The sequence below is a fragment of the Nomia melanderi genome, chromosome 12 (assembly GCF_051020985.1).
Source record: "Nomia melanderi isolate GNS246 chromosome 12, iyNomMela1, whole genome shotgun sequence".
Taxonomy (NCBI): domain Eukaryota; kingdom Metazoa; phylum Arthropoda; class Insecta; order Hymenoptera; family Halictidae; genus Nomia; species Nomia melanderi.
This window is the reverse complement of record NC_135010.1, coordinates 3,046,413-3,177,051: the sequence shown is the minus strand read 5'-3', so window position 1 is coordinate 3,177,051 and position 130,639 is coordinate 3,046,413. Positions and strand designations below refer to the sequence as shown.

At 31.7% G+C, this 130,639-nt stretch overlaps 2 protein-coding genes across 2 annotated transcripts; one reads left to right on the top strand and one right to left on the bottom strand.

Annotated features, from left to right (window-relative positions):
* Window positions 1-69,272: 69,272 nt before the first annotated feature.
* Window positions 69,273-113,990, top strand: dyl (transmembrane protein dusky-like). The gene is made up of 6 exons (XM_031974827.2): window positions 69,273-69,608; window positions 70,414-70,495; window positions 104,907-105,688; window positions 106,480-106,797; window positions 108,940-109,264; window positions 110,537-113,990. Exons 2-6 carry the CDS (start codon window positions 70,427-70,429, stop codon window positions 110,945-110,947), a joined length of 1,905 nt encoding a protein of 634 aa, XP_031830687.1. The 5' UTR covers window positions 69,273-69,608; window positions 70,414-70,426; the 3' UTR covers window positions 110,948-113,990.
* Window positions 113,991-114,746: 756 nt separating this feature from the next.
* Window positions 114,747-127,493, bottom strand: LOC116426361 (uncharacterized). Its single transcript, XM_031975194.2, has 13 exons — window positions 127,473-127,493; window positions 126,042-126,945; window positions 123,847-124,374; window positions 122,257-122,451; window positions 120,897-121,032; window positions 118,795-118,940; window positions 118,102-118,228; window positions 117,903-118,014; window positions 116,856-116,914; window positions 116,667-116,783; window positions 115,148-115,282; window positions 114,990-115,073; window positions 114,747-114,924 (listed from the first exon to the last, which is right to left on the bottom strand). The coding sequence occupies exons 1-13, from the start codon at window positions 127,491-127,493 to the stop codon at window positions 114,747-114,749; spliced, it is 2,742 nt and encodes a 913-aa protein (XP_031831054.2).
* Window positions 127,494-130,639: the final 3,146 nt, after the last annotated feature.

Sequence of the window (130,639 nt, the reverse complement as noted above, 5' to 3'; positions counted from 1 at the left end):
CCGACTTTCCATTCTTTATGGAATGCAATTTCATGATGCGGACTTTCTATGCTCCTCTGCACCTCTCACCTGGCTCCACCCTTCCGGCCGATTATCATTCTCAATCGATTCTTACCTTTTCCGTGGCCCATTGTGGAGAGCACTCGAGCACTCGACCGATTCTTAGACGCAATCCACCGTTTCAGGGAAAATTGCTCTCGTTCAGCTTTGTCGCCATTCATCCCGCGCCACGTTTATTTCTGGCCGCGTAAATTGTTTGAACATTCTGTTTTACGATGCGACACTCCATTCGATCCCAGAGTGGATTGCGATTTTCGTCGAACACAGAGCTTGAACCTCGATCTGTTTTTCCGTGATTTGTTTCTCTTCGTGGCTGTCCCCTTTTTCTTTTTTGCCCTTCGATTCGCGATATTTGAGGCGGGAATCGCTTGTTTTCTTTTGCCTTGGGGACGTTAGTGTTTGGAGTAATGACTTGTATGTGGAAAATAGAAATTAACGGTAACCGTGTCGTGAATCAAATGACTGGTTTTAAAATTTGAGTAAATATGCTGTGCTTTCTTTCGTTCATTTAACTTTATATCAGTTCTTATATTGTCTGATTAATCAGTTTTTCAATTTCTGTCTTTCCTTCTGTTTGTTTAGACTAAGAGAAACTGATCATTTAACTTGTTTACCTTTTCTTTGTGACCAGTTACTTGACTGTTTACGATAGGAATAAGTATATATGTACAAAGTGCCGGTACGGTTAATCTTAAGAAACTCAGGTGTTGGTATTTTGAATTTACACACGAAATTAAAAGATTAAATACAGTAATATTTAGTGTTGTTAATGGTCTTAGTACAATTAAAAATATAATATTTCTGTAAGGAAGATATTCGATTGATTGAATAAATTGAATCAAATTATTTATTTAAAAAAATGTTTTATGGAAACATTGAAAGCATACAGTTACAATTTTATTTATTTAAAAAGAATTGAATGTACTGAAGTATTTTAAAACAACGACAAATATGATGTAGCGGTTTTAAAATAAGCTAAGAGAAACAACCATTCTTATTGATTAAAGAAATAATAAACAAAACATTGAGTTCATCAGATAGGTCACCAAAAATTACTGTATTCTTTACTTTATTTTTTATTCCTAAATTATATAGACACAAAAAATAGACCAATGTAAATGCATAATTTAAGATACTAAACATTCGAAAATTATATTACGTAAACAATTGAAAGAAATTTTCTTTAACTATAAAGAAAATACAAATGTCTACAGTTAAATCTTGTGAGTATATAAAAAATAAATCGACACGACTGTTTATGATAGCAATGATTTACCACTGCGACTTGTTCTTTTACAACTAAACTGACGCTATCGCTATAATGGTCAGTCAGGTTCATCGACGAAGTTGGTCAATTATTATCGAGTGTTGCGATCAAGACAGTTATCGATTTTCTAATTTAAAAGAAACCGAAAGATGAGATAACCGCCAATTAAATCAGCCGCAAATTCGCCAGATATATTGCGATCGCCGCGCTAAACCGCATTCGATATGCATTTAATGAAATGCAGATTCGTTGCATTTAAATATAACGCGGAGCAATTTATTCTCATTCTTAATGATACTAGAAAGTGGGTAATAAAGCTTGAACATACGGGATTATAATAGATTCGTTGACCGTGCAGCTTGTTTCGCTAAAAAAAAATACTCTAATTATGTTCAGTGCGAAACAGTTGTGCACGTGCTATGTATCATCGCCCAGATTCATAAAATTCTTCGTCCGGTTCAATTAAAAAATTCCATTTCAGTATACATCGAGAGCTAACGGTCATTTTGATGCAACCATTAACCAGGGTGGTGGAAATATACGTGAAATTGATTTATCCGAAAAATTGTTTAACCTTTCGAATTTCTTTCTCATTGCTTTTAATACTGACGTGCGTTTTATAAATAACGTTACAATAAATCAATTTCATTCTATTTGAAACACTATTTAGATAAAAAAGATGACATAATTGAAAATGAAGAGAGAATAATAAAAATGTTTTCCACTAAATACTTAATTTTAAGTTAATCACAGTTTTATATGCTGGTTAGTGTAGATTAAAAATAATTTGTACTGCTTATTTATAATGGAATTAGGGTTCTAATTTTGAAAGTGTATCTTTGTAAAATCAAGTTATCTTGACCTTATATAATTTTGACATGAAAACCGGAAGAGTAATTATGATACTTTATTTTACACTTTTCATAAGTGAATCAATTACAACTTGATTATTCAATTTTTTAAAAACGTGCACAAGCTTTGAAGGCATGAAGATTAAAGTATTTTATGTACGTAATGGTTGAGCAGAAAATATCTTATCAAAATGTAGTTAATTATGCGAGAAAAGGGTGTATAAAAATTTCTTAAAATTCGTTCATTTATTACTGATTTAATGGATTCAAGTCACAAACAATTTTACTTTTGTTTTAAAATAGTTTTTACAATATTATTATTGAAACATACGTTTGAAATATTTATGTAAGTAAAATAGAAAACATTGGTCATAAAGTTAAAAATATTTTTGGTGAAAATAAATATATGACAATAGTGAAAGTGTAGATATTAACTTAATAATGCTTTATATAATAGATAATAATAATGATTGTAGCTTTCCTGAATTGGTATTTAAAGCTAAGAAATTCACTCTTAATTGCCGAGACGCATTCTCAATCTTTTCTCTTTAACCTTTTACGTCTCGAAAGTATTTTATAGTGCCACTTTCATTAAAGAGTCATTATACTATAATACTAATGATATCAACACTAGAACGACTGAGTACTTAAATTGATTGTTTTGTTTTCTTGTATCTGTTATAACAGTGTATTTACTGAGATTTCGATTCACTTACATTGCTACTATATTATTAAATTAATTCTTTTAATAATTTTTTAGAAAAACATATGCATTTTGCCCCTATTTTAAAAAAATGAAATTCAAAATGGGTCATTTTGATTCATCTGGTTATTCGAGTATTAACAATATGTATAAATTAATATTTTTTATAATTCAAAATTATAAAATTTGTTTATAATTTAATTTATAATCTTATTACAATTTTGTAATAAGAGCAATCATTTTTCCTCAATTAATGTTTCCATCTTTCCTAGAATAATTATAAATTAATTAATTTATCTAGGAATTTCTCCCTACCTTTCCCTAGATGTAAAATTAAAAAGTAATTTCAAGTTAAAACTTCAAAAAGTATTTTTTAATATCTTCGGTTAAAATAGTGTTCACAACACTACATAATATATATATTAATAATAAATAATAATATTATCAATAACACCAACAATAATATTTCTTGATAACTAACAATTGTTACATTCAAATCGAAATATGTCGCTCAAAGGAGTTTTCGACATCATGGACCTAAATGAACTCATGTCACAACAGTACGAGAGTTAACCCTTTGAGGACGAATGTCGGTATATTGGCAGCATCAAACGTCCCTAACTACAATACAAACTTGCAAATAATTTAATTATTCAAACAACAAGAGATTAATGCGTAGATTTCTTTAATCATAATATATAAATTTCGATATATAATTGAAGTCGTGAATTCCAAAACAACACAAATCCACTTTGTAACGTTATTTATATAAATTATTAATTTAATTATTTTCAGCATACTCAAGCCTTTTTTATAATATTCAAAATGTACACGTAGTGAAAATTTATGCATAGCCAATTTCTGCTGCAAGAATCAATAAACTAAATAATGAATGAATAAACCAAAATAAAAAGAAAAATTGATTTTCTCGGAATGTTGATCGGTCGACTTCTGCTTTCCAATTAAGCCGTTTTTTCAATTTGGCGTAAGTCCATCTTTTTATACATTCAGATATTTAAGGGTTTACGTTTGAATCAATTTAAAAATATTAGCAAACGTTCATCAATTCGGGCAATGATTATAAAACCATAAACTTATTAAATTTTATTATGCAATAATGATTAATAAAATTGTTAAAGAAAATAAGCGACATTTTAACTACAAATGGACTTATTCCACCTTCAAAGAAAACATTTTTGCGATGATATTTTAAACTTCTTTTATTAATTGGGCCATTTTTTTGTAAATGCTATAAGTCCGCCTTTTGGTCTGTTTTTTTTTTAAAGTGGTATAAATCCCTTGTTTGAGTCGTTTGTTTTTAAAGTGGTATAATCCCATTATTCATACATTCAGATATTTAAGGTTTCACTTTTGAATCAACTTAAAAATATTGGCAAACGTTAAAATAAACGATTTTTTAGTTACAATTTGATTTAATTCACTTTCAAAGAATATAATTTTGCAATAGTATTTTACAGTTACACTTCTTTTCATTAATTTATCAGGATATCGTTATTGATTTTCAGATTATAAATATAAAAAGGAGATATTTATATCTCAGTAAAACTACCATTAACTCATCTTTTTCCAAAAATGGACTTATACCATTTCCAAAAAAAAGTGGCTCAATTCATGGCTTCAGTTTAGCTTTTTCTGCTAAAGGTTTCGAACACTTCGAAAAACCCTCGTCTGCGAAGGGTTAATAAACTATGTATTATATAAGACGCCAGGAACGTTGTAAAAGGATCAACAAGCATTTTTCTGCAATCGTATAAACGACATCGGAGTCGACGCAGCCGTTTCGGCCAGACGACATTACCGGGTCTCCGACTCGTTTCTTGTCACATGCGGTCGGCGTACCTTTATCCGTGGCCACATATACACGCGGCTGCACACCGACACTCGGCCGGTACGTGGCTCGAGCACCCGTATACATAGGAGCCGAGAAGCCGAAGAACGCAGATTGCTAGAGGCGCTGTTCCGGTGACCTACTCTACGATTATCACTCACTATAGCCGATCGCCGGTGCAGGTGCGTGTGCGTTAACTAGCGTTGCCAACTATACCTCGTCGAGAAAAGGAGGACGCGACTCGGGGACATAATCAAATAAACGTTTTCGGTCGTCTTGCGTTTGTTGGTGTTGCGCCCTGGAAGTACTTTAGGGAGGTCACTTGATGGCTAGGCTCAGGGAATTAGTTGATGGATCAGTTCTTATTTTTCGTCAGCTAATTTTTTATTGGTTTTATTTCCTAATGTCTGATATTTTCGATCATCAATCTACTGTTCGTTAATACAGTTACAAGTAACCAATGTAAATTATAGAATTGCAAATGAGCAACACACTTCTTATCCCCGTGTCTATCCGCTAGATGTCAAGTTATCGCCGAACATGCATTTTCGATTAGGATTTGTTTCATTGTTTGTAACTAGTTAGCTGGAGTTTGATAATGTCGCTGGAAAACGAGTGGCAGCCTTTTGCTGGTTGATGGAGGTTTGGAATTCCGAACTGAAGGAAATTGAAATGGAATAGTTTGTATATGGTTATTTTTTTATATAGATTGCTTTGCGTTAGACAATAAGGTGAATATATATTTTGTAATTTAAAAGTAATGTGTATATTTAATTTATATGAGAAACGTAATTTCCATGACGTACTTGGACAAGGATTGAACGAATTAATAATATATAATATTCAATTTTCAGTAAAATAAAAATGATATACCATGATTTAGTTAAATAAACTTTATTATGTTATATTTGAAATTCTATTTTATTGGGGGTATTTATGTGGCATAAATGCATAAAGTGTTGAAGTTGATTAAGAACGAATGAGACTATTTTATTTCAATGTAAAGCGTATTTTTATACTGGTTTCATTTCTTCATAAGTCTTGTACTGCTGTTGAGAAAAGATGAATGAAATATTATTATAAATTAAGTTTATATTTTTTAAGTACTAAAATCATGTGGTTTCAACTGTAGCAATTATTTCAAAAGAAAGTTCAGTTATTTCATAGAATACGTAATATGAACAATTAAATCGAATTCTCCTTCTTTCTTTTCATGAAGTTATTTATAAGAAACAGAAATACAATAGTTCATACATTTTTATATTGTACAAGATCGAATATTCTTGAATACTGCAATTTTGTTTTGAGTGACTTTTAATGAAATACTTGCCAACTCCATAATTGTTTTGTGAGGACAAGTATTATAAAATATGTTTCCTGTCTTTGATCGTGTTTTGCTTTGTAGAGTGTATTTCATAATTTTTTCTTACCTACATCATACTAATCATTTTCTAGACTGCCATTTAATCAATTATATTCAATTATCTAATTTGTCATTTTTTTTAAACGACATAAAATCAAATTCATTTTCCTTACTACGAATATCATTATTTTCTCGATACTATTTTTGCATTAAAAGTAAATTAATTTAAAATAATGTTGTTAAACTCAATATTGTAATGTCAAGTGTACTTATATTTTGAGTGGTTTTCGCAGCATTATTTCCAAATTTGAATTCATATAAGAAAGTTACACGAATGTTGGCGTTATCCATGTTTTGAAGAAATTATGTAAGAAATAGTTATTATGCATAATGCGGAAAACTCTTTTCCAAAAAGTTATTCTGATCATCGGCAATGAAATTGTTTAAGAGGTTATATCAAAGACAAAGGAATAACAACAACAGGAGTACAAACATTTATGAGTAAGAAAAATCCGACATTTCATGTTACACGACATAATATATCCTATTAAGGTAAATGCACTGGTAATTGACCCAGTATCAGTAGTTGATCATTTTTCAGGAAAACATAAAAAATAAGGTTTTTAAAAGTAATAATCTTTCGATAAAGGCGCGATAGATATGCTGCAGCATCTCCCGACCCAATTCCGAGACACTTTTACCTGAATTAAATTGTTTATCGTAGAAACTAACAATTTATTTCATTGACGTTGGTTGTATGCCCCTAATTTCTAACATGGAATTAACTTCTTTTCATTTCTATTTGTCCTTTTACTTGCAATTTGTCATCGTTGTTGCAAAGAAATATTGAAGTCATCACCTTTGGTGTGTTTGGTTTTACTATAAGTGGTTAATTACTAACTAATATACGGTCAATTACTAGTTTTCTCGTTTGAAGGATGGTCAACTTCCGGCGCAAGAATGGAATTTTCAAAAACGTCTATAAAATCTGGATAATATAACTATTTCAAAAAAGTTCGCTTTGTTACATAATGCAAGGAGTTCAAAAAGCATTTTCACGCATAGAGTCTATCTATTTAATAAAGGAGCAATCGTTTACTATTATTCACGCACACAATTTTTCTTTACTAGTGAAGTATTGCTGCTTTTACCTTACTAAGAACCCAACTCTGTGCTAATTTAATTTTACAGCACAGATTATGGGTGAGCAGCACAGATAGTTAATGCTTCAACAAGGAATCCCATCGAGCAAACGATCGCTATCGATTTTCGGCGAGTATCCGGTGGCAAAAGTATGGCAGATCAATTTCGCGATCGAACCACCGTTGAAGCATGACCGATTCGAAAGCGAGCATGTTTTCTATCTCGATCTTTGTAGTACCCTTAATCCTCTCTATCAGTTTTTTTTAGTCTGCTTACACCAACGTCTGGCCGTTTTTCTGGCGCATGCCCCTGGACACGCACAGCTCACTCCATTTCCGTTCAAGCTGACAGCGGCTCGAAAACTTTCTAGTGGATAAAAAAGTCGTCCAATTCGAATGCTCGCTGGAAATTCGGCAGTGACTTTTTTGCCGGGCTACAGCCAGCGAACGCTCATCCGTGGATCGTCCGATGGATCGGTTTCACGTAAACGTATTCGTCTGTTTTTATCGTGGATTTAATGTCGCATGAGCTACGGACGATGCTTGTTACCATTAGAGACACGACAACCTCGGCTGGGTTTTTATGAGATGTTTTTCCTTTGATTTTGCGAGACTGGTTTTTTTTTGCGATATTTCAGAAAAAGCCAAGAATCGTTGGAAATAAACTGAATCTTTTGTGTTCTAATTTTTGTAATAGGTGGAGGAGGTATTACTTATTTTTTAGTTTCCCTGATTACAACAGTGAACAATGAACCGTTTTTACGCTTTTCTGTAATTTTTATGAAATGTAACGTATTTATATTATAAATTGTATTAAATTATATGAAATTGTATTAAACTGTATTAAATTATATTAATTTATATAAATTATAATTATAAATTGATTTTTAAAATTTTATGTGCGTCAAAAACCATTTGCATAATTTGCGATTATTCATTTTAAAATTACGTGCAATAAAATTAATTCTTTTTTCGGAAGCTTCATACTTTTCGTATAAGAAATTCTGAATATAATATTTAATATGAGAAGATTCAGTTATTTCATATAGTACTGTATGTGTTCATGGAAGTAAATATCATTTATTAAATTGTGATATGTGGGAACAGATGCATACAGTAACGAAATTTCATTTAATATTTCTGAAATTGCTTTCGTCATATCTTAATATCAGTAATTGCCAATGTAGTAAACATATTGCTATTTTCTGTAAATTATTATTGTACGTATACGACATAATTAACTAATAAAACTAGTTTCAATTTGTTATTAATCGTTAAGTTTATTCATTAATTTTAATAATTTATTAAAATTTTATAATTTTATTATAATAATTTTACAACTTACTTATTTCTTACCTTAATATGATTAGGGAACTTAACCTTTCTAAATTAAATTAAATGTTAACTTTAGTTTCACAGTTTTCACGGTTATAAGATTTTATTAAATAATATTTATCCTTTGAATATAATATTAAGAAAATACGATATAAAAAATTATTTATTTACTGAATACCATGACCCGGTTGGATAAGTATGTACATAACGTTAATTTGACTTTCTATAAGAGATCGTGGCCGTCACAGATATGTGATGCTGAGAGCGAACGTGTTAACTTAACTTGACTACCGGCACAATTTATTTCGGGAGCCTCTAAAGACGAAGAGGAACTACAATAAAGTTCCGGAAATAACTTCGCAAAACCAGAGCAACAGAATCAAAGTTTTCAAAAATCATCTCTCTGAAACGATCCTTTAAGCTTTTCTCTTTTAATTTTGTCTCAGACTCATGGCTGAGACTTCTAATCAAATTTAAAAAACATAAAAATTAAAATTTTTTGAGTTCAAATTAAACATTATTTTTATGTTATTACTTGTTATACTTTAGGACAAACATAAGTACAGGTTGAATATAGTACTCTTCTTTTGTAGTAAATCATTAATGACAAGGTATGCTTCAAGTATTTCGCCCCTTCAAATTTCAAGGGACGAAATTTACATTGTTTTTCTATTTATTTCATTCGTAGAGTAAAATAAATTCCAATTTGTTTTATATACTTTATTTACTCATATATTATACCTCATTACAGGTTCTATCAAGTTTTAAGTAGCGTATAGAGCTTGTTCGTGCACGCTGTCCAGGCAGTAATAGTGGACGTGGCGTAACACTTTCACACGCCGAATTAACCTCGTGTGAAATAGATGTGATGAAAAAAGGCTTCTCCTTTTCTCGTTCGATAGTGGACTGTATTTGTTTAATATTGAGTGAAAGGAATGTGTATATGTTTACAAAGTTAAAGTGTGTGTGTTGTCCAGTGAGTACAGCGTGATTGTTATGAACTTGTGATGTATGTCTGTCTGTCTTGTCTCTCAATGTCTCTCTATATATATATAAAAATACTGAGATAGGGCGGTGTCCTGAGTGACAAATCAGAAGGCTAAAACGCTCGGGGTGTTGCTAGTTATAGTTTTTTAACCTACGCCCACATTACTAGTAGTGGAGGTAGGGCGTACATTGTCCCTTCTGACCTGCAAAGGTACCGGTGGCTGTACGCTCGGGGCTTAGGTCGTTGAGCTGCCGTTTTTTTTATGATATGTATCTTAACCAACTAAACCGTGCCGGAACAGAGCTTATCAAAGCACATTAGCTGTTAACCATTCTGAATTTCAGGCAATTGATATACCATAAATGCGTACAATTTATAATTGGTTCATGACCCACTGTTTATATAAGGTATTTTTACTGTAAATTTGATTTAACAATACAATTTTTCAACAAAAGTATTTAATACTCTTTTTATTTAAAATTTGTATTATTATTAAATTCGTTTTGACGTCACCAAGATATCGTATGGAGAAATATAGATGTCATATTGAAAGGTATATTACACTATCAAACATGTTTCAATTAACATTATATTACTGTATAAGTTACTTACATTAACTTATAGATAAAAAAATAAATTTTGTTATGAAGATCTGAATTATTCTTTCAGAATTGAGAACAGAAAAATCTTTATTCTAATGATGAAAAGAAAACAAGAAACGAAATTGCACATGGGTGCACGAATGAATTTTAATTTCAGAACTTCAACGCTACAAAGTGTTGCTCAAACTGTGGACAGAATTCTTTATAAAGTAATATTGCTACACGTGCAGTAATATTGGGCCGGAAGCATCTGTCAAGTGTAACGTCATATTGTATATGCAACATATTGCCATGCAACCATGTCGCACTGATACGACGCGCAAAGAATGTCACGTGCGCCACGGTCTATCCATGAAATTGTGATAGAAGTAAGATATTTATTGTGGTAAGATACGTACGTGGTCAAATTGTGCACTTTGATATTTCGAATTTTCCCATTCAGCTTTAAAATGACTTATGTGATGTTTTTAACATAAAATAACGATTATTAATGGAAAAACTTTCCTTCAAATTCAATCTACTCTACAATTTTACATGAAAATATATTAAAACGAGAAATTTGTTATTAATAACAATTATATTAATATAAATTTAAATTATGTTTATGTATAAAACAATGTTTGTGAATATTTGATTGCTAGAAAACTAATTATGTATATTTCTATCATTACAAAAGAAGTATTCATAATTTATTCATTGATCTAGTTTAGGCTTTTGGAGTTAGCAAGAAATATCTTAATAATAATAAAAACATTAATTCCCTCAACACGTAATGATTAAACTGTGTGTCAGTCTTAAATGTACTGCAAGATCAAATCATAACCCAACAAATGAATAAATATTTCTCCAATACTTTCACATATACCAAATAGTGAAATTTATAATAATGAAATAATGAAATGAACGATTTACTAGAAAATATGTACATGTAATTTATGAATCATAAGATAATGTTGGACAGAAGTTATTCAAACTAACGAATAGAGAATAACGAACAAGTTGAATTTGATTGTTATTAGCAAATAACGAATAATTAATATATTCATCATTCAAAAATACTAAATAAACTGAATTTATTCATTTCGAATAACTTTTGCCCAAAGTTACATTCAATAAAATAAGAAACGATAAATAACATTGTCTATCTATCAGTCAGAATTGTAAATACGACTAAGAAATAATCCATAATAAATAAGGAATTCCACATATGAATAACAAATGAGTAGAATAACAATTAACCAAATAAATTTTACTTATCTATTCGTTATTGTTACTCAAATAAAATTTCATTCAAATAATGTTTATCGATTGTATGTAGATACATAAATCAAAAAACATGCTCACATTTCTGATGGCAACAATTACCCAAACTAAATATGGCATTCATAACGCGTGATACAATTCAAAACAAACAGAATTCCAATTAAAAGTCATAACGAGTCTTGTACTCGTCGCGTAATTTCGTCCGTGTGGCAGAAAGCAAAAGGCCGAGCAGAAAAGGGCGTAGATACGACTGGAATTTATAATGAGGTCTCTTACATCACTGCGTTCTCTACGTTACGTGATATCAGAATGCGTCCTCATTGTGCCTAGACCGATTAAACTACGCGGAAATGATTTTCCCCTACCGGGGGAGTGCATCAAACACCATTTTCTGATAGCGATGATCTCCACGTGGCCAGCTAACTAGGTCAAGGTTGTTTTTCAACCTGGATAACGCCGCTGGAGGAAGCGGGTATCGTTCGCGTCCATGCGGTTCATCTTTAGGGCCTATGCACACGAGCCACGCTATCCTGCTGCGGCGCACAGGCTGGATCGGCAAAGTAGGTGACATTTTACTAAAAAGTCAACTCTTTCTGGAATAAATATCTACTGAATGTATTGTGGCTCTTAAATGCCTATAAACCTCGGAAACGAGAAAATTAATGTAATTTAGTAGACATTATAGTTGTAATAAACGTCAAAGTTAGACATCTTAAGAGTACTATTTCTCACAAAAGAAATTGCTTCTCTTCTACATGATGCCACAACGACTGTATTCAATACTTTTGCTTCGTTTTGGTCTTAAAATGTTCAGTACACTTTTCTGGTTAAAATTATTCTTGTATTAAGCAATACGGTTTGTGATCTATTTGAACAATAAAGTGTAATAAACAATGTTAATGAAATTTCTCAAAATTCTTTACATTTGACGGCGGATAACTTCTAAATCTCAAAAAATCCCAGGATCCAACGAATTGGAATGTATTCAGCATTGTTTTCTTTATAAGATTATGAAAGAGTTATTTTCCAACGCGTTCTAACTCGCAAGTTATTATCGTTCAAAGTTACATGAAAACACTGATTTAATACTACTTATACGTACTTCCTAAATTTTGCAAACTATTTTGGTAAGAATACTATGTGATATTGTTTAAACATTTCATTATGTTGGATGTTTAACATATTTTACATTTATTTCAACTATCTTTTTTCGTATTCAAGAGTTATTATTTACTACTAACAAATTACCGATGACAGGAAATTTTCGAAGAAAAATAGAAATCTGTTCTTCTTGTTATAAATATATACAGAAATAAAATAGAGGTGTGAAGAAATACAATTAAAAAGAATAAACAATTAGGAAATGTTTCTAAGATAATACTGTTTAAACAATTAATTAAAAAATTGTCCAGAAAATATACAATATATTAGAATGATCATCATTACTAATAATAATTTTTAACTATTAATAATAATTTTTTGATGCATTTTAGTGCAAATTTCATCCCGACACCTTCTAAGACTATTAATTTGTGATGTTACGTATGAAGTGGTTGCAAACTTTTAACCGACAGCGTATGTCAGCATTTTTGTTCTAGAGCAGCGCTTCATGAACTTTTTTCATTCATGATCCCTTTTTATCATTGGAATTATTTCGCGACCCCAGATTTAAATATAAAGTAAAGACATAAAAATAAATATTTTCCCATAAATAATTTATTTCTGTACTAAACAATATACATATAAAAAGAAGTAAATTTAGGGTTTATTTCAAGTATACAAAAATTAATGAATGTAAATTCATGTATCTGAATTAAATTTAAACAGAATAGAAAATGAGAGCGTCGCCTTCTGCAATATTTCGAAAAGTCTTTTTCCAAGGTCATTAAGTTTAATACTTCGAAACAAATTTTTTTCGTATAAATTTATATCACTTTTAAATTCAGCAATTTTTCAATGGAAATTTTGCGATCCTTTAATCTTGGTCACTGCGGCGCCATAGCGGGGACGCTGTGTCGTTTTGGAAGAATAAAGACTTAAAGGTGTTTTATCCTTTTTTTGAGAGACAGAGGAACCTTGTTTTCCTGTTACTCTAGAGCGTTGCTTGTGTGCATAGGTTCTTAGACACCGGTTATTAATACTTTTATCATTCATATTGGTAGCAAGCACGCGTGCCAAGCTTCCCGCACGTGTTCAGGCTGATCCGTCGTGCTGAATTGTGTAACACGACTCTTCATTCCGTGTTTTGGCACCGCGACCAAAAAACAAAGTCGTTTACGCGAGTTACCGAACCAGGAATTATTTATAGTCGTATTGTTCGTTGGAGTTTATTATATTTGGTTGTTACAAAGATTATAATGTAATGTAACAATAAAGGGAAAGAGATGAGATATTGTAATAATGTGGTTCATTTATTGGCAATTCATTAAAATATAGTATTCGAGGATTTTAACTATTGTATTGGTGGTTTACCATTTTTCTTATGGTAGTATAGTGAATATTGAGTTTCAGAAGTACGATAATAAGTATTGAAAAGATTTTAACTTGAGAGTTTTTTAGTGAATAAATATTCATAATATTGATTGTTAATTATTCAATCAATCATAATTACTATGGTTGTTAGCCTGTCGATCTTTATGCAAATTCAAATTTTTTACTATATAACTAGAAAATTGAAACTGTGATATAAAATAGTTCTTTTTAAGAAATATTATAAAAATCTCTACGCTTTTAATATTTTATATATTTATTGGTACTGTGAGTATTCTACATATCCAATTCTGCACTGTTCAGTTTCTCATGAATCCATAAAAATTCGCAGTTTAGTGATAATAGTATTATATAAAAAGAAAAAAAAAGAAGAAACACTAGATATGATAGAAGTAGGAAGTACTCATGCATTACAGGACGTTAGAATACGGATGTCTGAGAGAAAAAGATGTATAAAATGAGTGATAAGATATTAGATTTACCATTATGCAGGAGATGTGAACCAAGTTCATTTTCTTAGCCGTGAGATCGCTAATACAGATATCTATTCTATATTCGGTTCTTGCAATGTACCAATTGCAAATATTTCCGTGCTATTTTTGTTTCGAGTAATTCGATCAGTACAGTACGCGTATATAAACTGTGTTTTACTTGAACACGTGACTCGTGCTTTAAAATAATATGATGTGGATTTGTTGTTAAAAGTGCAGAGTAAGGTTTTGGGACCGACATTTAGGCTATAATATTTTCTTGAAAACGGATGTCTTATTATTATTAAAAATTGAAAATAATTTCTCCTCAAACGAACAGAATTTTAAAAATAATTATACAATCTTTGGAACCATAAAGTCTTTTTGCAACTTTCTCTGTAGTTAAAGCATTATATTTTCAGTGTACTATCCTTTCCGATATTATAAAAGTATATAATCATTTGGAAATTTAGAAAAATACATTGATTGACTTCTCGCATAGTGTAACGACTTGGTAGAAATTTTTATTAACTTGTGCTAATAGATTACTTTTTACGAGACTTTTTTAAGGTCAGAAAATAACAAAATGCAATATGTTACAGGACAGTTACGTTCTTCTTAAAAAAAATCTCGTTTTCGCTATAACAAAAAAATGGAAACTCAAATAAAAATCAAGTAATCAATTAATAATTCACTCGCATACAAAATTTGAAGTCAATTATGTTGATTGCAGCCCCAGTTTTCGCACCTATCGTAAGGAGAAAGTAGTTTTCAGAAGTGCGTTTAAAGTTTCGACCGAGACGACGACCTACCTGCATCATTTCACATAAAATATCACATCCTCATTAATTCTTTAGATGTTTATATATGTTTTATATTTCTAGAACATCATTGTATAAAAGTATGTTTAGAAAAATCGACTTCTCAACAACTACAATACATATTTGCATAAAATTAAATAATTAAAAAAATATATTATATTTAATAATACTAAAACTAAATAATTAAGAAAATATAGTATATTTAAAAATATTAAATATTAAATAATTAAGAAAACATAGTATATTTATGTTCTTTACTGTAGTTACAGTACAACAAATTCGATCTCTTCAGCTAATTAACACATACCACAAACAACAAGAATCATATTCTGCACACAGCAGTAAAAAAACCCATTCCCACTACGCTTGCTATCAGCAACGACTCTCTTCCTCTGTTGTCGAGAGTTCTTCAGCCACAGTATAATTCCCGCCGCGTTAATGGAACAAGAATTGAAAGAGGTAAGTCGAGAAAGGTAAAAGAGTGGTTAAATTCGAAATGTTCGAGCCCGGCGTGACGTATCATCGGGGGAAAGGCAGGTTTGGAAATAACAGGACCATCAACGATCCACGTTCCACATGTCAGACAACAGACATGTAGGTTCATATACGCGATGGCATCTAATCACACGTTGTCGTTTTTAAAAACGTTAACAGCATCCGAGTTTCCAATTCCTGTTCCCGGTTGTATCCGTTCCTCGCAGCTCCTTCTTCCTTTTTTCTTCTTCTTTTCCTTCTAATTGACCGTGTCTTCGCGGAAACGTGAACAGTGGCTGCTGAAAGGGAAGAGAGGGGCAGAGACGAATATTTTCTACGGGTAAAAAGAGAAATTTACGGTATTCTGATAACCTACGCTGATACGTGACGTCAGGGCCGCGTACCGTTCAAGAGAGAATGGCTTTCGAATATTTCTACGGGATTGCTCCGCTGAATTTCCTTGGCCACGGCCTGGTTCTAACCGGCCTGGTCGCGATGTTTATGAAACAGTTTTCTTTCGCATGAAAGTACTTACACACAGCTTCAATCGAAACTGGTGAATCGTCATTTTTCTTCGACCCGCTCGGATAATCGATCATTTCGCGTAAGTGTGCGCATTGCGTGCGTTCACGTGCGCCATTACCTAGATTTTCTGCGGGGATTTATGTTACCACGATGCGATGTCCCTCATCGGAAATTATTACCTCCAACAATCTCGTAACGAGCAGGTTCCAGCGTACAGTCGCCGAATGAAGTCTTGATTCGACGAATTTTTTTCACTGCATCGCAGAGAAGAAATACGAGATTAGATTTCACGGAGGACTCGCTGAACTTCAGTGCCTGGGACATCGTGCGGTTTATCTGGAAATATATCTGAAAGGAAAGTTACGGAATATTTGGAGAAGGGTAGGTTACGCTAATTGTTTTCATGTAATTTTTACATTGAAAGTTTTGAAAATTATTAGAAGCTTAACTTGAGAATCAGCTTTATGTTATTAAATTTCAATTTTTGTAACTGAGAAAACAATGCACCGAATAAGAAAAATTGATTATGTAATTTGTTCAAATAATTTTTGTTACAATTTAATATTATACAAATTGAAATTATGAAATGATGCAAACTATCCTACATATTTAAATTGATTTAATAAATTTGACTAACGGTTTTTATGAATAATACTCATCAATTTCGTATTAAGAAGCACACTCTGATACTGCACTAATTTCAAAATAGTATTTACATTAAGTTCCAATTTTAAGTGCTAAATGTAAGAACCAATTAATAGCTCTTACCATCCACATATAATTTATTAACTTACTTAAAATCAACTTGAATAATATACGTTCGATCAATTCGAAGATAACATGTTTAGACCCCGTTAGGTGTTTTTAAAATAAAAATTTCTAAGTTCAAGGTTACATCAACGCCACGTCATGGCACACTATAGAATCTGTTAGGAGAAACTCTCAGATCACTGTGAAAAAAATTGAATTTATTGGTAATATACTTAGCTCCTCGATTTGTTTTCACATGTAAGATTATATCTTCTGCTCGGTGGTATTACCGATTGAGAGATACCATCTACCATGAAGAAGTTATGGTACGAACTAATGGAACGACTTAATACACATGAATCTGTACATGTACCTACAAATCAAAACGCGCGAGAAGAGCATTAGATAATGTATTAATTAGTACTGATCAGAATATTAGTACTGACTCATGCATTATCACCAATCTACTGGTCTTTATCCACTTACAACGTACAAAAACTTTCAATGAAATGGTAAAATACACTTTCATGAAACTTAATGTAGCTTTATTTAATATTTCACTTAATTAAATAAATAACAATGAAAATAAAATCCAGCTTAGATCTAACCAAATATGTCTTTTGGTTAACTTTAAGTTAAATGTTTTATTAACACTATATCTACCGAAGGTGTTAAAAGACACCTTTTGAAATTTTAACTTAAAATTATTTTCTCGGGTTAATCATTTTTCCTCAATGGAATCGTGGACATTTCCTATAATTAATTATATGTAAGGTAAAATTTCAAAAGGCATCTTTTGACGGCAGAAGTAGTGTTAAGTTTAGTTAAACTAAATTTCGTTGTTTCTCTACAATAAAATTGTGAAATTACATTGTTATCCGTATAATATACTATAAAACAAACGACTTTCATGAGATTTAAAATAATTCCTTTCATTAATATCAGAAATTAATTCCCAATCAGTTTCAATCTTCGCAAATTAGTTCATACAAATTCGCGTTGACAGAAAATCGCTGTTCACCGATCGCTGTTCGTAAATTCGATTTTTCTCGTTGCGAGATGGTATCGGCCGAAATGGACAAGTCGAATCGGTCGGTGCACGCTGGAAACACCTCAAAGTGGCGTGGCTTGGGAGGGATGTGGACCTTGCGAGCGGTCAAAGTCGTGGCCTACTTCACTTCCTGCCTTCGGAACTTTCTCCTCGTGGCGTCGTTCGTGCGTTCACGAGTAAGCCTCTCTCGATTCGATCTCGGCTACATGTGCCACCTTCTTCTTCTTCTTTCTTTCTTTCTTCTCTCAGTCAGTACTCGGGTATTCCTAAACTCGCGATCCTCCTCCGCGATATTAGAAACGCGTGCTTCCCTGCGCACAGCTGTCACCACTTTACCCTTTGCACTCGAGAGACGACTGTCAGTCGTCATTGCATTCAACGTCGTCAGTCGTCATTAAAAGCATCAAATATACTTCCTCCGTCCGAAAATATGGTATACATTTCTTTAAAAATCTGGGATTAACGAAAGTAATATTATCTTAGTCTTTTTTGTTTTTATTTTTAAATAAGTGGTTGCTAGACAACTGATAAACAAATGGTGCGGAAATAGTTTTGCGTATGTTAAAAGTAATTGACAGAAAAAACCGCGTATTTTAGATAAATTGAAGTGACACCCGTTAGTCTTACAAAATGCCGCATTTGTATCAGAATTGAGATGAATTGCAAGGAAGTGGGTACAAATCACAGAAACTGACTCTTAATCAGCGTAATGGTTTAATTCAAAAATTGTTTTCAATTCCATACAATTCTTATAACATACAGCTTCACCGAATATAATCAACGAGCTGGTTGAATGTGTATAAAATGTGTTCAATGTATTGAACATACCAATCCTTGATAATGTTTTTCTGACATTGAAAAGTTGTCCAGAAGCAGCCATGTTAACAAAAACGGGGAATTCCTATAAGTTTCCGCACATTAATAAGGCAAAACTTCGTCGTGAGAGTCGATTACAAATAACATTATCGTGTTTCATAGAAGCTTTGCAGTTGCCACGTCCTTGTTAAATTAAAGCTTTTTGTATTATCCCTTGTTTTACCTGACATTTGTAACTAATTCATAAATAAAATCATTGTAATTAAATAAAATAGTAAATGTATGTCATATTTTTAGACAAGAAAGAAATCAAAGTGTATAATATTTTCGGACGGAGGGAGTAAAATTTATAAAATATTGAATTCTTTCTTCTTCAAGTTGATTATTATGTATAATGAAGCTTTAAAAAGGATAATTTAGAAAGCAATGGTAATTAGTAGATAAATTCAATTGATACTTTATTTACTGATTACGATTTCTTTCATAGCTATACGTTTTAAGGCTTTCTTATGCTTAATAATTAACTAATGCGATGAGATTTAAGAAAGGATCACCTAATACGTCTGTTCATAATTTGCAACTTCCACTTTTTGTAAACGAATCGTTTACTGGCCAAAGTGATTAACTTCACTTTTTGAATATTTTCAAACTCTAGTGGCAAAACACTTGGTCAATTCTTTATGTGTACAAAATTTATCAAATTTTACTTTTCATACTGTAAAGTTAATCACTTTACTAAATGAACGGCTCAAGTATCTATGCGTGCATGTCAGACGCACATTCAAGGTCGATTACCTTGAACATAAAGTCTTTTATGAAAACATTTTATTCTGTTTTTGACTTCTTTTTAAATGCAGCATGGCTTTTGAAGTACCGATTAGGAAACAATATTTAAAAAATAAAATATTATTAACATGTATCTATTTACGTACAAAAAAATGTTGTTTTCTAAGTTTCCTCTTGCCTTGTTTATAACACAAGTTTTACTTATTAAAACATTATCTTTAAAGCAGAATATTTTATTCGCAGTTTATTCAATTCCCACAAATATACCAAACTGATTAAAATTGAATTTTGCACCAATTGTTCTGAAAAGAAAAATGTCTTTATGAGACTTTTCTGAATCAATCATTTTTAAAAATCCAACAAGACACAAAACACATTTTCGTAAGATAAATGGTAACTCAATCGAATAAAAAATATGCTGATCGAAACTCGGTGGGTTTGTAAAATGAGCAACAGCATAATACAGTACAACCCTTCATATAGCGCGATTAACACATTAACTGCCACGAAAATTTCGACTGTTTTGTATAGTAATGCTTATTCTGTTGAAATAAAGGTAAATGGTATTAGAAATAGTTGTTAATTATTTGGTATCATAGTACTCATATTACAGTATTATGTAGGTGCTTGTGTTAGTAAATATTTGTATCCCTCATCAATTTGCCTATTGTAATTATTCAATGTGGCAGTCAATGTGTTAATCCTTTTGTCCCGAATAGTATGCATAGAAAGAAATCTCCTTAAAGATAAAGGTAAATTGTACCACATTGAGATCTTTGCTTATGACTAACAGCTTAAATGCTAATCAGCTGTCAGCACATATGTTTTGTTTGATTAGTGAGCAGCCGTAGGTTTCTCTTCTCAAAATTCATAAACAAAATACATATTCAGGGATGTCGAATTATTTATTCGATGTATATGTAAAGTGAACAGAATATATTTAAATAGTAAAAACAACAAAACACGTTTAACAGAATACCAGGTCGTATCGCCATAATTAGAGAACATAACATACGCAAAACCAAATTTATACACCAAACTTCGCATTGAACAACATATTCGTATATTGAATTTCTAACAGCGGAAGAATGGGTTAATATATAGTTCAAAGTTAAGTATAATTGAAATCCTTCGTAAGAAAATAATACGAAGGAAATTAGTTGGACCAGTATCCAAAAGAGAAATTGAATGCGAGATTCATAAACGTGAAATTCTGATGACGCGAATTTTTTAATCCTGTTGTATGGGGTTCTACTGTATTACCCAATTTCAAATTCTAAAGTCGCGTGAATCGCGTTTCGCAAATTATATACTCGAACTTTTCAATCACACCTTGTATTTTACGCTCTGTTCGTCGTCGTTACTCGAAAGTAATCCGGATGATTGCGTCCTTGGTTCGTATGTGAACAGCAGCCGCTAATAATCCTTAATTACGGCGAGCTCGCGCGTTCAACGTTTTCCGAGATCGGCAACGGCAATCGTGTTGCACAGGTTATTTATGGGAACACCGGAATTGTTCGTCTGCGACCAATGATTTTTCAATGGTAACTGTGAATGCGATTTTATTGCGTTATAATGAAATCCTGTTTATATCGTACGACTTGTATGGATTTATTTTCTTCGATTTTTCTTCGTGATTTATGGATACGCTATTGTTATTAGGGCGCCACAGGAAATATTGTGAATTTTATGGCAAAATTTGTTAAGTCATTAGCAGAATGACGTGCAATTTCCATTTGTTATTTATGGTCTTCTGTCTTTACCCTATATATACTGTTTGCTTGTACTATTGGTTTCGAGATAATAAAGAGTTAAATTGCTGTGGAATATTTTATGTACTTTCGTGTACATTATTTGTTATTCTGGGGTATTGTTGATTGCTGCGCTACGTAATATTACTTTAGTTTATTTTATATTTTATTTATTATTTATTTTCAGTTTATGTAGATATAGATAAATGTTTCTTATCATTTGTAGATGTCAAGTTTGCCCTCGCAACAAGTGCAGTCTTGAATACTGTGAAATATTGAATAATAATGTATGCTAAAGCGCAATAGTGACATGGTATAATAGTTTTAGTTGCAATATTATATTATTTTATTTATAAATTTATTACATAATTTATTTATAAATATAATATACAATTAGATGTGTATATACAATATAAATAAAAATGTCTAATGTATTAAACTGTATGTTATATGTATTCAATATGTTAAAATTTGAAAGCATAATAATGTTGTATTATTGTAAATTATTCTGTATTATTATTATATTTTTGATAGTTATAATTGATTTGATTTACTGTTTTCAGGAATAAATAATAAATATTTTAAAAGTAAGTAATAAATAAGTAATAAATAAATAAATAATAAATAAGTAATAAATACAGAACAAATAATATATTAATGTAATATTTAATAATGTGTAATAAATAACTTTAATAATAAAAAAATGTAGTAATTACTTTTTAGGCATGAAATTATCAATAGAAAAACATAACGAAAAATGTTGAATTCTCAGTTGGAATGTTAATGATCGTAAAAGAATGTGCGCGTGGAACAGGCTGGAACACTTTTATACGAATACTGATGTTGTTACCGGCAACGAGATCGCGGTGATCGCGTTACCAGCTGGCACTTGGAAGACTTTGCGTGCTACGCAGGAATCCTGAAAAACTACAAAAATGGCACTTTCATCTTCTCTCGCCGTTTACAGCGTCAGTGCCGTTACAACTTGTATTTCAATCGCGAAACGTGTACAATGGTTTTATGCGTCGGCTTATCATTAGCATACACTCCGGTATTGTAAGAATAATACTTTTTTATCGTAACACGAAGGTACTGTGCACGACTTTACATTCATTCGGTTTATGAAACCATGATAAAGATGAAATGTTGGAGTGTTATTTATATCTGCCTCTGGTAAAAATATAAATTTTATCGTCGCCAGGTTTATTGCGAATAAAGTTATTCTTTTTCTCTGCAATTCGAATGAAAAGATAGAAAACGTTTTATTTATTGGTTTTTAAAACAAACAATGGCAATTAATACCGAATAATTTTAACGTTAGAAGGTTCGATAAATTACTAAAATACTTTTAGAAACTAATATATTTATATAATACCATAAAAAAATAATGTCTTATTTGTAATTACTCACAAATAAAAGTATTATAAATTAAATTATATAAATTTGACTCGCATAAATTAAATTATAAGTTGAAATGGCTAAGACAAAAGTCATAATTAATACATTATATCATTAAATCGTTGAAAATAGTCTGCATATATTCATTTTCAACAGTTGTTTTCTTAAACATATTTTTACCGTGCAAAAAAAGCATTGCTTAATTGAATTGAATTCAATGACAGTTTGTTCCATCGTTATTGCCCATTTCTCATTTTTTACAACACCGGGAACTACGCCCACCATTGTTTGTTAATATGCTTGTATCGTCCTTCTTCTAAACTAACGAAGCTGCGAGAGATTTTCTGAATCCTCGTGCGCGTATAATGTACAACTAAAAGTATTATTTGGGACGTTCCATTGGCCGAGTATCCATCACATCCGAGTATGGGCCACGATCCATAAACGGTGTATACGAACCGTGCACTGGACACATTATTTACGTTTTAGAAAAATTTCAAAGGGACACTCTTCCTGATGAAATAACCACGTATCCAGCCTTAATTGCAAAATGATACGATCAAATCCGTGCACGAGTGAAGATACATAACCTAACTTTAATTAAACGTACGTTGGGCGCAAAGAAAAACATCGCGTTAAGTGTAAAAACATTGCACGAAAAGATCACGACACTAGAGGAACGTAAAACGGCGTTGTAATTGTAAGAGGGATTATAATTAATAGATTTAACGGTCGTAAGTCTTTTTTTTTACGAAGTCTACTTTCGTCGAATATTTCATTTATACCGATTCGACTTTCACCGCGCCGTTTAAAGGATTCGTTCGCAGGTGATATTCTTGCTGATCGTTTCTCGAGCGTGATACATACAGTACCTGTGTTTCTACGGCTTTTTCCTCGTGGGATTTTTTTCCGCGTCTTGTCGAAAATTCGTTTTCGTATCGTGTTCAGGACGAGAGCCCGCCGATCGCCATGTTCTGATTACCTGGGGAATCAGAGCGTCTTCCTCGCCGGCTGCAGTAGATTAAATTTTAGCAAGTCACTACCATCTACCGTCTCATCACAATGTTCGTGCAATTAGCTACCGGTGAATGGGTCCACGGTATTCTTCGACCGACGACGGAAAGATACGATCCTGGCAACGCCTCCGATTAGACGTGATCCTCGTTTGACACGAAAATACACGAATGCACGAATGTATTAAGTTATGTTATATGAAATGTCGGATTTTGCGAAAGAAGGAAACCTTATTTGATGTTCTAAAAGACGTTTATTCAATCAAAATATGCTCTATTCCAGTGTTTCTTAAACTGTGGCAAATACGTGTACCATTAACCCTTTGCCCTATGATTTATTTCTTAACTATGACCGACTAGTTCCGTCAGTACTCATCGTTAATACTGTATTAGGAAAAGAACAGATTTTGATACTTATTCTAAGTTTACGTTTACTGAAAAAGTTAACGATTGATAATAGAAAAGTAATGTTTAATTTATATTTAAAAAAAAGTAAATAACATTCAGATTTGTCAAATTCAATTCAAAATTTTCGTAACGAGCTTGACACGATATTGTAAATCAGGGGGTTAATGGTATATTACGTTATTCTTGGTGGTACAATTTTAAGACAAAATATTTTTGACTTTTTTGTTGAAAAATGTTACTTATTTATTTGAAAATAAATTGAATTTGACGTATGTTTGTAATTAATAAGGATAAAGGTTGATATGTACAAACTGGGCACAATGAAACAGACTAATCCTTCGCATGAATCCTCATCAATAATAAATCTTCTTGAAATTTGCTTATGTATTATTACCCACCATTTACTATATTTTATTATAGTATAAATGTTTCATTTATGAATATTATTATGTATTGAGTCATCCATAAACATAAACAAAACTTTTTTTAAAGTAATTATAATGTATAGATAAACAATTTATAGATAATAAAGAAGAATGTGTTTTAGAATAAAAACAATTCTGTTTATCTTTATTTTTAAAATTAAAAGAAATTTAAAAAAGCGCATTATTTATGGGATTACCCAATATTTGCGGAAAATTTGAAATTGCAAAATTGCACTGAACAAGATACGAAAACATGTACAGATTATTCGAAGTGTAGTGGCTTTTACAATAATTGTTAAGGAAAATTATTTTCTATGACTACACGCACAGAAACATCTTATTTACCATGGTTATGCAAGTTTTCAATAAATTACATAATAAAATCTTTAAAATTAGAACACGTTTATATTCGCAATCGAATTTACTCGGGTTACCATCTAATAGTTCATACGCCTCGATCAGAAATTAATTGCGTCTCCGCGGTTAATCCTCCTGGAGAGGCTAGCCTTTAATCGTGCATGAATTTTCGCGTACAATTACATCTGCCGCTTAGAGGTGGCTCGCGTTAGTCTACAAACGGGTCTAATGACCGGTGAGTTTACGCCACGTGAGTCAGTGATTGTATCCTGTTTACGTATCTTAGAGTCCGCCGATCGATTCCGGATGCAGCCCGCGAAAGCAGCCGAGAAGTGGATGGGATTCTCGTTGAGCATCGGCGACGCAGCTCGAATTCCACACGGAGAAATGCGCATCGCTGTCTATTGTTGACGCATACGACGACCTAGTCGTAGCTTTGGTGAAATCATGCTTGTTTTACGCTACCAGAAGCGAGAAATTCGGATGAGACTGACCATCACGGTGACTGGCGCAATTTTATGCGACACTGCGGTTGAAGTTAGGTGGTACTGGGACGTTTAAAAGTTAGGATCACTTTCAACGCGTTAACTGCCAAACACTTATTGAAACTTTTGTATAGTTGAAATAGGTTTCTTAACCAGACAACTGTGGAATTTAGTTTGAAGAATCACTCATCATGCGCGCAATAAAGTCAAGCGATGAAGTACATACTCGTCAAACGCAGTGCAAATGTACCTATAATATATTCTAATGAAAAACTAAAGTAAAACGAAGAAAAATTATATATGTATCTGAAGAAATAACTAATTCAACGTTGAAAAGATTAGTATCATTCCGAGTTTTAAAACGACGTGTACACTCGTCAAAGCAATTAACTGATTAATCAAGTAGAAACTAGACAGTTAAGATTTTTCATAGCGATTGGTCTACTGGTATTCTTATATCTTATACATTCAACAAAATTCAGTTCAATTCATCACTAAGAAAATTAATTTTGTGTAAAGAATAAACTGTGATACTAGCAAATTTGTTTTTCTTTCAACAATTACAATCTTATATGAACGTATTACTTAGGAGAAACAATTTTGTCCTAGAACGGTTATTCGGTACACTGTGTGACGTAGCAAAGTGTTAACCCTGCTCTCTTCTTTTTAGATCCAATCATGTTCTTATTTCTTTAGCACCATTTTATTTATATAATTTTTTCGAATTAACGAAACGAAGTATTTTCTTAAATAAACTTTATATAATTGTTACAACTGAATGATTATTTAATAAATCATATCAGAAGAAATAAATATTTTGAAATAGATGAATTAAATTCTGATGAACTTGGAGAGGCATAAAAACGCCATTAAACAAAAATGTTATCGATTCATAAAATAAATGATGAATGTTCTGAAATTCGGCGCGCGGGAAATTGTTATTAGTCTACGTATTCTAAATTTCATAATAATATTTCACTTGTAAATATCTACATATAAATCGAGGATGACGGCGAGATTAATGTTCATAGTTTGCAAAGCAAAAAGTACTTTATTTCTTATTTTTATAAACTGATTTGGCATTCGTTTTCATCGTGTTGCGTTGACTGTCGTTTTATTTTGCAAATAGGAATGCATTACTGGTTTTCTCTTCATTAACTGTAATTTTTATTAACTTTACGAAATATCTGATTTCCCCCTTTGAGGTTCTTTCATTGCACCAAAGGAGCTATTATGCTCCTTCTCAGATAATTAGTTTTCTATTATACGAGTAAAAATCTCATTAAGAAGAAAGGAAGTTATTTTGATGAAAGAGACGTGAAATACTTTTCACCGATAAAAACAGAATATAGGTTAATTGTTCTCTTATTCTTGTATTCTCTTTCTACAAGTACGTATGTGTAGTGTTTGAAAAAATATAAATATATATTATAATATATATTATAATATATATAATATAAAAATTCACGCATTTATTCGTCTTTCTTTGTATGAACAAAATAAACAACAGAAACTTTTCAATGACATAATATTAACAAGAAGAAAACGAATAGAAAAGTTACTTGTAAAAAAACTAAATACGAAAAAGTAAAAATACAATTTCCAAACAGTAGAAAAGATTAAAAAATTACTGAACTAACTACACCAGTATGATTTAACACATTCACGCCATCGTACACAGATAATTTATAACATTTAAATAAATCAACAGTGGTCAGTAATTTATTTATAAAATTATTTTTTAACATTTACTTACGATTAGCAACTGAAGTCAGAAAACTATGTTCACATATGTACCACAAATGTACCGCAATTTACTGCACCATCAGTAAGACATTATTTGGAATAAAGTAGTAGTATACTATTTTTCTCATGCAAATAGGTTAAAAACATAAGTATATATATGGTTGCCTTCCACAATTTTAATATTTTGTCAGATATTGAAGTACTAAACATACATTACAATGTGTGCGGGTCTGAAAAGGTTAAACATATAGAAACATGTTCCGACATGAAAGTGTTAAAGGCAAGAAGGAGTGGTATGCAAAGTAAAAATTAAATCACAGTGTCATGGATACGATTGACGATGTCGAAGAGGAATGACAACGAAAAAAAAAGGAAAATTCACTGAGAATTCGCCGGTTAGTTAAGAAAGCCTTTAACTAGCGGAGAAACGTTTCGAACAAGCGTGAATAATTACCAACAGTGTCCGGTCTACCTCCTTAAGAGCGTACAGTGAATAAATAATTAAACGTTAACGCAAAACCCGGCGAGCGTGGCATTCTTATATCCGTTATTTAAGAGCGGATGCCTGGAAAGAAATGGGATAACGTGTGTTCCTAATAATCGGCGCTCATTTTTCCCTATATAGGACCCGTCTATGATTGAACCAATAAATGGATGTATCCTATTGAAAAATAATAGAGACCTTCATTCAATTAATCTTATAATAATTAAATCCAAAATGTAATTTAAAATTATACAAACATTTTGAAATTCGAATGTGTAACTTAAAATTGTAAATTATTAGGAATATGATAATTCAACGTACTTTCGAATTTATTTATAAATTAATTCATTTATAATAATCTTCATTGTTATTCGTAACCGACTGCGAATAAATTAGGACAAAAAAATATTTGTTATTAATATTCTATGAAAATAGCGATAATTTTATATTGGGTTGCAAAAGTTTTGACTTTTTTTATAAGAAATAAAAAACGAAGACAAAAGTGTTCTTTACGCACGTTATAATAGTTTGAAAACTGATGTTATTTGTTACGAAAACAAAATTTTTTTCTTAATCACGTACGAAGAGTGTCAAAATTTTTGTATCAACCTAATATTATTCTGTATTTAATTGTTTCTACCTTGGGGAATTTATTCTTCGCCTCATATCAAGGCACACAAAGAACTAGAAAGATATATCATTACTACAATAATTTCAAGATGCTTTTTAAAAATTAGGAGTCTTTTACAAATTTGTCTAAATTTCGTTTATTTTGAAATACACTTGTATATGTGTGCCGCGTTTTAGCTGCGATATCTACAGTAGTTTTAATTAATACGGGGTTGATACCGAAACGGATACGTACGACCGCCTCTTCTGCTCATAATTGAACTTTAATTATAACTGTATTACGTTATCTCGGTTGGTCGTAACTGTTACGGAGAGTAGTCTTTAAAATTCCATTTTGCTAAAGACAAAATCATAGATAAATTTAAGGGAGAATAGTTCGTAGATTTAGAAAGTGTCGCATAAAACTAATGATTACAAGTGTTAATTCAGTGCTAAGTGTGTTCTTACTAATTTTTATGAATTAATGGTTTATTAAAATTGTTAATGTATTCTTGATAATTCTGTGAGCTTTATAATAGATTTAAAATGGTAGTAGTTATGATAGAAACTATTCATAGTTACATTTACTTTTAAACATTACAACAAATGTAATAAAAATTCATAAGTACAATTGATATGCAGTTTATATAAATGAAAACGCGTTTATTTCTTTAATAATAATATTTATATCGAGTTTTTTAATAAATCGCTAATATTTCATTCCCATTTCATGTTCCCCTATTTTACTTATTTTAATTAAAAATAAATTACATGACATAATTCTAACGAATAATAAAAATTTGTTTATTTAATAATAACAGCTATACTTAATAATAATAAAAAAATATAATAAATAGAAATTAACGATTAATGCTTTTGGCTGGAAATAAATTTATCAGTCAATAATTACGTTCACATTTTTTCTTGTATATTAGTTTATTAAACACAAATAAACACAGTGAAAAAAGGTATTGTTAAATTTAAATCACACTTTATTCATGTCTTAACGTGTTCAGTATGTATTTTCTTCTTTTATGTTGGTAGGTATTTTTGTTTTTCTTTTTAATGGAAATTTTAACGGATTTTTTAAAGGAATATCAGATCCTACAATTAGCGTGCCTGATGAAAAATGCATCATGCTATGTGCAGTATCCGATTTACTCGCAGAACTACGGAGATTCCGGATACACGAAATGCAGTCCGTGAAAGTGAGTTCAGGGGCGTTGCCTTGGGCAGAAAAATTCAAGAACTGCTCTCTTCGAGAAGACAAAGACAGGTCAGAACCTGAAGAGAAAGCGAACTATAAAGAGATAAATGTGTATAAAGCTAATTTTTTCTCTAATTCTACAACTATAGAACAAGAAATAGAGGTTGAGATCCGTGTCTAAAAATACATAGTGAAAACGGCAACCAAAGTGTGAAATTCTTTGTCATTAATTTATTGTAATTATGATCATTATTAAATATATTGTTTTAATACATTGCAATGACAAATTTTAGAATACTAGTTTATTGAAAAATTTAGGTCATCGTTTTTCAACGATTCTATTTATTATTTAATATTGGATGTACCAAATAATTAGAATGATTTATTTAAAATTTGTTCTAAAAACTATAAGAGTACATTTGTTGAGATTTAAAGCATCCTTTATTATCACATCCGTACGGATACAGAAATGTATTTTTCCATTTCTGACAAAAGTATTTTTCAGATTTTAATTATTGTAAAGTAGAAATGTTCGAATGGGTCATTTTTGATTCGTCTGGTAGTTAACTACTTTGATGTATATAGTGGTTTCAACAACTTCTTTATTTCCCTATTATTTATAGGTTAGAAAACAAAATAAAAGGATAAGTTTGTATATCCCATAATTATAATACTTCCCTTCCTATAATATTCTCAAATGTTATACAATATCCACATATTATCGAAAAGTAGCTTTCATCACTTAGATTTGGATTCATATGTATTGCTCCCAAACTAAAAATTACTATTGATAATAACCTATAAAACTAAATCAATGTAGTCAAAGTTAATAAAAGTGTAAGAAAAATTACTACATATGATCAGTATCATCTATAACCTAGCTGATTATTCGAAACACAATAAAAATATTGCTATACTGAATTTTTCATAAAATTATCATTTTAACAATACATAGAAGTTCTTCACAGCCAAACCAAATATCTAAAAAACTTATTCCTAGAAGCTTGACGTAGCACAGTGATCTACAGCCTGCAGATGACAAAAAGCTAAAAGTCCACTCTGCCAAGAAGAAGGTTGACGAAGATTTTCTCCTTCGTTCATAGAACAAACTTTCGTCCCCGTGTCAGTAACAACCGAAAAAGAAGTTCATGGAAAGTAGTGACTAAGCGGAAAGAAGTACACAATGGGGATAGGAATAGACGATGATGCAAAGAGAAATGGCCAAGGGAGAGTGAGAGTGAGATGGCCCGTTCGATCGATATTAATCTCCCTCCGTATTAGGAGCACCGGAACTAACGACATTGGTATGCAAGACGGTGACCAAGAAAAGTGAAATACGAGAGTACCAGCGGAGAATCCACCGCGTGACGCGTATCGGCCGGGACAATTTCAAAATTGCAGCGGCTCGAGAAAGCAACAAGCCGGTGGTCCGCCCCGGTGACTCATTGTCACGCGAATCGTTAACGGGTGGGAGCCCGTTGGAACAGAAAATTCTCGTGTAGGTGGTGAAAGTGAGTGGACGGGTGACTTAATCAGCGCCGTATCCGTCTGACGAATGCTTCACAGGCGAAAATAGAGGGAATTTTCATTATCGATGAATGTAAATTCGAATCTTGGGAGAGAAATGGAATACGCTGACGTCCAAAAGTTCAGGAGCATGCGTTATACGAAACAAGAATCTATAGATCTTATAATTTATTAAAATATACGTAATCTATATGGAAAATTCGTCAAACGATTTTTTCTAATAAATGTCAGGTAATGTTGCCTGTCGATTATTGCGTTTGATACGTAATTAGTATTTGTGATCTGGAGGAGTATTTTATTTATATTTTAGTTTGTTGTTAGTGAATGATCACTTAGTTGTCTTTTGTTAGATATCGGTGACTTTGGTAGTTGGAAATACTATTTAATATTGAAACCAAGAATTCATTGAACAGCTAATGAACATTATTTCTACCGAAGGTGTCAAGAGACACCTTTTGAAATTTTAATTTAAAATTCTTTTCTCAGTTTAATCATTTTTCAATTGAACTTTGGATATTTCCTACAGTTAATTTTATAATCGTTATTGGAAAAGTCGGCAAGTCAATTTAGAATATACGACTAAATTTGGAAAATAATTTTGAGTTAAAAATTTAAAAGTTGTCTTTTAACACCTTTGGTGGAAATAGTGTTTAGCAAATTTTAATAAATAACAGCTATTCCTTTAATGCTATTATTAGGGGAAGAGAAAACTATTTATTTTAGAAGTCAATAAGGTTAAACAAATGTCGATGACGTTATTATAATATTTTTTAATACTATTTAACCAAGATACACATGGTGAGGAATTTCATTAATTTTAAGTATCAAGGAAGTATTAAACGTTAAGGAAATTCACATTATCCTGAAGCATCTAAAATCTCATTCGTAAGCAATTGTTGACGGAAAAGTTTATACTTTTTTTAATGTTTAAAGAATGAATATATTTGAAAATATTGAAATTATTATATACTTATCAATTTCATCAATTTGATCACTTGCTGGTCACTACTTTCAACAAGAATCGCAAGGTGGGTATTAATATAGTTTAAGAAACGAGTATCTACGTGGATAAATAATGTATAATCTTTTTATTATAAGAGGAAACATAAATATGATTCCTCGAAGCATTCATACGTCCGCCCTCATAAACAGCAGCAATCTGGGTGATTTTCAACTTCCGCGCAGTTTCACAACAAAAGCAACCATATTCGAGGGGTCGAGCGATAAACTGCCTCTGTCACTTTCTCGATCGTTCCCAAATTGCACGACACATCGCTGAGTGTGTGTAGAAAACGGCTACGAACACACAAAATATCAAACTACTTTCTACTGTTCGCATATCGTTCACAGCACCCGTTAAGCTCTGGTGCTAACACAGCGAAAATCGTGAGCTCGTATTTCGAAAACTACTTTGGCCAGGATGCTAAATATCGGCAAACAAAAACGAAAGCTGTGAGCTCGCCATTTAAAAGTTCAATAGGGGGAGAAGTTGATAATGAATGCGCAAATAAGAAATTTTTATTTAAATTTTTATATAAATATGGTGTAATGAAGTACATAAAATAAACGTTTATCCTCTTTCGATTTCGTTACCGATATTCTTTTAATTATAATATTTTCTTTTATTCATTTTTTAAAGTATTTAATACTGTTTTAGAATTATGATATACAATTCTTATTTGAAAATAATATTCTGTGAATTATTAAAAATATAGTCAAATTACATAATGCATACAAATAAATTTTTTATTTTTTAGTTCGACTTTTTATATTTATATCATGATTTAAATTGGAACCTTTAATTGCGTGGTTCTTAAATTCTTACATAGGATTAATAATAGAATTGATATTTTTTTTTACAAATCCTTTATAATGTATGAATAAATTTCTTTTGTACTTTAATAATTCTATAATTTAATAAGAGTAACAAGAATATGATATACATGAAATATAATAATTAATTTCTATTACTATATTAGTAATATACTATTTATTAGTTGTATAAATTTTGTATTTTTGTTATGTTTATTAAGCATTTTCTTCTAGAATCTTAGATCTTTCACCTTACAATTGAAACAGCTTTGCTAATTATTATAACTTATATTAAACGAAATCGTATGTTCACTAATATTTCAGCAATATCATGTTAATTTTAATTGCCTATAAATGCTTCTTGTCTTCGTCAAAATTGAAATTGAAGACACTTCGATTAAAGTGTCCACTTTAATCCTTACTAATCCTAGTTATAGAAACAAACACGAGTGCCAATGACACTTCTCTGCACTAGACATAGATACAGAAGGAAGAAAAGAAACATAAATCACTCATCCTTTGTCAATAAATATACAATTTATATTATGTTTTATTTAATGTAGGAATCCTCAGTTCAGGATTTTATCACCTTGCTAATGAGATTATATACTCCATAAAAAAAAAACGTATTACAGAGTGATAATAAATACAGGGCGGATCAAAACAATAAAAAAATCGGAAAAACTACTATTCCTGCATAAAACTAAAAAGATCATTTTTCAAGCATAGGAGCAGTTTATGCTTGTCAGAACGGACTACTTTAATGTTTGAATTATCTTAATAGTTCTTTTTAAATTTTTTACTTAAAAATCAGAATTTTTTACGAAATGTTGAAATCATTGTGATAAAAACTAGATTTAGATACAATTTAAATCTTATTACTATTATTTAGTGTACAATACAATCTATCAGTAAAATACTTTCTTTTATTAGCGATCGATATTGTAAATAACCTAAATCGATCTTCATTGCAAAAAACGTTGCAATTAAATTACGGAGCAACGTCATTTTAAAAGAAAATATAAATTTTGTTATTAACATAAATACATATAAGAATAGTGTTGACTATGTCAAAAGATCACATCCAATATGTTATGATTAGCATAGCAACACAATTCATTGGAAACAACTTTTGTCTTATCATTCGTTGCTCAGCCGTAATTTTGTAAGTTATAAATTGCATTTCTTATATAAAATAAATATTTTAACACTTAGCCAACCGAATAGGGAATATCCCACTTTACCCTTAACAATGAATTGCTATTTATTTTGTTTATTTTTTCATCTGTTATTTAGTAAGTCTTAAATTGAGATTATTTGTAATTTTTCAGCTACCTTCCTTGCTTTTATAAAACAAAGTTTTTAATTGAATCAATTAAATGAGTTGAATTGAAGTTAATGACAAAAGTTATAGTTATAATCTGTTTTAGGCGGTTGCCTAAATTAATATAATATAAAGTAGTTAATATAAAATATAGAATGTATGTGTACGTTATTTTCTGATGTTACAAAATCTATATTAGAATTAACCAGATTTCTTTTCGACAATTTTTGTCTAGCCTGCGGATAAACTATAGGTTTATTAGCACGCTAAAAGCGCTAAAAGCGCAGCTTCTTCATATTTTCTTGTAGGAATATGGCGCCGGCGGCGCTGATACGTTCAAGTTAAAACTGTTCTTCACTTGATTAGCATATAGGCACACTGACATACTAAGATCGTGTAGCCACATGCTTACCTTTTCTTTTTTCTTTCATTTCGAAGATATTTTTCGATAACCGAATTCTTGAAAGATGCTCTTGGAACGTGATCGATTATTCAAGGAGATAAATTATTTACAGCCACAGAGGTCGATGAAATTGATAAGTTCATGAATCGTAATATGACGATTGAACAATTAAAGTTTTTTTCATTGTCTTAGGAAATAATATAATGTCGTCTTAATTATCATACATAATAATATATTTGTGATAGATGGAAGGGTTGACGTATAGGCATTGAAAACAATGACCGTTGTTAATTGTTTAATTATGATGTTTATTGTTACAATGCTTTTAATTTTATTTGATTACGCATTGTATTTAAATGTATTAAATCATTGTGTATCAAATATGTAATATCTATCAAGGCACATCGTTTATTATGGTTCCACTGAATGATATTTCATTACATATTTCGTCAACGCTTATAAACAAGTATAACTGCTTTTATGTAAACATGCAATATACATTTGATTAATAACAAAAATTGTACAATTTATTTCTTTATGGTGAAAATTTTATAAAATTAAAAGGTGAACAGTTTGAAATTTAAATAATTTTCATCTCTAATAATCAAAGTTAACGTTAAATGACACCTAGTTTACAAATGTTATACATTAATATTTTTAGCAAACACGAATAAAATAGATAATTTTATTGAAATTTGAAGAAGTTTTTAAATTACTTGTGTTTACATTTTTAACAAGTTGCATCATAAAAGTTTATGTTTGCATACAAATGCACAGTTCAGTGATAACGTGGAGTGGTCGGTGAATCTTTGCTTGGAAAAGCTGTACGTCTAGAGAAATGATTTAAGGCTCAAGGCGTAGGTGTTGGACAACCGGGGACAACTTTCACTTCGTTTGAACGGGCACGTCAGGCCACGCACGTCTGTTCTCACAAAATATTTTAGTACTCGTCGGCTACCATAGGACGAACTCCCTTTGTCTTCCGCAACTTTTCCTTTCACTTACATAAGCGAACGTAATTTCTTTTTTGTTCTATTAAACGTGAGATTTTCTAATTAACGCTCCACACCTATTAAAACTACTTAATTAGCAAGTAACGGAACTTTGACATTCCCAAAAATTAAGTTACTTTCTCTTTTCTTTACCTTTTTAAACTTTTAACTTTTTAAAAATATTCTACACTATATATGATATATTTAGGTTTTGAGTTTTTCATTATTTTTGGAGTACCTGTACATTATGACATCCTTTAATTTTTATTTTATTGTATTTTACTTATTTATTTTATTTTTACTAATTTAATAGTACATACATAATTAAAAAGTTATTTAGTATTTGTCATTTAAGTAACTGTTATCATAATCTTGATTTTTAATATTTTTGCTTGTATTTTACTGCATTCGTTTTCTAATATTTTAATGCATATTTTTTCATAAGAAACAATTTATATTTTAAAATTTACATTTACACTTAACGTGTTGTGTAGTAAAATGTATCACTTTTTGTATCTTACAAATTTATTTTTTTGTGTATAATTTATTGATCTCAGAGGAAATTTACTTTTATAGCTCTTTAAACAAAATTTAGTACTCCTTTGAATAGCAAGGTCAAATATTATACACTACGGAAGAAAAACTTAAAATCACCTTCATATTCTGATAAAGAGGCTAACTATCAGGAAATTAATTATTATACATTACTCAGTGTTTAATATCGAATACATTTTGTCCGAAGCATTGTTTCATAGAATAAATAGTTTAGAAATAAATTTAGGTGGTGCTGTTACGTGACTTACCTAGTGTACAGAGTGTCCCACTTTAATTCATAAATTCAGCTATTTCTGGAACTATCCGTTGCTTAACCAGTTAGCTGTTTTTGACGAGTATACCCGTCATGAAGAAATTGCAAGGTTCTATGTTATAACTAGTATACTCAGTTAATTTACTTTTTGCAACACATTTTAGGGGCACACACTTTTCAAAGAGGTCGCAGCAGCTAACTGGTTAAGAAAAATCTCAGTTGCAATTTGTTCTGTGATAGGTGTTCGACGTAGATAGATTAACCCTTTGAGTTCAATACTCCAAGCCGAAACGTTCCGTGTGGACGGAATATTTGTTTACTCATCTGAAGATCGGTGAATTATATTAAATCATACAACTAAGTAAGTTGTAATAAAATTATAATTGTAATTGTAATTCCTCAGTTTCACTAAACTGAATAATGCTAAGAAACGCGTATATCAATCACATACACTTACAAATGTACCCGTGTCAGGTGGGAGATTAAAAAGATCGAAAAACGCATATATGCGCCCACAGTCTCCAGCGATAACTTTCACCGGATGCATATATGCACCTACAGCACTCAAAGGGTTAACACACTTTTGTAGAAAATGACCTGATGCATTAATGCGAATTAATAGTAATAATGAGTAGTAATTAGATTACAATTGTACCCGAATCCAGTTTTTATTACAAAGATTTCAACAATTCGTAAAAAATTCTGACTTTTGAGTAAAAAATTGAAAAAGAACTGCCAAGATAATTCAAACATTTGACGGAATACAATTACTTTAAAAAAAATGGTAATAATTTTCATCTCTCCAATACTCGTCAACCTAAAAGCAACCCAACTATATCAAATGACTATTCACAAACTGTAAAAAAGTTCCATTGCGGATATTTTTCGCGTAACGAATAGTTCCAGAGATTTGCATTCCCAGATTAAAATAGGACACCCTGTGTACGCTACCCTCATAAATCCACCCTATTCCACTATGCGGACGCATTCATGTCCATCGTATCCGAGGAGCTATAAGTTTGAAAAGGATCTGGAGCGTTCCGCGACGGCGAGCGAACGAAGATTTATACCCACTCGCGATAATTACCATGGCGATGGCGCGGACGGCCGCCGACGAGCAGACCGATTGATGCATATGTATAATGTATTTTACATCTTCGGTAGCCGTCGGGCCGAAAAGAGGAATAAAGAAAGCCGGCGCGGCGCGATTCAGTGACCTAAAATTATCGGAGGTATCGGCGGGCCCCTGGTTTCGCCGGAACGGACACCCACAATCGATTGTCTTTTGCGGCCGACGTTTGTGCCGCGCCGCGATCGAGACAACGATCGAGCGATCGGGCACATCCAGGTGTGTCCCCGTTGCTACCACTGCTACTATTTTCAGTTTCGCCCTGCAAAACGAAAGAGCGGACCGTGCGGATTATGAAGGAATCCCTGGCGCTGGGCTCTGGCACGCGCAATTAGCCCGTTAATGCCTCGCGCGTGGTTTTTCCCGTTTGCGGCGTGCATCTTAATTAGCGACCGAGAAGCCTCAGATTTTACACGTCGAGGAGAAAGTTGGCTCAAGGTGAACTGTGAGAATGAAACGATGTCGCGCGCTGAGCCCCCGCTGTACACGCGCCGGACTCTGTGCTGGTTTTAATGGGCATTCTTCTCGGCAGATCTGTTTCCTCTTTGCCTTCTTTTTTTCCTTTCGTTGTTTAACACGTCAAGCGCCACGAAAATCTTGACCGTTTTTTCGTAGAGTTATTCTTTTGTAGCAAAGTAAGGCAGGGAGGATTATTATTTATTTGGCGTTACTATCCTTGTATTACAGTATTATTGGCTTAGTTACGTTATTAAACATTTTCATTCGACATCGGTTATTTTACATACAATTGTTTTCAAGTAATTTAGAAGCGTCGGTCATCAGTGACTGACATGGCGCTTAATGCGTTAAGGTTGCATCGACTTCTCAGTCGTTAACGACAATGCTCATCTTGTTGATAGATTTCCTTCCACATGTTTTGAGAAATTCTGTTTGATTATTTCTGTTGTTCTGTGATGTGAAGGTATGCTGAATGCGGTTTGGCATTTTGACCCTGCCGCGATGTGTTTCCATTTCTGTACATTCTAAAATTGTTCAAATATTTTCAAATTCTCTTGACTAACATAGTGAATCTTGTATTACTTAAATTTTTTTTTTATATGGGTATATTTATTTTCCTAAACATATCTTATTTTTTGTTAGGTATCAATAATATTTATAATATAATAGTTCTTTTTTAAAAAATGGATTTTTCTCCCTGCGTACTCTATATTCTAATGAAAAATTAAAGCAAAACGAAAAAGAATTACATGTGTATTTAAAAAAATAATTAATTAATCGTTATAAGGACTAGTGGCATTTTGCGTTTTAAGATAACGTGTACACTTGAACGCAGTTAATTGGTTAACTTAATCGAAAAATAAATCTTTATTCTCATTTATTATTTGATTTGTATTTCTCTTTTAAAAGTATATATATATTTTTAATGCAATGGGAGAAAGTGAATATGGATATTAGCTTTGTTGTAAGGAAAATTATAATGTTTCTGTTTTGATTAAACTTATTTATGAAGGTATGAAAAATATTTTGTTTTTGGCGTGATTTGTATACAAAGCAATGTATAAATTCGAGATTCATGTAAATAATTCATGCCAGTCTTCATTGTTTTTAAGTAGTATAATACACCTAATATATCACAATCAAGCTGCAAACGAGTTCTATGCATTAATTGTATACCAAATTTAATCTAATTTGATGGGCAAAGTGCTAATATATTAAGCAGCTGAATGTTCAAGAGTTAATTGGAACAATTACATATATGAATTTGTAATGATGTATATACTTACGGCTATATTAATTTTGTTTAATCTTTTCTGTATGTAACACATAAGTTAAAAAAGATATTTATTATATTTATGTTTATAAAGTTTCCTATATTTAACTAATTTAAATAAAAGAATTTTGTAAATGGAAACATAGTTTTCAACAATTTTATCAGTATCATATAAATACAATAAAATTGATGTTTAATCCCTTGCCTTATGATTTATTTTCTACCTCTGATCGATACAATTACTTTATCGTTACTAATTTATTAGAATGAGGCTAAATTTAGATAATTTATTCTATGTTTACTCTAAAGGTTTGTGATTAATAACAGAAAATTATTAGTTTATTTAAATTTAAAAAAGTTAAATAACGCTTAGTTATGTCAAATTCAGTTTTAAATTTTTGTCACGAGTCTTACATGATATTGTAGGTTAAAGAGTTAAAAGACTGTACTTTTCATATTTTTATGTTCTTCTCTATTATCTGTTTGTTCTATTATTACTCGTACATTATCAATTATTTATAATTACTATATACAAAATACACAAAATTACTACATCCAGTTATTTATGTAGTTGATTACAATGTTGGCGTACTACTTCCTTCAACGTATCCTCAGGATGATATATGACTCGCTCTATGTGGGTTAATCCTCTTTTGCATAACATTACGGTCTTCTCCTTAAATCCTCGTTAAATCTTCATTGATTTTTAACTGTCGGAAGAGCGATGACATTTTTCACGTATGTAATACAAGCATAGTGTGTAGTACTTACACACGTACTGCGTATCGTCTTTCAGTGTATTATTAGTGAAAGCATCAAGTGTATTAATTAACGCCGATGAAGATAGCTCCGCGCCGCGCTGAATAGCAGTTTACGATAACAACTATACCGTAATTATTGTGAATTACCGTTCAATGCGTTTACAATAAGCGCACACGCAATATGTGCATCGTTATTCAATGGATTGTTCTGGTGTTATTAGGATAATAGTGATAATACGTTTCTATTATGGTGTAAGTAACGGAAACAATATATGCAGGTATCACGAAATTGAAAGAAATGGAAGAATACAAAGAAATATTTGTTAATCGAACTGAACTCAAAAATAATTCTGCACAATATCGAGTGTCTGTTAATTATGAAAAAATTTATTTCAATATATTCTTATCTTTACTGTTATAGAAAAACAGCTGCAAAAATTTAATTTCATGCCAATCTATAAACTACTAATTATTAAGATTTCATTAATTAATTAAGATTTCAAATTAATTTTAAATTAGTTTTTTATTCACATATATTCCTAAAATGTATTTAAAGTTCCATATTGTTCCATGTTTCTGTCCAATGCAGAACAAATGCATCTATCACTCAAAAAATTACTACTATTTTGCGTTTTAAGATGACGTGTATACTCGTCGTACGCAGTTAAGTAGTTAAGTTATGGCACATCCTATATATATGATTTATTCTAGACAAAAGGTTCATTATGAAAATAAACGACATGATGAGCCAAGTGTTACATCGATTCTGAAGAGGGATCGGAGGGCTGCAATCGTGCGATTTGTAATGTTAATTTCGTGGGCGCGGTAAGGACAGGCGTACCCGATGCGGTTTTGGCAGTCGAAAGTATGCCAGAACTAAATCTTCCGTTCGACTTAACCCGAAATGAGCGATCGAAGTTGCCGTCTTGAAATCGACGCTGCGGATCGGTGCTCGGAACGCTTTTCGAATTCCTACGATTCGGTGGTTCGTACCGAGAAATCGGTCAAACGCGCGATTGGATTGGATTCTTCCACGTACGTTGCAGCGGTGCCTTGGAAATTTCAAGTCGTTTCAAAATACCTGATATATCGGGCGTTCTCCGAGGTGTTTCTAAAATGCCTGATCCTTCTTTCTTGGTTAGTTGTCCCTATTGGAACGCTCGGTCCGATCATTTTATCAGTCGAAAATATATACCAACGAAGTCTGTTAAAAAGTTCAAAAATTTTGCGACCTATTTGTGAGAATACGAAACTTCGGGCAACGATTTCAGATTGTGTAAGGAACATATTAAATTGTTTTGATATTGGAACGTATTTTTTGGTTTCTGTTAACACTAAGATTATCAGACGGGTCAAAACGACTCATTTCTGATGCCGATGAAGATAACAGATGTTTTTCACAGAAATTATTAAAGAAATTGATTTAGCAATACGCAAACTGAATTGTAAATGAATTCAAGTCTCAATAGATGCATTCCTAGAGTTTCTATGAAAGAATTTCAAAAAGTCGATTCAACTGCTCGTTATAGTGTTAAGGAAATAATTGAGCATTATGCTTGAAATGTAAGTTGAAAAATAGAATGTCAGATGATGTTAACTTAGTTTAAGATTGGAACATTTTTTCGTTTCCTTAGGTGCTAAATTAATAATATTTTAAATCTAATTTAATAGTACTTTATTAGGTTATAGGCAATTATATTAGGTCATCCCAGAAACAATACGGTTCTTTACATTTCTTTTATCTTTAAAAGTAAAGATAAAAAAATTGTTTAAGGTAATTATAATACACAGATAGACAATTTATAAGTAATGAAGGGGAATGTGTTTTAGATTAAAAATAGATTTTTTTATCTTTATTTTTAAGAAAGAAGAAATAAGAAAAGTCGCATTATTTCTGGGATGACCTAATAGTTTGTGTAAAAACTTGAAACAGCTTGCGTTTGTTGACTTTAAATTGCTAAACACGAAACAGTTGATTTACGACATTGATATAAATATTATAGGTTAATGATATGTTTATACAGCAAGTGATAACTTTCAATCTGATTATTTATCATTAAAAAATTGCAACGAAGCTTGTTAAAATTTTTTAGAAATGTTGTGACCTATTTACGAAAATATAAAACTTTACTCAAAGATTTTAGGTTGTTTTTTAACGAATACAATGTGAAATACACGTATACACACGCGCACACACCATCGACGCTAGAATCGCTAGATTAATTAATCAATTACTTTCACATTCATTGAAAAGGTACAAACAATTTTCACAGAAATTATTAAATACATTGATTTAACAATGCGAAAACTAAATTATAAACCAATTTATATTTCAATGAATATACTCTTATAATTTTTATAAAAAACTTAAAAATAAATAGTTTACCTGTTCAGTAGTTGTGGTGTAGGGATTTTAAAAGGTTTCTGTTATTCAAGCGTACTGCGAACATTTTCAACAATTTTTTTTACCGCGACACGGTTTTTCACGTTGAGAGCAGCTACAGGTCAGAAGAGTCGGAACGATGGAAATGGCATAACCGGGTTCCAGGCTGTCTGTTAACAGTTGTCAAAGTTCGTTCTATACCGAATGCAAACTATTAACGTCGCCGTACCGAGCCTCGAATTCTTCTTTCCACGTCATCCAGGTCGGTGGCTTTGAAAAATTGACATAGCAATTTTTTCTGCGCCACTTTGTTCGTCATGGATTGACGACTGCCGTTGACTACGAGGTAAAGTGCAGTCGTTTGTTTAAAATAATTGGATTGCCGAGTTTTTGGTTCTTCTTACTTTATGAGAGTGTTTATTTTAATCAAAACATATTGTATTACCAATTAAAAGTGTTTAATTACATGTTACACGACAATGGCCATTGTTGTATATGACTTTGGCCATGTATGGACAACAATGAGTGGTATTATACATCAAATCCGTGCTCTATGATTTATTTCTTAATTATGATCGATATAACCTTGCCATTAATAATCTATTATAATGGAGAAAAATTCCAGGTATATTTTATGTCCATGTTTGTTCTAAAGTATAATGATTGATAATAGAAGAATAATATTTAATTTTAATTCAAAAGAGTTGAGTAATATTTACTCTTATTAAATTTTGTTTAAAATCTTTACTGCGAGTCTGACGCGTTGTTATAAGACAAGGAGTACAGGTTAGTAGTCTTCAATGTACGATAATAGCACATAAGACCACATACAACGTAGGGGAAAAAGAAGATTAATATCTCTAGTCACTATAACAAATTACAAGAATAAATTGGTTACTAAGAGATAAGCTAAGTATTATTTATATTTGTATGTTACTAATTCATTTAAAAACATGAATTTTTTTAATAAAAACAACAATTGTAGAATAATGTTATAAAAAATAAACAATCTTATCAATAAAATAATTAGTCAGCGTTAAATATTAAAAATTCCTGGAATTGGTAAGTACACTTTCTTCATACCGCCCCATAAATCCCATAAACCATATGATCGTCATAGTATGTGAATAGTAACCCAATATTCTTTTGTTACAAATATATGTAAGCACAATTGTTTTGATGTATCAATACTGTCATGTAATCATATATTCCTGATACCTAAGTACTATTTGAAAACAAAGATATGGGAAAATTAAGTTACAGCAGTTTTAATTAGTTAGCATCATTATTTCTTATTAAAAATAAAAATATTTACTTATACTTATATAATTGTTATATATTATTTATATACTATTATATGCTTATTAAAAATAAAAGATGATTTTTTAACACAAAACTGATTCAAGGGTCTTTAGAATACGGATTTCAAGCTAATGATTAGTTTTGTGCTTGCTGAAGTGTCCATTCCTGTTTACATTATATGTAGATGATGAAATATAAATTTGTATGTAAATGCTCACGTTATGAAATAATAAGGAAGTATCTAGGAGAAGTCTGTGCAATATGATATGTATATTGAGTTAATAATCATTTATTTTAGAAGTAATAAAACTTATAATAAACTAGCATGAAATTCAATGAAATGATCGCGGTTTTGTCTTATTTATAATTAGTCGTTATATTTCCGCTCCACTTTCTTCGAATGATGATCCATCTGTAAAATAATTATTCAAAAAGTTGGGAAAATAGAGCATTTGTGTTGAGCAAAGCGAAAGAGCCATATAAGTGTTGCTATATAAAGTGCATTCTTTTACCCATCATGTATTCGTAAACTACAAAAACCTTTACAACTTCGTCTGCCATGTGCTCATACAGTAGTAGCATATCATTTGAAAATGTAATAAATTTTTTATGTCTTCAATTATTTCATTTTCAGTTTTTATTCATATCTTTAGTCTTTAAAAGACTATTCAAATAATATATGTATGTACATATAAGGCACATAAACGTTTTACAGTTATTAAAATATGAATGTGTGCACTCTTTTAATGTAATTAAATCAATATATGTAAAAAAACATTTGCATCGGTGTACTGCTTTAAATTACCTTCGAAATATAATTTGTTAAATGAGTTGTTTAACATTAATAATAAATTTATGCATCCATTGTTAAATAGTAATGACTCAACTGAATGAATTTATATTTTTGTAATTTATACAAATGTAAATGAAAAAAATATTTCAGTATCTCTACAAATAATTAATAACAATCAAAGGGCCTCACTGTGTAGAAATGTGAAAGAATATTCTTTCATTTTTATTTATCATACTCGACGTAGTGCGAAATATATTTTCTATTCTATTACATTAAGAATTCTATCAATATTTTTTTAGATTTCTATAATTGAAGTTAGTATTATTAAACAATTACCAGTCGTTACGGATTAAATAGTTAATTTCACACTTCACGTGTTTCGTATACCCTTTAAATCATATAAATACATAGAAATCCACGGTTCATCCATCATTTCGCAGTAAATATTCTTTTGAACTTCAAAGCAAATAAAAATTGTGTCACTCGATTGTGCGCGGCGATGGCGTGGCAGTCGTAACGCTGAAAAACGAGATTATTTTCGTCAGTCCGAAATGGTCTGAGCAGCAAGAAAAGTCCAACTTTCCATCGGTTGCGTAGCAATTCTAAACTTTTGTCCGGTCGGTGTATGTAGGTGCGCGGACGACAAAGCAAGATCCGTGTGAAAGCCACGCGAAGCACTCGTGAATGGCCGCTGACGTCAATGCTCGTGGAAAAATTGCGCAATTTCACCGTTCCTGTGGACGCGAAATTCGGTTGCTTAGCTTTCTTCCGGAATCGGAACTGCGCGCGGAACCGGGGCCTGAAAGAAAGAACGCCGGTGAATCCGGGGAAATTAACGGGGTCGTTGTTTTAGAATGCGCGTTAATTACAATCCGATTTGCCTTGTAATTCGCGAATCGCTGTAATTTCCCCGGAGAAAACGCCGCTGGTAGTTACCATCGGGCAATGTTCCGCGATTTATTGCTTACTTTCGGTAACTTTTCTATTGTCAGCCGCTGGATAGTTCACGATATTAAACGACGATTGCATTTTAAATTACGCTCGGTTTCTGTTCGCATTTTGTTCGACGATTTTTATTCGTATGTCTGGTATAAAAGAATTTAGTCCATTTCGATAAATTGATTTTGAGAGTATTAACAGTAAAAATGTATAAATGTTAATCAAATTGTCGGATTATTTATCCGAGAAATATTCGAGGTAAACAGAGTATATTTATTTAAATAGTAAAACAACGAACACGTTTAACAGAATACCAGGTCGTATCTCTGTAATTAAACATTACACACTCAAAACCAAATTCATATAGCACATCAAACCTCGCATTGAATAAACCATTCGTACATCGAATTTCTAATGCAAATAATATATTAGGTACTAGAAAAACATCGTACAGGTTCTTAAATCAAAATTTAAACACAGAAAACGTTTTTGTAAAATAATTTTGTTTTATTTGACACCAACAGAATAAACATTATTTGCTGCTAATACCAATTTCATTCATTAATCTAGAGAAATGTTGATTAAAATCGGACCTTAAGTCATTACTAACAAGAAAACGATACGAACTTTTTCCAGTACCTAATGCAATGTAATTGTTAGTACACATTTCGTTTGTGTACTTGAATACTTATTTGAAATATGTTCGTAATAAATCATAATTTTTGTGATACTCGATATTTAATCGGGTTAATCTATCGCTCTATGATTTCTTTCATAACTGCATTTACTAGAATTACTTTGCTATTGATAATTTACTAGGAACAAAGGAGAATTCCACGTTTACTTATAGCTATGTTTAATTTAAAATATAAAAATTAATATTAGAAAGATAACATTTAATTCGGACACAAAAAATTTGAGTGACATTTCATTTTAATAATTTCTGTTTGAATTCTTTCTCACAAGTCTGATACGACACTGTGTGGCCAAAGGTTAATTTGATCCTATTCATATATTTGAAGGAAAAATGTTTCCTTGTAGTAAATTATTACAGAAGCGTTAAGGTATATTTTCTAAGAAATAATAACGTCTTTTGATAAAAGTATTCTGCTTTTCTTATTTTGAACCATTCACTTAGTTCTCATGAATAATTTTTCAGGATGTTATAATTTTATAATTTTTTGATATTATAATTCAAAAGTAATTTTGTTCGCATTCATGTGATATCGATAAATTATATTAAATTGACAATAATCAATAATATATCTTTAACTTACAAATACAAAATAAATATTCCATACGTACGTTGTAACTTGATATTTGCAAATTTACAGTTATTTTGAGCGGAGATAATAGTTACAAATACAAAAAGGTATGAAATGATTTTAATTATAGATAAAATAGATGCAATGACCTAAATTTCTTCCACAAGGAGGAACGTGTAATCGAAGAGCAGATTTTGTACCGATTATGTTAATTATTGTATTAGGAAAACAATTTCTCTATATACCTACCAGAAGAAAAGGAATAGATATTGATCTTTATGTCTTTTCCTTTGTACAATAAATAAATAACAATTTTAATTTGAAGTTTTATACTTTTTATGTAATTAAATCTGCATCGCACAGTTATTAATTTTCTAATAGTTGCAGATGTTAGTCGTGTTACAATCGATCTTATATTATCGATTGTTATGCTTGAATTCACTCGTTGGGACGGAAATGATATTCAAACCACTGAATTCGGGTCGATAATCCGGAATTGGTTGCAGTATATCAATTCTGAATAAGTGAAACATATTAGAATATTAAATATGGATTTCGTACTTGCGGGATTCAGAAGTAAATAGGTCGTTGAAGATATTTATTTCCCAGGTCCACTTTTATTATGAATGTATATTAACGCTTTCCGCTCCATTGATAAATGCCGTTCGCCACGACTGCCCTCGACACCTGATTTTTGAGGAATAGTAATCTTCACTGAAGCTTGTTACACACTTTTACTCGCAAATCCTGTCGTATTTATGGAAAAGGTTCTGTGCTAGGAAACATGTATTCTTCTTTTTCTTCTTATGTAGGTGGATATATGTAGATTATGTGGGTATGTAACTTTTATTTCTGAGTCTTTCAAAAAAACGGTTTAATAAAATGTTCTTGAATTAATTAAATATGATAATTACTCAGTAATTTATCAGTTTGAATCGGCAAACTATTAGTTTATAGTACACGGAATGAAAATTGTAACACTTTTGATTATTTTTTCATACAACTATCAATGTTCATTTTTGTTTTATGTCGTGATAATTGCATAAAACAAATAATATAATAATGTTCATTTTTCTTTTATAGTTAGTTTCTGATATATAGAATAATAACTAAGAAACAAAGCTTTGTACAAACATTTTTTAGATTGCATTCAACTCTTTTTTGACACAAAAGCAACTTTCAAAAAATTTGTATTAAAGGTCCTTCTTTGAAGAAGGAGTTCTTCTTACAAGAGCATATCAAATAAAAATAAAAGATTCATGCAATGCTTAATATTTAAAGAATTATAAAAAGAATTGCGTAAATTCATTTAAGAACAAGAATTGTATAATATCATTTTACGAAGGCCATTTCTTAACACTTCAATTATAAAAAATAATATTCAGCGTTTACAAATAACCTGTTTCAGCAATCACCTTAGTTTCCTTTTGTCATGTTTCTTATCTATGTCACTTACTACTTCCTTTCGTGTCCACGTCTTAATTAAAAAAAAATTGATACGCATCTCTATATTCTTTACATAATACAGAAGCGTACAAAAAAGTCATGTAATGCAGGATGTAGTGTCTAAAAACTTACAGTGACCATGAACGTTCCTCGTCAAAGACTTTCGCTGCTATCTTGACCGTGCTCCACTTCCGATACCCAAAGGAGAGATAGGGGAGACGAGAAGTAAAGGTATGCGAACGATGCTTAAATCTAATGTTCAAAAACTACTTTCTTTGAATCGCGATACGAATAATCGTACAAACAGAAAAAATACAAGTTACAGTTTAGTATTACAATGTTACAAATACAAGATAAATATAAATAAATTTAAAAAATTTCGAGCAGACAAAAATAAATTTAATCAATGTAGAGGCAAATGAAAATAAATTCAGTCAATTGAAATAGATTTAATAAACATAGTAAGAAATCAAAATAAATTCAATAAATGAAAATAAATTTAATAAATCTGAAGATAAATAAACTAAATCCAGTAATTAAAGTAAATAAAAGTAAATACTACGAACACAAATCAATTTAATAAATATGATGGGAGAAATTTTTAGTTTGAAATATCTTTCATGAAAATATGTAAGTACAACTTTTCAACAAAATTATTTACTTAAGGTTTGAAGTTATCTAAGGACCTAATCTTTACTTATTTACTTATTCTCTAAATGCTACTGTTAAAAATATAATACTCGTATTTATATATTTAATTGTGAGATATTTTATCATTTCTTATTAAATAATGTTCAATTTATTTTCCATTTTTATACTTGGTAAAAGTGGTGTAGAATTTTCGGCTATAACAATGATTATCAAAGTATCGGGTACTTAAGAAGGATAGCCATGTAATCAGTCTGACTTCATACAGTATAGTGAATACTAACTGATCTTATGATAATTGCAACAAGATCAATTATACAATTACATCAACTCAATTTTCCATAAAGAGAGAAAAGAATATAAAAATCAATTCTGAACCTAAAAATACTAACACCAGATCAACTATTTTTTAAACAGAAAATATAATTTTCGTTGACCTTAAAACATTGAAAAACATATTCAACATACAATAAAACAGAAAATATTATATTCATTCTATGAATTTTCATTGACCTACAACGTTGAAAAACACATTTAACATAAAACAAAAATAGAATATATATTTATTCTATGAATTTTCATTAACGCTAAACATATTCGACATAAAATAAAAAGAAAATACGACATTCATTCTATGAATCTTCATTAACCCTACAGTGTTGACGACCACATACGACGCAAAATAAAAGAAAAATATCCATTCCATCAATTTTCGTTAATCTTAAAACTTTGAAAAACACAATCAGTAGAAAACAGAAGCTTACAATAAAAGAAAACCAACATTCATTCTATGAATTTTCGTTGACCCTGAAACTATCTGGGAAACTTTCGCTGATATCCGGGCCCGTCTGGACTTCCGGTATTCGCGGTAGGTAGACCGCGATCGCGCGTCACTCGCCGACGAATGTCGTGATTCAGCCTCGCTCCGTTTACGTCCCATTGTGGCTCTCCCAACCGATGATTAAAGAAAAAGAAAGTCGGGCCCACGCGGCGGGAGAAGTATTGTCCGCAGGATCTGGATCCTCGCTCACGGTCACGGATCCAGGACCCTAGCGGCGTGTAACCGCGCGAAAACGATCGGCTGAATTTCCCGGGATCGATCTCTCGGATCGTTTTCCATATTCCGGCAAGTAATGTCGCGCACGCTCCGAGGAATTTCGATTTTTCTGGCAGGTGACAGGCAGAACGGGCCTGGCGAGGGTTTTCGGTGAAAGCCGGCGACCCTGAAGAGGGGAGAGTATATAGAGTGCGTATCGTTTCTGGCGGGCTCACAACGAACTCACTTGGCGAACCCGTCGCTGTCTTTAACCCGTCACGTTCATTAATTGGTCCCTACGGTACCCGGAGATTCCCTTTCGTTCAGATTTTGCGATTTTTTTTTGTTTTTCGTCTCGTTCTCTGCCCACGCGAGGATCACATCGGACACCGGTGTCGTCGAAGGAACAACGGAGCTGAAGAGAATCACAAGTGCCAAGTGTGTGTGCCAATAGGATTATTAGCCTGCCGAATTGCTACGGAAAGAAAGGTTTGTGACTACGTTGTGATCAGTGGTTACAATTGCATGTGCTGGTGATCGACCTCTGACCCAAATATCCCGGACTGCCTTTCGTTCTTACCCTCCATCCCTATATCTCTTTTGTGTCTCGCAGGATTGTTCAGTGATTTGTGTCTGTAGATCATTCGTATGTAGTTTCCTTTGAAACGAAGAATAGTCTTCGATTGTTGAACGAAACGTAATTCTCCGATTTGGTTTAGTATTTAATTAGTCGGGTACCGCTCGGGAGGTTGTTTATTGATATATGTGTAGGTGTTTATTGATATTATTATTTGACTTTTGGATTGTAATTTGTTTTTAGATTACCTGATTGTAATTCAGGTAATCGTAGAGCTTATTATTACTAAATTATGTTAGTAATTATTATTACTTAAATTATATGTAGTAATTATTATTACTTAAATTATATTTAATAATCACTATTACTTAAATAACATTTAGTAGTTATTATTGTTTAAATTATATTGAGTAATTATTACTACTTAAATAACATATAGTAATTAATGTTACTTAAATAACATTTAGTAACTATAATTACCCAAATTACATTTAATAATAATTATTACATCACTAAGAATCAGAACACTAATTACTAAATTACTCTAATCAAATTATATTTGCCGATTACTTGCTCAGATATTCAATTTGTTCGTTACATCTCGTTAAAAAAGAAGAAACCGTCAATTGGGGAAGGTGCTCCGAACTGAGCTGCCGCCACCTCCCGATCTTCCGCTTCCTCCCCCCTCCACGCGTCTTCTGAATACTCGTTGAAAAGGTAAAAGGGTATGTGGGGTAGCGAGTCAGTGTGTCAGCGTTCTCACGTCTCTCTTCGAGGCGTCCTTCCTTCTCCGGATCTATGTCGAGAATAAGGCCGCGTGTAGGCAGAGAAAGATCCTCGCCGCGGATGACGAAGAGAGAGATGTAGGTGGATGCTCCCCGGTCATTAGACGAAGACCAATTCATTCTGAATCTCACGAGCGGCACGCTCAAGGATCCGTACTCAATCTTCCTGTATACGAGATGAGCCACACGATAAATGTCAACGATTTGAGCATGCGGAAGAGATATCTAATCGACTTTTCGTTGCAAAAGTATTAACTCTTTACGCTTGAAAGACAACTTTTAGTTGCCACATGATATCATACAGCATACAAAGTTTGGCATTTATCATTAAGCTTTGTATACTGCATTATTGTGGGAAATTTAAAAATAAAGTAGCTTTGTCCTGTAATCTATGTGTGATTTTCTTTTGGTAAATATGTATCTCATTAGAAGATGCTGCATGTTTCTAGTGAAAAGCTTTCAAGTGCAAAGGATTAAGAATGAAAGATGCAATGCAATGGAGTTTAATTCAATGAAATTAAATTTTTTTTTAAACTTCTTTTGGGGATACAATGTGACGTTTTGACCAACCTAATATTTTTACGACTAATAGTATTCCTGTCAAAAAATTTAATGAACATTAGTCTTTCATTGGTATTTTATTGATATTTATATCAAGTTTCATTTTTATTTTAAAATAAAATTCCTTTATTTTGTCATAAAATCGTATTGTTAGATTTTCAATTTTAGGAAAGGAAGAGCTATTTAATGATATATAATATTTCACATATTAGTATCGCAAGTGGCAGAGTTTTAAAATCTACTTTTAGCTGCATTAAAGTTGTTAAATCAAAAAATTATTCGCATTTATTTGTTTATAAAAACAACAATTTCAAATTAGTAATCATTTGTTTTACGTTTTATTGGGATTAAAACGGATTAGCTAATGAATTATAAATTTCAAAATTTTCTAAAATAATTATTCCTGAACGTCTAAATAATTTTTCTATATCCATTAAACTTCACAAGCACCAATCAAAGTATATATTCCAAATCTAAACTTCAATATCGATATTTACAAAACTACGTACAAACGGGGTAGAAACTAAAACATAAAATTGCCACGGGCTCAAACAGACCCAAAAGTACAAATGCTTCGTCATCCGCAAGGATTTGTGCAAGCGTCCATATTTTGATAACTTACGTTTTTCCTGAAAAAGTAAATATTTCGTTTCATTGGTTCGTGGAAGCTTCGCGAACCTTTTTCGGGAAAGCGAAATGTATTATTTTCGAACTAGTTACTGGTCAAATGGAGAATGCTCGTTCGCTGTTCGGATTTCGGCACAGTGTAGCGATTTCGCAGCAGTTAGAACGTCGTTAGGGTATTTTACGGAATCAGCAGGATCGCGATCGAGAGCATTTTATTCGGGACCTCGGTCCGTCCCTTTAACAAGCGAGACGAATATTCATGAAAGTTTCTGGGCAACCACTCGTGTCCACGTGAGATCAATTTTCCGCAGCTCGACGTCGCCTTAATTTCCCGCTTTCTGCCCCGTCCCAGCAGGAAACCACGGAGAAAGGAATACTGTGACGAAAAAGAGGAATTCGAAACGCAACTCTGCGAAATTCTTATCCGTCCATTTATCGTTAGAGATCTCGTTCAGCGGAGCGCGCATGCTTCTGTTCAATTTTCATCTAGATATCTCACTGGACAGACTTTCTTTTACGTTTTTATTGCCCCGAAGTTTTGTTGTTCGTAAATAATTCATAGTTCTCCTTTGGAAGATTATATCTTGAGCTTAACACAGAATGATTTGTATCGCACAAGTCCTATGGTTTTATTAAAATACAAGTTTATTACGATGTTAACTGATACAGTATAATAAGTAGATACGAGAGACATAATGAAACTGCTACGTATATAAATGATAATTGAAATTTTACAATATTTAGTAAAATATTTATCCTTTCATAGTTACCAGTTACGTTTACAAATAATTATATGAATGAAATTGGACTAGATTCTGTAATAGGAAGGACATATACGTTAACCAAACTTTTTAACGTTGAAAGTACCAGGCAGACAAATTGACTTTTTGAAATTTTTCTATAGAAACTCCAAGACTAGATCCATCGATAATTGAACTGATCTACAATTCAGTTGGCGTATCGCTAAATCAATCTCTTCAGTAATTTCTCAAAAAGCAGCTGTTATCTTTTCAATAATTGCAAAAGGGAGAAATCAAGAATGGGTCAGAACCGTCTGGTAGTTCTAGTGTTAATATGATCTTGCAAATATAAACTTACAAACATTCTTACACCCAACATTTCCTACATAAATGAAATACAAAATACTTCTTAATCAGCTCACACTTCAGTTTAACTCCACTTTAATTCGATCAAACTAATTAAATCGAAAGGCAATTAGCTTAACTGATATACGCGCGTCTCGATCATAAAATGAAGCCTCCTTATCAATCGATAACGCAACAAGAGCACAGTAAAACGGACTCGCCTATTATTCAAGGACTATATTGCAGTACATTAAATCGGCCCAGTGCAAAAACTCAAAGTTCGGTCAATCCACTTTCCAGTTTCCCGTAAAAACCCATTACACGATTAACTTTCCATCGATAAGTGGAGCAGCGCGTCCATTACCGATGCCTGGTACCATCTTTCGTTTGATTATTTTTTCTCGTTGCCTTCGCGTATATCCTTTTCCCCATGTCACTTTCACGACAGAACAGAATTTCGCGCGCCCCCTCCGTTCCCCCTCGATGGTGTTCCGCATCGCGTCCGGCATTCTTATGGGGTTTCGGGCCGGTGTGCGTGCAGCCACGGCTATAACGGTACTTCGTTACGTCATGCGTTCTCCTCGCACCTGTCACGCTTCGGTTGGACAAAGGGTTGCACCACCGGTTGCCCCGGATAATAATAACAACAGGCGGCTCGCGAGAAAAATACGGTGCCGAGGAGGAAGTTACGGGTTTGCCACCCGATATCTGATTTCCGTGACGAGGAAACTGGGACTTCTGTCTTCGTGTCTTGCCACCGCGACGCGACGCGACACGACTCGCCCCGGCGTGTATTCGGAGCGCTCCGACGCCTAGGGCGACGGCCTGTCTCCAGACCTTGATTATTTTAGATTACGCGTGTCGCGATGATACTTGTCTCCTATGGAATCGGAAACATTGATTTTTTAACCCTTTGCAGTCGTCTGTCATGCTGGGGATGACAATACAAATTTGTTATAGAGTGTTGGAAATTGTTTGAAAATGTGCCACACTTTAAAAGATTATAAAAAGTAAATCTTACTGTAATGCTAAAAGGTAAAATAAGTGGAAAATGTTCAATTTTACTACAGTGAAAATAAATCGAGTGCAAAGAGTTAACCTTTTGAAGTACTGCTCACAGAAACTGCTAAAGTTGACGTGTGCCTTTAATTAATACCACACGATTTCACGGAGTAAAATACACGAAATGAAAAAAGATATAATATTGAATTATTTAATTGAATTACGTTAATGATATTGCACGTTTATCTTGTTGAATGTCACTGCACTAGGTGATATTATTTATAATGTAGAAATGTTTTCGAATAGTCATTGTGTAATTCAGTGAATTATATCGATTTGGTTTGATTGGGCATTCAAAGTGTTAATTAGTAGTTGATTAGGAGAAGATAAATTTTGTATTTCTATTCTATGATAATATGAAGGTAATACTGAATTTATATTTAACAAAAATAAATAACACTTAGATTCTTCAAATTCGGTTTGAAATTTTCGTCGCGAGTCTAATACGATATTGTAGGTGGAAAGGTTAACACGTTGTTGTCTGGTCATGAGTTAACACGTGTTTGCACTTGCATTATCTATTTTTATTTTTGAAACGCAGCAACAGAAGATCAATTCATTTCAATTCGTTATGTATAAATAAAATATATTGTAGTTTATTTAAATTGTTTCACTTTCATATTTAATTACAAAATAACCGGTGACGTGAGGTAGCTTCGGCGTAAAATTGTCGACCAACAATGTGTTAAAAACGAAAACAAACCGATGTGCAACCGATGCAACACAGTGAACTCAATCGAATACATCATGAATTAAATACCAAAGGGAAAGAAGAAAATATCAAATAAAAGAAGCCCCTAAAGAAGCAACTTGAACAATTCATTCTAATATTTTGAAATTTCTAAAAGAAATCAAAATAGCACACTTAATTTAATCAGTCATCTACAACTAAGGAATACACAATACAATCATACGTATAGATAATTATCTGCATAATTTAAAGTAATTGCCAATGCCCAATGATGTTGATACAACTTAAAATATACAATAAAAAAGTGATGTATAATTCGGAAATGATTTAATGTGTAGCAGAACAGTGCAGAAGGAAAAAGTGTCTTTTTAGTTAACAATTTTATAGTTTTAATTGTTTACGTGTAACCGTATTGACAAATGGTAAATTAGTGATCGGAAACATGAGTAATTAGAAGATGAAGCCAATAGACAATTGGACGAGAGAAACTGAAAACTGATCAAATAGCTGAATTCCTCAGTCTAACCATCAATTGATTTAGCAGTACTGCAGTGGAGGTCAAATTGTTTGAATTCACAGTTAACAATAATACTACCGAGTATTTATTAATACTTTTATATTTATTAATACTTTTCTGATATTAATAATTGCAAAATAAGAAAACTAAAATCTGTCATTTCTGTTGGTACGGTAGTTTTAGTGTCAAACTTTAGTTGTATGTGATTTCATGTTTCATTGATGTCAGTATTCAGTTGTTGGTTTGACCGATGAAATACAGAAATTTACTATTTATTATGGTGAGGAGATTCAAGTGCGAAAGGTTAACCTTTAAGTATGATGCGGACTCGCAGATCATTATATAAAGTATCATAAGTTTTGAAACTATTGAGATTTTTGTTATATAGTCGATACTGTTGTTATGTACAGATATTTAAATATATAAAAATAAATAAATAAATATAATAAATTTTTATCAGTTGCTACAAATTAAAATATCGACCGAACAAATGACTGGTTTTAAAATTTGATTAAAAATTCTACATTTTGTTTCGTTCATTTTATTTTATATTAATTCTTATATTGTCCGGTTAATCAATTTTTCAATTTTTGTTTTTCCTTTTGCTTCTGTTTTTACTACGAAACATTTATCATCTAACTTATTTGCCTTTATTTTGCTTTATAATTGCATATATCCTGCCGGAACGTTTAGTGTTAGAAGTTATCTCTTTGCGGTCGTTGCCGCCACAATAGCGATTTTTAAAAATGAATGAGGTCTGATTTCAGTTAGTATTTCACTAGTTTAATGAATGAAATTGGCAATCAGAGCAGGTTACATTTATATCGTTGGTATCATGAAATAAAATTATTTTAAAAACGTTCTCTGTGTTTAAATTTTGATTTAACACTTTGATTGCCTCGTCACCCGAATTCCGGTAACACCTTTTTTTACGTATACTTAAACATTAATTTTTTTGATGACTTATCGTACGAACCGAATTTTGTTGGGTGCAAGAACTGAGTAAGATAGCAGAGCAATTGTTACAAAGAACATTTTAGTTTCTGCTGTATTGAGAACGCTGTTTCGACTGCATGGAGGGTTTTAATGGGTGTTTCCTTGGCAGACAAAGTGTTAAGGATCCGCACAATCTCTTTCCGGTACAGTAGATCTTCTACGGTAGACCTTGATACGTTTCCACAGGTTGTGATTAAAAAGAAACCCTTCCAAGGCTATTACTCAATAGATTTTTTGCACTGAGCGTGCTTCTTTCGAGCATGTGTATCAATTTCATCCTATTGAGGATAGAACTCTCCATTGGCCTTATACTCTCTTAAAGATTTAAATTTTATACAGAAATTTAAATGAATGTTCTCAATTTCAAATGTTTTTTCAGTCAAACCATAATAGTATCTTGAACAACAAAAGTTAAATTCTGAACTAGAATTATAAAGATGATAAAAGATATAATGTTAAACTACTTTAAACAAGAAAACTTAAATTTATATCTGCATGAAAACAAATGCAGCTTATATATGGTGATGAAGGGAACAGGGATTATCTTATAACATTGTTTGAGACCGAGTGAAACTTAATTAGAGTCTCCTTTTTATCTTTTATCCGGATTATCGTTGCATCTAGACACGGAAACATGTTCTGGATGATACTAATACTGCTACGAGAAAAATGTCTTGTTTCCCAGATATAATTGTTTCCGAGATTTGAAAATTATTTCGAACAATTTCTATGAAACTGGTTCTTCTCGTTAGATGTTCTCACAGTCCAGATGGAAACAAAACTCCCTAGTTAAAAAACTCATAATTATGAAGCGAAAGTCATCTGTGGCTTTTGTTTTTGTTCAAACATGATAATTCCACGTAAATATTTTTATTCAGACGCATTAATTTTCATATGAATATTTTTTTAAGTTTAATTGAATGCTCAACAAGTTGGATAAATTGAAACCTAAGAAGGAATCATGAAAAATATATTTTGCACATAAAATACTTCTATTTATGATAAACAATGATTATCTGAATATAAATAAACGCATATTATTGCAAACAGCTCTTCTTCAATTGTAAGACTACTAATTTTTTTCTTAAAAATGGAAAATAAAGACAGTAATAAGCCCGTAATACTATTTCATTTACCAATAATATCATGAGTAATATTCCGAAAACAAGCCAAACAAATATAAAAGCGAGAGATCTCATTAGCGACCCTTCACGTATTTCTATATCTGAAATATGGATCAAGACCATCAACGATCGAAACTTCAGATAATCAAGCTGAATTAATTAAGTTAGTACTGCATTATAGAAAACATTTACTTGACAGATAAAAACATACTCCATGGTTTTTTAATATCTAAATTATATTATTTTACGAAATAAATAATTTTAATTTCCATTTTTTTATTGTGTTTCTCTCGACAAAGATGCTACCATCTGAATGTAAACGAGAGATGCGAATAATCACAAATATGTCGTGTTTCATTATTTATATCATTAGCGAGTCCGTGCCTCATTAAGAGTCGCGGATATACGCAGCTACGACGTGTTTTTATATCTGTATTAATCGACTTAAAAACTCTCCTTTCCCCATCTTTGGTCACGAGTGTCCATGGAATTGACGAAAACGAGGTTACAGATATGAAGCATACCAGGGGGCATAATCTCATGAAATAATTTTCCAGCGCGGTTTCACCGAGTAACGATTACTTTTGGCGACACATCGATTCTCTTAACCCATTCGAGATGAGAGTTTCTCTAAACGGCAGTCCTCAAAAGCCGATATTTTCTTTTGGTTTATATTGAAAATTTAGTAACAGTTTTTAGGATATTTTATTATAACTTATTTTGAGATCTTCATTTGAAATCAATTTAAGTTTTAATCTTTAAAGAAATTTAATGTTTACTTTATTTGTGTGTAATTGGTCTTCTCGGCTAATTGTAAGTACCGTATTATATGCGTGGTGTTAGCTTCTAAATTTTTAGCTTCTAAAGCGGTTAAGCTTATTTTCTTTAAAATCAATAAAAGCAATGTATATTATAATCAACATTAAGTTTGAAGGTATTAACGAGTATTAAACAGTAACATAAATGCGTTTGGATGCAAGTATAGATTTATCTTAATCTTAAGGATTTAATTACAATTTACTGCACATGTATTATACATAAGTGATAAACAAAAATCATTTGTGGCTAATTTGATACATTTTTCTATAATATCGTGTGAAACTAGTTATATAAATTTTCAACCGAATTAGAAAAATCTAAATGTTATACATAAATTAAATATTATTTGTCTATTACCAATTAGCTTTTGAAGTATACATAGACACGGAATAAATATAAAATTCTTCTTTCTTTATTAAATTATTAATGGTAAAGTAGGTCTACCAGGCACAGTTGTGTAAGAAGTCATAGAACAAGTTAAATTAAGCACTGTTATTTCACAGTTTCGTAGAACTAATGACAAAAAAACACGTTGAACATATCTGAACGTACTTACGTTATAACCCAATAGTTCGTCAATCTGAGACGATTTCAAGGATGAAACCTTCTTCCACGGATCCCGACACATAGGAATCCGACGTGAGCTCGATCCCATTGGGTGTCATTTTCCTCGGTGTCTACGCGACCCGTATTTAGGACGTGAGACATAAACGACACATTCTCGACACGCATGCATTCTTCTTACGTTTCTCCGGATAAAACGGTGCGGGAACGACTGCCGCTGGGTAATTGGAGAAACGACGCTTCGGACAAAAAATTTATTCCCAAACCGGAAGAAAACTCGATTCATTGTCATCAAAAGTTGAATCGCTTGGAGGTTTTGTTGGACGAGCTCTGGGATCGTTCGCGTATATTCGTCCGCGAGAATGACGGAACTCTTTCTCTTCGCCGGAAATTAGTAAAATTCTAGTCTCATCCGTTAAATTAAAGTGCATGCTCTTGAAACAATAGAGATGGTTTACTTGTGTGTTTTGAGGTCTTGTAATTAAACAGTGTTAATTGTACTATTGTGTAGGGTCATTTCGAGAGAGATGGCCGTACGGGAGAGGTGGCCAGTTCAATTATCTTGCATGAACAGTTGATACAATTACAATTACAATTACAATTACAATTACAATTACAATTACAATTACAATTACAATAGATGTTATTTCATTTGTAATTTTAATTTTTGTTGATTATTTCCTAAGAAAATAATTAAGGTTTATTTAGGAATCAAATCTGGTGTCCGAATTCTTTTAATTTTCATTAAAAGTGCGTTTCAATGAAAATATGTCCATTTCCCCCGGAGTTATTCCATGTAACATTAAACAATATATTCATTTGTGCGAAAATTTTCTGTTTATTTTTATACTTTTTTAAGAGGTTAACAATTTGCAAATAATGTCAATTTTGTTCATTTTCATTTTTACTTTCATTCTATCATGTAAAATATAGCAGTAAAGGCTGCAAAGTTTGAGGTTTTGTTTGATATAAGGTTAATAAGAGATCACGATTAGCGAAATCGACTTTCGATTTTTACGTTTCCAAGAATGTTGTGAAAACAGGAATACGCCTGAAATAATTTAACAGGTTTCATTAAAATAATAGAAACAGTGATTACTTCTTGAATATAGTCCGCTGTCCATTATTCTCCGTCTCATTATTTCCCAGGCTTTTTCTCTTAAAAAATACTCTTATTCTTATAATGGGCACCGCAATTATAAAGATTTATTTTTGCCGATATCGTTTTACGTTTATAACTGGTTTAGTCGTTTAAATGAGGAGTTTCCATTTGCTTACCTTTTGTCTCCCTTATTTTGTAGCATTAAAACCAGTTTTGCCATTTTTCAATTTTAATTGTTAAATTCTTTGTCTGTTATCCGAATTGAAATGTTTACATTAAATTCCATATAATTGTAATATCAAGTGGTAATTCCAAGTTGCAATTTATTTTGATTTGTGAGAATGCAAGTACCTAATTTGAACGTAATTAACAATGCACATTTAAACATTGTACTCAGTTTACCATAGAATAAAGTTTTACAAATAGATGTGAGGAATTTGATAGGAACAGATGACGACTGAGCAGCAATATGCAGGATATATCTGCAAATCTTTAATAAAGGGAACAAGTTTCTCTTTGATATACATTACTAGACAGTAGACTTTATGAATTTCTGCAGAATTTAAAACATACTAAAGTCAAACGGTTAATGATATTTAACACGCTTTGTAACCTACATTTAACTTGACAAAACGAGGTGAGAGAAATTTTTAAGCCTCACCTTAGCACGCTAATCCGTCAAACTATGAATTTATATAAACGTCCAAAGTCCAACTATTATATCCGTAATTAATAATAGTTTTAAATTATGACTGGGAATATAATCTCCTGCGTTTAATTATAGATGGAAGGTGTAAAGTGTTTCTCAGGAAACCTTTTTCTTCTCCCATCTTTTTTGTTGGTTACATGAGATAAAAGGGATGGTCATTTAATTTCCTCTTAGTTAAATAGAAGGTTTTTTAAATTAAATCAGTAGACACTATAAAATGTCTCGCAAATGAACGACACAGATTTTTATAAAATAGTGATGAATATTAACTTACTATTTCAGTTGTAAAATAAGTAATTATAAATGTAGTAGTGAAGCAGACCAATGCAAGTACACAATTTTAACTGGCCACTAACGCACAAAAAAGAACATTCCATGAAACGTCATTTTCGGTATTAAATATTTTATTATATTCATTTGATAATATCCATAGAATGTTAAAATTCATTAAAAACTTTACTTCATCGCTGTTTGTAGGCTGGAAGTCATTATAAATGCATAAACTCCTCGCGGTTTAGCAGCCAGCCTCATCGTCCTATTTAATCGGACGAGAAATAAAATAAACGTCCGCCGTCGTTTCAGAGAAAACTGCTTGTAATACTTTATTTGGCCCACCTTGCACTATGACCAAATAAAAACAAGAAATAGGTTAAGATTTCGGCGCTACGTGTCCGCGTATGCAAATCTAAAACATACGAAGAGGCTGTCCCGAGGCGAACAGGTGGCTCTGTTTCTATTCGGGCCACATGACTAACCAGAGAAAGATTTTGGTGTACGGAACGAGATTCTAGGGTATCGTCCTATCGAGGCTCACGATTTTCGATCAGCTTTCGCGGCGCCAAGTCGGAGGATTAATTTTTGGGGCCGCTTTCTCCTAATAACCCACCGTTCTACCGGATCCCATCCGAGGCCTGATATCGTATTGTTAGCGCGAAAGTGTAGGCACGTGTGTACCGATTAAGCATATCGTTTTTGCACAAAATTCTCTGTAGTCTTCTGCAGAGGGTTTAATGGATTCACTGAAATCTCGTTTTATTTAAAAAAAAGAACGGTTCGGAGAAGTTTGAGAAAGTCGGATGCTTGGGACCTACTTTTCGCCGTGACGTAGCCAAGAAATTTCTAACATTTTTAAGTCATTCACTCGGAAGTTGGAGAAGAATTTTAAATGTTTTCGTGTTTGGAAGCTTTGGTTCTCTTCGTTTGGCGCATACTTTTCTAAATAGTTTTGTGAAATGTTTATGATATGATGTTAATTACTGACACGTTTTTTTTTATATCAGATTTAACTATTCTTTGTTGTACAGCAGTATTTATTAATGAATATTTTCTCGTAAAATTTTAGTTAGTATTTAGTATACCATTTATCGTAGAGACATTTTAAAATGTAGAAAATTTAATATAGGAAAATATTTATAATTCTTCATTTGGATTATTTATATATTTTCTTTATATTCTAGTTAAGTAAAGAGTGTTTAATTGCGAATATAAGAATATTTTTCTGAAATAAAATAGTTAAATGAATTTCTGGCAAAAGAAATACTCTTTCGCCCTCTGGATCAAATATTCTTGCTGACAGTATAACTATAACGTGGGGTACAATATTACTATGATTGAGCCAGGAAGTAACAATCTCCGGAAAGTGAAGTGGCACACGATAACTGGTTGAAAACGGTTGGGTCTTGGAATTTCGGCGAATATAAGGAGTTTTTGTATTGTTCAGAGCCCAAATGAAAACAGAACGTGATAAGAAAGACAATAGTACTGCAATCGCACTTGGGGAAATAAGGAAACGAAAGAAAAGAAAAAAAAAATGTTAGCTGTCCGTATTGGAATTCAGGTAAAAATTGCTAGGAAAACAATTCTTGGGTTGGAGAGAATTTTAAAACGACTACTTCCTGTTCTTCGTTTTGTATAATTCATGAATTAATCATTTCTTTATTTTTTACTGTTCAGAGGAAGATTATACTGATCAAAATTTATATGTGAGTTTAATATAGTGTATTATAACTTAAATTGTTAATTGTATATTGGTTTTAATGAAAATAAATGTATATTACATAGAAATTTCGTTTATATGTGTACTACTTGGTTTTTAAGAATACTAAGAACTTAAGTTATGTTAAAAGTATTCACTCTTGTTCTTCGATACTTTGCCTTAATATCTAAAATTTAAATACAATTATATTATCAGTCAATATTAACGCATTTATTTAATAATAATTATTATAAAGAATGAATAAAAGAATCAAAATACCTTTTTCAACTTCGTAAAAAATATTTTTCACGAAATGAATTTATTGAGCAATATAATGAATATAGAACTAAATATCGAAGTGATATGATTGCTACCATGATTGATTTTTTTTAAATCAATTTGCATATTTCATTTACATGCAAAGAAGCACCATCGAATTTCTCGATAATATGTTAAATTTTAAACCAGTTTGATAAATAAAGTAATGATTGAATTTCAAATTAAATTAAACATTTTTCAATTCCACAGTCGAATTAGTAAATCATTCTTTTTACATTCGTTGATTACTTTACCAATTATTAATTGTTCTATCTGGCCAAATAGTATAAAAATAACTTTATTTTACTTTTATTGAATCTCAGTAGCTATCATTACTTTTATTGTCGAAATAACGCATTATAATAAAGTTCTGAGTGTAATAATCGATTTGTAAGATTTGTAATTAGTCCATTGAACAATAGTAATTTTAGACCCTGTTATCAACATTGATTACCTCATTTGTTTTCAACGCAAATTTACATTTTAGTGTCACAAAAACCTCTTCTATCATATTCATCCTTATTTCTAATAAATGAATATTATTTCTTTAAATCTTATTATGTATATGTATTTAAATTTTACATGTATATTTTTCGTTAATTTTCTTGAGTTCCAGAAATTAACAAAATAAATTGTATTGCCGGATAAATCTTTTGTAAAAATCACACTGACTGTAACCATATAACTACCGGGATGATTAAAACAGCCAGGAGGTCGATGAAATATCCATAATAATCGGAAAACAGGCGAATAAAGGAGAAACATTCACTCGCACTTTCACGTATTATCTGCCGCGCAGCGTTATCCCTGTGTATAACGACTGCCATAATCCACTTCCGGATGGACGAGTTAACGCAATGCGGGTGAGGAATCTGGGCCAGCCCGCCGGTTGGCTTTTCTAGTCCCGTTCTTATCGGTCGCGGTATTACGCAAATCGAGGTTCGCGATGCGATTTCGAGAGTCGAAAAGGAAAGTAATACTCCGTAAAAAGACCGCATATTATAATAAGCGTCGTCAAAATGTACTCCGTGCGTATGAAAATGGTAACTAAACAGAGTATATTCATGTGGAATTTTATTTTTATGAGGCTTTTAACGGAAACTATAATCTGAAATACTTTGATCAGTTAACGACTTTATTAAATCAAATCTAAAATAACAATTTTAGTTAAAATAAAATAAAACTTTGTTATATATATGTTTGCAGAAGATAGACAATGGATTTATTGCAAAGTATTAATATATTAAATACTAATACGTATTGTTTATTCAAGTTTAGCCTGCATTGTAAAAAAAAGACAAAAAACTTGTTATATAGTTTGTCATTGCTCTTCCGCACCCCTTATCATGTTTATCAAACATAAGAAAGGGAACGTATAATAAATTCAAATTACATCGCTGCCTTCTTGCATTTAATGAAAACTGGCAATAGCAATTTAATAATTTTGAAATTTAATCAAATACAGTAAACATTACAAAATTCAATGATGGTATTTACTTTGCTTGATTCATTGTAACCTCCGCATCCCCATAATCGTCAACAGTAAATTACAAATTTATATTATTTTGCAATATCATTAAAACTGCTAAAACACACAGAAATACTGAAAAATTCTGATATTCAGATATTCAAGATGGCGTCAGTTGGAAAATGCTTAAAATTTAGTCATCACGGAGAAGGTTTGAACATAAAATGATCTTAAATTTCGAGCAGATAAACATTTGTATATGTGCGATTTTTCATTCGCAGTGCCACGAATTTCAAATTAATATGTTGCGCGTTCCGCTTGTAGTGGAGCGTGACATACCGCTTGTACGCAGGTAGCTCGCCATCTCCGCCATCGTTTGTATCTACGAAAGTGGAGCGTTTTATGATACGCACGACCAGACGGCGAGATTCCTCGATATACATTGTAATTAATAGATACACGATAATTATGCAAATTATACACTTGTCATGCGAAAAGCCGATAGGAAGACTCACCGTAGTCTGCGACCTGTTCAGACTTTCCAGTTTCAAACATCTGGAGTCACCGTGACTCAACTTCGGATTTAGAAAGTTAGAAGTTTCATAAAGCATCCTTGAAATTTTAGAAAAACTACGCGAAACAACTAAATTTAATCGATAACGCCGCCAATTTAACGCAAAACGGGAAATATTTAAAATTGTATAAAACCAACTAACATCAGCCTCTGTCAATCGTAAAATACACATTTTTCTAGGTTCATTATTAAAACAGCTAGTAAATGGAACCCCGAGTTAAATATAAACGACTTTATGAAGAGAAAAATAAAATAAGCAGTGCAGTAACCTTTAATGTTTTTATTTCACTGGAAAATGTGTAGCTAGATCTGGATCAGAGATCAGCAAATCACGATCCGTCACAAATTTTCATCAAACTAAACATAATTCCGGTAGTCTTAGAATCTAGCTGTCAATAAATCTATAATAATCCACAGTGATCCTAACGTCTTAATTTGCACGTTTCAGCGATAAGAAGCGATTACAAGCTCGCCTCGAATTTCGTCTCTGCGAACTTGAAGACATCCAATATCTATCCCCTAAAAAAGACCAATTGTACCGCGGTTTAGATAAGAATTTCAGATAAATGTGACCGTAGAAAGTAATTCGCATTCCGAGTGATAAACCAGTAGCTCTATCAGATCGGCCGTGTGTATCGGAGCCAGGAAAATGATCGGGATTCGTGATTTTCGATTTGCAGCCGAACCGGTGCGAACGGTTAGCGGTGAAAAATCGCTGGACGTCCACGATCCGACTTGTAGGAGAGTAGCACACGCCCTCGTTTCGGTTTTCTCCCCCAGCGTTCGCCGATTTATTGAAATCGAACCTCGCCGAATCGAACGACTCCATTCGTCATTTGTCCGCCGCACCGGATCAGATAGCGGCCGCTGTGCGCTTAGCGCGGCCATTATTCGAGTCACGATCACCGGTGTTTCACCTGTACGCGCGCGACGGACGAGCGAAATATTTTCCAGGCATTCCTGGTCCGCGTTCCGGACCGACAGCCAGCTGACGCTACAATATTGTTACGCACCGGGGCAGTTTGTACCGTTCTTTGTTTTGTTACGTGTCTTCCCATGAATTAGTTCCACGGAGGAATTGGCGCGGTGGGTTTGCATCGGGATAACGACGGATTCGAGCGCCCGGATAAACTCGCGAGAAATCTTCGAATTGCGATAAATAATACAACCGTCTTGGGGTACTGGTACGTGAGCCGAGTGAGAACGAACGCCGTTGGAAACTTTTATCGTCTCTTGATCTTCATTTTGAACGTTTTGGCAGTTTACATAGATATTGGTGCATTGAATGTATCGACAGGACAGTTGGAAATAGGAAGATTTTTAAATTTGAATTCATGTAATGGATTGATGCACCAAGGAATATAATAGTAAACATTGTCTAATAAAGTTCTTTAATACATGTTTCTATGTCCAAGTAAATTGGTGTAAGAAAGTACATAATGAAATCAGCGTATTATCAAAAATAAAATGTCAACATAATGGTAAAATATTACCTCAAGCACTACTAAAAAGTAGAGTTTTATGAAAATTATCAAGGAAGTAGTACAGATCTTGTTTAATACATTTAAATCGAAGTTAAGCACAAATTCTGAAATACAAATTCTAAACTGGAACTTGCAGTACCAAAGTACCTATAGCTTCTACTTCACTACTTTAAAAGTTACAATTTACTCTACAACTTCTTGGTACAGCGCTTATAGAATAGAAGCTGTAAGTAAACAATCTTGTTGATTAAATGAAAGAAAAGTAAAACGATATAATTATTCTTTATTTTTATAGAATATATTTTTGTCATTTGAAAATGTCACATCTAAAAAATTTTAATTTTATATTCTTGGAACATAAGGTAATTGTATTAAAAAAAATGTTACTGTACTTTTTGACGATTTAGAAACATAAACTTTAAGACGGAAACTGTATAATTATCATGTCACTTTAAGCATTTCATATCGTTTTCCTCTTCGATTTAGAAAATTATCACGAGAACGTTTCGTATCTAACATTTCCTATATCTTGTTTTGTTTTTTCACCGGAGAAAGATACAAACGAACACATCTAGCATAAATGAAAGTACAATAAATAAAGAAAAGAATAATAATAAACAAGAACATGAGGCAGAAGAAAGTGATGACCTAAAAACAGTATCTAAACGGGTTGACTTCCAGTTATCACATTGAAATGTACTATTTACTATGAATTCATTAATAATTTAAGGAAATAAAGATTGTTACACTGTATTTTTACAAATAGACACTTAAGTTTCCCAAATATTTAATCTTCCTGTAATGAAATATAGTTAAAAGAAATAATAATAATGTTCGGGATAAAAGAATGATAAAAAGTAGTAAAAACAATTATATAAAAATGTTCGATTGTAAAGCTTACGTAACTAGATTACACGTGGTGAATAAAAATCCCAAACAAATTATGTCGTATTAAATTTAAATGCGATGTAATTCATTATATAACGAATACTATAATATAATTAAACTCGAAGACAGCAGTAAGTACTTACAATTGGCGAGTTCACTCATTATCCTCGGTTAACAAGTTAGCAAGGTAAGAGATAAATGTCTCATCGAAAGTATTATACTATAAACGGTGATTAAACCCTACTTAGGTGTAATTAAAAGTAAAAGTAGTAATTCCTATATCTATGTAAGAAATACCTACATTTCTTTAAGAGTTGAACGAACTATCTATCTAAACCTATAGATTTACTGACTTACGTTTTCAATTAACTTTTTCCTTGTTATTTCAACAAATTTAATTGAATTAATTAAATCAGTTAAATGAAATGACATTCATTAATTCTAATCATACAATTAACGAGTTAAAAACATAAAAGTTTCATTATAACTCTTACATTATTAGCAGCAATGGTAATGTAAAAACAAGAAATGTAAAACATTTTATTGTCATTTCAGCTTATTACACTTGTAATTGCAAATTTTCAATTATATTAAATTAAAAATTCTATTAACATTTTCTCTACTTTTAAATAATATTTCGTTGCGTTAAGTCGCTGTTTATTTAATAGCACTTTGATTTTAAATATTAAATTTTGCGCAATATATTATTATTGTAACAAAACGACTCTGTTCTTTAATTTACGCATAATTCCCCTGTGTCAGTTATACAAAGCATCACCGATAAATCATAAAAAAATTATGAAGATTTCTAGTGAAGAGACTTTCGACTGCAAAGGGTGGAAAGTAAAAGTAATAATCCTAATACATACAAGTATCCAAAGCTACTATAACATAATTACAAAAATTCCAATCATGATCCAAAAAAAAGACACACCAGCGTCTCCGACCCACAAATATCTGCGCTTTCAATTCAAATTGCTCCTACTCATACGACACCCTGGCCCATTTCCTCAAAACAGCCCCACCTTCGGCGGGCCGTGCGAGTTTCATTCTCACGAATCACTCTTTCCAGCGACGTTGGCCAATTTACGGTGTCAAGAGCGTGCCTGGGCGAACCCGGTCGAAAAAAGAGCCCATCATAAGTCCCCGCTCGCGCATCCCGGTGTCTTCCTCGGGAGAACAACGAGCACCAAAATAAACGTGGCGCTCTCCTCCCCGTTCCCTATTTAATGACTCTCGCGCCTCGGACCGGGTGTCTTTCACCTGTGCTCACGAGCAGCATCGTTCGTGGGGACAGAGAATGGCCAGCGGATGGACAAAGAGAGAAACAGTTCTAGAGCGAGAGAGTAACAGTGAGGATCAGAGAAAGAGGGAACGAAAACGGTGGCAGAGAGCGGTCGTATGGAGCTGATGGAGTGGGGTTCGGGGGAGGGGGGACGCTCGCGAGCACGGTGGGCCTGTTTGGGGCCCGAGCGTAGAAGGCGGAAGGAGCCGGGGAGGGGCGAGCGTACGGCACGAACGATCGAGATTGTCAGTAGGTCACTGGGACGTGGCTCGTGGCCGAGACGAGCGTGGCTTGCACCTTCAGTCAGTCCCCGTTGGCCAAGGTAGCCACCTCTGGGCCGGTCGAGTCGAGTCGCGCGGCACGCAGACGCTAGTTCCTCTCCTTTTTTTTTCCGACCACCACGGGACCAAGGCAGCACGGTCACGCTCGCGGGCCCGATGAGGAACGACTGAGCCGCGTGTCCATTCGCGGGGCTATTTCGTGAGACCGACCGCGTGACCGAAGGGGGGTGAAGAGGGATTTAAAAAGAAAAGCGGAAAAAGGAAGACCCAGCATATCCGGAGAATCAGCAGGTGACATCGAGTGTCTCGACGAAGGATTCGACTGAGGTGCATCGATCTACATTTCTCTGAACCGCGATGTCGTTTCGATCCGCGATGGCACTCTCTTTCCCCGCGTTGATTTAAAGTTTTTCATACTTATTGATCAGCGGGGATCTAATATCTTCCACTTTGATGTTTCGAACTCTCTCGCTCCGCCCACGGAGTTCCCTGGTATTCCACTTCCGGTCTCTTCCCCTTTATCTCTGTACCATACGGGAAATTTAATTTTTCTTGTGTTTTTTTTCGTTTCTTTCTCCCTTTCTCACTTGTTCCCACCACCATCGCCATCCCCCTGCTGTTTCTGCTCGCGTCCCATCCCCCGGACGGTTAAACTTTATTTCCTAGCCAATTTCAGCGGAAACGAACGCTCTTTCTTGCTCTGTCCCGCCGCGTGCGCGGACTTTGAATCTCGCGAGATTGAATTCCCCGGGCGGCCGACGCGACGTTGGGACTCGAACTTTTTCTCTCGGCGCGTCGTCGCGGACGAGTTTTTAATTAAGAAGTTCGACTTTTGAGAACACCGCGGGACGGACGATAGCGCGGTGTCCGTTTGTCGGGGGACAGTGCGTACGTTATTCGGCACTGGTTGATACGCGGAGTTATGTACTATCGTCCAGCATGGTTCTTATCGCTTCTCGTCGTTTTTCTTCGATCGACGTTATTTTTCGAATGAGTTTTGAAGGGGAGGATTCGTTGAAGTCCTTTGAGTTCGTCGATGAGAATCTGGCTCGGGGATTCCGTTCATCGATGTACATTGGGACGAGTGTTCGCGTGTGGCCACATTGATAGCGAGCTCCATTTTTTATTCCAGAGAGGATACACGCATGATGGAGAGGACGTGGCGGAGTATACGGAAGACAGCTTTAATCTTGTTGCTGCCTTTGTTATTGGCTGTGAGTAGAATTTGAATATTTTGTTATTGGCTTGGTTCGTGCTGCGGTCTGGTTAAGAGCGGTTGATTCTATTCATACTAGATTTGGGAAAGTCAATTTGATGGATATTAAATTTGGTACACACTATTTGGTGAGACTGTCGGACGATTTTGATTAGTGCAAATATGCGAACATGTAGCGTAGTCCGAGGCGCATCGGATCATTTTCTATTTGAGAGAATTAAAAGTGCGTGAACGTTAATGATGGAAAATGGAAAAGAATTTTTTAATCTTCCTTTGGTAAATAAGAAACAGAAAATGAGAAATATAATTCTTAGTTCTTGGATTAGTTTTCGGATTCTTAGTTCAACCCGATTCATCGTATGATTCGATTTGCCTTGGTCTATCCTATACTAACTTTCTATTTTTGAGGCTCTAATTACCAATGTCTATATGAATATGAATCTTTTGGGGGATATATAATGAAGTATACAATAAATGTCCTTAAAGTTAGAGTCAATGAAGCGATAGCTGGTAAACATGAGTACGTGTGCATCGTAAAATGACTTTTCGAATTGGTTTTAACGCTAAAAGTATCAAGCAGCTAGAGTGACTTATATCAAATTTTTTATAAAAATTGGAACAATACATTTCTTGAGGTTCAAAGAGTCTACCAGTTTTATATCTGCACAAACACATAAATTTAATTCAAAATCATTCGAAAAGACGCGTTCATAATTGAAATATTTACAAAATAAAAATTCTGAAGTGGGTTAATTTGACCTGCTTGGTAGTTTTAGTATTAAACGCACGTGTGTACAGTCTAAAGTTAAAGATAGAATTTATTTTCATCTTTTAATGGTTTTCTCTTATAAAAAGGAGAAAAGTGTGACTGAAATCTTAAATAGCGAATAAAATGTTTGCAAAGGAGGTATTTTATTGGAAAGACCCGATTGAAGCGGATGGTTTGCTGATTTTAAAGTCGGAAATCGCGGACATAAAGATCAAGGTCACTTTCTACTGATGATAAAGTTAAGTAGTGGCAAGTAATGCAGCATATACCATGTTAGAACCAGTGGAAATACTGGAAATATGGAAAATTTTTATGAGGAATAATTATAGTAAAATTAATGGCATACTTTATTTAAATTAAACAAAGAATTACTGGAAATTACTGGAGTTAGCTACTCGCATTTAATCGATTCAATAAACAAGTAGTTTTCTCTGTGTATTTCAATCTATTTTAAATTTATCTATCTTATCAATTATCAGTAATGAAAATAGTGCGAGAAGGATTAATTTTAAGTGTTTTTTATTTTGATTGTGAAATTATTTCTGAAGAATGCAAATGGAGATTATTTGCTTATAAATTAATAAATTAATCAATTATTTTATATATACAGTCGATAGACCTGTCATTCGCTAATGTAACGAACAAACACTGATCATTCTTTTCATTATTCAGACTTCCCTCATTTTCTGTATTCTTTGCCAATTGTGCATTGAGAAGTAGAGCAGAAAAGGAAGCAGTTACGGAGATTTTATACCTTTTAGTATGTAATAAGATTCTTCGTAAACTAGTGATTTATCTTGTAGTAATTAGTAATTTCAGTTAGTAATTTGTCAATTTAAATTTAACTCGAAGATAAATTTTCCATACCATCTTTTTGGTTACAAGTTTGCTTTAGTTCAATTAATAGAATTAATATTAAAAATGTATACAAATGTATATGTACAGCTTGATTGAATTTTCATAAGATTAATAGTGTCAAGATTAACTGCTGACAATAAATGTGACTTCTGTCTAGTAGATTAAAAATATCTTCTTTTATTTTTACCATTTAACGGTCGAAGTTTACATTTTTTGACGGGAAACGTTCAACTATTGGTATAACTTGTTTCTGATTCTATGTTCTAAAATAAAAACATCAGAAACACATAACTATTACGTCTTTTGTCAACTCGTTGACTGACACTACATTCATACAGAAACTTATGTAACAGAATATTCTGTTTATATTTAAAAATTAACATTCATAAAAATAAAATGAATGTACCAAATATTAGGATTTATGCAATAAGAAAATTAAATTAATTGTCGTGTAATTAATCTTGACTTTCTGGTTTCTAAGTCGTTTAATAAATATCTTCGATTTGAAAAAAATTTCAAGCTGGTAGTTTGACAGTCAATATTAAGAAATAATCCATCACGAAATACTCAACTTTGTTGTGTCTCTCAGTGTATCTATTTTGAAATATTATTAACCTCTTCAGTGGAAATGATGAGACTCGTTCGCACGTGCTGTCCGAGTAAAACTTGGTTTTATCAATTATTTCATAAATCTTCCACATCGTGACTAAAATAGTTTCCATACTTTCACAAATAAATTCAATTCAACCTGTAAATACTTCAGTTTTTTCTAGTAATTGTGCCCACGAAGTTGCGACAAAATTAAATAGCTTAAGTAGAAATATTTGCATTCGAAATGTTAGAAGTGTAGACTAGCAACAAGCTTTTTATAACGATAAAAATTAAAATAATTCTAGATAATATCAGAATCTGAGTACGTCGCAAATAACTAAACAAGTAAAGTGACACTAAAGAAATGAGAAAGAAACTGGGTTAACACATTCACGACCGATAAATTTTTCGCTTTCCTAATACCTATTACCAGTGAAAATGAACAAAATCTTCAGTTAATTGCCACAAATTTCTGACGTCAACACAGGGACAAGAATTAGAAAATTTATTTTGAAAATGTTGAAAATCTATTGTTTTCAACGAAGAACTTTCCGTGAACACTTTGGGGTTAGGTAGGTTTAAAATTGTCCCACTTTTTTATTGACAGTTAATGCATGGTGGGCTATTTCCTAACCCACCAAACTTAATTACTTATACTCTTATACTACTACCGTGCACGCTGAGTTTTTCGTTTCTTCAAAACAGCGTGTCCCTAAGGGTTAAAGAAGTCGAAGAAGCTGAAGAACAAAATATTTTTAATGTTATCATGTTTAAAATTATGTGAATTCACGTCAGCGGTCACGAATGCAACACTAAACGAATCGACTTTTATACGCACCCCTTTCTATCGTAACCAGACAAACAAAATAAAGGCAAACATGGCAATCAATAAATAATTCTTAATAAAAACAGGAATAAAAAGAAAGACAACAATTAAGAAACCAGTTAACCGTTTAGTTTCCAGAATCTCTCATTCTGCGCGCAATAAAATCAAATAATAAAGTGTACACTCGCTAAACGCAGAGAAGATGCATCTATAATATATTCTAATGGAAAACTAGAAGAAGGATTACAAGTTTACTTGAAAAAATAAATTATTTATCGTTGAAAAAAATTAGTTAATCAGTTAACCGGACAATATAGCGAGCAACATAAAATTAAATGAACGAAAAAGAACGCAGAATGTTTAACGAAACTTTGAAACCGGTCATTTGATGGGTACATTTAGTGTTAACGCTAAAACTACCAGACGGGTCAAATTGGACCATTTTAGAATGTTTACTTTGCAAGTATTTAAATGACGACAAGGCTTTTGCGGAAAATTGTGAAATAAATGTGGGTATTTGTATAGATAAAACAATAAAGGATCCATTGAATCCTCAGAAATATATTGTTTTAATTTTTATAAAAACTTAGAAATGAGTCAATCTAATTGCTCGGTAGTTTTAGTATTAAAAAGACTCGAACGACGTGGCAGAGTTAAAATAATATGACAGTAGCTTTCGTGTCGATAAAATATCATCGATGATCACCTAGTTCCGTCAAAGTGCAGGTTGCGCACCGGCAAATAATCGATTTGTCGTATTATCGTGATCGGTATTATTACGCGCAAGCCGGCAATTCGTCGTCGAGCGAATGGAGATTATACTGCTCCGCGGTTGTTCTGCTCGTCCGAAGTGACAGACAGCTCGTACGACGACCGTTATGTCGCGCTACGTAAAACAGGTGAATCTATTGATGCAGTTGTCCGTGTTCAGCGTGTCGTATTGTCGGCTCGCTTCGCCCGATCTTGTTCCCACTGTTGTCGCGGCGCACAGTGGTCGATTAATCTAAAAACTGGAACGAAAATGAAAATGACTTGGAAACTTACTTTCTTTTGGTAAATCAGAATATAAAATGTGAGTACTAATTAACAACAAGGCATTCGCATTGCATTTTTTCATTCACTACAACAGTCGGGATGTAAACCGTCGAGACATGATCTTTGAAGATGACTCTCTTTAACACGTTAAGCGTCACGAAAATTTTAACCGTGGAATACTCCTTTGTAGCAAAGAAAAGTAGGAACAGTGATTAATTATTTGACGTTACAATCCTTGTATTAAACTATTATCAACTTAGTTACCTTATTAAACATTTTCATTTAACATCGGTTATTGTGCATGTTACGATTGCTTTCAAGTAATTTAGAAGCATGGGTTATTAGTAACTGACATGGCTTAATGTGTTAACAACGTGTAACTTCTACAATTTTACTTACTTTGGCTACAAAAAAATTCATAATATAGATGAAATATTCGTAAATATATTTGTAAAATCGTTTAAATTGAAAATACTTCCATAATTATGCCTTTCAAACCGCATAACTGATTAAGCCGCAAGTAGTCGCAGCTACATTTAGGTTTACCAATTGTAATAATGAGTACTGAAATATATCAATCAAGAAAGAACTGATTCCAATAGACTCTAAAAAGTTATTTAACAATTCACAAATTATGGACTGTATCACAAATTGCACCCATTATTTAAATAATTCCTTCGCTATTGTAACATTTTTAAGTCTCGCTTTTAATTTCTTAAATAATCTGGAACATATTTATCTCGACGAATGAGAAAAATAACTTTCAATACTTAAATAATTCGTAAACCATTTTTTCATTCGGTTATAAATAAGATTAAATACAAAACTGTATCAATTATACGTATTATGATGGGACTATTTTCGTCCCATTTTGTCCGAGAATCGACCACTGTGCGCCGCCATTCGGGTTTTATCGCGTCGAACGAATCCCGGGAACCTTCGCCGATTATCTCGTTAGCAATGGTTTCGTAATTGCCGAGGAAAAATTCCTCGAGCAGCTGTAGTACATATTCGAAAATGGAAACGAAACGGGCGAGTTTCATTGATACACTTAAATGTCTGTCGGCTGGACCGCTATTTGCGGGACACGCACGTGTGGACTGTGATACACAACGCGACATTAATGCTTTAGGGGAATCACTGTAGCCGGAGGACCCGTTTGTGCTAAATATGTTGTCGTCTACTTCGAAGTTGAAGTCTCAGTCGGACTGTTTGCACCCTGAACGAAGATACTGCGAGTTGACACGTTAACTCTAACCCTACCGTGAACTGGTCAAATGACCGCTTTTAAACTATTAAAAATTTCAATTAAAATATTAAAACTATGAAATTTACTTTGACAAATCTCTCGTGTTGCGCGCAACAAAATCAGAAAATGAAGTGTGTACTCGTGAAACGCAGGATGAATGCACCTAGGGTATATTTTAACACTAAAACTACCGGAGAGGTTAAATTGACCGACTTCAGAATTTTTATCTTGGAAATATTTAAATTATGAAAGTGTTTTTGCGAAAAATTTTAAGTTAAATTTGTGTATTGTACATACAAAACTTGGAGGCTCTTCGAATTTCAAGAAACGTATTGTTTTAATTTTTATAAAAAATTGGCAATGAGTCACTAATTGATTGGTAGTCTTAGTGTTAATGAGAAACCGAAGCAAAATAAAGAAGAATTACAGGTTTATCTGAAGAAATAAAGAATTCCTCGTTGAAGGAATTAGTATCATTTCACACTTTAAGATGACGTGTATGCTTGCCAAACGCAGTTATCTGATTAACACTAGAACTACCGAGCATTTACTGGGGTTGATATGTAATCCTTGTACAGACAGTGATAATACATTTTTGTACATTTCTTCCGAAATTCTTTGTAGCATTTAAGTAAAACTACTTACTTTCAAAATCATTTCAAATACTGAGTACTTTTAAAATATCAATAATTGCAAAATAAGAAAATTAAAACCAATTGTTTTGACAGATTCGGTAGTTCTAGTGTTAAAATTTGATTAAAAATTCTGCGTTCTCATTCCTTCATTTAACCTTATGTCAATTCCTATATTGTCAGATTAATCAGTTTTTCAATTTTTGTCTTTGTTCTTGTTTTTTTTCCACTAAGAAAAATGATCATTTCACTTGTTTACCTTTTTATTGTAGCCAGTTATTTGAATGGTTACGATAGGAATAAGTAAAAGTGCCGGTACGGTTAGTGTTAAGAACAGGTGACGAGATATCTCGCGTTTCTTGTGTAGCTCCAATCCTTAGTCGATAATTTTCTGTTAGTTCTTTCTGAACGAGAGCGTCTTAAATTTCTAACGTTTCTTCTCGTAAAAAACAAAATTATACATCGAAGTCTTGAATGTTGAGAGAAAAACGATCACATGTTAGTCTCTCGTTAGTGAAATAATTAAATTATTCATTTGCAGTTTTCGATTTTAAATATCGAAGCTCGAGGCTGTAATGGTGACATTCAACTGTAAACGGTTAACACTAGATTTGCGGAATCAATCAGTTTGAATGTTCAATTTTATAAATATTGTTTTGTAAAAGTTTAAGTTATTTTTGATCGAGACAAGTATATATGTGGCTACATATCCTAATTCTCTATTTTTGAAGCTTCAGTTTTTTAGATATCTTTTGAATTTTTCTAGGAACAGTTTACTACGTGCCCATAAATTTAATGATAATACCAACAAGTTTCTAACCAGCTCTTTGTCTCACGATTTATTTTTATTAAGAATTTCTTCTTATAGTATTTAATTTTGCGTTATTATATTATTGATTACGTAAATGTAAATGACTAAATATCTTGAGTATTAAAGAGTGTGCGAGAAAATTTCTTAAAATTTAATATAGCAATAAATTTAATTTACTAACTATACGTGATTTCTAAATAAAATCTTTATATAAACATTAATAGTACACACGTATTGGATTTGAAAAAATTGTATTGTATTTAAAGTTCTAATGTGTATTTATAAGTTATACGCATTCATGTTATTGTTGATTTATTATATTAATTTATATGTACTGAGTATTATACAATTAAAGAAGAAAGACATAATTTACATAAAGTGAAAGTAATGAACATATGCGGATGTTTATGCATTCATGCCTCGTAAAGATTTTATCTCAATTTTCTCGAAATATATTATTTCATCCATTTTCTCTGCTAGTTTGAAATATGTCTGCAAAAGTGAGGATTTGCATAAATATTTGCAGTTTAACAATGGGTTCTATAGAACAGGCACAAATACGTTTGAACAGAAACGAATGAGTTTAATTATTGAAATAGGATTCGGTTTATTGTTAGATAGTGCATGAAATCATTAATAAATAAACAATTCACAATAATTATGACAATGCGGTAATACGGATGATTTATTAATGATTTATTAAAATCTGCGTGACATAATGATTACTTATTTAGTCTGTTCATCTTCATTTCATTTCCACGTGTTAATTAACTACAATATTCTGTCCTATCCGTCAACAATATGTAGTCTTGACAAGAAATTTCTTTAATCGCCATTAATAACCCCGCATTTAATGCAACATTAAACCTAAATAAAGAAAAAAAGTCTATATTAATGTTTCGTTTCATTCAAATTATTCCACTGAGAAGTTTATTCTTCTTTGATTTTCTGTAAAAAGAGAATTCGATATTGGCTTTGATTGATCTTCGTTCTTTACTGTTTAATGAAACTAACAATAAATTCCAATAAGTATTTTATCGACAAAGCAACATTTTTTTTTTATTTAAAGTGTACAGACTTTTTCATAATGGCGCCTATTTCGACATTGATGCACGATCTTTCTTGTTGTATGTTACTTATTTCCAATATTGTCTGTGCATGAATATGCTTTAAATCCATGATATTTTTGGATGTTAAATCAATATAACTAATTAAACGTGTAATGGTTCTGTTAACTAATATGTTTGAACTAAATTTTTCAGTAATCTAATCAAAACCTAATTCATTTTGTAATGAAAATTAATATTATATTTTGCAATTTCAATATTATTTGCATGTTGAGATCATGTAACGCTGATAATTTATAACATAAACTTCATATTTATATCAGTAACTATCGCTTAAATTTAGATTTGGTAAAATAAATCATTACTTGTAATTATCTTTTAATAATTTAATCTATAATATTAAGTCTACAGACATTAATCCTAGAAACTCTGGTGTTAGATACATATTTATTTAGAATTTTATAGTTTTTCCGTCTACTTGCGTGAATGCTGTTATTTATAATTTGAAGAAAACTTGAAACTAGTAACAAATGTTTTATTTTTACAAGAAACATTTTATTACTGTCTAAAGTAATAAACCTTTCATTGTTATAAGGAACTCTTAAAGATTTTTTTATAAACTGACAATTGCAGTTTAAAAATAAGTTGAGTATATAATTGGAAATGTTAAAGGTAATAGAACAATTAATCTTCGGCTGTGACGAGGAAACTGTCAGTTGAATACTTGGTATTTATTGTCTATTAACTTGTTGCAACTTGGAAGAGAAAGTTGCAGCTCGCGAGGCTTTAACATACAATGCAATTCAAGTATATTTTGTTTATTATAACTATTTCTCACTAGATATACTCACAAGTACTTAATAATTAATATTACTAAATTACTGGGTTATTGAATTATTTACTCTCGAAACATACTTTGATATCAAGACAGGAATTAACTATATATGTATATATTTTTAGAAAATGTATTAACGTATTACAAGAAAATGTTTTTCATCTTGTTATATTTCACTCTCGTTTTCATTTCATTAAATCATACATTCATAATTTCATTGATAAGAGGTCAAGAAACGAAATATATGTACTTATGGAAATAGTGTACATAATGAGTATGTTCTTTTATACTTAAGAATGAAAATTTTATGAATCTATTAGGTTGTGAAATATGCTGATCATCTTAAGAAAGTAAACTGAATGACACAATGATTACATATTTTTTGTTTTGTGTATAATTTCAGGATATTTAATGCGCAGATCATGTTTTATGCAAAAAGTAACAAGCAGGGGTTTTCCGAAAATTATAAGAAAAGAAATCTAACATAAATCATCTTTACACCGCTAATAATACTAGTGTTAATATGAACAGGTTTCTTCCACATCACGAAATCACTACACATTACACTTTATTGCGTTACATGCTATTTATTTAAACCTTTTAACCTGTTAATTGTGGAATTTACTTTTACAACTCTTGTGGGGTGCGCAATTAAAATCAAGCAATCACGAATATATACACCAAATTTACGGCAAACACACCTATAACGTAGCTATTTTAATGAAAAACTAAAACAAAATGAAGAAGGATTACATGTTTATTTCAAAGAATAAATAATTCATTATTGAAAAAATTGGTAGACATTGTTTTGGGTTTTAAAATTACGCGCATACACTGATAACAGTAAACTGGTTAAAAAATGTCCCTATATAATCTATTATATTCTAACGTTAATAATTGAAAACCCCGAAATATTTTGATATTCATTTTTGTCCATAACAGAATACTCTCATTTTATATAGATTTTAAAAAGGAATTCTACATTATACATCACATAAATAAATTAATATATTAATGGATCTTGGTTACACGAAGATTAAATGCTAGGTCACAAAATTGTAACGAAATGTAAAGGAAGAAGTAAAATGCAATTCTTATAAACTGTTAAAATACAGACACCCTTAAATACGTTGACTGTCACAGTGTTTATCAATGATCAGAGCTTCAAAATTGCTTAAAAACAATTACAATAAGGAAATTAATATCGATTCACATATTGTATTAATTTATATAAATGTCGTTATCGTTTACACTAAAGTGAAATAAAACAAACGTGTTTAAACAAAATAACAGCCATGTAAAGACGAAAACTCTATTTTATTATTAAAATGTTATGTTTAGTATTAGATAAAAAAACTGCTGTAAAATTGCTAAGAAATTCATTCGTTATTGAGAAATATTTAGTAACGTAAGTAACTCCATAATGATCTAACACAAGAATTATAATACCAAATTATTAAAAATTAATTCTAATACCATTTGCTTTATTATAAGAAAATAGGTGGTAGCAGTATAAATAGTAGTATACTAGTCTTATTTGTTTCAGTCGTGCTGTCAAAAAATAGGATTTGATTAACATTTGTGTTTTCGTACATGGAAATAGAATATAAAGCAGTAAAGATATAAAAATAATAAAATACAACATATAATAATACAAAATTATAACAGTTAAAAATAAAACATAAAATTTAAAATGTATCACGAAAGAATAAGTAAGTTATACAAAATGCTCAAAATACTGGTCGCAGTTAACGTGTTAAGTCACGGAGCACGTATGAATGGAAACGCGAAATGCACCTGTGGCAGCGAGCCGTCGGTGCATTGTGTGTGTCCCGCAACGAAAACTACACGGTATTCAGTGTTAACTATACGGTGAGCAGCCGAAGCGAAGATAGTAGGTCATCGCGCCGGACGCGTTGCCCTCTTTCGACTATACTCTCTAGACGATCTTCTTTCTTCGTCGTTCGTTCTTGGTCGCATGTCTTTCTCTCTCTTTCCCTGGTGTCGCCTCGGTACCCCTCATTCCATCTTTCTCTGTCAAGGGAACGGCTCGCATTGCGATATATAGCAGGTCAGACTCTAGTCGAGTTCCAGCCAAGGATTGACTTCTTTTCCATCGGCAGCTTTCTTTCCTGAGAAACGTCTCGCCCTGTTTTCGTGCTGTTCCGTCTCGTCTCGTCTCGACTCGGCTCGTCGTCTTGTCTCGCTTCCGATCTTGTCGGTCTTTTAACGCGAAACGATACCAGTTGTCCTGGTCGCCTAACTGACAACGGTGTCTCCGTCTATGTTGGAAAAGTTTAACCCTTCGGCGGCACAATGAGCTTACGGTTTTGCACTTTAGAACTTGCAACAATGCCTTATGCAACTATATGATCCTTTATACTCGAAAGTTGTTTCATTATACATACAATTTATATATACTGGTGAAATTATACTTGTTACGTTGATTGTTTTTAGGCTTCTTTCGTTAGGTTGGAAACACCTCCTTCTTCTTGGCATGTAGCTCTCACATGGCAAGCGTTGTAGAAACTTTAATAAAATATCAATATATTTCACACAAATGTATATTTTTTGTTTTGAATGTATTCACATTTTGTACCAGATTTAAAATACCAATATATGTAATTATATAATTACTGAGAAAAGTTAGTATGGTTTTCTTGTTAGCAATGAATTGAGAAACAATTTCAATTGGTATTTCACTAGTTTAATGAATGAAATTGATATTAGCAACATGTTATGTTCATGTTGTTGGTATCAAATAAGGCAACATTATTTTTAAAAAACCTTTTCTGTGATTAAATTTTGTTCTAAGAATCCGCACGAACTTTTTCAGGTACTTATTATGTGTATATAATTTTCTAATGAGGTATTTATTAAATTGATGACGGTGTAAAATAAAAATAATATACAAATCAGGGGATAGAACTTATTTTAGTAACGGTGTATTATGAAGGAAGGTCCATAAAAGCAGCTTCAGAAATTCTAAATAAGTGGTCCTATCTGCTTGGTGATTCTGGTGTTAACCCTTTACATTCGAGAGGTAACACACAGTTGCCATTCAATTTGACATAGCAACTTTATAAAATTCGATATTCAATATCAAATTTGATGTAACGTAATTGTACGCAAAATATTTAATAAATATGTTGACAAATTCTTACAAAAATATGTTCATGATTTACTAATCGTGGAGTGACAGATATAGCATGGGTCAGTTTGACTCGTTTGGTCATTTCAGTGTTAATATGCCGGTTTAAATTTTTATTTGAGAATATTTCAGAAGCATTAAAATTATTCTTGTATTAGACACAATTATTCTATTTTAAATAATTATAGAAAAATTGATGAAATAAGTAGCTATTAGTATTAAATTCAAATTTGTATGAATATAATAAAGTGTTAAGTGATATTCATCCTTAAAATAGCAGTATTTGGTATTATTTAAATAAATTTATATTCAAATAAATCTTTAAGAGAAAAGTTATTTGGATATATATTTATTTTGACAGACGTTACGCCGATGACCTTGATTTTCACATATTTTGTTAAAGATGTGGTGGAACGCAATTTTTTTTTTTAATTTTTTTGGCCATCTATGGTTTGTGAAATATTCGTTAAAACAGTTTCGACATTTTTCTTTGCTATATACTCGATACTGCTCATGTTTGAGTAAAATATATTTATCTTTCTGTATTGCGTAGCGAAATTGCCAAATTTAATGTAAATTTTATATACTAATATTTATAGATTATATTTACTTCAAATAATGTTGTAATAATGATTACGCAATAAGAAATTCAATGACGGCACTATCATCGTTACAAACACTCAAAAACGCATGTAGATATATAACCGTGATGTTTCATCATTCCTTTGCCTTCGATCTTATTTCTGGCAATATAAAATATTTAGTATTATCTACAATTACACTTAGAAGCCATGTTTGGTTTAGAATTGAACTGGTTTACTTAATCCGTTACTACGTAATAAATTTAATAATTATCAATTAAAAGTTTTCTTATTGGTAATTATTAAATGGCTATAAGTAATCGCCAATAGGAATAGGAACAATTGATACTTATTAAGTTTATTATGTATTAACGAGGTTAAATGCACCCTCCCACGTCTAACCTAAATACGGTCCACAGAGCACGGCATGCAATATTAAATATATTTTTATCTTGATCTTAGAAACTAAGATCAATATATGGTTGCATCTACAAAGAAAAGATGCTAAGAATAGTGTCCTTGACAACATATTTTAAGATCATGAAAATTAGTAAAATGTAGTACCCTTTGTAAAGAATTAGTAGAATATTGAACATTTTTTAATGAATGTTTCAAAAACTATAACAGATCTTCAGTGAAGTTATTGGAAAAAGTTATTCACAATCGAGTCCTTAACAAAATGAAGATAACAAGTGAAGATTAAGGTCATCGACGTTATGTCTCTTGCAGTAAAAAATTACCTTTATCTGTGAGTTCAAATAAGAAGTAATTGTTTAAAATAATGAAATAGGTTGTTATTGGAGAATGTAATTTCAATTACTTCTTAATTCTGATTTATTACTTATCACTATTATCAATGAATCTCGTTTAAAATTATATGATTATGATAATATTTGAGGGTGGTAATACTAAAGTTATTGGTCATTGAACAAATGTGCTTCGCAATTATTCTCAGTAAAGACATTAACGTATCATTTGGTATATTTCTATTGAGAACTTTCAGTTTTTTTATATTAGATAAATTAAATTAATTAACAGGCACAGAAAAATTATTAACTGAATGAATATTCAACTGACGATATAAATGTTGACCTATTCGTTATCGCAAGAAGTTCTACACGATATATAAGTTGACTGATGTTTCGTAATAAATACTATAACTCTTTGTTTCTGAATTATATAAGGTACAGTAACATCTCGATTATCCAATTTAATTGAGTGATTAACAGCCCAGATAAGTAGAAATTCGAGACGAAATTCTAGAAAGCATGTTTAAACTGTATCATTTAAGAATCCGAATTATTGCGTCTGTGGATAATTAAGACTTTAACGATCTACATTGCGAAGAACAGTGACTGAGCTAATCAAAGTTGTATTGTATTTATAATTAAAAGTTATATAGACATAGGACAACAAATGATATATCTACTACATTAAATGTCAGGTGTATTAAATTGCAAATTTTGCAATTTGTATGTGGTATATAAAGTATAAGCTGTTTCTGAGATATTAACCTGCACCAAAAAATTTGTTCGCATACTACATTCACGCTTCAAACTTGAAATAAGAAAAATCAAATGCACATACAGCAATACAATTTTTTGAGTGCATAATAATACACTGTTACTATCAATGACTTCAGTAGAGTGAATATTTTTTTTACAACTGTAATCAATGTATTAAAATGATTTTCAGCCAGTATATTTGAAAAAGGAAGTATAACCTACAGTGTATTTGTTGAACAAATGTTGCTCCGTAAAAAGTGCAACATCCGTGGATTATGCATTTATAAAAAATAATGATATAATTTTATGTATCTTTCACAATAGATAAGAGAAGGTTAAAGATTATTTATTATTTCCCTTTTATTTACATCGAAACAAGGAATACCTTTTCATTAGAAAATAAGAAATAAGGAAGAATTTATTTTCAATAATATTTAATTACTGTTTTTTAGATAAAAGAAATAGTTATTATTAACAACGGAAATCACTTTTATAATTAATTACGTACTGTTTATTAATTAGGTCACATACAGTGTGTATATAACTTTATTATAGATTATGAAAGGTCGATAAATATACATGATATTGAAAAGATTAAAACAATGTATGACCGAATCATAAATAATTGGTTTTGATCATGTCAACGTACAATGCTACCATTCGAATGCTTTCGTTTCTACTTAGACAAATAAGTAATACATTGAATTCAAAAAATCAACACGATAAAATTATTTAACAATTAACCGAAAATCTTCTAAAAATTCAGTTAACTAAATGGCAAATGATCAATATTAATCGTGCCTATTTAGTTTCCATAAAAATTCACATATAATTGCATTTATAATATGCATTGAAAATTCAAAGAGTTTAACACAAAATATTATTCAGCAGTAACATGCTTGAAACAAAATGCAATTTCCTGTAATGAAACACATTAAAAATCTGGCTGTTGACAACGAACCGCACGAGACTTGTCGCATACGAAATTAAATTAGGCTGAAATATGCTGCAGACAATTAATGTAAACTCCGAACAGCCGACCGTAAGACGTGAAAAATGTTTTCGCCGCATATTTTCATTTAGCTATGAGTTCAGATGCCGTGACAGTTAGGGGGATTCCCTTTAATGGTTTCTTTTTCGACAAATTGAAAAAGTGTTTCGCACCATCGTTAAAAGATTTTCTGCTGGTAAATCTCTTATTCGATTAGCAGAAAATTAAACTCTGATTAATTTGCTACAAAAATGTTTCACGTTTTCATACTTTATTACAGTGTTCAAAACGATAGGTTGTGTGTTTCGTTCTTTATCAAATGAGAAGAAAATAAAAAGAGAGTAAATGAGAATTAATTGAGAATATGTGATTATAAACATTTATTAAAACTAGTTTCTCATGTCTAGCGTCAAAATGTGACTAACAAAGGAGATAATAAAAAAAATAAAGTTTAAGATTCATAGTAGAAGTTAATTGTCCGAGTTGAAACTTCTGTGATCAATACTTCAAACTTTACACATATGTACGTTTAAGAAATTTAATATCTCTTTTATAGTTTTAATAGCGATCAAGAAATTTTCTAAACATCGAGTGCACTATGTAATTGTTGTAAAGTATTATCAAAACAACTGAAATCTTTCATAATTTTAAATTTATTAATAGAAATTGTTATTCATAGTTAAAAAGGGGTTAGAAAAATAATGAACAATAATTTTCTTGGAAAATCTAAATTTTCTTTATATCTTATATTTATAACCAGAGTTATATAACATTCATGTAATATTATTAATATTTCTTATGTAACACGTTTATAACGCGAGCACTCAAGAGGTTACAGGTAATCACGCATATTATATAAGAGGATTCGTTAATCGTTTAGGAAACTGTAAAAGATAGTGAAAACTTGCGATTTAGAGTAGTTTTAGTCATTGTTACCAAGCCGTCATTCACGAGTCTCAATGAATAGTAAAAGAACACTCTCGTTCATCTTGTGGCTCCTCGAGACATGCAATCTTGCGGACGACCACGAGCTTCTCACTGTGCTTATTTCGACAGCCTGATTTCCGATCTTGTAATTTAAGATCATTTGTGCAATTTCCCCAGGCCATTAGTGTATACCGCATAATCATAAACATTGACTACGTATTTTAATTGTAAAAATCAAGTTTACGTAATTTATATCAATTTATAGCATGATTTCGCTTCTCGTTATTTGACACAATGGCTCTACTGATGTTGATGTATTGATTGCATAACAAAAATAATTTTTAATAGGGATATCGATTATTTAAAAAATATTTTTATGTGAATATCGTAATTATTTAAAACTATTAACGGTTTTACTTAACATGTGTCTATAGTGAGATTGTACTATGTATTTTTAATAATTTGAAGAGAAGGTTCTAATTTATTGAAGGTGAATATTTGGAAATATAAGTATAACGTACACAATAACACTCACGTGAACGTTTTGTATTTCATAATAATTGTAGTTACATTTAGTATATGGTGTGTTGGTAATGGTTTTAAATTTATGCAGTCTCAGAAAGGGTTACAGTTAAAATTAAATGCCAAGTATTTGATCACTTGTAGAGAACAGAAAATTTCGTTTCGTTGAACAGCAGAATTTGAATGTGCGTTTGGATCTGTACATATTTAAAGTTAATTTGTATATCTCGAAAAAAATGATAACAGCTTTGCTATCTTCCTTCACTTAATTATTTATAATTGTAAACTGTTAAACGTTCAACAGATGAAGTATAAGGAACTAAATATAATGAAATACAATAATTTATAAGTGTTAGTTATCAATAAATTTTTGTTTTACAATAGTAATTAAAGTGTTTAATTGCGAAAATGAAAATTAGGTATAAGAACATATTTTTACTTTGGGTGTTATGCATTGATAAACTAGTTTGAAAAGATCTTAAAAAAATAGTAATGTTTTTTAAGTTCTTCTATGTAAAATAATTTACGTTGGAAACAGTCTTGTAATTAATAACCGAGTAGTAAACTGTTAATTGCTGCTGTGCGTCCCGGTGCAGGTTTCTGGGCTACCTGTTTATGCGGTATGGTCGGCTGACTGTAACGTACAACAGCGGTATTATTTGAATAACGTCTAGTACGAAATTAAGAACTTCAGAAAATGTTTTAATTTTGTTACCTAAACATTTATAAAACAATACTAGTGGCCTGTGTTTACCATAAATATTTTATGTTTCATACAATAAAACAATTTTTCGACATTCTTTTTTTTTATATAATTTTTATTCGCCATTGTAGTGACTTTATAATTAAAACACTTTGAATAATTAACTTATAGGTTTAAAATGCATGAAGATACTGTATAAGGAATTCTATATTTATGTAACTTTATTGTGCAGAGTATATTGTTTACAATTATTGAACTGGTCCAACGAAAAAGTTAATGTTTTATAAACATATTGTTGTATTGTTCAAATGCAAAAGCCCCTTTTCAGTAAAATCAATAAACTTCAATTTATTACTCATTTAAGTTAATTCGGTTCATAGTGTTTAAAATCGTAGTTTTAATACCAATTATACAAACATAATCAATCAATATATTAGCATTTATTCAGAAAGGAATATTGTGTATATATAAATTTTGCTAGGTACGTTATAATTTTATCATTACACAATACAAAGACAGTATGGGCTGAGAGAAATAATGTTTATAGTAAACTGTTTCAAATTTCACGTATGTTACATAATATTTAAAAGGTTTTATTAAAATTTTTGACATATTCAGAAAGTGATTTGTTTCGTATGGAATTCCTAACATGAATTTTTTGTCCTTTTTGAGAAACAATTCCAAGTAATACAACATATTCATCTGAGTGTTTATTATTACTCCTTAAACAATAAGCAATCAACATATTCTACTAAAATGAAAAAAATTGCAGAAGAATAAAGTGATGGGGACTATAAAAAATTCTTATCTACCATAAAAAGACATTAAATACCTATCAAACCATCTTTGAAATTAAACAGTCTTCTTACTTTAGATTACATATTTTATCTCTCAAAGAAGTTAAAACTTCCATACGTTATCCTGGCCCATTCGATAGAAAAATAATTCTATTATTAACACATAAATAGGAATCCATAAATTAATTTTGATACCTAAATTATGTACGTCACAATCGAATTATAGATAAATATTTTCTCTTAATTGAATTTCAACTAATTTAATCGACGAAACATTAATGTGATATTTATTTAAACGTTGCATTGCTATAAATAAATAGCTAACGTAATAACATATAAATAAATAGGTAACACAATAACGTATAAATAAAAAGTAATAATAGGTAACAAATGGAAACGAAACAATAACATGATACTTATTTAAACGTTGCATTGCTCTAAATAAATAGGTAACATAATAACATATAAATAAATAGGTACACGTAATAACAGGTAACTAATTAAAAGGAAGACAAACAACTCCTAGCGATTCAGAAACGATGCAGTCAGTCGGAGTAGACGACAAACATTTATGTACTTAATGCGTAGACGTTTCACACAGTGGTATCAACGAAGCATTGTTCCTCTTTAATTAAAATCCCACCCCTCGAGTTTTCTTCAACAAAAGACCGTACACTCGCCACAGTTCTCAGCCTGATTCTCACGACTGTAGCTCCGCGCGACTTCGCTCTAATCGCCCCGTTGTAATTAGATCGCCCACGCTTCTCCGGTAATCACATTTTCGGCGAGGAAAAACGCGGATAATCTGAATAATCCCTCGAATCGGACAGGTGTCCTGCGGTTGCTTTTCTCTAATAAAAACTTACCGCGCGTTATTGAATCACTTTTCGAAACGTTGGGAAAGCTCGTTCTGTTACATAGGTAGCAACGTAAATAAATTCAAGTGGAAGTGTAAACGTGCTCTAATTCTAAGAATTTAATTATAATTCATTGCAAATGTGTATAACTATAACGAACATGGAGATATTTTGGCAAGTTTAGTCTACTATAATCTCATGAGTTAGAATAGGAACTTTCTAAAGAAAAATATTATATAATATAACAGAAATTGAAAAAGAATTATGAAATTGAAGAATCAGATTTTGGTCAGATCAGTATTTAATTTTGTTAATATTAACTCTAAAACTACTAGGCAGGTCAAAATGACCCATTACTGATTTCTTCATTTTGCAATTATTAAAAAGATAATAGAAGTTTCTATGAGAAATTATTGAGAAAATTGATTTAACAATACGCAAACTGAATTATAAATTAATTCAATTCGGGACAGACGCACTTTTGCAGTTTCTATAGAAGAATTTCAAAAAGTCAATTGAACTGCTCGGTAGATTTAGTGTTAACACTAGGTTTGGGGATATTTATTGTGCAGCTTATTTTATTGTTTCTAGAAAAATTTATATAAGTTCATTTAGATATTAGGAACTAAAGGTTGAAAGTTGATAATTAGGAACATGTTTGGGTAATTGCATCAATTAAAACTGACCTAAATATTTGCCAAATAATTTGTATAAAATTCAATATACGTCGCATTGATGCGTTTCGTAAAGTCAGTGTTAAATAAACTCAAGTTTTAAATATTTACGTTGATTTGGATTATGGAAAAATTTGATAAATTATTAACAATAATTCGGAGGAAAAGAATTTACATCAAGCACTGTTATTTCACTGCTTTGTGAAATTAAAGAAACAGAACAAATGTTGGACATGTTCGAACGTATTTATATTACAATCCATTAGGAAATATTATTTTTCAGTTACAAAGAAGTTGTTTGTAACTGTTGCGAGAATTACGTGGCGTTATACATTTCGCCGGTGCTATGATCATTATAATTGGAAGATTGCTGAGGGATTAATAATTATAAGCCAGTGTATATAGGAAAATGCTTTCCGTTTTCATATTAATGAACTATTAAATGCGTTTCGCCTAGTGTTTACTTTTATATTATCATTTTGATATTTCTGTGCCGCAATTTACCAGTAAACTGTAATGCATTCTATAGTGTTGAATGCACACTTTCTCTGTGAGCTAATTACTCTTGATATATTGATTTTAGATGAACGATTAGTATTTCAAGATTCCTTGGATTATCATTTGGGATTCAATATTTATGGCTTATTTCCATTTCTCCTGGGAATAAGAGAATTTTTATGGAACTCATGCTTTATAATTAATGTTACATTGCAGCTACTTATAATTAAAGGAAATGTTTCACGATCAATTGTTTTAACGGACAGGATTCTTTTAGAGAAAATCAACATTCGAAAATTGTAGAATTATCATATATCTTTTAATACCGTGTGATTTTAAAGGAAATATTGGTATCTTATAAATTGAAAAATTGAATGGTTCAGAATTGTATAATTTTCGTATGTTCAATATTTTTCTGCAATATTGTATTGCAATATTGTCATTAAATAGTAGAAAATTTCATTAAAATTGAAATCGTTTTTACTAACATGTATATTTAAAGAATTTGTTTGTAATAAATAAAATGTTATGCTATTAGTTTTAGTAATTTTATTTGCTATTAATTTTATCAAATCACTGAATAAATTTTCAGCCAGATTAATTTTCCATAAAAAACGCGAAGAAACTTATAGCATCACCTACACAAGCAAATAAACAAAATACAACAAAAACCTGTGAGACACACAGACTAAATGAAATTATTTCATTTCACATTTCCAGTTTAATTAACTTCTTTAACAGAACCAACTTTCCTACTAATATTTTTCATATACAAAACAAAACTCACAGAAATGAATAAACAAAACGAAAAGCATTGAAGAAAGTAAACCGATTTAATTCCTATCAATTTTTCATCTTTAATTCCAGTTCATCTCTCATTTAATGGAATGAATTTTTCCAATAGAACTTGGCTCACACAAACCAACTCACACAGATGGACGTTCGCGGTGTCTGGCCGCTGACGAACTGGCCGAAAACGACAAATATTTATTTTGAAGCACCGTTACCTTTCGGAGCTGACAGGACCAGTGGTCATCGAATTTTCTCTGCCGCGGTCCCACTCCTTTCCGTATAGAACCGCAGACCAGAGCCCGCGTTATCGAAAAACCCGCGACATGTAGGTACCGTCGTTCGAGCAAACTGACCCGACCCACTTCTTGCCATTATACACAGCGAAAGAGACTCTGCCGGTCATATTACGACCTCGGAGGGGGGTTTCTCTTCGTAAAATCTGCTATCTTATTTTCGATAGCGGCCGGGGGGAAGCGGATGGACCCGCAGGATCCTCGGTAGCTTTCTAAACGGCTGAAACACGGCCGCCCCGATACGATTCCCGGTGCCTTTTATTTTTCAACAGACTATTCCGTTTTCCGTTTTCTCTCGCCAGGGATCCACCTCCTCTAACTTTTCCCATTTCCATCGGCAACTTCGGTTTCAACGTACGAGTGCTGAATAGTTCAGTGTGTACTTACTATAAATGCGGTGCTTTATAATATGAGGAGTATACCTGGCCCTTGATTTACGTGAGAATCCGTTCCACGTGGACTTGTTTTACGCGAATGAAAATCGCGTAGAGTTTGTTGGCGCAAGAGAAAACAACATATTGGAAAGGAAAGCTGGTATAAGTTTTGGAAATACATATTTGAATGGCTCACTTGCCAAATCGATTAACTCCACTTTTTGAATTTTTTCATTGCCTCTTGAATTTTTATATTAAAGATAAATTTCCTTATTATTGCGTGTGATACCACGGAATAACAAAAATTCTATTGCCTATGCAAAACTTGCAATAACAATAAAAATTACTTTGGAATTATACTATTTTATACATTTTACATATTCTTCAGATTAAAATTACACCTGTAATAATGAAATAGAATACGCTTTATGATGATTATTTAATTTTCTATTTAGGGAAAATTTGAAAATCATTGTATAGCTATTGCATCATTTTCTCCACTTTACTTTCTCCGATTTATGGGGTTAAACGATTTGGCGAGTGAGCCATTCATTTATTTCATACAACTAAACAAGAGAAATAATAACGGCATTTTAGGAAACAAAAATACATTTTAGTCGGTGTTACTAAATTTATATCGCGCGTAAGAAATACCGTGTGAATAGTGTTTTAATTTTCCGCGTGAAAGAGGGACTCGCAAAAATGTGCTGCGTAAATTGAGGGACGAATGCATAATTTTCATCAAACACGCTTTTACTGAGTAATAAACCTGGCAGAATAGAAAACAGAAAATAGAATAGGAAGTACAGTGAAAGCTCCTATAACGCGATTAAAAAATCGTCGGAAGATAACTATGAAAGTGAGATTTTCCATAAGAAACTGATACAACCAGATGATGAATTTAACATTATTTTTACCGAAGGTGTCAAAAGACACCTTTTGAAGTTTTAACTTAAAATTATTTTCTCAGGTTAATAATTTATTCTCAATTGAATTTTGGACATTTCCTGTAGTTAATTTTACAATCGTTATTGGAAAAGTCGAAAAGTCAATTTAGACTATACGACTAAACTCGGAAAATAATTTTAAGATAAAATTTTAATATTTAAATCAATATTTAAATCACGTTACAGGGGATTTTACTACTTTGACAAACAGCAGCTCATAAAATATAATTAATACATTGTTGACCGATCACGAGATAACTCATGTTTTCATTTGCATTAGTTATTTCAATTATTGAAACGTATGGCAATATAGAATATTACAAAAGCAAAATATTCAAAGTTATATAAAAGATATGTCCAAAGAGTCATTTCAATTCATTATATATAAATACAGTATATTAAAGTTCATTTACATTATTTTACTTTCATATTTAATTACGGAATAATAACCGATGACATGGGATAGCTTCTGTGTAAAATTGCCGGTCAATAGTGTGTTAATAATATTGTTTCTTGGAGTTGGGCACAAAATACATACTTGGTAATATGCGTTTTAGCAAATACCCTAATAATGCAAGGGTTAACTCTTTGCACTGAATTTATTTTCAAGGTTGTTGGTGTAAACTTGTATTTATTCTTAGGGAATTGAATTTAAGTAATTTACAGCCATATAATTTAACGATTTATATTAATTTTATTCATTATTATTATAATAGGATTTAATTTTTATAATCTTTTAAAATGTGGTACTTTTTAAAATAATTTCCAACGTTCCATGATAAATTTGTATTGTCATCTCCAGCATCACGTACAAGTACAAAGAGTGAACACTTTGACCATTATACATTTTGTATACATATATTTAAAAATTAATTTTCTCGTTGACGTATCCATAAAATCGAATTTTATTAAATGTATGAGATGCAAGAAGATTAAGAGAGTATGAAACATCGCTTCATTGATTTAACCTCTTGCCTTGTCATTTATTTTACAACTGTGCTTGATAAAGATGTTCTTTCGTTAATAATTTCACAAAAAAAAAGAAAGAATTTGATGTTTATTCTTTGTCTGCATTCTCTTTAGAGGTTAACCATTGATAATAAAAAGGTAATGTTATTTTATACTTTTTATGAAATTTATGCAAGACATAGCTCTTAAGGAAATATTCGACACTTTCTTCTTATCGACCAACATCTACTTTGAAGGGGTGAAAACATCCCTCAAAGTGGAGGATTGAAAGTATAATTTTTATAATATGTCTGAATCTAGGGGGTGTAGAAAAGCATTGTTTTTTAAATTGTTCGTATGGAAATGAATAACTTAGATTTCTTTTATATACTTCGTAGTTTCAGAGATATTATAACAGATATTCTTCCAACCCTGAACTTTGAACCTCTTCAAAATGGATGTTGGCCAATAAGAAAAAAGTGTCAAATATTTTCTTAAGAACTATGTCTCGCATAAGTTTTATCAAATTCGGCATGTGCTAGTTGAAAAAGTTCCTTGTTAGATATATCAAATTCGATTAAAAAGTTTCATCACAAGTTTGTCACGACTTCATAGAGCAAGGAGTTAATCATTGTGGAAAATCATGATACTTCAGTTTCTGTCTTGTTAGGAAAATTGCTTTGGTTGAGTAATGTTAAGGGTGACAATTTGACGATTGACGTGTTAATAGAGTTTGGTCGCTGTACAATAACGAGTTCTGCGCAGTCTCGACTTCCGTTTCCGGTGTTTTTTTTATTTTTCGTCGCCTATCGCGAATCGGAGGGTCTAATTAAAGCCAAATGGCCAACCGTGTCGACTGCTTGGACAATTAACGAGATGTCTTTGTCCGCTGTGTTCAGTGAAAGTGTGTCGTTCGAGGTGAACGATGGAGTTTGATGTCACGCTGGAAAAATTAATTTTGTCTTTCTCTCTCTTAGTCGTTTTAACACTAGTCAAAGCGATGGATTTTTAGCTTTTTTATTTTGCAAGTATTGATATTTTAAAAGTATTGAATATTCAAAATGATTTTAAAAATAAATATTGGGTTATCTTATAAGTAATGCGATTTTTTATACTTTTTTTATTTTTAAACATAAAAATATACAAAACTCTTCTCAATCTAAAAAATATTCTCCTTTATTATTTAAAAATTGTGTATCTATACATTACAATTACTTTAAAAAAAGTTTTCTTTATCTTCATTTTTCAAAATAAAATAATTATAAAGACCACATTATTCATAGAGTGACTTAATAGTTTCATTTAAATACTATAAAGAATATCTGAAAAAGACGAGAAAAATTTGTTACAATCTTTGAAAGTATTCCATATCAACCAAAAATAAGGGCAAAATACATGCTTGGTAGTTTTAAAGTTAACCATTATGCACGATTTAGTTTCTTTTATTAGTGGAACGTGTTAAATGTGGGGGGAAATATCGAAAGCAACACGCAACGCAGACAGCCCGTATAGAAATTTCATTTGAATTACAATTGATCGAAATGTTCTACATTTGGAAAGTTTACATTTCGAAAGTTGAAAGTAGGCATTGTTTATTTGATCTCGAAATAAGGAATAATACACTGAGACAATAATCTTAAAAATAGGATGGGGATAGGACATTGTCATTATTTTGGCACGAGCATAACTATGGTTAGAAATTTCTGTGTTCACTATAATAATACTTTGCCATATAATCGTATAATTGCATTTTAATGTATTAAATGTTTAATACTGTTTGTTAAACATTGGAGCTCTTTTGTCGGTTATAATTGCAGCGATGACTTGAAAATAATTATATAATTTACATATATTCTGTATTAAAGTTATTCAAGTTTTTCTCATATCAATGTTTTAGGAAATACTTTTTGGTAGGAATTTGATTGGAAGATGGTGTACAATAAAGTTAGAAATATAGAAATTCGGAAATTTATTTAAAAAATAGTAATGAATTATTGATAAACGAAACACAACAATTACATTAATAAATAAAACGAATGTAACTATTCAAACGAGAAATTTTTACCGAGCAGAATATCATTGTGTTCCATAAAAATAAAATAAACTTCATTTTTCATTTTTCATTTCCAAACATCTGATTGTGTAATATAAAAATATTTTTAATTCGAAACATTGATTATTTGTTTTCTTATGAGATTAATCACATTTTAATTTCTATAAATAACATTAATCGATACTTAAACAATAAGAATATTTCTTAAACATTTGATAGAATATTTTAATTGTTTTAATTCTTTCAACGAGTATATTTACTTTGTTTCTATCGAATATAGTCGTCATCGCTTAAAAAGTATTAATCGCATAAGTATGCACATCTAAAAATAAATAAAACACTTAATGGATTAATCGTAGTGGTAGAATGAAAAATATGATAAAATAACAGTGCTCACGAGCATCTTCCTCATCGTTCTCGAAATGCCCGGAGGAAGTAGCGTATTGAATACCGTTTTTTTCACAATGATCGCTCTACGATTTCGTTTCACGCATCGACCGGTTCCGCGATACTTTTCTGTCCAGAAAGTCCTTAGACCAGATCGGGTGCAGATGCAAGTAGAACAAGAAAGCGGACAGGTATGCGTACGGTCGGCCTGCCTGTCGGTCAGGCGCGAACCGAGTATTTCCTGTTGATCCTGAATCGGCGTTTTCTGTCATTCACGCGTGATCAGAGGAATGATGAATAATATGCAGGAAATTATGTACTTTCAATAATTTCCCTACGTTAGCCATAAACAGTATCTAATATAAATAATATAGTTTTTTAAGAATCAATATGTCATTGATAATTTCTTACTGAATTTCTTAATAACAACAGGGATTATAATTATGAGCGTGTTATTTGCAATAACGGAATTTAATTACTTCTTGTTTATGTAACATACTTATTTTTTTGTAAAGTGTTAGTTTTGTGCAAATGCATTTTACAATTTAATTTCAAAGGAATTTTATGCGTAAAGTGAATCACAAAATGGAGAATATTTGTGAAGGAGAATGCAAACGCAACTACTAATTTACTTTCCAATATGTATATAATGAAATATAATTCAGAGCTCCTGTAAAATAAAACAATTTATTATTTTGTTGTTCAACTATTAAGAGAGACGCTGTCGTTATGATATATAATGAATACTTTTTTGAACTATAACCATTTTTGTAAGCAATGAATGTAATATAATGTATTTGAGCAATGCTATATGTTTTTATATTTCAGCTGTATTAATCTGTTTAAGTAATTAATGTTAGTAGGCAAAATTTATAAAGTTCAGAAGATAATAAAAGAATCATATTCGCTTAACAAATAAACAATGTGAAAACCTTATTAAATATGATTAGATTCTTTAATCCATACAATTAGAGCAATTGTGCGCATTCAGAATTCACAGTCTAATAATCAACAACAATTCATTTTTCCACAGATATAAAACTATTTTTTTAAATACATTATCGTGCGTATATAGTAATGCTTCAAACGTAAGATAAATGCGAAATTAAGTAATACGAACTTGATGAAATAGTAAGTATCACCACTTTATGATTACGCTAATTATACGAAACGTCGATCATTATTGAACTAATTAAAAGTGTCAAATCACCTGTAATTCATATAGATTTTATTTATTACTTCCTTCGGATTTCTCGCATTCTATTCTAATGTCTCTAAGCACTGTCATAAATTCTTCCTTCAGTTCGATTCAAGTGAAAGGAAATTTAGATTAGTCTCGGAAGTATAGACGATCCAATTATGTGGTTCTAACAAGGTATAGTTGACCACAGTAAATGACTCTGGCGCTTTGCGATCGTAAATTCTGGAACATACCCATACCTTATCATCACGCAATTTATGACTTTATCGTGTAACAGAGCGTTATGGTGAAAAACCGACACCGGATTATACGGTAGAAAAATACGCTTGGATTTCGTAACTTTAGTAACAGGAACTCCCGTAATTTGAGGAACTTGACTATGCTTGTACAGTTAACTCACAACTGGGCCTACACGTGACACTTTTTCTTGATTTTTTTTCGGTATGTAAATAGCATTCTCGTGCACAGAAGATTCTTTTATAACAGATTTCTGTGTATGAATGATCATCGCATTCATACACTCATGTAAACATAATATATATATATATATATATATATATATATATATTGTGATATATATGCATGTATAGATAATTTGTAAACAACATACAATAAATTTTTTCTACTTTGTTATTTTATATCAAAAGGGCTGGACGATATCATTTTTCTATCCTTCTTTCATGCAACGATCCCAACGACTACCAACTTAAAAGTATAAAGCTTAAAATTTGAATAAAATCAAAACAAATTTTAGTGTCAATTTATAATAATTATTTAAACGTACTTGATACAAATATAATTTGAGAATAATTATATTAAAACTACAACTTATTAAAAAGCAATTTCCAAGTTTAATTTTTTCAGGTTTAACCCCTTGTCTTTTAATTATAATGTGTATTCTGATCAAACTGACAAAAATTATTGTACCGTTAATAATTCCTCAAATTATATTGGTGAATATTTAATGAAGGGAAATCCATATTTTCATTTAATTGATGTGAACCGAATGATATTCCTACTTACTAAATTTAATCTAAAATCATTACCACGAGCCGAACTTAATATAATCACGCAAGGGACTGCCAGAGAAAATAAATTTTGGTTTGATTCCAATTTCCAATTTTAAATTGATCTGCGAAATTCTGCTTATTAAATATTTATTAATATTACGATTATCTCTCGAATCCCTTCCAGTCGTCAATATTTCATGGAAACCGATAATCATGAAACACGATGCGCGTCTAATAGTTCTCGAGAGAACAGCTTGTAATAGTTTACATAATCCTGCCGTTTCGTGTCTGACGTTTACTGTCGAGCGTGAAATCGGCCCGCAACAAGTTGATTTACAGAGTATAATTCGGTCGCGTGCGTATGTCAATCGCGTTAACCTGAAATGTAAAATCCGTGGGCGTTGGTCAGCAGTGTCAACGTCCACGGTACGCGTACACGATCGATTTGTACCGGAGAACGTCTCTTATATAACAGTACCCATGTTTTCGGTTGCTTTTAATCGAGTCAGTTAGCCGTATTAATACGAATTCTGTGCCGTGTAATTGACGCCCGGCGTGTGTCGGTTTCGATTTGTGACTCGCATGCGTTATGCCCGACCTGTCGCTTAGAGCGCCCCGTGTGAATATTCGACGAGCAGGAATCAGAATCGGAATCAACGGGGAAAAGTAGCAAAAACAATTAAGGCAAATGTACCGATAACTAAGTATGTAGTTCACGTTATATTAATACAAATAATTTGATATAAATATTTCGATGTAAGTGTTTTAATAAAAATATTTTGATATAAATATTATGATATAAATATTTTAATACCAAAATTTTCATATAATTACTTTGATATAAGTATTTTGATATAAATATTTAATATTTATATTTAATATTTATATTTATTGTATAAGCCTTAATTGATTAGTTTCTAATTCATTTACCTACTTATAATTATGTAGCTTCATTCTGGTCACTTATTATATGTACGAATATACACAATGTAATTAGTTTTAATGTAATGACTAGATTACGGACTTTTATGCATTTGTATTGAAAAATATAATGAAATTGAATAATATAGTTGCTTGAATATCAATGTATTAAAATCAGGAATATGTAATGTAAATTTCTGTGTTGGTTCAACTTTTGAAATTTGCAAATGCTAAGAAAACTTAATTTTTCATATAAATTTGTAGTTTAATAATAATTCGTATAATGTTTAATACATTTCTTGTTTAATACTTTACATTATGAAAGCAATAAAAAAACAAACGATCTATTGTGTTTCTAATTTTTGTTAGAAATTTTCACTGCTTAATAATAGATTTATCTGTTATACTTTGCTTTGTACATTTATGGTTTCGTTAATCCTAAAAGATCTGCACAGATTTGCAATCATAACAAATTTGTAATATTTTTAATTTGTTTGTATAGTTGTATTAACTTTGCCATTTTATTTTTTCTTGAATTTTAAATGTATCGTTAGCGAAACATGACAGTTGTAATCATTTCATAATTAATTGCTACAGATTTTATGAATTTTACGTATTTATAGTGTGATATTCTAAATCTTCATGTACATAATAACTTAATTAATTTCATTTCATTTTTCAATAGATTCGGTAATAAAATTCTTAATAAAGTATAAAAATTTCTGTTTAATTCATAGCCTATTTATCAAAAACATAAATAAGTAAATAAATATTTTAAATTCAGATGAGCACAATTTAGCACAGTTATTCAGTACAGGTGTTAAGTAATTAAAAAATTATTCGAACGTTAAATTTCAGAACAGTTGTGTTCTTGTGTTCTTGCAGGTGTTATAGATTACAATCATTTTATGAAAAACAAATTAATATTACTATATCAACCAAAAACCGTAGTAAAAGTTCAAAATACTACTCAGTGAAAATAACGATTATATAAAAATCTAATTAAAATTCTCCATTCGCATGGACAATTAAAATATCCTTTCCTTTTCAATATCCTTAATATTGAGTTCGAGGAAGCGCTGAGGATGTTCAAGGTCGAACCGGCTCAACAATTCGCAGCACAATTCCACGGTATCTCGAGCACCGTAAGTCGCGTTCGATTCGCATTCCGTGAAAGGTTGTAGCGGCGATTGATGCTCCTCGATTTCCTAATACAACACGCTTCTGTATCGTGACTCTTGACACGAGTCGGAACGAATACATTGAATTTATAGTAGTAATATCAATAAAAGTAATAATCACGCAAGTTAAAAATATTTTGATAGTCATAACATTTGAGCTTAAAGGAAACGAAAAGAAAAACAAAATGGACTGCATTTCTAATTGTTTTTTCATGAATTTTTCTCAATTATGTAATTCAATTTTGTGTTAATATTTCGTATTTATATTTGTTTTAAGCGCCCATTAGAATGATATTCTTCATTAAAAGAATTATGTTCGTTTTTCATCGACGAAACATAATATCTTTGTGTAGTAAAGTAGGTAGGTACTAGAAAAAGGTAATTAGCATCACAATGTGTGTATTATATTTCAAAGAGGTTTAGTAATTATTATTGTCATTGAAGGATGTATTAAGAAATACTTAATTTTTTTGCTGAAATAAAAATGATGTGCACATATATTCATTATAAGAATTCTACTTAAAAGCGAAATATTTATAGTGGAAAATAGTGTATTTCTTTTCGAATGACATAAACCATTATCGAATATTTGAATTATATTTCTTTTATGCCTATTATAATTTATGCGATGATATGTTTTGAATGAAAAAAAATTTGACAGAACGTGTTTGACTTTATTGACCTTCAAAATAGTATAAAGTATCTGAATATTTCAGATTATTGGTCTTTCAAAATATTGATTTGCCAGAGATGTTAAATGAATATAGAATATGCCCGAATTATCTGAACGTTGTGCAGATAATTTATAAAAGTCATGTCAATAAAAATATTGTTTATTTTAATAAATACTTTTTCTCCTACACATTTAATAAATCGACTAAAAGCAAGAAATACTGAATTATGTTCCTTTCCATTTTGCCCTTCATAAACTGTGAATGAAAAAACTAATTTAAAACGTTTAACACGTTAAATGCCATGAGGGTACCGGTGCCCCCAATCAAATAGAATTACTATAATTCACTAAATTAAACGATGATTATTTGAAAACATTATAAATAATACTATCTGATGCGGTGGTATTCAGCTAGATGAACACGCAATAATAATAACGCAATTCAAGCAAACGATTTAATATTATATTTTCTTCATTTTGTGTACTTTGCCCTATGAAACCGCGACAGCACACAAAGTGTTAACCCTTTGCACTAGAAAGCTTTCCACTAGAAATATTCGATACTTCCCAATGAGACATAGACGACACTATTTGAAACGAACTGATAAGAAAACACGTAAATTAAGAAACAAAGCTATTTTATATAAATATTTCACATATTGATGCATTATACAAAACTTAATAGTATATATACCACTTTGTAGTTTGTATAAAATCAAATTGCGATTGAGAGTCAACTCTCGACTGCCAAAGGTTAAACATTACCGAATATTTATACGGAACTATGTTGCTGTAAAAGCGAGGATCGGTATTATTGCATTTGTGTCTGACCTCATCGTCATTCGTTATAAGTCTAAACAAAACGGCGCCTCGGGTCTGCTCGTAGATGTCGTAAAGTAAAAAAAAAAAAATAAAGGAGAAACAGGGAAATAGAAGGAATGGAGGAACAGCAGTGAAAAAGAAAATACGCGCGGCGGCGACAAAACGTTTCTCATTTTCCGGTGCCGTCTTGCGAGTCCATAATTTTCGGTTGGCTCGCCGTTATGACTCTTACGGGAGGGTTTCGAAACGCAGCCGGTTGAATTGCCTGTCCGCTTACGTGCGGGGCCTTGAAAAGGGCACTCGACTATCGTGAACTCATGCATTCTACGTTAAAGCCTGACTTGCCGGGGATTCCTTTCTATTAAATTCAGATCCGATCGCGACGTCGTTCGTCAACGTCTTGTGCTGCCCGCTATTCCAAGTTTCTGGTAGCACTTTGAAAACTGATGGAAGATTGGAACTGCACCATGTGACCGCTAGGCTATGAATCTTCGCGCGAGTATGAATTTATAGATTTAATTTATGGACAATAGGTTTAAATACGAATTTATGTATGAATTAGAATTAAAATCAAAATTCGTTGAATTCTTTGAAGTTTGTAGTGTTATTAGCTTGCGAATAATTGAGTGAATTATAAATAATATACTGTTAGATACGAACGATATGATTCGTTCTCGTTTTTACATAATTTTTGTCTTTCATGGAGTCAATTAATGGGATTGTTTAAATAAATCAGTTTTTGATTACGGTAAATGATGTTCTTGTTTATTTTAGTTGTTGTCCTCGTAAAAGTATTCCAGCTGTCGAAAAAGTGTTGAAAGTGTGATAAATTTCTTGTTTGTTTCTATGAGAAATGAAATAAAAATATTATTTGCATATTAATTTTCATATATAGGTACTACTAATTATCTAAAAAATGTCAAACATCTTTAGAAAATAAGGGCTTATGTTTGAATTTTGTAAAGTATAGAAATGATAAGAAATTAGTGGTTTGTCAATTGCTACTTTAATGTAATGTATTGTGTAAATATTCAACTATCTATGACTACAATATTACTTATGAATGGTCACCTAACCAGTTTAATGAATTATTAATAATCACACTTGACGTTTGACTTTTTTACTAACACTTATCATTACTTTCTGAATTATTGATAATATGTTTACGATTTATTCGTTATATTTTAAAATATAATAATAAGTTATACTATAAATTGCATCATATTATACGTTATAATACTGTATATTATTATTACATTAAGATTTATATTTAAGATTTAGTATTACAAGATTTTAAATCCAAATCATTTGATGACGCTTTATAATTAAGCAATTAGAGTTCAAATGCATTTAACATAAATGCACTTAAATTACGCGTAAGAACGTATATAAATTTCACAACGGAAGTGTGCTGCAATTATTGTAATATTTCTCAAATTATTACCGTAACCATAATCGTTTTCGGCCATTCTAAACGGCCCAATACCGCAAAAGCGACCACAGCTATTTTGAGCATAACTCAACTCAAACCACGATCGATTGTAGTTAGCTATAATAGTAAATGCGCATTATTTATTTCTAAGAGGTTTTAAAAATTTTAATATGTGAACATCTATCTGATGAATTAATTCAATTATATAATAGTAATAAATAATTTCTACGCAAAGGAAGATTAATTTAGAAAGAATTTGCATATTTTGTTCAAGTTTGACTTTTATAATAAATCAATCTCTATAATACAATATAAATAATTTGTAGCAAATAGTAATTGTTTATTTGGAACTTTGCAACATTATTGCAATTTTCTGATACAAAGAAATGTACTCTGTTCACTGTGGTAGAGCGGAAAATAGTAATTAGGTTTTTAAGATTTATAAATAAATTTTATATTTAATTGTTTTATTATTTGCGGGTAATTAATGAGTCAACTTCTTTTAATTCGTTAGTTCATATGTATATCTCGGAAACATTAACATTTTGAATAATGCATGAATCTTTGTACAGATTTAAATTTAATAATTTTCCAGTTTAAATGTTAATTAATTTTATTTCATTCAACAATTAATTTTTTTTTATTTCAATTATAAAATATAATAATGATAACAAAAGAAATTAATTTGTTTGACTACAGTTTCTTTAAATTGACAATGATATATCTTGATTTCTTACTTTTTGGTTTGATAAATTAGTTATTTATTTTCGGATTATTTAATAGAATAGAACAAACGAACCGAAAAGTTTGAATGAATATCATTTTATATATATTTTTCCATAATCGCAGTATACGTAGTATACACTTTAAATTTCAATTAAAGAATTTTCTACTTAAATAATAAGATAAATCACTAATTTATTTCTTAATTATTATAGGTGTAATTAGTACACATTAACAACTAAATTTTCAGTTAAATCAATTCCATAAATATAGAACTAGCTCTGGTATAACATAGTAATTTTAATGACAAATGCTGAAGTATAAATGCTAGAATTCTTGAAGGAAGTAGAGGGTAGGAATAATAATGCTATAGAGAAAAGCGCAAAAAATTATATCGTTAATAAATATAATCATGTTTAATAAACATCTGTCTATATAGTTATGAAAACAAAGTAGCGTAGTTTCATCAATGTGTTTATTACAAAACAAAATCTCTATTTATAACAGAAATCCTAAGGAAAGTAAACAAAATTTCTAATTATACCAGAAATCTGTCTAAAAATAAAACAAAATCTCTAATTATGACAGCAATATTTAAAAAAAGAAAGCAACGTGTCTAATTATAACAGAAATTTCTATAAAAATAAAACAAAATCCCTATTTATAGTATAAATCTCTTAAAAAATAGAACAAATTCCGTATTTACAACATGAATCTCTCAAAAAGTAAAACAACACAACAACAATGCTAATGACAATAATTCTTCGTTACAGAAAGTAAACTGCCAGGCCCCATTGGTAGACAGTAGCGCGCTGCCCCTGGAGCATCGATCGGTATACGGAGCACCCGCCCAGTATGGCCCACCGGCTACGCACGGGGCCGAAGAGAACTGGCCTCTCGCGTCCCCGGACACGCCTCAGATCAAGCACCTCCAAGTGCAATGCGAGAAGACGCACATGCGCGTGAACATCGAGTTCGATCGTCCGTTTTACGGGATGATCTTCAGCAAAGGGTTCTACTCGGACCCCCATTGCGTCCACTTGAAGCCGGGTACCGGTCACTTGAGCGCGACCTTCGAGATCTTCCTGAACTCTTGCGGGATGAGCTCGTCGGCGAATCACAATGTGGCGGCTTACGGTGCACCGACGCCGTCCGGCAGTTACGTGGAGAACACGATAATTGTGCAGTACGATCCGTACGTGCAGGAAGTCTGGGATCAGGCGAGAAAGCTGCGTTGCACGTGGTACGACTTCTACGAGAAAGCAGTGACGTTCAGACCGTTCCAAGTGGACATGCTGCACGCGGTAACCGCGAACTTCCTCGGGGACAACCTGCAATGCTGGATGCAGATACAGGTCGGTAAGGGGCCGTGGGCCAGCGAGGTGTCCGGTATTGTGAAGATCGGTCAGACTATGACCATGGTCCTGGCTATAAAGGACGACGAAAATAAATTCGACATGTTGGTGAGGAACTGCGTAGCTCATGATGGCAAGAGAGCACCTATTCAACTGGTCGATCAGTATGGATGCGTCGTTAGGCCGAAGATTATGTCGAGGTAGGTGGAATGTGGGTTTGATGTTTTGTGGGAAAACTTATTAGATTAATCTGTTAACCCCTTGCCCTATGATTTCTTTTTTAACTATGATCGATACGACAACTTTATCGTTGTTCATTTATTAGGAAAAAAACAAATTTTGATGCTTAGTCTATGTCTATGTTTACTAGGGAGGTTCACGATTGTTAATAGAAAAATAATGTTTAGTTTATATTTCAAAAAAATGAATAACACTTAAATTTGTGAAATTTAGTTTTAAAGTTTTTAGCATATAAAAGTGCAGTAAAGTTCTTTATACATGTTTCAAGCTTTAACATGATATGTATACTCGTCAAACGCAAGTAACCGGTTAAGATGACCTCTGCTCAAATATATCAGCATGACAGAAGTTTCATTCTAAGATTTCTGTTTTATACGAAACTGTTTTCGCGTGTGGAATATTAATTCCTCGAAACCATATATTTCCTCAGATTAAAAGTTCTATTTTTAATATTTTATTTTTAATCCAGCACATTGTTCGCATATTGACTACGTAGAAAAAATTATATATCAAACAGTTTTGTACAGTTTGTCACTAAAAGAACAATTAGTGTTAAATTTATAATTAAATTAAAATAATTTGTAAATAACTAAATAAGGAATAACAAACTTAGTTTAAAGAATACAAACGACGAGTTTACTCAAAGTGTTAAGAAATGAAAGAAACGAAGTTCAAACGGATGTTAATGAATTAAAAATGATTATGCTTTTTTTTGAAGGGAGATATTAATAAGAGTCTTTTTCCTTTCTAGGTTCCAAAAGATAAAGAACTTCGGACCAAGCGCTTCCGTCGTCAGCTTTGCTTACTTCCAAGCCTTCAAGTTCCCCGACAGCATGAATGTTCACTTCCAGTGTGTCATTCAAGTCTGTCGCTACAATTGTCCGGAGCCTAAATGCGGACATCCTGGTCTGGAATACGGAGCTCCTGCCACAGGTTTAACTCAGGAATACGGTGCAGCAGTTCACCAAAGCCTGGGCTCGGAGTATGGCGCGCCCCCGGTACCTGAATACGGCGTACCACCTGCGTTCGGTGATCCCAGGCATCCCAGTGGACCCGCCGGAGCATACAGGTAAGACGTGAAAATTCAATTTTCGAACAATTGACACATTGTCTGGAGGAAACGTACTACGTGGGTTGCAACGGTTTCGAGAAAGTATGAGAAATTAATACATTTTCAATTGTGTCATGTCAGTACTTTTAAACCTTAATACTAGATTTACGGACAGTTATTGTACAGTTTATTCTATTGTTCCTAAAAAATTAATGTTCATTCGTTTAGATTTTGGAAATTAGAGGTTCAAAGATAAACGTTTATACAAAATGCACGTTTGTGTTATTGTATGAATGGAAACCGAGATAAAGATTTATCAAATATTATTTATAAAATTCAATATTCATAAAATTGACGCGTTCCGTAAACCTAGTGTTAAAAATGTAAAGCTTTACGAAAATAACATAAATTCTCGTGTTAAAAGGTTTCTGAAACTTTTGTAGCAACCTACATAATACCCTTTTTACGTATCATTGATTAGTAGTAAACAAATGAAAATTTCATTGAATTAGTTCTATCACGAAATGAAATTATATGCAGGTAGCTCTACCAAAATTAAAAAATTAATTTACTCTATCAAATATTATAATCTTTTGCATTAAAAAATGGTATCACTTTCCAAATATTTTGATTGCCAAGGAATATTTGAAGTTTAATTTAATGTATAAAATACGAAAATATACTTTTTCATTTTATGCTTCAGATTATTAAACTTACAATATTATACTTATCGAAGTTTTGCTTCTTATTGAAAACATTCTTTTACTTAAAGTGTACAGGATTTAACATGTTAAAGAATGTTTGAAATATTTTTCCTTTATATTCTACCCAACTTTGTTTTTCGTGTAATATTTAGTTACTTTACTAAAATCGTGCAGGCATTGTTACAGAGTGTGCCTTATTTCTTTCATGTGCACTAGCGAACAAATGTCTTTGATCACTTGTAGTATTTAGTTTCCAAAAGAAACGAGCATAAAAGACTCCGTAGTCTCAAAAGGTCGTTATTATTGTGAATTTAACATATTTCTCCGGTTATGTCTATTAATTATAAATATATTAAATTTTATCGACACGTTGTATGTATTTCATTTCATTAAAAAAACAGAGATCCATGTTTATTAAGCGAGTAATCAAATACTTTTAAACGACAGTGTACATTTGATACTATGCGTTTTCATTTTTTACTTCTCTACAGTATTTATTGTACAGAAATCAATTATAAACTTATAGCTTTTCCAATAAATTCAACTACATTTTGCAAGCTTTTAACACAAAAATACTTACATATAGACCTTGAAAATTATAACTTTGGAAACAGAATTAGTGGACCAATCAAAACCGAAATCAATGTTTACTAAAGAATATTTATAAAATTTATATCTATTCAATTGACAGACTCGACAAATCTAGTGTTAACTTTTCGCCGATGAGGTCTTTTCAAAGTATTCAAAACCTTCAGCAAAGAAATCTAAATAATAAATTGAACTCTTAACCTTTTATCTACCGTTCCTAATCAAAGCCATCACTGACTACCTACCAACACGGTTTTTGTCATGTAGAAGTATGTTTTCACTTGCAAAGCTTTATAACTTTTAAATCAAGGCATCTCAAGGAATCTCGTAATATCGTTCTAGTTTCATTTGTTTTAAATCAGCGTAATTTTAATAGGGTACCGATTGTCAAACTACCAAACAGAGCAAAATGACCCATTCCTGATTTTCTCTTTTTGCACTTATTAAAAAGATAACAGATGTATCTCTGAGAAATTATTAAAGAAATTGATTTATCAATATGGAAACTGGATCGTAAATCAATTCAAGTTTCAATAGATGCACTCTTTGAGTTTCTATAGAAGAAAAGTCAATTTAACTGCTAGATAGTTTTAGTATTAACAGGCTTGCGATAGATAAAGTGTTAACTGCCAGAAAAACGTAACTATGTGTTGATCTTTAGTTATTCGAATAATTAAATTATTCGTATCCAATTCTGTATCCTAGAAATAAAACTTCTTTATCATTAACATGCCGACATCCGTCCTCAAAGGGTTAATCGTGTATTCAATAGCCGAAATTGTCAGTGACACGACAAATGTCGTAATAATCAATTTTTCTAAAGTTTGCTTTTACTCTGATTACTAAAATAAATATTGTTTCTCAACAGCGAACCGAATGCGGACGTAGTACCAGCCCCACAAGCGCAAACCTCATCCTCCTCACCCAGTTCGACGCCGGGTGACGCGACGGCCAGTAGCTCACCACAAAGTCCGCAGGATAACATTCACCTTCCTCCACCTCCTCTTCCTGGTCACCCGGCAGCGGCCTACCAGACCGTGAAGAGAAAGGGAACCGCTGGTTCCGAGGAGCTCGAGGGCAACCTGGCCACCCTCGGAGGTCGGCCGAGGTCGGTTGAAGGTTTTCCAGCAGAGCTTAGGGGTGCTAGAAGGCGAAGGTCCGACAGCCATGATCATATGGAAGATGACGATTCCGTGAGTATTTAATGTTTATTTATTACTGAATTAGTGAGATCAGAAGACACATTAGGTTAGTGCTCTTTTATTCGGATGTTAGTAGAACCACAGTAGAATTTCGATTAACATATTCCGTGTCACCGGAAATTTCGGTTATATCTTGCTCATAAAGTGTACTGATTTTTTAAATGAAATATTAAGTTATATTCGAGTGTTTGGTGACTTTTATATATATTTTGATATTATTTGTTTACGCTTTCGTTATTTCGCGACGTGCACCGCTATTCTTTAATACATATCTCTTGAAAAATGTTTCTTTACAAAAATTGCGCGTGCACCACAAATGGTACGCGTGGCACGGAACGTGTTAATCAGAGTGTTATTTTTCGCCAGATTGTCCAGAGTCTTGGTTAGATTAGAACCGAATGATTCAGATTTTTGGTAGTATCTTGAATATTTTTAAAACTTTCTTCTCGAGTCTCTATATTATTTATATTTAACGTATAGATAATTTCGGTAAGTTTTTCGAAAGAATTGTTTTGATTATCTTTAAATATTAAACGTTACATTTAATATATTGATAGTTGGATAAATGGGATGAAACCAAGATCTGTTAGGTGAGGGTTAAATTATTCTGCAATTCGTTATGTTTTTCTTATGTTTCTCTGAAGATTAGATTAGGTGTTCCATATTTCAATTGAAAAGTAAGTATATAAAAATAGAATAGAAATATAGAGAAAGAAGTTTACGCATGAGATAAAAACATTTATGTCACACAATTAAGTTAATATGCATAATGTATATGTTATAAGTAACATATACATTACATATATTACATTATATGATATTTTTTGATATCTTGATATATTTTACTTGGTTTTATCTTACTGAAGTTTTCCTACAATTAATTGTACCACATTTCAACGAGTATAACATTACTTTCAACACGTTTTAATACCTTCTTTCAATTCTTCCACCGTATATTCTTTGTTACCTTTTATTTTATACTCAATCTTATTTCCCATATTTTATCTCTACCAGACATCCATGTAATCTATTCACATGGTCAATAAGTATCTAAGGACGATTATTAAAACTATTCATACTAAATATTATTTCCTATTTACCAATAATTTCGTCAAACAATACAGAATAATATATTCACCCCCATTTGTTACCTACAACCCATAGAAAATACAAAACACAGAGAATTCAATAATTTAATCTAACTCAGTCAAATTTAAATCAATACTTACATGTAAAAAATAAAATCTATCTCATTCGTTGCAGAATATCTATCGAACCGTCAGCCTGGTCTCCAGCCATGTGTACAAGCGAGCAGCCCAAGAGATGACAGACGTGAATACCTCGAGGACGATTCAGGTGGTGGCACCTGGTGACGTGAACTTCGCCCTGGGCACGACGAACTCTAGCAACGATACCACCGTGGTGATCCAAAACGCGAGCGCCTCATCGGACCCGGAGACGATCTGCATGAGCCTGCCTGGCTTCGTTGGCGGCCTGGTGATGCTTCTTCTGGTGGTGGTGGTCGCCTCGCTGGTCGCGGCGTTCCTGTTTGTCAGGGTGCGCGCCGTCGATCGGAAGAACATCGGCATGGCTGGCAGCAGCTTCGTCCATCCGACGTACGCGCCGGAAAACTGCACCGTGCCCAACCCGGAGTTCGTCAAGGTAGCCAACTGAGAGGATAGCGACTCGGAAACTCAGTGAAGAGAATATCGATTTCTCGAGGATCGGCGATCTCGAGGACATACCGTGCTGGGATGTTATCTAATTTGTTTGTTTGTTTGTTTTTCTACGTCCGTGTCACCTCGAACATTCTTCTCATTCGACTGAAACATTGATTCGATCCCCCTGCCCCGGTTTCACGGGATTCAGCGCTGTTCAGCACTCGCGTTACCCAGCGATGTCCGAGCAAAAACGAGCGAGCGCCGGTTTTCGTTCGATCGCCACTCGAACGAAAGAACGAGCAGAATGTTCGAGCACCGTGTAAATAAGTGCCCTAGAAACGCGACTCCATAGGAGAGAGAAAAAGAGAAAAAGGAGGACGAATCAAAGAGCGACGACGTCGGTGCACGTTCCGCCCGGTACTGCTCGCGTTTCTTGATCCTTTCACTGCTATGTGGGCCAGCATGCGTGTGATACCCTTAAAACGAGATGCACTTTTACTTCGATCGGAACAGATTTTTTGTTCTTCTTTTCTTTTTAGTACGTAACGTGCGCGATCGCGGCGCGTTCGGTCGGTCGGGTTTGGTGTAACATGCGCACGACCGTTTTGACTGATCTGTTTCGTTATTGGAATATAGGTATTCGTGTGTATTATAATTTTTTACGTCACTATTTTAGTAACTGGAACCAACTAATTCATACTCTTCATCCAAGATCATACCTAATTACAAACAAGATAAAATATTTATTCAAACGTTCACATTATAAATGCATAAAGTTTATTCATAGTATGCAACAATGAACATTGAATTCCAACCATTCGACTTGATTTTCGTTAGCAAACTTAAATCATTAATACTAAAACTACCGAACGGGTCAAATTGACCCACTTCGGAATGTTTATTTCACAAGTATTTAAATTATGAAAGCGTTTCTGCGAGAGATTATAAATGAAATTTGCGTATTGGTACAGATACAAATCTAGAAGACCGTTAGAATCTCATGAAACGTATTGTTCTAATTTTTACAAGGAATTGGAAACAGGTTACTCTAAGTGCTCGGTGATTTTAGCGCTAATAAATAATTACGCGTTCATAAACGAGACTGATTGAAACAATATCCAGTAAACGGTTCACAGTTCGTCAAAAACTATAAGTGCTCGTCCTAATATTCCATTTAACTGCACATATTCGACTGGCCGAACGGAACACAGTCGCGTTACGGAATCCGTCCTCCCGTGAATCGATCGCACCGGTGTCACTTTCGAAGTTCCGGCAAACGGTGGAACGTTCCCCGACGCGTTTCGATGGCACGTTGCGACCGCGATAGACGCGACGAAGTAGTAGCTTAATCACACGGCGAAGAGTGAGACGTCGCAGCGTGCTACGCGGCAGAAGTTTCGTCGACGGTCGCCAGAATAGTCTCGGAGGGCATTGTAAATAAGCCGGAAGTAGTCAGACGGCCCTTCAAGACGCGCGGGTTCCTTCGAATTCCCGCGTCCTCGATTATCAACGAAGTGCGTTTATTTATACAGTCAACCCTCTAATAACACGGTTAATTGGTTACGTATCATTTGAAACCATATTATACGAGACTCATAATTAGCAGTCACACAGATCTAATGATCTCTTTTCGCGTTATTGAAAATCGTATTCGTAGAAGCTCCAGATATATACACAAGAGAAACCGTGTGATTGAAGTGCTTTATTATGCGATTAACACATTGTCTACCGACAGTTATTGAACAGAATATTGAAGATTAATAATCATTGCTTAATGATTTTTTGATCAAACTTTTAATATGAATTACTGTTCTGAATCAGTAAATTGTATTGAGTAATATAAGCTAATTTTGATTTTAGGAACATTATTAGGCCGTCTAACACTAGAACTACTTAAATTGACTTTTTGAAATTTCTTTGTAACAGCCACAAGAATGTAGTTATTAAGATTTCAACTGGCTTTCATATCTATTTAGGTATTATTAAATCAGTTTCCTTAATAATTTCTCAAAGAAGCATCTGCACCCTTTCAGTAGTTATAAAAGAAAAATTCAGAAATGGGTCATTTTGATTCATCTGGTAGTTCTAGTGTTAATATAAGAATATGAGTATTTCGAAAATCTATTAATAACCGTTTAGTAGATAAACTATAAATATTCTGATTGTTGTAATGTTTGACAATTTTTTTTGGCCGAGACTTTATGTATCTGAAGAACCGTGTTATTCGAGGGTTGCTAGTACGTCTTTTTTGTACACTCTGAAAACGGCATTCCTCTTTTTATTTGTTCTCCACCTTCGTTTTTTACCTCATGTCCTCGCGACCTGGAGCTCCGCGTCGTCGACCTTTCGCGTCGGAAAGGTCGTCGCGACGCTGGGCGTCAACACGTCGATGTTCACGGAGCTCCTGGTCCCGATCCCTCACTGCGCTCGTGAAGCGACCTTATTTATTGCTCTTTATTCTGTTTTTATTATTTTATTTGTTACATTCATTCTAACTCCGTCCAGTTTCCTCCCATTTCGAACGATCTAACCTTAATTTATTTATCGAAATTTATTTATCTAGCTGCATTACTCATCCCCCACTTCTCCCTGTTCCTCGTTCTCACTTTGTCTGCATTTTTGTTTCTGCTGTCTCCTCTGCCCCCCTCCCCCTCTGCGTTTAGCGTATAAGATTTTCAAGGAAACATTGTTCCCTGATCCAGGGAACCTTGAGTATGTGTCTTTAGCACACGCATTTACACATGTAACACGTTCTGCAGAGAAAAAATGCATGATGGATACGCGATCGGACAGTGAACACGTATGCATACATCGGAGACGCACACGCGCGTGAACTATAATTGTATACATTGTTACACTGGTACGAGGAATGTATACACTAAGCAAGATTTCATTATCTGATAATTATTTCAATTACATATTCATTTTTATTTATACTATCCGGCGTTCCTCTTCTTCATACCTTCGATGCCCTGTACTTCACTTAGGTTTCTCCTTTTTTGGGGGAAATCTGTGCTATTTATTTCGATGAGAGATTTGTGGAAAGAAATATTAAAATGATTAAATAATATAGGTATTGTAACATTTTACAAAATTTTGATCAAATTGATTTCGTTATTTTAAATTATATTAGACTAGTTTGACGATTTTAGAGAGATCAAAGTTGAAATTTTTATGAAGCGTTTGGGTTATTTTTATAACTTATTGTTAGACTGCATGTTTACACTAATTTTTTACTTTTACAGAAGAATTAAATGAAATTTAGTTATAACAAATTTTTATTTCCTTTGTTAATGTTTTCAGTGAATTGAAAATGAATTGGAAGTTTATTAAATTCTATTTTATCCTACGTTTTAAACTTTTATAAAGATTCTTTGGTGTTGAATGTGAATATGGTTCTACAAACTCCCTGTCCATAACTCTAGGAAAACGTTAAAGCATGGTCACCAATGATAATTTCGGCACAATATATTTAAGAAAACGAAAAGAAGTGTTTATATTGGGTAGAAAGAAATCTAATCTCTTGTTTTAGATTGATTTCATCAATGGCATTATTACGTTTATATTTATTTAAATAATTTTTATGGAAATATACGAAAATAACAAGAAATATCAACAAGAAAGATAACACATTTGATTTTTCTACAAAAATGGACATTTATAAGCAACATTTAATATAATTTTTAATTTTGGACAGAGTACACCTTACAGAACTATATGTATTTACTTTTTATACTGTTAATTTAAAAGTATGAAATAAATTCAAAAATTCTCGACAAATTTAATAGAATGGATGAAACTTCAATTTAATGTTACGGACGACATCTACTCTTAAAAGTATTCTTCCATGCAGACAAATACGGTTTATATTTGTTAACCATAAATTTACGTTGTCTGGATGATTTTTTAACTTCACGTAATTCTTGAACTAACTTGTGCAAACTACTTTCTGGTTCCAAATGAGACGTCAAGAGATCATCAAATTTGCATCTGTTACAAATAAAAAGAGATTAGTAGTTTCTAAATTATTTTTAAATATGATCCTTGAAACTTACTTGAATAGATCGTTCTTCAAACTCGTGTCGATAAAGTATGACGTCATTTCTTTGTTGAAATTCAGAATTGTACCTAATTCTATTCTGCAAGTAAATTTGTTAATATATTAGTGTGATGATGATATGAAATGTACAATTATTTTTGTTTTCTTTTATACCTGATACTTTTTCCATCAGCGAAAAATTGAAGAAAAATGTTCCTTCGATTTGAAATCCTCAAGCTGATATGATCAGTTAATTTCATGCATATCGTTTTGAGCTGGGTAGTATCCTTCGAATAATCATCAGGAGCACTGCAATTCATACATCAGAAAAGTTCAGTTTCGTTTTTTACTTTTTCTGTTCAATTCTTATTGTTAGGACGAAACTGACAATTGAAAAAAATTAAATATTTCTGAAGGATCGAAAAAGAAACTATAGTTAATGCATCGTTCATAATTTTAAATTATCGTGAATTCAAAGCATAGTTTTTTCAATCATATTGAGGGAAGTACATTGTCGAGTAACTGAATACAATCTATTTCTTACAACTAGATACATTTCAATAATCCAGTGGCATTTATTTAAATATATAAAAGAGGAAAACATAAAATATTTAAAGAAATATTTTATATTTTGCACATCCACAAAAATAAAATTTTAATATATTGATCAAAACTTTTGGTACGTAATTATTTAAAAAATACCAATAGATACATTAATCCTACAATATTATGTAATGTTTCAACATTTTTAAAATGCAGAACAAAAGTTCCGAATTAATCACTGTCTTCAATATTCATATGTGCTTCATAGACGCATCTTTTAAAAAATAATATATGTGAAAATAATTTGCAATTTTCTATTGAATCCAGTAGTCTCAGTGTTAACTAAATTAGAAGTCTGCACTCTCGTAATAACATACATCTTTTTTTTAAACGCTTCACCATTTTTACAAGAAGAAACAAAACATGTTGAATTTATATAAACAATTTAAAAGTGAAAAATAGTGGATTCTGTACTACTATATCTTATGTTTTTCTAAAAGTTCCAAATTTCAAGCAAGAACAATTTCACCAAAAGGTCGTTTCCGATTAAAAGGACAATGCTATTAATAACCTATTCGCTTACGCATTATTCTTGAGCCCTTATTTTATAAATCTACCTTAGTGTACTATTTTCATCAGAATGCGAAAAAATAAATTCCCTTAAAGTAATAAAGAACAAAACAGTCTTATATCATTTTCAAAACTGTATTTAATTTAAAGTACCCTTACATGTAAAATATTTGTAGTATGTAATATTTAAACAGTTCAAAAGTATTTAAAATTAAAATATTAAAAGTCAATAAAAAGAAAAAATGTTAAGTCACGACATAAAGGACTAAAATCAGTTTCTACCGTTATTTCCATATTATATTATACTATGTATATCATTTTATCCAAATTATATTCAAATCACTTTAGTATTGCATATCATTGAAAACTCAGTTTCAGCATTTTCAAACTTTCTCATTATAAGTTCGCAGCGCCCACTAAACTGTTCAATTGTGATGCGGCTGTAAAGTTGACTGGTGTTGAAGATGGTTCGCCGTTAATTGAAAAACTCGATTATTAACGTTTCTCTCAGTGGAACGGTCCCGTTGTAATTAGTAACCCTCGTTCAAGTACAATTGTACTACTTTTTTCCTCGACGTACCCGGACATGACCTCTTCTTCGCTGTCGTGCACCGCGACAACAGGTTTCTGTTCCACGACCTTCTTCTCCTTATTTCGCGAGCTCGCCGGCGACGCTGATGCTTTGCCACTTCCGGAACTGTGATGCATTGTGTGTTATAGGAGCGAATCAATCAAAATTGATTCAAGCTACGAGAAATAGTTGAACTACCTCTTTATCAGCTTTGACGATGGAGGGAGGAACTTCTCTATGTGAGCTGCTGATTTTTCCTGAAACATGTAATTGTTGCTGAAATGCCAATAATTAATACTGGATGCATGAAATCTATTAACCCCTTGTCCTATGATTTTTTTTATAACTGCATACGTCAGAATTACTTTATTATTAATAATTAATTAAAAATAAAAGAGAATTCCATGTTCTTCTTCTAATTACGTTTTCTTCAAAGATTAAGAATTTGTAATAGAAAAATAACATATAGTTTTAACTTAAAGGAATAGAAAGACATTTACATACACTAATCTCTCTTCAGAATCTTTGTCATGAGTCTGATACGAGATTGTAAGACAAGGGGATAATTTCAAGGAATTTAAACATAACATATATGTTACAAGAATTTTAAATATCTTTATTCCTACATATATATAGCAAATTTGTTCCTGTTCTCAGTAACCCTTTAATTTAATATATCTGTGTTCAACATATTTATTATTCCAAAATGAATAGAACAAAGTATATGATCAATGTCAACGAATCTAGTATTGTAATTATAAGGATAATATTCGAAAAATACTTGCAAAGAAAGAAAATTTATTAATTTTTTGAAAGTTCATTGAGGTTTAAGAGATAAACAAATTGAAAATTTAGTTATAAAAAGTAACATTCGTGAATATTTTCATAAAAAGTGAGGATTTTCAATAAAAATATAATATTTTACTAAAAACAAAATGAATTTAAATTGAAAATTCACAATATCCATTTTGTTTACAAGGACTTGACAAAATTTACTAAACTTGTTGTAAAATTTACTCTAAAAATCTCAATCTCAATACAAATCTCAAATCCATGACGATCTAATAACTTTCATATAATTTAATCTTAAACAGTTTTCTTAATATAAGGAATATAATATAATATTTTAAATCTATGAATTAAAAATTATATTTATACATATTTTTATATTAATCTATCTATTCTATAATTAGATTAATATTTTGTCGAAATATCAAAGTCAAAAGCAATGGAACAATGTCTCACCACGTACACAGTTTCGACAACCAAGTTCTTTTCGTCGACGTCCCATTTCCACACCAGTGGCGGGCCTGCCGGATTATCCCTCCAAATTCCTCCAATCTGATTGTAGGACAGCCTGCAGAAATAATTGGAAACTTGAACTGAAGGTGTCCCAGGCCGACAGTAATTAAAAATTCCGGCGAAATTCTTTTCCGTCACGTACCTTGTCGCGCCGTCCTCGTCAAAGACAGCGCCGTTGCCCATGGTGTCGAACACCCCGACGATCTGTGACTTTCTTTCCACTCCCACGCAATCTTTGCCTCCTGGGGTGAACACAGTATACATACCATCTTGAAATCGATTTTAACTGTTTTTATGCGTTGTCTGTGTCACATCGATTGTTTTTGTCTTTACCAACACTTTGACTGCCACGTGATCCACACGTGGCTGACATAGGGTTTGCATTAACTCTTTATGTACTGAATTATTTATTTATTCTTTTTAGTGGCTTTCTTAAATTTTTAGAAAATAAACAGCTATGGTATGTCAATCAAATTTTCATTTCACGTAAGTTTTAACATATAACTTTTTAAATAAATAAAATAATATAAATTTTAATAACTTAGTTTCTTTAATCATAGAATTTGAAAATAATAAGTAATTAAATTATGGTTATAAGTATTGTCTTTGCATTTATATAACTTTTCAAATTAATAAAATAATATAAATTTTAATAACTCAGTTTCTTTAATGATACGTTTTAAAAATAATAAATAATTAAATTGTGGTTATAAGCATTGTCCTTTGCATAATATAAAATTGTTTCAATATTATGTTCAGCAACTATAACTTTAGACTTTTTAACAAGAACGTTGATATCATTTACAGTAAATCTGTATTATATTTTTATGATTACATTTCTGATTCCCTGGTTTGTAAACTTCAATAGCCAGCCGCCCATTTGGATGAAAAACTTCCCCCGTTCCATCGGGATGGAAATTTACGAAAATTGTGGCGCCATCGTTGTAATATATTCTTCCCTCGTATTTGTGCCTTTCGAACCTGCTCGTTCAAGGAGATTAATGTTTCAGCGTAATAAATTATCCAAGTTAGTTTCCGAGGACGAACTAGAACACGACACCACCTACAATGGCGTCTTGTTAGCTTTAAGCTTCGACTTAATCGTTAGCTCGTTATCAACTAATCTCGAAGTTTACTCGGGTGTTGTGTGGAAGGAAAGATAATGAATTCGTTATTTAATGTGAATTTCGTTTAATGACATTTTATTATACATCGGATTCAATTATATAACATTGACAGGGGCGTTTGATTAATCTTAATAGCTTTTTATTTGGGAAAGGAATTATTGCTTCTTGAAATTGTTTTTAAAGTATATCATTTATACAAAAATGTTCATATTTTTATATTCGGCGACGTGCTTTTATAAATTTATAAAGTTGTTTCATAAATAGATGGTTGAATTTTATCAATACATTCTATGAACAGTAACAATAAAATTATGTTATTCAACTATATATTAAGGAACTCATGATTAAAATTTTATACCTATCAAAAATATTCAATATAAAAACAGAAGATAGATCAATAAATAAGTTAACGTAATTTTTATCTTCACAATTAAATATTTTTTGTCAATAATATCAACACATATTTTATTATTATACATTTATATTTCTTGAATAAATATTTCCTATTTATTATCATAGGGAAAGGAATAAATATTATGCGAATCAATCATACTTCTGTATAAAGGTTCTTTATAAAGATAAAATTGTCACTTTGATAGTTGCGAAATATTTGCTTCGGTACACTTTAGAAAATCGACAAGCATTTATACCGTTACTATTAGGATAACCCCTTGGCTGTATTGGGTTGTCAGTTCGTTGATGCATGAAACATAACGAGCTGCTTTGCATGATCCAATTTTATAGTCAATGCCCAGACCTAATTAAACTGGATGGTCTGACCTAGCTTTTCAATTTTAAACACATAAAGGATTTATAATAAGAAATATTATTAGTCCCCCATTTATCTTGATTACTTTTTATAAACTGTACAAAAATTAAAATATATACTCTTATTCGTAATAAATGCTGATCTAACTATTCTAAAACAGAAATTCTTTTTATATTTACTTCATTGAATATTTTGCACTGAAATAAAAAATTATTCATGACCTACAAAATTGAAACAAAAAATAGCGGAAATATATGTACTAAAATATATAGTACACAGTAGAATTGAAAGGTAAATAATTATTGATATTATCAATATTATTGATATTAATGATAAAAATAATGGTTGAAATAAAAAATTTAATTATATAATTTTTATATGCATGAGTAACGTTTATTCGTTACTGGAAGTGTTTGTATTAACTTGTATAAGTACACTTTATTAATTTCATTATATCGTTGTAAGTATCATTTTTTACACAACACTTTATAATTTTCTTCATATTGATTTTTACAATTACTTTGTTTTTCGAATAAATGATATCTTCTTCTATGTTTTCACATAAATCAATAGAATATATAATAAACATTATTTAAGCAGCAATTATTTACACTGTTATTCAAATAAAATAACTTAATAAATACAAACAAATTATTCTAACAAATAGATAAAATAATTTTCTGCAAATAATAAACAATTATTATTCGAATGTAGTATCTTACTAATAATATGCACTATCACTACATATTCCTACATAGTATAATGTGATCTCTAATGATCTCAATGATAATGCAAACTCTACAAATAAAAAATAAAAAAGTTCACGAGGCTAATTACTTTAGAAAATATCATTATAATATATTGACATATCATATTTATATATTATAACAGATAATACACTATAAATAAATTATATTATAAATTATAACATATTACTATAATTATAACTATTATAAAAGTTTAAACAATTCGAAGAATATCAAAACCTGGTTTGCATAATCTCTGGCAAGATGTAATATCATACTCGAAATTTCAACGTACCAATTCAGATGTGGTTTCGCTGGCTTTGTTTGGTACTGGACGACTTTCCTCGTGATTTTGGGAATCGGCAGTAGGGTCCAACCATGATTCACGAAGTGCTGGTTGGATAATTGGTACTCGATCAAGTGGCGGCGTTCTGTAATACAGGAATTTCACGAGGACGTCCAACTTGGTCTACCATACATGCGCAGACCGCATTATTTGGATGCGATACGATAATGATGGCCAAACGTTCTCGAGCTCTCAAGTGTTCGGTTAATGACGATCTGATATTGAGTTTCACTCAGTCTCTACGGAATCAGTAGTCTCGGTAATGATATCAACGTTACCAGTTTTCGCAAATCAAATCGGATCGATAAGTTTGCAATTCTTTCACCACGCAGGTATAACAACAAGGAATGGATGTTTTTAAAACATAGATTTGTACAAAGGACAAATTTTTTAGATACTGCAGTAAAAATTGAAATGGATTGCTAGTTCACTTTAAGGAAAATTGAATGATAAGATTGTATTATCGATATCAAAATCATATTAACCTTTTGAACTCGAAAGTTTTGTCGACAGTTATATTCATTATTTTCTAACGAAATATTAATGATATTGTTTATAACTAACATAAATATAAATAATACAATAATCAGGGGATAGAACTATTCTGTTTCAATATTTCCTGTATAATTATGTTATATGGTATTAAATATAAAACTTTATAACTTTGTTATATCAAACCAAATGTGCAACTGTGTGTGGCATTTCGAGTGTAAAGGGTTAAGTGCCTGCTTTAACCTTCTCTTTGTACACAAATATTTTAACGTTAACCCCTTGCGCTATGACTTATTTTTCAATTATAACCGATACAACTACTTTATCGTTAATAATTTATTAAGGAAAGAACGAATTTTTATGCTTATTCTATATCTACGTTCACTCAAAAGGTTAACTATTGATAATAGGAAAGCAATATTTAATATATGTTTAAACAAAGTAAATAAAACTTAGATTTATCAAATTTAGTTTACAATTTTCGTCATAAGCCTGACACAATATTGTAAGTCAAGAGATTAATCTTGTACTGAGGTATAATTGCACTCCATACATTTTTGGTGCAAAACGTACAGAAAAAATTCAGCTGCATAAGTATGTATTGACTGATATATTCAAATTTACCGATTTCAGGGAAATTTGTTCAAATATTATGTAAAATATATTACAGACATCATTCCTAGAAAAACTTTGGAAATTTACCATTCGTCAACCTTTAATTTACATTTTTATCTATACACAGAGAGAAGGTTAAAGACAAAGCGTCGGACGAAAGGATTTATTTTCGCTTTCAAAAATTCGGATTGCTTTCTCTCACCTGTTTCACCGAGATCCGACACTTTTGTCCTTATTTCGCGATAACGAGTGCCATTTATCTTACTGTAATCGTCGTTCGCTTTACTCGAATCACGTTCCCTGCGTCCCTTCGCGTTGGCCTCGCTTGTTTCTTTCTTACTTCGACGGTCTGAATCGGGCGTTGATTTATCTTCCCCACTTGCGCTACGTACTTTCCCTTTATATAACAGAGAAAATTGTATTCCGATATTGCTTATTACTCTGCATATCGCAGGTTACGTGTTTTCCTATCACAGAAAAATTGCCATGTTACAGTGGTATCTCAACCCCTTGCCCTATGATTTCTTTCTCAAGTCTGAGCGATACTGTTACTTTCCCATTAATAATTTATTGGAAAAAGAGAAAAACTGTAGGTATATTCTATGTTTATGTTCGTTGTTAAGTATAATAATTGATTACAGAAGGATAAAATTTACTTTGAATTCGAATGAATTGAGTAATATTCATGTTTGTTAAATCATGTTGAAAATCTTCACCGCGAGTCTGACACGTTGTTATAAGGCGAGGAGTTAAGTAACATTGATTATGAATTATTTTGGTTATCCAGGTACTTGTTAATCCACTGTGACAAAGCTTTATACAAAATACGACATTCCAAGTACACTTTTGAATCATTTTTTCCTTATGATGATGGAAACAAGGGTTTTCGTGTGAGGTTATTTCATGATTTCAAGGGGGACATACTTTAATATAAAAACTTTATGGTGAATTAACATTAATATTATCAAGAAGTCAAAATGATGTATTAATTTAATTACTTCGAAACATTACTCAAGTACATTCGTAGAGATCACAGTTGCTTTGTACTGCAAAAATTTGTTACAGTGATTTTCGTTACAAAATTATGAAGTTAAGGTTTTAAATTAAACTGAAGTTATTTGAATACAAGTTTGTAAAAACAAGTGATGTGTTTTTATTTAACTATAATTTCAATGTATTTTATGTTTTATGACATAGCATCGAAGTGTAAATCCATTTTTTTGGAAATTTTGGGACCACCTTATTTATCCTTTCTCATAATTTATAGTGCAATTATTAACAATTTTCAAACCATATAAAAGATCTTTAAAAATACAGTTCTTCGGCCAGTCCTACATACTTTACTTTTATATTGATGTCACGTTTAGTCATCTAACTTCAGCTAAACCATTATTAGAAATACTAGTTTCATTTCTTGTATATATGGTCTAGGCTAGATCTCCTCATTGAATTTTAAAAAACAAGAAAATGACGAGTTTTTTTCGAAATTCAATACTTCCTTCAATCAAATAAGAAAGCATGCTTCCTTAACAATACACCTACGTCATCTTCTCCGAACATCTTATATCACTTTCATCTAACAAAAGAGATAAAAAAATGCACCGAATTTAAATAATTTTGCTGTTTCATTTAAAAAAGTTAAATTATTTCTTGACCCGCTTATTAGCAGTAAAATATCCCGTTTTCCCTCGCGGAACATTTTCAAGTAACAAGTTTTCCGAGCGCCTCGGGAAATTGAAGTTCCTTTATGTCACCCGGGCGACATTCCCAAATTTTTACAAATTGTACCTACCACCCTTCCCCTTCTTCATTAAGTCTGAATCAGCTTCGTCTCTGCTCGAGCGACCTCTCCGCTTTCCATCACGCTTAGGAACATTTTCTTCTTCATCAAAGCCACGAGGCGTTCCCTTCGCCTTGCTGTCAAGTGCATCTGTTTTTTTCTTCCTTCGTTCCCTAGTGCCTATGCTCTCACTAGTATCCACCATTTCCTCCATTTCGTAGTTCTTCCTTTCCTCCGCTTTCTTAACGCTATGTCTACCATTTGTCTTGCCTTCGTTACCTGTGTCTTCGATAATATGTTCGTTCTTTATTTCTCTTAATAATTCAGCTGTGGAAACTTTCTTTCCTTTTTTATTTGCAGGTTTTTTTTCAATCATTTTCAAATTTGGAATTTTTGACCATTTGTTCTTACGCGAGGATTCTGTCTCTGTAGTTGATTGATTATAATCTTCGTTATCCGCAAGCTTCGATTTTTGTGCTTTTTGTCGATTCAAGCTTTGTTTTCTTCTATTAGATTGTCCGTGAATTAAAGTTTTATGATCTAAAGAGCCAAAGAAATAGTTTCTTTTATAGTTTTTCAGTTTTCGTATAGTAAAGAACGTAATTTCAATATTATTTTATAAATTAGTCACTTTATTGTTTGTAACAATAATTATCTATAACTATTAGAATATTATTTCTAATATTTCTTACTTTTTATTATTTACACGTTACAATTGTTGTATTTTGAACATTTCTCACGTGGATAATTCAATTTTATTCTGTGAAAACTCACACAAACAATTGATATAGGTGTCTTTCCAAAATTGTCATATTATAAAAAAAAGCAGTTGGTACTTTAATGTAATCGATATTATTCATTTTAATGACAAAAGTAGAGCGAGTTATGGGAGTAAAGAATGTAGCAAATACAGAACAGTTTCCACTTGAAGAGACTTCGAGCGTCTTAATCATTCTAAGCGCCGACAGTCCAACATTGCTAAAACCGCAAAAAACTTTCCAGAGAGAAGAAAAGAAGACATTTCGTGAGCTACTTTAGAAAACGGTCATTTCTTATGATGTAGTAGACCAGGACAAATAGCACAAATTTTTAATCTATCTTAAAATCATTTGCAACACTTGAAACATATTTTTTTCGAAATACAATTTTTGTACATTGACTAACAGTTTCTGTAAAAACTATTGGCTGCTATTTTTTCAGATGTATACTTTATCTGTCTGTTATTGGAACTGAAAATATCTGAATTTATAATTTTTCAGTTAGTTAAAACAAAAGACAATTATAACGTTTTTATGGAATTCCACTTTCAACCAACAGAAAACTCATAAAGTGTAATTAAAATAAAATGTTATTAATATATTTTTAACAACGAGAAAGTTCATGGCCAATGTAATGATTAACAATGAATAATTCGACCATCTAAACAATAACTTTACAACAATAATGATTATGAAAAATTCAGAAACATACGTTCATTTATTTTTTAAAAAATATTCCAAAGATCACATAAAAAAGCACATTTAAATCAGAATATCAAGGAATATATGTAGTTTTATTATTAATTATTTTTTATTAATTATTTTTTATTAATTACGACGTATAACCGTCTTTGAAGTTTTACCACAAGTAGCGAATAAAATTGTCAAAATGAAATCACGCTTTCGACTTATTTATTTTTATATGTGTCGTTATAATCAAGCAAACTGTTAAGTTACTTCTAACAAAGAACGTAAAGTGACGTTAACCTCTTGCCTTATGATTTCTTTTGCAACTGCGCTCATCAAAGCTATTTCCTCCTCGATAAGTAGCTACAAAAACAAGTTTCTACATTCATAGTAGATCTATTTCTATGTTAACAGTTAAATATTAATGAAAAGGAAATAAAATTTCATTTTGTCTGTTGAAAAACAATATTAACACTAAAACTACCAGACGGATCAAAATGATTCATTCCTGATTTCTCTTTACTTTTAAATATGAAAGAGATAACAGATGTTCCTCTGCGAAATTATTAAACAAATTGATTTAGCAATACGTAAACTGAATTTTAAACTAATTAAAAACTAAATAGATGCACTCTTGAAGCTTCTACAGAGGAATTTCAAAAAGTAGTTATAAGGCAAGGGTTTAAAATATGCTTATACTGTTTATACAATAAATATTTATGACGTGGGCAGTTGCAAGAATAAACTCCAAATTGTCCTCACCTCCCGAAGATTTAGCCTCTTCACGTTGGTCCTCATCCCCTATCTCCAACTTCCTCATCTTCGACCTACTCAGACTTTGTCCTCCAGCCCCAACTTCCATATAAGTCGATTTCAAATTTCCCATGTTCCTCGATGCCTTCTTTCTCTCCGTTAAATCAGCTTCTCCAGCAGATCGCTGATCCTCTGCAACCTCTCTCAATCCCGGGTCCCGTGACCTTGATCGATTCCCACCCCGCTGGTTCTCCCAGGGTGATCGGTCGGGCCCATTTCCTTCGATGTCGTTGTTCAACAGTCTGTCTTTTTTACGATCCCAGCCGGGATTCCTGTCTCTTTTAATTTTCCTCATTTTTCCAACAGCTGTTCCTTCTTCGTCTGCGCCTCGTGTTCCGCGCGGTTCACGATCTCCACCGGCATTTCCTTCACCGGGAGCATCGTCACGTTTCTCTCGTCTATCTGCCGCGATAGGAGACCCGGAATCCTTGTCGATATTGCGGAGTTTCCTTGTTCCTTCGGCATCTCTCTCAGCCTGATGGTACACCGCCTTCGTTAAATCACTGTGCCCGATTCTGTCAAATTTATCCGGTCCTCGACCCGCTTCCTCGTAACTTTCTGGCTCTGTTTTCCTCAAGGACACTTTAGGATCTACGGAACGCGGCGTGCTTGTACCATGAACGTCCCGATGCTTTATCGTTCGATCGAAGCCCACCAGCGGGCTACCGACCGACCACCTTGCAGTTTCGAGATCGTCGCCAGCTTGATAATCCGCGATCCGTTTATCCTGAGATCCTCGCTGGAAAATCCCTGATCGCGGTCGTGTGTAGTCTCCATCATCGTCCACGAATAGCCCGCTGCTCGAGAGCTTTATTTTTATTTTACTTTCGACGGATTCTTCTTGACTAGCGTTCTATAAACAATGGACATTTTTTATATGTTATGAGTTGGATAAGTGTTTGTGCACTAAGGTTTCTCGAAACAATATTCTGAAGACAGGTTGATATCATTTTGGATGTTTTAATAATTTTATTATTAACCCCGTGCCATATGATTTCTTTCACAATTGTGCTTGATGAAAGTACATTCACGTTTTATTAGAAAAACAGAATTTGGTACTTATTCTACTCGCCGCATTCCCTTCAGACGTTAACGGTTGATCATAGAAAAGAAATATTTAATTTATATTCAAAATAAACAAATAACAGATTTGTCAACAAATTCAGATTTGTCAAATTTAATTAAAAATATTCATCATGAGTCTGACACGATATAAGAGGATAGGGGTTAAATTGTATATGACGATAATAGTATTTTTAGTGAGTGAAGGGATTAAGATACTTTCTGTTGATAAACGGATATTATAAGAATAAGTACGAATAAAAATGTTGAATTAGGTTATAAAATAATTGTTAACTGAGGTTTGCGATATTGATTTACCGAATGTTTAAAGGTATTCATAGTTTTGATAGGATTGTGAAACGATAAAAATGAATCCCACCATAAAATACATATTACATATTGACTCAGAAGAATTTCCTATACAAATTTATAGTGTATTTTTTAATATATGTAGCACATTTGTGGTTTTATTATAGTATTGCTAAATATCACAATACATATTCATAAACCAAAACGTTGTTGTGCAAAGTAAAAGTTTGTTTTGATATGAAGTTACGAATATAAAAATTTGTCTGAATTAAATATTTCTTACTTTCTCATTTTACCTATTTTTTAATAATATGATTATTCCTTTGTAAGTTAATAAATAAATTTTAACCGGCGTAGTTAATGTCGGTAATAACGACAATGATCTTTTAACAAAATGTACGAAAACTTGTTATTGTTCTTGCTATATTAAACAGATATTAAAATTTTTTAGTTATGAACTAACCGATATTAATTGCAATAGTGCCCATTCTTCTAAGATATCATAATACAATTGCAAGTTTTTGCAGCAATACGTACCCTGAAAAAGTTACGTAAGTTAATATTCAGTTCATAAAAACGAATGTTATTTTTAAAGGATAGAATCTAGATCAATTAATTTTCTTTGGTACTCGATATCTTGATACTTATATTATTTTACACGTTACTCACACATTGTTGAGCTATTTTACTGACAATTTCATTACAGAATCTGCATCGAGAGTTTTTTATGCCCCAATCTCGGATAAAATTGTTCACAAGGCGCAGTGTCCATTTCATTTGCATACAAGAGAGTTGTTCTATAAGAAAGCAATAAGAGTAGTATAAAAATTGTTTCTTGAACAAACAAACTTTACAATATTTTTTAAGTAAACATTTTCATTTTAGTACAGCACAAAATATTATTTTAATATTTTAACGTTATATACTTCTTTGCAACATTTAGTTTACATCTTCGTTTAATTCAATTACGAGTTATATATACTATTTGATAATTAACATTATTTTAATAAAATAATAAAGTTAAGAGACCAGATTATATAAAAATATATTTGCAATTATTTGCTTAATAAAATCGAAGTAAATTATTGAATTTAAAGGTTATCATTAACTTAACAGTGAAACATTAAAATAATTTGTTTAAAAATAAATAATTAATATACGGTATATATAATATAGTACTTATATTGTAACGTGAATATTACGTATATAATTTAGCAATTACCTTTTGATTCTTCACGACAAGAAATAAGTTTCTTCATTATCTCTTTAAAGAGGCAAGACAACATTTTTAGTTTAAACGATACCGTGGATATCGAAATTTCTTCTGTAACGCACAACACATCTTTCACATCGTGGACGATATTTTCGACCATACAACATTTTTCCAAACTTGTTAAAATTTTATTTATCTATTTAAAAAAAACAAATAATATTTATTGATACAAATGTTCAGTTGCAAAAATATTCACTATTCTTAGCATTAATTAATCTTAGAATTAATTTATGTTTGAACGTTCTCTGAAATTTGAAAACAGACATGTGTCCGCTTCATATATTTTACATTAAAATCGATTTAATCAATATGAGGAAATAGATAGAAAAGGAAATGAACTTCTAGTTGACTTCAACCTTCAAGAGGAAATTCTATTTTACATAATTACTTGTAATCTATTAATCTATCAATTACACGCGTTGCTGAATATAACGACTAATGTACTAATTGAAATTGGCAACTGAAATACTATATTATCAAATGTATATTTGTTGTTTCTTAATATGGAAGAAGAAACTACTCAATATTAGGAATGCAACCATGGATAGGGATATTTGCTTTAGCCGTACGTAATTGCAGCAACCCTAATAAAGTCGATAGCGATCAAATCCAACCTTCTGAATAATGCAACCCGGTATGTCCTCATGCTCTTCCCGTCGCGCACAGTCGCACAGGTCGCGAAATAAACCAGGTCGTTGGGATTTCATTGCCTCGGCCACAACGCTGAGCGCTCCGTACAAAGGCATCCTATCGTGATCAATGCCACAGCATTTGCCTATGCGTAACCTAATTTTATTCAGGCACAATGAATACTTCTAAAAATGATTTCTGAACTTCCTTCGTTATAATTACGAGTTGTTTGTGTTTTAGCCTGTTAACCGTGTGATTTCCAATCATAATATCTATATCATCAGAATTAACCCTTACTGCACAATGATATGTAAACTATTCATAAAATCAGTTTTTTATGAATCAGTGACATAATTCTTTTCGAAATTTGTTCGTATTTGATTATTAAGAAAATATTAATAACATTTGACGTAGGCAGTGAAAACCTTCCATGTGTATATGCAAAACCAGAGATATGATTGAATTTAAATAAATTTATAAAGCTCAATATCATTCTTTACAGATTCGGCGTGTCTGTATAGAGGTATGAAAAGTATCTGCTTATCCATGTATAGGGTTCATTTCAGTAAATTAACCCCTTGATTTATTATTTATTTTCACTGCTAAGCTTGTGTAATATTTTACTATAGACAATGTGGAAGAAAGGCAAAAATATTTTCCATTTCACTTTAAGTGTAAATTTACTTTGAAGATAATAAATCGGTAATAATAAAGTAGGTTTTTGCTTCGATCTATAGACAATAAACAGCATTGATTTTTATTTAATTGATTGTATTGTCATTGTACGGCATTGGGGTTAACATATCAGACTTGCTGTGAACATTTTAAATAGAGTTTAACAAATATAAATATTACGCAATTCTTTTTAATTCAAGTTAAACATCATTTTCCTGTTATCAATTATTATACTAAAGAGTTTATTTTCAGTAAATTATTAATGACAAACTAGGTGTACCAATCATAGGGCATAGAATTAATAATTTATTTCAGTTTAGAAATAGAATTTTTCATAAAAAATTATACCTCTATTAAACAATTAAATTAAGAAATTAAATAAACATTGTATTTATTAAATTTGATAGAAATCTCAGAAAATCCAAATAAATAAGAAAATAAAAAATAAGTAGTTGAGCATGTTAAATCATCTTCACCGGTTAACAGGTTAATAATCGCATTGTTTTCCTTATCATATGATCATTCTACGTGTGGTTAGTAATGCGGGTGAACGGAGAAGGAGCACAGTATGTTTTATATTTCATACGATGCTATTAGT

Coding starts and splice junctions, on each gene's coding strand:
- dyl (XM_031974827.2), top strand. CDS start 70,427: ATGATGGAGAGGACGTGGCGGAGTATACGGAAGACAGCTTTAATCTTG. Junction 70,496..104,906: donor TGCTGCCTTTGTTATTGGCT/GTGAGTAGAATT, acceptor TCTTCGTTACAG/AAAGTAAACTGCCAGGCCCC. Junction 109,265..110,536: donor ATATGGAAGATGACGATTCC/GTGAGTATTTAA, acceptor CATTCGTTGCAG/AATATCTATCGAACCGTCAG.
- LOC116426361 (XM_031975194.2), bottom strand. CDS start 127,493: ATGAATACCTTTAAACATTCG. Junction 115,074..115,147: donor GCTGATGGAAAAAGTATCAG/GTATAAAAGAAA, acceptor ATTTACTTGCAG/AATAGAATTAGGTACAATTC. Junction 114,925..114,989: donor TTGAAGAACGATCTATTCAA/GTAAGTTTCAAG, acceptor TATTTGTAACAG/ATGCAAATTTGATGATCTCT.